The sequence below is a fragment of the Equus quagga genome, chromosome 13, assembly GCF_021613505.1.
Source record: "Equus quagga isolate Etosha38 chromosome 13, UCLA_HA_Equagga_1.0, whole genome shotgun sequence".
Taxonomy (NCBI): Eukaryota; Metazoa; Chordata; class Mammalia; order Perissodactyla; family Equidae; genus Equus; species Equus quagga.
In genome coordinates this window covers 29,250,746-29,394,924 of record NC_060279.1, presented here as the reverse complement: position 1 = coordinate 29,394,924, position 144,179 = coordinate 29,250,746, and the positions used below count along the sequence as shown (strand labels likewise).

General features: G+C 38.2%; 1 protein-coding gene and 1 long non-coding RNA gene across 2 annotated transcripts; one reads left to right on the top strand and one right to left on the bottom strand.

Moving 5' to 3' along the window:
• Nucleotides 1-49,066: 49,066 nt before the first annotated feature.
• Nucleotides 49,067-75,864, bottom strand: NUF2 (NUF2 component of NDC80 kinetochore complex). The gene is made up of 14 exons (XM_046682792.1): nucleotides 75,773-75,864; nucleotides 72,487-72,629; nucleotides 71,191-71,265; nucleotides 70,177-70,253; nucleotides 69,618-69,679; nucleotides 66,898-66,995; nucleotides 65,632-65,705; nucleotides 64,786-64,882; nucleotides 63,834-63,896; nucleotides 61,312-61,449; nucleotides 59,148-59,288; nucleotides 58,012-58,187; nucleotides 56,722-56,857; nucleotides 49,067-49,464 (listed from the first exon to the last, which is right to left on the bottom strand). The coding sequence occupies exons 2-14, from the start codon at nucleotides 72,607-72,609 to the stop codon at nucleotides 49,330-49,332; spliced, it is 1,395 nt and encodes a 464-aa protein (XP_046538748.1). The 5' UTR covers nucleotides 72,610-72,629; nucleotides 75,773-75,864; the 3' UTR covers nucleotides 49,067-49,329.
• A 121-nt stretch (nucleotides 75,865-75,985) lies between these two features.
• LOC124250425 (uncharacterized) lies at nucleotides 75,986-130,529 on the top strand. The gene is made up of 4 exons (XR_006891552.1): nucleotides 75,986-76,252; nucleotides 120,339-120,442; nucleotides 126,381-126,482; nucleotides 130,211-130,529. It is a non-coding gene; the product is annotated as an uncharacterized LOC124250425 (long non-coding RNA).
• Nucleotides 130,530-144,179: the final 13,650 nt, after the last annotated feature.

Here is a 144,179-nt window from a genome sequence, read left to right as displayed (position 1 = left end):
CCATTACTTCCCCCTGGAGCCTAGGTGACCCCAGAACAGACCAGGAAAAGACTGGAACAAAAATATAGGCAGTAAGCTGAAGAAAGGTAATATGAAAAGATTGGCATCCCTGGGCTTGAAGCCTGTTAGAACAGGGTTCAAATTCTGAGTTCACTCTTCCTATAGTTGAATGATTACCTCCTTTTACTGAGCCCTAGATTGATCATTTAAAAAATGCAATAATACCATCTGCCTTTCAGTGATGTAGTGAGGGTTAAAGAACATATATGGGAAGTTCCCAGTACTTTTCAAAGTGAACCCTTAAAAATGGTGGTATTGCCCTGTGGTTTTCCTTCATATGCTCTATCTACTCTTAATAGTTTCTTCTTGCTTTTTGTTGTGTGTTTCTCTAGTTCTACCCCTGGTGAACATCAGTTCTATCCAGTTTTTTAATTCCCTAACGAAATGCCTCTGACAGGGTTAGTTATGGACTATAAAGCAACCCTCTTGCAGGGTTTTCTTGCTAGGATATGGCAAGGGTCATTGGCCCATCAAAAACTGTTTTTGGCTTTGACATATTACTGTCCAATCAGTTGTGGCCCTCATGACAGGGTGGCGTGGCCCAAAATTCAGCATCCCATGTTTAAGGGACTACCTACACTACCTTTTTTTTATAAAGTGATTATATCACTAGCAGGTACTGAGTTGTTGGTACTCAATAAATATTTATTGAAAAAACAAATGTGGGGATCTTTCATTGAGCCTACCATCATTGCAGAAATGCTGAGGAACAAACAACTAGCAGAGCGGTGCTTCTCGAACTCTAATGGGCATACAAATCACCCGTGGATCTTATTAAACCTGCAGATTCTAATCCCTCAGGTCTGGGATGAGCCCTGCTTTTCTAACAAGCTCCCAGGAGATGCCGTCACTGCTGGTTCATGGTTTACTCTTTGGGTAGCAAAGTAGTAAAGACCCCAATCATTGAGTCTTCCCTACATCCTTCACTAATGATCTACTTCTGTGATAGCCACCCACATAGGTGGAATATTAATGCCATTGCCAACTTCTCTCTTAGGAAGATGGAGAGGATAGAGTACCAAATGAAATTTTGTTCATGGTTCAAGTAGAAAAAATGAAAGAGGGTAAGTCAAGGCATTGGGCCGCCAGCCTCATGTTGATACTCACTGTGCAACTAGACTGTTCATCTGTCTACAACTATGAGTTCTTTAAAGGTAAGTACCTCACCTTACTGGTTTCATATGCCCATTACCTGTATAGTGCTTGGTATGTACATGGTACATATTCAACAAATATTTGTTGAACAGAAATGTATTTCTCTGGTATACCCTAAAATGTCTAGTGCACACAGCAGGCACTCAATAAAAGCTTGTTGAATGAATGAATAGAGATGGAAAGAAGTAATGACTATGGTCCTGGGTAGAGGAAATTATTATTTCTCATCAGAATCATCTGCACAAGATCATCTCTTAAGGCTAGATGGGTACTAAGGGAAATAACCCTGATGTTAGACCAAGTCCTTGGAAACGAACAGGCCTCAGCGGACAATCCAAATTGGTTTGGGTACCATCTGGTGCTATGATTGAAGCATTTTTCATGCTCACTAATAAAGAACTCAGGCTGGCTTTGGGGAGGATTGGGTCAAACCAGTGACTTCTGTGGGCTGAGCATGAAATCAACCTGCAGTGGTTGCAGAGGGAGCTGCTGACTTGGGTCACTGTTTCCTTCTTCCATCGCCAGGCTCATGCCCTATAAGGAAGCAAATGCACACTCCCGGGGAAGAGCTCCAGGGCCTGTGCTTTGTAAGGAGCCCACCAGGGAGTACCTGACTGCGAGGCTGGAGCAATGAAAGACTCCTTTCTCTGCACTTGGCTCATAAAAGAGTCCCCATGGCTGGAGTCCACCAGCTCTGTGCAATCTCCCACAGCAGAGCAGCTCTGAGACCTGCAGACAGGCAGGGGGACAAACGAAGGAGAAACGCTGCCAATACTGGGAACAAAAGCTTGTTCGCATTGCTGGAGTTACACGGGATGTAGCCTGGGAGTTTTGCTTTCATGGAAAAAAAAAAAAAGAGCATTTGGAGTCTGGTATGGAGAGGACAGAACAGAATTTTTATTCTTCTTGGGGAAAACTGGCGGGTGGCACCAAAACACAAGTGTGTTTTCAGAGCAGACAAATTTCATACAAGATTGTCAAGACGCATGTTCTCCTTTCTTCAGACTATCTTCATGTGCCCTTCTTTGAAGTTAGACCCCCAAAGAAATTCTCAGAGAAGGACTATGGGACTTTGCTTTCGTGCCTCTTGTTTTTGTTTTTGTGTTTTGCTTAATTTCCTCTTTTTTCTTCTCTCCAGCTGTCTGGCTGGAATGAGCTAAGGCATGGCGGTGCCTAGTGGCAAAGAGTTGATAAGGATCAAACTTGAAAAGCATTCCCCAAATTTAACTGGTAGCCCCAACCGTGTTTAAAGAGGTGGCCTTAGCTAGTAGTAACTAACAACAGTTAGTTACTGTTTTGATCACTTACCATGTAGCAGGAACCAGTCATAGCACTTCACCTACGTTAACTCAATTAATTGTACAAGTGGACTCCTCAGGTAGGTACCATAATAATCACTGACACTTTAAAGATGAGGCGATTGTAAAACAGGGAGGTCAAGTAACTGTTGCAAGGTCGCTCAGAGAATAAACCACGAAGCCGGTCAGTCTGGCCCCAGAGTCAGCCTTAAACACTGCACTCTGGGGCCTCTGAGAAGGAACATCACGGCTGGCCAGTCACCATGGTGACTCGTCCCGTGCAGCCCTCTCTAACAACTAGGTAGGCTGCCTGCCTTCTTCTGGCTTTGGTTTTGTCACTGGACACCACCTCCCAATCTTTCACTTCTATTTCATGCACTGAAGTCGGTTCTCAGGCAAATTTCACTAAGGCCCCAGGGACACCCCAACCAAGAGCCCTGGTCTGGTGTTTGTTTCTGTGCTCTGCGAGGGAAAATTAAACCTTCAAACCCCTCTCTGTGTTCTTTCAACTACCCTACTTTGCCTTTCTTTCAGTCCACTCCAGCCTCTTCCCTTCCTGATAATCCTTAGCACCTTAGAGCAGAGATTTTCAGCTTTGTATTTAGACATTTTGTCACATTTATTTCACTGCCTTAAGTCTATCTTACTATTCTCTAATTTTAGGTCAGTGTCTCCAATGAACTCAAAAGCGGAAACCATGCATATGCTTCATCTATATTTCCCACACAGCATAGCAGAGCTGTTGAGTGAATAATTCAGTGAACAAACAAAACTACCTTTTTCTTTCCCTGACTCTTATTCTCCTGACATCAGCAAGTCAAAGGACATAGGTTAAAGTTTAGGTGGCCAAGAAATGCTGGGATGGGTTATGGCATGTGCGTTATGAAAACATCAGAAACTCATAGTTATCATCCCTGTAATCAGGACCCAGGGTTGACTCCACTCCTTATTTTCTGCTGAGACATCTCCCCATTACCTCTTAGTCTAGGAACACTGACTTCAAGGGCCAGCTTAGGGTGGATGCGCCACTCTAGGTTTTCAGAACTGAAAATGTCATATTTGGTAGGGAGTGAAGGAGGGAGGGAAGAGGAGAGCATTTGAACCAATGCTTCTGGATCAATACACCTACGCAGATACTCATGACAACCAAAGAAAATGGAAACAGAGAAGCATATCATCTTAAATTAATTAAGTTCCTTAAAGCCCCACCGGCTGTCTTTCTCTAGGTTTCCAGCATAGTAGTTGGGAATTCGAGGATGCCTTGATGTGACTTACAGCTCAGGTATTCTGTTTTGACTACAAGAATAGGAAGATATACTTGTCACTCTCTATCTTCCAACTAATCCCTTACTTGATTCATATTCAGCCTTTCTCTGTGCTAGCCAGCATTCCCCCAGCAAAGTGTGGTACAAAGAACACAGGCTCTAAAGTCAAACAGCCTTTGATCCAAAGCCCGTTTCCATAATTTATTAACTATGGGAGCTTGGGCCCATTATTTAATTTTTCTGGGTTGTCATGACGATGAAATGAGGCATCGTGGATAAGTACTTAGTACAGCTTCTGGCTTAGCTAATTTTGAGTAGTATTGACCAAGTTCTCCACCTTTCTTCTAACTCCTCCTATTTTCTTCTTTCCTCAGGTTGTTCCTTTTGGTAAATCTTCTGTTTGTAAGTCTTTGCAATTTCTCCTTAACTCCTTAGAACTATTTCTTACAACTATTTTTTTCTAAATTCCAGCTCCAAGTTGAAAAAGAAAGAAAACAGAAAAGCTATAACTCTATTCAACTTGGAAATTCTAAGTGGCAAAGCACTGCAAATCAGCCATGGCCTGAGAGGGAATAAAATGTTATTGAGATTCCGGAAATCTGGAGGCACCATCTGGGAGTAAAACTTGTGAAGAAACAAATCAGTGTTTCCTTTATTCAGAGATACTTGTGCCTCGGGGATCACAGCAGCCCTGAGCAATTTTCAGGGATGGGACCCGAAACAGTGTCATGTATTGGAGACGAGGGGAAAAAACCAACTGAACTGTGAGTCAGGAGAGAGGAGTTGGAGTCTCTAATTGGATGTGTCTCTCACCAAATCAATCGTCTCTCTCAGCCTTTGTTACTTTGGCCAACATTTGGGCTCATGTGAGACCCCTGTACAGGTGTATGGCTAACTTCATAGCATAAGCTCTCCAGAATCTTATAACCATAAATATTCTTCAGGAAGCCCTCCTGAGAACTCATTTATGCTATCAGGAATCTACATTTTTTACTTTTGCTGCATTCTTGTGTAGGGGAACAACATTTGCCACATCAAAATGTATCTCTTTGGCTTGAGGATTATTTTAGGCTGGTTATTTTTAAGAAACAAAAGACTCAGGAAGAAACTTTGGCCTCCCCTCCATTACTGTCTAAAAAGGATTTATATAGAGGATCCATTCCAGGAACGAGCTATCACCATGGATAACTATAGTATAATATGAACTGAGTGTGATTGACAGGGAGAAATCTATCAAGGCCCTTTGATCAAAGTCCTGTCTGTGCCCCATGGTCTCTAGATGGCCCAACCAACATTTATTTACCAAACATTAACTCTTTACATCTCCCTGTAAACTGCCTCCTTTTCCTTTGAGGTCCCAGACCACTGCCTGCTTCTCCTTAGTCTAGAATGACATTATACCTCATTTTGCTTGATTGTATTTGGAATTTTTCATGCTGACATGAATTCCCCATGTGCACGTATTAAATCTGATTTTCTCCTGTTAATATCCTGTCTCATATCAATTTAATTCTTAGACCAACCGGAAGAACTTAGAAAAGGATAGAGGAGATGGGGCTGGCCCCGTGGCCGAGTGGTTAAGTTCGCGCGCTCCGCTGCAGGCGGCCCAGTGTTTCGTCGGTTCGAATCCTGGGCGCGGACATGGCACTGCTCGTCAGACCACGCTGAGGCAGCGTCCCACATGCCACAACTAGAGGAACCCACAACGAAGAATACACAACTATGTACCGGGGGGCTTTGGGGAGAAAAAGGAAAAAATAAAAATCTTTAAAAAAAAAAAAAGAAAAGGATAGAGGAGAAATTGCTTCTTCCCAGACACTAGTAACAGGAAAAGGAACTACAGGAAGACAAGATGATATGAGGCAAACGAGTATCTTTCAGGTTGTGGTCTGGATTCAGGAACCACCCAGTTCAATTTCCTACAACATCTCTATGTTTTCATTATGAGGAATAAGAAATGCATGCATGACATATAAGGTAGAAGAAGATTTGTGCTTAGAGAAGGGTAGATCATAAGCGAGTTCAGAAAGAGGAAAAGTTCAGTCATATCTGAGTGGAGAGAAGAACAGTGGGAAAGCTTTATGGAGAAGGTAGTTTTTGAGTTAGATTCTAAGGGATGACCGGATTTGTTAGATGAAAATGCAAAGTAAAGTAATCCAGTTATGAGTACCACAAAAGCCAAGCAGAGGTAGGAAAGAATAGGATATATTTTTTTTAAAGTGAAGAGTTCAACTTGGAAGGAGCATAGAGAATATTTAAGGAAATAATGAATGTGAGACTAGAAAAGGCCATAGGAAGGGGGCAGAGGGATATTGCACTTTAGATTAAAGAATTTCAACAGTGGGATGCCAGAAAGCTGCCAATGTGCTGAAGATAAGCTAGTGTCTGCCTTCACCTGGGAACTGGTCTTCAGAGTGGATATTCATTCGTTACTATCCTTATACAGACATTGAGCATTCTACCTTTTCCACTAAGATCTTGCACTTCTCCCCTCCATTTTATCATTGGATAGTGAATCATTGATATCAAATTTGGAACGGAATTCAGAAATTATCTAGTTTATCTTCCCATTTTATTGATAAGAAAACTGAGACTTAGAGAGCTCTACAAGGCCAACCAGCCAGTGGAGGTCACATATTTCAACTCACACTCCAGGGTTTTTCTCCACCTCCTGAGTCTGCTTCCCATGATGAGATGACTTCTTCATTTTCTCTTTTTTCACTCCAGGGCTAGTTTTCTCATTAGCATTGTTAACGTACTTTGGAAACATGCCTGTTTTGCAATAGAGTAATGGCTTTGCTAAGCAGCAGCTTCCTTTAAACCACTTTCCTCTTAAAGAGCAAAAGACTACTTGGCTCTCCTCCAAAGATTCTTGGAATATTTAACTCAGTGGGCTACCCAGAAAATAATGTTAAGTCAGCACAATATGCATGCTAGAGTAGGGAACAGTGAAGAAGGAGTCACTTCCCAATAAAACACTGATAACTGGATGGAACTGTCTTCTGGAAAAGTCTTTGAAAATAGGCTAGGTAATGTCAACCTATGCTTCCTTGAGGTAGGTTAAATGTTAACTGACTCAGGGCAGGAAAATGGAAATAAATGGCATTGGTATTTTTAAATCCAAAAATATTTTTGTTTGATATGAGATTTTATATCGTAATTAATCCAAATCTTACAATTTATAGAATTCAAAATAATCTCATACATAAAACTATTTTTCATAGTAGTTAAATAATACACTGTAAGAAATGTGTGTATTAATTTTCAATTGCTGTGTAACAATTTACCTCAAACTTGGTGACTTAAAACAACACACATTTATTATCTTACAGCTTCCGTGGGTCAGAGCTGGGCACAGCATAACTGGGTTCCCTGCTCAGTGTTTCACAAGGCCAAAAGCAAAGTATCAGCAGGGCTCCATTCTCATCTGGAGCTCAAGATCTTATTCCGAGGTCATTCAGGTTGTTCGCAGAATTCAGCTACTTACAGTTGTAGACCTGAGATCCCACTTTCTTGTTGACTCTCAGCCAGGGACGTTTCTCAGCTCTTAGTGACTGCCCTCAGGTTCAAGGCATGTAGCCCGCTTCATAGTCAGTTCACAACATGGCTTTTGCTTTTTTCCCAGGTCCACAGGAAGGTTACTTCCTGTCTCTATAAAGGGCTCACCTGAGTAGGTCAGATCCACCAAAGATAATCTTCCATCTGATCAACTCGAAGTCAACTGATTAGGGACTTTTAATTACATCCTTATAATTCCTTTTGCCATATAACGCAACATAATTATGGGAGTGATATCCAATCATATTTACAGATCCCACACACACTCACAGGGAAGGGATTATACAGAGCATGTACACCAGGGGACAGGGGACACATGTACACCAGGGGACACTTGGGGTCATCTTAGAATTCTGGGGTCATCTTAGAATTCTGCCTACCACGTATGCAGTGTGTACGTATCCTTGCTTCCCTTCCAGTCTACGAGCGTCCTCAGGACAGGGATCAGAATTGAAATTGTTGGTTGAGTTAATGAAAGAAAGAACTAATTGAAATTAGTTTCCCTAAGCTTTTAAATGTCTGTAGTTTATATCTGGTTATATTGAGAGATTTTGGCACCAATTATAATTAAGCATAAATTTCCATAAATAAATGGCAGTTTATAACAAAGATTTGCTGATACAACTGGTACTTTTCAGGAGTAAAATTTCATAAAATCAGTGTAATGACTAATTCCTTCTCAGAGCCAGCCTATTCATCAATACGTATTTATTGGAAACCAACTTTGTATGTATAGTCATATGCCGCATAACACTGTTTCTGCCAGCAATGAACCTCATAATCCCATAAGATTAGTCCCATATAGCCTCAATGTGTGGTAGGCTATATGATCTAGCTTTGTGTAAGTACACTCTGTGATGTTCGCACAAGGACAAAATCGCCTGACAACTCATTTCTCAGAGCATATTCCTGTCGTTAAGCAATGCATGACTGTACTGAGAAAATGTTAGACTATACAGGAGACAAAACAAAACAAAAGAATATGAGACATCACCTTTTTTCTCAAGGAGTTTACAGCATAGTAGGGAAGACAGCTCTAAAGCACATGAAATAATATTAAACAACACAAGACAGAAGAGTTTATATTACATCTCAGTGAGTGGCACAGAAATACACTGCAAAAAACTTACAGAATTAGGTGATCAAGATTGGCTGGTGAAGGAAGAGAAGTTTCTAAATTATATCCATTCTTAAAAGCTAAGTAGGAGAGATTAGACTTAGTCTGTCAGACAAGAGAGCTGTTGAAAGTTTTGAACTATGACATAAAGCAATGAAAGCTGTACATAAGGAAAATGAGTGTGAAAAGAGTTTTGTAGGATGGATTAAAGGAGAAGAGGCTATAGGTGTGGAAATCACCTAGAAAGCTAATGTAGTAATCCAGATGTGAAGTGATGAGTGCCTGGACCAGTGGTAGTATTAGGAGTAGACAGATGATACAATAAGAGACATTTTAAATGAGAATATAGAAGGATTTGGTCTTTAATTTGATAAAGGGGATAAAATAAAGTTGAAATCTACAATTTTAAATTTAGGTGGCCATGGCATGATTGATGATTGCACAACAAAATCCATTTCCTTTTTTCTTCCTGGGCAAATAGCTGAACTACATTTCCCATCTTCTCTGGCAGATTGGTGAGGCCATGACACTGAGCTCTAGCCCATTGGAGAGGGCAGAGATTATGTAGTACTCTAATGTCTGGCCTATAAAGTCCTCTATGCAAACCCTATTCTCTCTCTCCCTTCTAACTGTCTAGATTGCAGACAACCCTAAGGGGCCCAAAATGACAGTATGGAGAAGGGTCACCCTATGGACCTGTCCTCCCACTGTGTGCTGTTATGTAGAGAGAAAACTAAATTCAATTGAGCTTGAACCATAGTACATTTTTGTCTATTTATTTTCGAAATGAGACTACCTAAACAGTGTCTTAGGAAATGGTGGCACCACTAACAGAAGTGGTGATTTGGGAAGGGGATGTTCATTTGGGGATTTTAGAAAAGACCATCACAGAGTGGAAAGCATATTAGGCAGCTGGTGGTATAGCAAGATCAAAGCTTAAGAGAAAAGACTTAGTAGGAAATAGGGATTTGTTATTTGCAAAGGAAAAGTTTGTTGACACCACAGAATAGAAGAATTCTCAGATGAAGAGTGTAAGAAAAGAGGGGTAAGAGTTGAGGACCGAGTCTCAAACATATGTTCCTAGTTAGGGAGTAGAAGAAGGAAGAAGAGCCAGTGAAGAATTGAGAGAGGAGGTTTAGAGACATAGGAAAGTAACAAAGAGAGCTCACGTTTCAATTTCTTCCTGATGCATCTTCCACTGACCAATAGCAGAGTAAGCCCCGATAACAGCACTATCCTCAACTAAGGGACATGTCCCATGTAAGTCAGCCACCCCTCATTCATTGCCTAACTCTTTTAGATCCACTGAATGCCCGTTAACACTCAAATGAAGTTGTTGAAAACAACGAATTGGCTAGAAAACAGGTAGCATTAGGGAAGAAGAAAAAGCACAAGGTCTGGTTTATGAAAACATTATTATATCTGCCTTTACTTGACTAAAAATTGGTTATGCACATTTGGATATTTCATTTGTTTTACTTTGTAATCAGTATATCTGAGCTTTTAATGGCAAAATATAATTAATTAGTTGTCTATATGAACTCAATGTTTCAGCTGATTTTTTTCCATGAAACTGTTCAAATTATTCGGCTTTTATTGGCATTATGTGGGCACAACCTCGGAGGCAGCCCCACAAACCAAAAGAAATATCGAAAGTCTAATTTTGACCTTGAGGTTTGTTCTATAGCAATCATTCTACGAAAGGAGCAGTAAATTTTGATTTGTTCACAGTTTAAAAGTAAAGCCCTAAAAATGGGTGTGATTCTGTTCTGAGTTCAGGAAATAAATACAAGTTATTTTTTTGTTGTTAATAATAATAATTACACTTGGGGATAGTCCTTATTTAAAGGAAAAAGAAGAAGTTCAAAGCAAAAAAATTGTCCTTAAATTAAATGTCAATTGCACAGAAATTTCAAAACAGGGATAATTTTGGGTAGAGGGTAAAGAATACAACCATTTCTATGTTTAACTAGCAGTAAGATATCTTGTTGTTAATTCTCACAAGTGGCTAAAGGAGAAACCCTCAGGCGGAGAGGGAAAATATGCCCATCAGTCAGCCAGCCCACAAGGAGTTTAAACATAGCCTTGCAGACACTCAACAAATATGCATTGCCTGCCTGATCCTCCTGCCTTTTCCCCATTGAGACGATGTGTTCCAGGCATGGTGATCAGCACCACATTTAACTTAGCTGGGTGGGGAATAGAATTACAAAAAGATGTGATTTATTTAAGGCCACATCTGCAAGATACCAAAGTAATGGATCATTGCAGTCAATCTAGTCAAAAGAATCAGTCAAGTTAGAGAAAACAAGTAAGTCAGATTTATTATTTAACAATGCTGACAAATCTAGTGAATTATCTGAGATATTCACTCTCCTTTGGTGCTTTTTGCACCATACAAAGACAGAGATCCTTGATATAAAACACAACTTTACTTATTCTCTTTGTCATTCAAGGCTCTACTTTTCCCTCCCCCCCCCCCGCCTTTTTTTTTGGTGAGGAAGATTGGCCCTGAGCTAACATCTGTTGCCAATCTTCCTCTTTTTTTTTTATTCCTCCCCAAAGCCCCATTACATAGTTGTACATCCTAGTTGTAAGTCATTCTAGTTCTTCTATGTGGGATGCTGCCACAGCATGGCTTGATGAGTGGTGTGTAGGTCCACGCCCAGGATCCAAACTGTCAAAACCCAGGCCACCAAAGCAGAGCATGTGAACTTAACCACTACACCACCAGGCCAGCCATACTCCTCTCTTTTTTTATACAGTATAACTTTTCCAAACTTTCAGGCAGACAAAATAACAATGATGGAAATGACTCAATGATCTTTTTAATTTCTTAGGCTCTTTCAACCTCTGTAGACCCCACTTTAATGCAAATCAAACTTGGGTGGATTGTACATTACCTACTGAGAAATTGTTTCAATTAGAAATTTAATTACACTGTCTTGAGGAAATGGAAACGACAGTTTCTTTGAATTTTATACATTATGGAAACCTCCAAAGTGCTATAAATCTGCTAATTGATTTCTGTACCTGTAATGTTTGATTAGGTGTATTTTATTGTCTTCTTGGTTTTAATTAACCCTGGGCTTGTCAAAATGCTTCCAACGACAAAGGATATATGATGAAGTGTGATAAACTCTATTAACAGAGGCTGACTTTTGTCAGTAATTGCTCTCATGCACAAGAGTTATTAGAAATTAGCACACAGAAAAAAAGAAACTGTACTTTTGGTAACAACTTTTATTGGCAGCCATAAATCTGTGGATTGCCCCCTATGCGCTGGTGATAAGCAAATGTGAGTGACCATCGGGTCCTAGAGAAGATCAATCACTCACTAGATGGCATATAAATAATAAGAGTGACAAAACAGAAAGAATTATGAAGTCTGAGTGATAAGAGCCAAAATTAGACCAATATCCCTAACTGTTCAAATTAAGGAACTGGATCCAGAGGGAGGACATAAATGCAAAATCCAAGCCACCACAGCTGCAGCTGACCCAAAGCAGATACTGGATAGGTGTTTGTGCAATTAATATCAGAATAAATTAATCCACCAATCAATGAGCTTTCCCAGACGATTAGGATTGTTTTTCATTCTACAATCATTTTAACCATAACTTCCTATCGAAGTGGTCAATATAGATCTTTCTATTGAAAACAGAAAGAGAAACATTTATATTCCACTAGCTACTGCTTTAGAAACAGAAAAGAGGTGGGAACAGTTGATTTGTTTGTCTAACTATTATAGTTCTGTTTTCTTTACAGTCTGACATGGTAGTCCAATACCAGCAAAGTCTCTTTGGTTTTAATCTCTGAGATACAGACAGAAGCACTCCTCCAGAAAAATATCTTTGGAAAACTCTATCCTACACTGATATCATGTTACAACCCCGAACACATGATGTGTGACATAATTTAATGTAATCGGACAACTTTGCCCAATCAGATTAGACAATTATCCATGATGCCTGGATCTTAGAGGCAACTTCTGAGTTAAAAATCATTGTAGTGGGGATTGTGGTATTGGTGATAATGTGGAGGTAAATGATCATAATTAGGAGGATAACTGCTAGATTACTCTATTTACCAACTCAAAATTTGCTGGCTACTCTCTGGTGGAAAATGTAATGGGACCTTAAGATTCTCAACCAATGATGTGTTATTACAAATCCAATCTGCTATTATTATTCATTCTTTCAAAAATATGTTTATTAAGTGTGCTCACCATAGGCAAGGCACTATGCTAAGCAATCTAGGAGACACAAAGATGGATTAAAACACGAGTTATGCTCAAGAACCTTATGGTTTCCCAGAAGAAATAAAACAGATTAGGCAGGAAATAAGTGAATTAATACATGTAAAGTATTTGAATAGTGTCTGATAGATTAAAATTCAGTACAAGAATTTTAAAATTCAGTATAAGTAATGGAAAAGTGCCATGTATTAAGAAGTGATAAGCATATGTGAGTTAAATAAGAGATTATGTTTATATGAAGATATAGGAAAACTTTTGTGGGAAAAATGGCATTGAAGTTGGGCTTTAAAGTATGTATTCAGTTTTAACAAATAGAAATAGTCAGAAAGTATAATCCAGGGAAAAATGCAAAATCTTCTTTATGGCATGGACAAAGAAGAGTAAATTTTCTAGGTACCTGAGAAGAAAAGGAGTAGAGGAGCTAAGATCAGAAAGGCAAGAGGAGAAAGCCATCTAATGCCAGGCTGAAGAGTTTGGACTTTCTCAGTAGAAGTGAGACATCTGGTACGATACTGACTTGTTATGCACTATAGTGTACTCTGCATCCCAAGTTCAGAGTGGTTCTACCCCAAGAACCCTCCTAGACAGAGCTTAGTCTTCCTGTAGAGTGAATCCATGAGAGAAAAGGAAGAGCAGACATGAGTAAGTGGTGTTGGGAAGACCATCTGATCTGCCCAGCAACTGAGAAGCTGCAGAAGTGTCTGGCATCTAAGTTTAAAGAGCACTAGCTTTTGAGCTGAGAGATGGCAAGAAGCCCTGCTGGCCATTGTACCTCTGGCCCATAGGGATAGACATTACTATTTCAGCTTCATCACCAACACCGACCCCACGGAGAGTGCACAGCAGCTGAATCTGAGCCCCAAGAGCTAATGCAGCAATGACATAAAGGAAAAAGAAATAAACCAAATATCCAAAAAGAGGAATAGCAAGCCAAGCACCCAGCACAAACTCCTTCCTAATGAAGAGGAACTCTGGGAGGAGAGAGATGGCAATTTGACCATAATTTGAAAATAATGATGATAATAATACTATGAGCACTTAAGGAAAGTAAATTAAAGCATAGACACCTCCTAGAACTTGAAACGTAAGTTTTGAATGTTGGAATTTGGTAAATGCAACCCAAGAATTCTATATCCAGCCAAGATAGCAATCATCTATCTAACAAGATAAGAGAAAGATATACAGGAATTTAGAAAATACGTCACTCACATACCCTACCTGAGAAAAATAGTAATAAAAAGGACTTTAAACAACAAATGAATCCCAAGGAAGAGCTTAAGTTAGAGGAAGAGAAAAAAAAAGGAAAAAAAGATGAGAGATGAACCTTGCAATATGTGTAATTGAATCTAAAAGAATAATGACAGAGTGATGGATAATGAACAGCATCACTGTGAAGCCGGAATTCTTAGAATAGAAGGCACATGATTCAACAGAAAAGTTAAATATAGTTTAAAATTAAAGGTATAAAACTACTTCAGCATTATCTAGGGGTTGTAGATCTAGGGGACGGGTGAATTAATTATAAAAATATCTTGTTGGGAAAGAGAGGAAAAGAAAAAATATTCTAAAAATCTCATTTTATTGGGGTGGGGAATCAGTGGATGAATAGAATGTCTTGGAAAGAGGAAACAGTTGGTATTTTATTTTCAAAGAATAGTAAAGAAATACACTCAACAAATAGCTGTAGGCCCTCATCAAATATTTGTTGAAGTAATAAATTACAGGTGCTGAGAAAGAGAAAATGCCATAAGTTGCATAGAGAATGATTTTAGAACCTCCAAACATGAGATAAAGTGACTAAATGGTAACTTGGTCAACTAGCATGAAAAATGAAATACTACGTTAAACGTAAAGTAGAATGGAAAGATTGTCATCAAGTACACGCATTGTTTTCATTAAATGTGAATATGCTGAATTCTCTTATTAAAATATAGAGACTGAGACTTTCTAGATCAAAGGAACAAAGCTCAGCTCTCTATTGTTTATGACCTTGTTACTCAAAGTGCGCAGAACCAGCCACATCAGCATTACCAGGAACCTATTAGAAATGCAAAATCCCAGGTCCCACCACAGACCCACTGACAAGAACTTCAGTTTAACAAGATCCCCAGGCGATTCACATGCACATTAGAGTTTGAGAAGCATCATTTTACAAGAAACACATTTAAAACAAATTTAGAATATTGTAAATAGAGAGGTAGGCAAAGAGATACCAGACGAATGCAAACAAACAAAAAATGGTAGTGTCAATGTTTATATCAGACAAGGTGATGCTTAAGGTTAGTTAAGAAATAGAGCAAAGAGAGAAATTGTCTGTTGATTTTTTAAAAGCCCAATTTATTATTTTTATTTGACCTTAGACTCACAAAAGTAGATTATTTGTAATTCCTGGTTCAGGATATGGTCTCAGCATTGGTCCATTTATAGCCTACTCTTATTTAGTTATTTGGCTATTTCATTCATTATTTTTAATTATGTTACAAACACCTGAGAAACCCTACCCAAAATAACTGGTAAGAAAGAAACAATAATCTACACCTAATCATATCATCCCTCCCCATCTCACCCTCCTGTCTTCCTCCACTTGTTAGAAATATCACCCTGAGTCCTGAATTTACCATACACTTGCTTTCCTTTTTATATAATTTCCTTCCATCTGTATGTTCTTAAATCACACGCACACACACTTTGGAAATCTTTGGAGAGCTACTTTTTCACTGACATCTTCTTGCTAAGATTCATCCATTTTGCTGTGTGTCCTCATAGTTTGGATTGTTGTAGAATATTCCACTGAACTATAGTTCATCCTTCCATTCTCCCATTGATGACTTTTGGGTTTTTATATGTTTCGATTTCATTAACCAGTGCTGCTATGAACATTCTTGTACATGTCCCTTGCTGTAGATATGGCAAGAGTGTCTCTTGGGTATATACATTGGCATATAGGGTATGCGACTATTTGGAAGATGATGCCTAATTGTCTTTCAAAGTAAAGAGCACAATATAAGGGTTCCTTCCTGTCTGTGTCCTCTCTGACACTTGATATGGTAGCCTTTTAAAAAATGTTTGTCTATCAAAAGGGTGTAAATGTTAAGTCATTGTGATTTTGATTTGCATTTGCCCGATCCTAATCAAGGCAAGCATTTCTCCATATTTGTATTGGTTCTATTAGTTCCTTTTCTGTGAAAGGTCTGTTTGTAATTTTCACCTATTTTTCTATTGTTTGCACAAAAAGGACAAAATCAAACGGATCTGGTGGACAAAAGTATATAAGGGCATGGGAACAGCATGGTGCAATCAACAAATTAAGTTTCACCCACACACAACTCCTGTGTGTGTGTGTGCGCGTGTACGCGTGCCTGTGTGTGGAGAGAGAGAGAAAGAGATAGAAAAATTTACATCTTTAAAAACGAGAATGTAAATTTGTTTCATGTGTCCATGGAATATTTACAAAAATCTACCACGTAACTGCGATAAAACAAATTTTAACAATTCTCAGCAGAGAGATTTTATAATTTGTTTCAATTCAGCTAGAAATAAATAAAGAAAAGATGGCATAAGAATTTTAACTCATTAGAAATTAAGAAAATTAGTCCTACAAAGCCGTTGATCCAAAAGGAGGTCAAAATTGAAATTACAATCTCTAGAAAGAAATTGAGTATCCTTCATATTATAATCCGTAAGAAATATCTAAGTCTCTACTCAAAAGAAAATTTTAGTAAGTGTTATTTTAAAATTTATTAAAAATGAAAATGTTTATTTTTAAATAATAAATAATAGTAACAAAAGAGCTTAGTACTCAATTTAAGAACTTAAAAAAGGAACAAAAGGATTCAAAAGAAAATAGAATAATAAAGATAAGTGCCACAATTAAAACCAAAAATGTTAGAGAAAATTAATAACTCTTAAAACTATTTGAAAGAACTATTTCCACATAACACTGTTTAAGGGGGAAAAAAGAGAGAGTAAAAATGTAAAAATTAGAAAAGGAAATAAGGAAGGGATTTTGAAAATTAGAAAAGTATATAACATGTAAATCTGCGGAGCCATATTTTAAAACCTAGAGAAAATAGATAAAGTACTAATAAAATTTAAGTGAGTAAAATAACCTGCGAAGAAATAGAAAATTTGAATAAGCCCACATACCATAAAAGGATTTGGAAAATAATTAAATTTCTATCATTTAATTCAATATTGTTTAAACTATTTTATGCAATAGAAAAATACGGGAAGTTCCATAATTTATCTTATGGACAAAGTATAACTTTAATACTAAAATTTGAAAAAATATTACAGAAACTGAGACCTGAATATATTGTGGTAATTTTTCGAATTTTATATAGAAATAACCCCAGGCGCATCTAGTCGGGAAACACAAAAAAAGGCAAACAACTATAACAACAACCAAAAAAATAAATAAAAGCCAATAAACACAAATTGTTGACTACAGAGGGTAAAAAAAGAAGTATGGACTCATATTTCTCCTTTTAACATTAAATGCCAGAAGCCTAGAAAAGAATAGATCAATAACTACTGAGTACAAAGGAAATAGCTCTGATTCAAGGATTCCATGTTCAGTGAAGTTCTAATTCACGTGTTAAGAAAAAGATACTCTCAAATATATAAGGACTAAGAAAAGATGCCATTTATGTACCAACCTTGAAAATGTTTACTTCAATTCATGTGCTATTAACTGAGAAATACATCAACATAAAATGAAAAAGATGAAAAAACTGTGAGCATATACTGATCTAAAGGATTATTGAAAACATATTTTAAAAAAGGAATGAGAAGAGAAAATGTGTTCATACAAAAATAATCTAGGAGATAGAAAAGCTTTTTGTGTCAATTTCATTTTCTTACATAGAGAGGTTGTCAATTTTAACTACTGAGGGTGATATAACCTTAAAGTACCAAGGGTTTAGTCTTTGGATTCCTTTTCTTTTTGATCTCTACTCACTTCTTTGATGATCTCATCCAGCCCAGTAGTTTTAAATCATATCAACACACTGTTGACTTCTAAATTTATATCTCTAGCCCTGATGTCTCCCCTGACTATAGACTCATATATCCCATTACCTAATCTATATCTCCACTTGGATCTCTAATGGGCGTGCAAACTTAGCAAGATCAAACCAAACTCAGGTTTTCTCATCCACAATCTACTTTCTGTCTTCCTCCATCTCAAAAACTGACACCACCATTGGTACCATTGCTCAAGCAAAAGAACCCTCAAGTGATGGTTGACTCCTGTTTTTCTCTGATAAGCCACACCTAATCTATTAGCAAATCCTGGTGTCTCTATATGGAATATGTCTGGAACTCAACCATTTCTCACTATCTTTGCCATTACCACCTTGTCCATGTCTTTCATCTGTATTTTTGCAAGAGACTCCTAACAAATTTCCTTCCTCCTCCGGAAATTCTCCACACAAGAGCCAGTGACCTTTCTAAACTGTGTCACATCATACTGCTGCTCTGCTCAGTGCCTTAACATCTCCGTCAGCATTAAATCCAAAGCTCTCAGCAGAGCCTTCAAGGTCCTCCATTCCTCATGCCCCTCCTCCCACCGTTTCTCACCTCATCTCCCACCATTCTCCCCAGCAGCCCTTTTACTAGAGCTGTACTCAACTCTGCCAAAGAAGTTCCCACCTCAGACACTTAGCCAATGCTGTTTGCAGTATCAGGAATGCTCTTCCCCAAATAGCAGCATGGCTTACTTGTCTGTGGGTCTTCATTCAAATGTCACCTTATGGAAGACGTCTTCTCTGACCACCTTTATAAATTAAAGCACAATCCCCATTTCCTATCCTTTTCTCCTGCTCTGTTCTTTTTCTTCACAGCACTCAATGCCATCTGACATATTTACTTTTAGACATTTGTTGGCTGCTGTCTTCATTAAAAAGTAAACTACATGGGCACAGAATCTTCAGTGCTTCTAAGACTGAGGTGCCCAGCACAGAATAGCCCCCAATAAATATTTATTAAGTGAATAAGGTAATTACAAGTAACACATACACACACACATCACACAGAGCTGCATTCCTAAAAGCGTTATTGACAATACTAATTCCACATGATATTAGCAAGAGATATGTCAAATAAGCTTAAGAAATGCAGGGTTAAATAAAGTTTCTTGGATTCTTGATTTATTCAATACATATTTATGGAGTTCCTACTATTCATATAGAACAGGCAGACACTGAGGCTCTATCAATGAACAAGTTAGGCAAGTTCCTGTTTTTATGGAGTTTACAGTCTAGCCAGGAAAACAGCCATTAATCAAGATGCTTTGAGAATGCATAATGTCGATCTGATCTATAGTGTAGAAGTTTTCCCCGATGAAACCGTATTTAATTTGTAAACTAGACGAACGAGTTATCCAGGTTCAGAAGTACGACAAAGAAGTCTGGGCAGTAGAAACAGTTGGTGTGGACTCCTGAGTCAGGAAGGATCTTGGCACATTCATGAAACTAATTGAGTCAGAGTGTCACGAGATTGCTAGGAACCGCATTGCAGGAGTTCACAGACTGTGTTAAGGATTTGGCATTTGGTCTAAAGGCAATGGGAAACCATTGATGAGTTTTAAGTAGGACTCCTCAGAGCCCTTAAAATCTGAATATGAATTGTAAATGTCTAGGAATAAGTGTTTCCTCAATTTATTTGATTATGAAAACTACTTTTTATAGAACTTCTCAATGGAACTATTATTCTACAGAATATATTTTGAGAAATGTTACACCAGAGGGGAAAAAATAATTATCAAAGAAAACATACTTTGAGTAGAAAACTGAAAAGAAAAAAACTAACATAAATGAGGCTTTTTGTATCAGTGAGGTCCATAAATATATAGAAACTAAATCTTATTGTGACAGGGGAAAACTCACATATTGGTTCCAAAGCCAAAATCCAAATTTGCGCTGTTTATAAAGATTAGTCTAATGTTGGTAAAGAGTGACTCAGCCTTTCCACTTCTAATTTTTTACCCAAGAGGAACGAAAACATAGGTCCACACAAACATTTGTATACAAAAATTCAAGGCAACTTTATTTGTAATAGCAAAAACTAGAAATAATCCAAATGTCCATTAAGAGGTGAATCAATAAATAAACTGTGGATACAGTAGATTATCACATAACAATAAATAGGAATGAACCATTGACATATGCAGAAATATGGATGAATCTCAAAAATCATTATGCTGAATGAAAGAAGGGAGACACAAAATAGTATATACTAAATGATCCCATTTATAGAAAATTCTAGAAGATGGGAAATAATCTATAGTGACAGAAAATAGAGATCAGTGGTGGCCTGGGACCAGAGCACAGGAAGTGATGGACTGAAAAGAGGGACAAGGAAACTTTAGGGAAGAGGAAAATGTCCTGTGCCATGACTCTGGTTGTGGTTCCTTGAGTATACACATCTGTCAAAATGCATCTAATTGTGTGTATTAAGTGAGAATCAGTTTATTTTATGTAAAATTTACTACATTAAAGTTATTAAAAATTGAAGGAAAAAAGATAAAACTAAAACAGGGAGCATGCCTGGCGCTTCATACAGCACATGGTAGATGCTCAATAAATAAGGAAAAAATTGATTAACACAAATAATGTATTTGTTTTAATGGATATATAGAAATCTGTATCTAACTTAGGGAGAATATATATTTGTGCAGTTGGCTACAAAGAAAGTAGACTCCAAAACTCTCTTGCAATGCAATAAAACTAGAAAATAACAAAATGACAAAGCTACAACAACTTGAAAGAATGTAAACACTTATTTCAAAGAGGAAATAAAAGACAAAAAAAGGAGAGAAACAAAAATATACAAATTCAGAAGTGAGAAAGGTGTTATAATTACAAATACAGTTAAAACTAAAATAATTTTTTAAAATATAAAATATATAGTATAACAATTAACTTGAAAAATCTAGATGAAGTAGACATATTTCTAGGAAAACCTAAATTAACCAAAACTTATTCTAGATGAGATAGGAAATTTGAATGGACCAGTAATAAGATAGGATATTGTGTATGTGTCAAAGATTAGAAAACGTGCACGCAAGCACAAAATAGAAATAATATACAAATATCATTTATGAATTTAAATACAAAAAATTCCACATAAAACATTAGCAATGAGTCATACAATTCATTAAAAAGTTTTTCATGACCATGTTGAACTTATTCCAAGAAGGTTAAGTTGGAGCAAAAGAAGCAACAAGTGACATTACTTGTGTTGTTTTTCTTAAATGCTTAAAAAAACACTTCTTGTTCAGTGGTTTTTCACCTTTAGTATGATTATATTATTTAAAAAAGAAAAGTCATTGAATAATGATTGTAACAAAAGGATTCAATAAAAGCAAACTGCAATTCATAATAAAAATTCTGAGTAAAAGAGTCATAGAATGAAAATTTCTAAAAGCAATAAAGAGCATGAACTAGAAATCAATAACAAATGTAAAATTACACAGTGAAACAGTGGATGTATTTCCTTAAAGTGGAAAATGAGAGAAATGCCTGCTCTAATTACCAGTTAAACATGATTCTGGAACTAAAAGCAAATGAAATAAAAGAAACAAAAAGACATATATATATTCCTTGAGATTCAACCAAAATAAAAACAACTATTAGAACTACTAAAGAATTTAAGAAGTGGCTGGAGGATGACGTCAACATGGCAGGGTAGGCAGACTCTGAACTCACCTTCTCCCACAGACACAACAAATTTATAACTACTCTTGGAACAATTACTCCTGAGAGAGAACTGAAAACTGGATAAAAAGAATCCCCACAACAAGGGACAGTGCTGACTGAGGTGGAAGAGGCAGAAATTGCTTTCTGGAGAGGAAAAAGCCACCTTCTAGCTGTGGCACTTTGTGGCCAGCCAGGAGCAATCTTAAGGTAGGAAGCCTTCCCTGGAGGAGTGTGGGACCTGAGCAGGAGAGTGTTACCACTATGAGCAGCTTCTGGACTCAGCACAACCAAGGCAATATCTGGCTTTGCTGGCTATTAACTACAACGGGGAATACCCCCAGAAAAGCTATCAGACATAAGGGGGGAAAAAGCCTGCAAATAAGGGCCCATACACAAATTCACTCATTTCAGAAATCAACCTAAAATCACCAGAAAGTTGCACTGTCATTTGGTGAATAGAGACTCACTTGGTAGGCTCTGAGCACATCTTGGTGAGAGGTGAGAACCACCCCTCCCCAGGCTGGGACCACCTCTCCAGGGACCAAGACATTGGTGGCAGCCAATATTGGGACCTAGTATAGGTGTGCTGACACAGACACTGGCAGACGCCATTGGAGTTGTTCCTCCGGCCTGTTAGCACAGGGGCCTGCCCCACCCACTAAAGCACCAATTTAATCCAGATAAGCTAAGGCAGGCAGCCAGTCCTAGGGACCGGCCCTACCTAGCAGCAAGCCCTCAGGTAACTTGTGGCCCTGCATAGGCAGGGTGCCTGGAACTTCTACAGCAGGGTCAGTGGGTCTGCCTCTGCAGGGCAGGGCATGTATGAGGGGTAGGTCTGCATTGGTGGAGTGTGTGGGCCCTCTGCAGTGGGATGACTGGGTCTGCTTCAGTGAGTTGGGGCATACACATGGGGCAGGACTGTGTTGGCAGGGTCTGTGGCCCTGCTTGCAGTGGGGCTTCTCAGCTGCAGCAGATTTGTGCTTCTCAAACAGCTACATGGGGGATTGGCCCCACCTTCCAAAGCCTGAAACAATTGGGTGCTCCCATGCCTGGGGCCAGCCCCACCCAGCTGCAATCCTGAGAGAGCTGACAACAGTTTTGCAGGTGGGAGGCCTACTGCAATTGTAAGCCCCTGAGCCTAGTAGCCAGCCATATTGGGGCCTACTCACTTAACAGAAAAACTGCAAAAGGAATATGCTATTAGACCTCTCAGCCAACTGTACTGGGGAACCTCATGACCAATAAAGTGACTGAAGGGTCTCAGCCACATGCAGCTGAGAATTACAACCAGCCAGCCAGGTGGACAGCCTAGCCTCCGCAGGCACCTGCAACAAGAGCCACCATGCCACCACAACAGAAGGACACATGTAGCCCACAAGGGACACTCTTGGAACATTTGGAACTGGTGACAAGAGGGAAGCACACTGTTGAGTCTCATAAGGCCTCTCTTACATAAGGCCATCTCTCTAAGATCAGGAGACATAGCTGACCTACCCAATACATAGATATAAGCATGGAGAAAGAGGCAAAATGAGGAGATAAAAGAATACATCTTAAGTAAGGGAACAGGACAAAACCCCAGAAAAAGTACTAAACCAAAACAGAGATAAACAATCTACCTGACAAAGAGTACAAACTAATAGCCAAAGGATGCTCACTGATCTTGGAAGAAGAATGGATGAACTCAGTGAGAATTTCAACAAAGAACTGGAAAATATAAAAAAGAACCAATCAGAAATGAAGAACACAATACTGGAAATTAAAATTCACTAGAGGGACTTGATAGCAGAGTAGACGGTACAGAAGAATGGCTCAGTGAGCAGGACAAAAGACTAGAGGAAATCACCCAAGCTGAACAGATAAAAGAAAAAAGAATTTAAAAAAATGAATGCAGTCCAAGAGACTACTGGTACAACATCAAGCACACTAACATCCGTCTTATAGATGTCCCAGAAGGAGAAGACAGAGACAAAGGTGAAGAGAACCTATGTGAAGAAGTAACAGCTGAAAACTTTCCTAACATAAGGAAGGAAATAGACATCCAGGTACAGGAAGCACAGAGAGCACCAAACAAGATAAACCCAAAGAGGCCCACACCAAGACACATTGCAATTAAAATGTCAAGAATTAAAGATAAAGAGAGAATCCTAAAACCTGCAAGAGAAAGGCAACAAGTTACATATAAAAGAAAACCCATAAGGCTATCAGCTGACTTCTCAGCAGAAATCTTACAGGCTAGAACAGAGTGGCATGATATATTTAAAGTGCTTAAAGGAAAAAAACCTACAGCCAAGAACACTGTACCTGGCAAGATTATCATTCAAAATGGAAGGAGAGATAAAGAGTTTTCCAGACAACCAAAAATTAAAGGAGTTTATCACCAAGAAACTAGGCTTAAAAGAAATGCGAAGGGAATTATTTAAGTGGAAAAGAGACCACAAATAAGAATAAGAAAATTATCAAAAAAACCCAAACAAACAATAAAATCACTGGTAAAGGCAAATATACAGTAAAGGTAGCAGATCAACTACTTAAGAAGCTAATATGAAGGTCGAAAGACAAAAGTACTAAAATTATCTATTTCCATGATAAGACAGTAATGGATACACACATACACACACACAAAAAGAGATTTGATATGGTATCAAAAACATAAAATGTGGGGGGCTGGCCCTGTGGCCAAGTGGTTGGGTTTGTGCACTCCACTGCAGGCTGCCCAGTGTTTCGTTGGTTCCAATCCCAGGTGTGGACATGGCACTGCTCATCAAGCCACGCTGAGGCAGTGTCCCACGTACCACAACTAGAAGGACCCACAATGAAGAATATACAACTATGTACCCGGGGGCTTTGGGGAGAAAAAGGAAAAAAATAAAATCTTAAAAAACATAAAATGTGGGAGGAGGGGAGTAAAAGAGTAGAGTTTTTAGCAATAGGACAAACTAAAGAGACCATCAACTTAACATAGGTTGCTATATACATAGGTTATTATATATGAACCTCATGGTAGTCACAAATCAGAAACCTATAATAAATACAAAAATAATTAAGAGAAAGGAACCCAAACATAATACTAAAGAAAGCCATCAAGCCACAACGGACAAGAGCAAGAGAAGAAGGAACAGAGAAGAACTACTAAAACACCCAGAAAAAAAATAACAAAATGGCAATAAGTATTCTTGTCAGTAGCTACTTTAAATGTCGATGGACTAAATGCTCCAATCAAAAGGCATAGGGTGGCCGATTGGATAAAAAACAAGACCCTTATATATGCTGCATACAAGAAACACACTTCAGACCTAATGACACTCACAAACTGAAAGTGAAGGGATGGAAAAAGATACTCCATGAAAATGGCAATGAAAAGAAAGCTGGGGTAGCAATACTTATCTCAGACAAAATAGACTTTAAAACAAAAACTGTAACAAGGGACAAAGAATGGCACTGCATAATGATAAAGACAACAATCAACAAGAGGATAGAACACTTATAAATATCTATGCACCCAATATAGGAGCACCTAAATATACAAAGCAATTATTAACAGATATAAAAGGAGAAATAGTAACACAATAATAGTAGAGGACTTTAACACTCCACTTACACCAATGGATAGATCATCCAAACAGAAGATCAATAAGGAAACATTGGTCTTAAATGACACATTAGACCAGATGGACTTAGTAGGTGTATACAACAACATTCTTTCCAAAACCACAGAATACACATTCTTTTCAAATGCACATGGAACACTCTTCAGGATAAATCACATATTAGGCCACAAAATGAGTCTCAATAAATTGAAGAAGATTGAAACAATACAAAGCATCTCTTCTGACCACAACAGTATGAAACTAGAAATCAACTACAAGAAGAAAATTGGAAAAGCCACAAATATGTGGAGATTAAACAAAATGCTACTGAACAATGACTGGGTCAATGAAGAAATCAAAGGAGAAATCAAAAAATATCTGAAGACAAATGAAAATCAAATTATGACATGCTGAAATTTATAGGATACAGCAAAAGCTAAAAGGGAAGTTTATAGTAATACAGGCCTACCTCAAGAAACAAGAAAAATCTCAAATAAGCAATCTAACAGTGCACCTAAAGTAACTGGAAAAAGAATAAACAAAGCCCAAAATCAGTAGAAGGAAGGAAATAATAAAAGTCAGAGCAAAAATAAATGAAACAGAGATGAAAAAATCAATGAAACTAAAAGCTGGTTCTTTGAAAACGTAAGTAAAATTGACAAACGTTTAATTTAACTCACCAAGAAAAAAAGAGAGAAGCCTCCAATAAAAATCAAAAATTAAAGAGGAGAAATTAAAACAGATACCTCAGAAAATGAGAGATTATAAGAAAATACCACAAAAAGCTATATGCCAACAAACTGGGTAATCTAGAAGAAATGGATAAATTCTTAGAATCATACAACCTCCCAAAAGTGAATCAAGAAGAAATAGAGAATTTGAATAGACAGATCACCAGTAAGAAGATTGAAAGAGTAATCAAAAGCTTCCCAAAAAATAAACGTCCAGGACCAGATGGCTTCCTTGGTGAATCCTACCAAACATTCAAAGAAGACTTAATATCTATCAAATTCTTCCAAAAAGTTGAAGAGGAGGGGAAGCTTTCTAACTCATTATACAAAGCTAACATTACCCTGGTACCAAAACCAGACAAGGACAACACAAAATAAGAAAATTACAGACCAATATCACTGGTGAACATTGATGCAAAAATCCTCAACAAAATAGTAGCAAATCAAATACAACAATACATTGAAAAGATCATACATCATGATCAAGTGGGATTAATTCCAGGGATGTACAGATGGTTCAACATCCACAAATCAATCAACGTGATATACTACATTAACAAAATGAAGAATAAAAACCATATGATCATCTCAATAGATGAAGAGAAATCATTTGACAAGATACAGCATCCATTTATGATAAAAATTTTGAATGAAATGGGTATAGAAGGAAAGTACCTCAACATTATAAAGTCTGTATGTGACAAACACACAGATAATATCTTCCTCAATGGAGAAAATCTGAAAGCTATCCCTCTAAGAACAGGAACCAGACAAGGATGCCCACTGTCACCATTCTTATTTAACATAGTTTTGGAAGTCCTAGCCAGAGCAATCAGGCAAGAAAAATAAATAAAGCTGATCCAAATTGGAAAGGAAGAAGTGAAACTGTCACTATTTGCAGCTGATGTGATTTTAAATAAAGAAAACCCTAAATAATCCACCAAAAAACTTTTAGAAATAATAAATGAATGTGGTAAAGTTTCAGGATACAAAAACAACATACAAAAATCATTTGTGTTTCTATATACTAACAGTGAAGCAGTAGAAAGAGAAATTAAGAATACAATCCCATATACAAGTGCAACAAAAAGAATAAAATACCTAGGAATAAATTTAACCAAAGAGATGAAAGATTTGTAAACTGAAACTATAAGACATTGTTGAAAGAAATTGAGGAAGACACAAAGAAATGAAGAGATATTCCATGCTCTTGGACTGGAAGAATTAACATAGTTAAAACACCATACTTCCTAAAGCAATCTAGAGATTCAATGCAACCCCTATCAAAGTTCTAATGACGATTTTCACAGAAATAGAACAAAGAATCCTAAAATTTATATGGAACAACAAAAGACCCAAATAGCCAAAGGAATCCTGAGAAAAAAGAGAAAAGCTGGAGGCATCACACTCCCTGATTTCAAAATAGACTACAAAGCTATAGTAACCAAAACAGCATGGTACTGGCATAAAAACAGACATGCAAATCAATGGAACAGAATCAAAAGCCCAGAAATAAACCCACACATATATGGACAACTAATTTTCGACAAGGGAGACAAGAACATACAATGGAGAAAGGAAAGTCTCTTCAACAAATGGTGTTGGGAAAACTGGACAGCCACATGCAAAAGAACGAAAGCACACCATGCACAAAAATCAACTCAAAATGGACTAAAGACTTGCATGTAAGACCTAAAATCATGAAACTTCTAGAAGAAAACATAGGCAGGACACTCTTCAACATCAGCTTTAGCAGCATATTTTCAAGTATCATGTCTGACCAGGCAAGGGAAACAATAGGAGAAACAAACAATCTACGTCAAACTAAAAAGCTTCTGCACAGCAAAGGAAACCATCAACAAAACTAGAAGATAATCTAACAATTGGGAGAAGATATTTGCAACCCATGTATGAGATAAGGGGTGAATATCCAAAATATATACAGAACTCATACATCTCAACAACAAAATAAAATCTAATAATCCAATTAAAAAATGGGCAAAAGATCTGAACAGACATTTTTCCAAAGAAGATATACAGATGGCCAATGGGCACATGAAAAGATGTTCAACATCACTAATTATCAGGGAAATGCAAATCAAAACTACAATAAGATAGCACTTCATGCCTGTCAGAATGGCTATAATTAACAAGACAGGAAATAACAAGAGTTGGAGAGGATGTGGAGAGAAGGGAACGCTTGTACACTGATGGTTGGAGTGCAAACTGGTGCAGCCACTATGGAAACCACTATGGAGAGTCCTCAAAAAATTAAGAAGAGAACCACCATATGATCCAGCTATTCTATTGCTGAATATTTATCCAAAAAACCTGAAAACATGAATGCATAAAGATATATGTGTCCGTATGTTCATTGCAGCATTATTCACAATACTCAAGACTGGGAAGCAGCCTAGATGCCCATCAAGGGACAAATGGATAAAGGAGATGTGGTATATATACACAATGGAATACTACTCAGCCACAAAAAAGATGAAATCTTGTCATTTGTGACAACATGAATGGACCTTGAGGGTATTAGGCTAAGTGAAATAAGTCAGAGGGAGAAAGTCAAATACCATATAATCTCACTCATAAGTAGAAGATAAAAACAACAACAAATAGAGACAGAGATTGGATTGGTGGTTACAGAGTGGAAGCAGGGTGGGAAGAAGGTGAAAAAGGTGATTAGGTGCATGTCTGTGGAGATGGATGGTAACTAGTCTTTGGGTGGTGAACATGATGTAATCTACACAGAAATTGAAATATAATGATGTACACCCGAAATTTATATAGTGTTATAATCCAATGTGACCACAATAAAAAGAAAAAGTGGCTGGATACAAGATTCATATTAAACAGCTTTCTTTGATATTAACAAATCAGATGAAAACTATAATTGAAAACAGTATCCCATTTGTACACATCAGCAGAAAAACTATCAAGTATCCAGAAACAAATATGTAGGGCAATATGCAGTATTAATGAAGAACAGACAGAGCTCTTGTAATATTTCTATAAATTTGACATTTATGCTTGGTTCTTTTGACATTTACTTTTATGCAAGGTACAAAATGGAATTTAGCTTTTGTCTCCTCAAAATAGGTAAGTAGCCTCTGGTATTTACACATTCTATTGCCCATCATTTTGAAACATCACATTGATTATCTAATAAATTCATATATAGTTGAATTTTTTTTCTAGACTATTTATGCTATGCCACTCAGCTGATCTATTTGCATATTTCTGACCTGATGTTATACTCATTTTTAAGAGAAAAACATATTTGCTAGAGGATTCCAATCTACTGGTTGATAAGCCCTACTGTAAAGCATAAAAGAAAAATTATTGGACTATCATTAAACAGACTTTAGAATTTTGGAGCCAGGTGGTCTTTTCCATTTGAGAAATCCTATGTGCATGCTGCTAAGAAGGTCAGTTCCTTCACTGTCAGCATGCTCCCCCCACCTTGTTTTTGAAACTGTTATTAAATAGTATAATGAGAAGTTGATCTTAACAGAAAGTTCCCACCTTCTATGTTCACTGACCTAGTTTGGAGGCCAGCAAGTTGTTGCTCAGCTTTTAAAAAACTGGTGACTCTCTCCAGGGAGTTTTAAAACACTAGTGCCAGGTGCTGCACATTCCTACAAAGGCATGGCTCAGCGTTTCCAGGCTATTCCAACACTTTCCTAAGCTGAAGCCAGCAGTTCTGTCAGTCTGTCCCCGAGGTAGCTAGAGGTCCCCCCAGGAAAGGAAAGAGTCTTGCTTATTTAATTTTGATTTGCTTTCGAAAGCACATCCACACAAATTTTAGTAAGCGCCTATGAGAACTCATTTGTTAACCTAGTAACTCCTTCATCTTGTAAATACATATGGGCATCATCCTTCCTGTTTCCAAGATTTAACTGTGCCCACAAACAAAATACATGCAGATTGGAAAAGCTCCCTTTTATGAATCTGAGCAGAACTTTTTCTATTTTGACCGAGGATTTTGAAAACTTTACCTAGAAATAACAGGTATAATCTGGCACTTAGAAGATACCAAGTTCAAAATTGGACCAAGTTAGAGTGAATTTAAAAGCAGGGGGATCATGCACAGATTTTAAGTTGGTACGAAAAAATGAATCACTAGTTCAATGTATCATTATGTTATTCTCTCCTAAACACAGCTTTGGATCTTATTTTCAAAGTGACCAATATATAAGAAAGATCATAAAAGTTGTACGCAGGTCTTGTCTTCAGTTACTAAATTTAGTTTTTTCCAGAACTGTTTTTCAAGAAATGGTTGGACTGACTACCAGCAGTTTCTGAGGGGAGGGAGGAAGGGGCCACCAAAGTACTTTCAGCCAAATTCCAGTCCTATGGAAAAGGATTGCACAGTATTGTGAATGATTTTCTACCTCAGGTCATCCAGGATCATAGCTTTTTGGGGGATGGGGGAACGCAACGATGTTTGTTTTCAATCATAATTACAGACCATGGATCTGGCATCAATCACTACCTGATTCTGGGAAAAATAAATCGACAAAGTAAAATGATCTAATGTATTTAGCCTGCTTATTTTATAACATCTGGTTGGGGAAGGGGGACTCATAATATATGTAACAGTCCATCAGACAAAGACTTTGGCCGTCAAGATATCAGTGCCAATGTGAGAGTAAAGAATTCAGTTTAACACATATTTATGAAATGTATATTATGTCCAGGGACCACATTAGGTGCAGGAGGCATAAGGATATGATTCCAAACCGTAAGAAGTTCACAGTCCAGTGGGAAAGACATATCAACTTGTAAAGAGATCATCTCTCTGTAATGTAGTAACTTAGAAGGTAGGACAAAAAAAATCATTGCGAAAAATTGTGATGAGCAATATAAAATAGCAGTATATAAAGGTTAAAACCAGACTGTAGAACCTGGGCCTTCCATCTATAACCTTGGGCAAGATGCTGAATTTCTCCAGGCCTCAGTTGTCCCATCTGTAAAGGGAGAATACTACGATTTACCTTGAAAACATTTTGTGAGGATTTAGACCAGATACTTTATGTAAGGTGCTAGATTCTTAGTAGTCATTAAATAAGTAGTAGCCATTAGTAATATATGCTATTAATATATGAAACATACAACTCAATGCACAACTAGTTTAAAAAAAGAGAAAGAAAACTGAACAACGGGCATGAAGAGATCACTCACAAAAAACTAAATACAAATAGCTAATAAAAAAAGAACACCAATCCAAGTTCACTTATAAAAAATAAAAATAGAATGAGATGAGATATGTTCGCTTTCAGCTGAGATCAAAACTAGGGAGCAAAAGTAAAAGGCTGACGATCTATTTTCTCAGCAGCGCCAGGCGCCCCCCCCCCCCCCCCCCCCCTCCCCTTTGAAGCACAGAGAATCTGGGCGACTGCCTTGCTATGGGAGATTTTTAGAGCAGGATTAATCAGCACCTGCTGATTAAATTCGGGACTATAAAATTGCAATATAGCTGTCACAGTTCTGGTGACAGTAGTCTATGTTATGTGTTTTCCAATGAAGTGCTTAATTAAAATGAATGCCTAGATATTTAAATTTCTGGAACTAATCAATCAGCTGGTTGTTTATGATTTATCAAAGAGTCCCTCTTGTTCCTAATGTAATGTCGACTGTGGTCCCTGAACTAAGAGAGTTAATGTATACTCTGAAAATTGAGTTCACAGCCTCATCGGTCCCTGACTTTTATCAAAGGAGATCAATGCAGCAAACACAGCAAATTGCTATGCTAACCGAGATGTGAACAACACAAGATCATGCGTGGAAATCCAATCGCCACTTTCACAAGTGCCACCTCCCTCAGCAGACTCTTAACTCCTTTCCCTTCTTAAGAAGTCCAAGTAATGTAACATACATATTGCATGTGAAAGCAACTAGCCCTTAGCAAGAACTCAAGGAATATTCATTTCCTTCCTTCTCTAAATTTCCATGATTTTATGTGATGATGAGTAGAGAGAATTGAGAGAAACAGTATTTTTCTTTTAATGATGAATGAATGAATTTTAATTAGGATTGCTAGATTTAGCAAATAAAAAATACAGGATGCCCAGTTGAATTTGAATTTCAGATAAACAACAAATATAAATATGGGACATACTGATGCTAAAAAATTACTCATTGTTTATCTGAAAGTCAAATCCGCCAACCCTAATTTTAAGGCTTTACTGGGATGGCAAAGGCCATTCTTTAGAGAAACTACAAGACTAGTAATGGGCACGGGAGAACGCAGAGGTGAGGTGATGTGTCTGAATCATGCACAATTATGAATAACTCCTTCTCCTGAGCCCCGGCTAGCTTCTCTTTCATCAGAACACCCTACTACGCTTTGGTTGGGCAAGTCATTTGATGGATTTCATTATCTCCAAATGATCTCATTGAATTTTAGGTAGTTAACCCAGAGAAAAATAAGCTTGTTTAAGGAAAATTACAAATTACTTTATTTGCTAATTTGAGAGCCAACTGCTAGTGTCACAGTCGCACCGGTCCAAAGGTAGAATGATATTGGAGTTTAAAAAAATACTAAGACTTTATGAAAACACAAAAGTATGAACCGCAAATGAAAATATTCACTTGAAGGAATATGACTAACTTAGCAAGAACATCCTGTACATCAACTAGAGCAACCATAAAATCGGATTTGGACTTTCCTCTTCAATTCCATCCTCATTAAGAAATTAGAAAAAAAATTCCTTAGCTTGGTGTGGCCAAGAGAAAAAATATCTCTGTTCTAGAGATAACCAGATTCCTCTTCTGTCCACTCCTAATTTTGGAGATTCTACCATATATTATACTCTGTTCATTGGCCTCTAGGATGACGCCTCCAAATAGCAAGGTCTCTGTTACCATGTGAAGATTTTTCTTAGGAGCTGTCTGCAATTGATCGTTGTTTGTTTGCAGCTATAAGTCCTGAGTGTTTTCCAACAGTACCGCTAAGGATGTTTGCTCCTTCCAATACACGCTGCCAAATGTGCACTAATTGCTTACTACCCTAGGAATAGCTTCTCTGTCTGCTTGGTGCTGCAGCTCAGTTTTCTAATCTGAGGTCCATATGCCATCAGCATTCTGTCCCACTGGATTGTCTGCATGCTGGGGTGAAAAGAGGATGTTTATCCACCCTCTTGGGAGGAAGTGCTGTTTTCTGTTTGGGGTCTGATCTGAAAATAAATTCCCCACTGAGCAGAAACATTGATTTCATTCATACATTCTTCCACAAATTATTACTGAGCACCAATTATGTGCCAGGCACTATACTAGGTCCTGGGAATATAATGGTGAGCAAAAGAAATATGCTCCCTATGGTCTGGTGTGGAAGGCAGCTATTGATTGAATAATTTCAAGAGTGTTGAACGTCTTTGATAGGAAAAGTGTATAACGTGAGGATGCCACAGTAGAGGATTAACCTAGCTTAGGAGAGACTTCCTGGAGGAAATGATGTTTGAGCTGAGTAGTAGTTAGCAAACTTAAAAGTGTGTGTATGTGAAGAGGCTGGCCTGGTGGTGGTGGTGCAGTTGTTGAATTCGCATGCTCTGCTTCAGTGGCCTGGTGTTCAGGAGTTCAGATCCCGGGCACGGACCTATGCATCACGCCATGCTGTGGCAGCATCCCACACGCAAAATTAGAGGAAGATTGGCACAGATGTTAGCTCAGTGACAATCTTCCTCAGGTAAAAAGAGGAAGATTGGCAACAGATGTTAGCTCAGGGCCAATCTTCCTCACCAAAAAAAATAAATAAATAAAGTGTGTGTGCAACACCATGTGTAAAGTCTGCTAAAGAGAGGAAGAGAGAACGATGTATTGTATAAATGACCAAAATATAAAGGCAGCTTCAGTAGATACACAGATATTTATGGAGTGTCTACTATGTGCCAGGCGCTGTTCCAGAATCTGAAACTACAGCTTTGAACATGACAGATATTGAGAGGAGCTTAAATCCTAGTAAAGGAAGACAGACAACAAATAGGGAAACATTAATAAGATAACCTCATATATTGATAAGTTAATCAAAGGAAAAAAATACAGTAATGAGATAGAGTTTGAGTGGGTTAGCGGTAGGAATGCTTTAGCTCAGGTGGTCAGGGAGCATGTATTTGAGGAGGTGACATTTGCATTGAGGTCCTCATCTTGAGAGGAAGCAGTCGTGTTAAGGTTTGGAGAGGCAAGAATGTCATGGGACAAAGAAGATCATCAAGGGCCCTGAAAGCCACGTTCAGGAGTTTAGGCTTTATCCCAAGGGCAATGGGAAAATACTTGAGCCTTTGAAGCAGATGAGTAATATTTTAAAAAAATAATACTTTGGCTTTACTTTATTGAAGAGGAGCAAGGTAGAATGTAGCAGGTGGGTCCAAGCAACAGGAAAAAATGACTGGGTCCAGAAACGTTTAGAAAAATAGAGTTGGTTAGCTTGTTGATTGGGTTGTTGTGGGGGATGAGGGAGAGAGAGAAAAAGGGAAGACTTTTTTCTTTTTTGTCTTATCCAGCTTGGTGGCTGGTGGTACCATTTGCTAAGAAGGGAAGATGAAAATGCTAAGTTATATTTTGGATGTATTGAATTGAGGTCACTATGGTACATCCAAGTGGGGGTGTCCAGAAGGAAGTTGCATACATGGGTCTAGGCTCAGAGGAAAGTCTGGGTTGCACGTGTGGAACTGGGAGTTATCAGAAGAGCAGATAAAGCCTAGGGAAAGTGTGGAGCATGAAAAGGGGGCCTCAGACCAGCCCTGAGGCATGTCAGGCTGCAGCTGCTCAGGAGCGTGATGGCTTTCCATGTCCAACATTATGCATGCTCAATGTCCTCTGAATACATTTCCCGGCAGTTGTTAAAAGGCCTGTCACAGCAAAGGATGACTTTCATTCTACAAAATGTATTAAATACCTAGCATGAGAAAGGGCTGGTGTTAGGTGTGGAATAACGCATTAAACATACCTTCGATAAGAATCGTGTCTAGGACGCAAAGGACGTGAATAGGATGCCACGGAGGCCAAGAATGTGGAGTTCCTCCCCCTCCTCCATATTGGTTAATAACAACAATAAATAGTGACTGGTGTCTCTATGCCATGCACTGTGCTGGATGTTGAAGATCAAATATCGAATAAGCCCAAAACCTCACAGATGGTGGAGGAGTTATTCAAATAGAGAAATAATAATAAACTCCTGTGATACATGAAGAGATAGGTAGAAGATACTGTGGGGACATAGAAGAGAGAGGAGGTAGTAACGGTCTGGACCCCTACAGAAAGGAGATGATGTGCTTGATCCGAGGTTGCAGGCCAAACACCTCAATCTAGGACAGAGACAGGTCCTATCAAGTAACTGTACTAACTCTTATCAGTACTCACTAAGATAAAGACCTTATAACTGGTTATGGTTCATAAAATTGTGGGTATTTTGAATCTATTTTCAAACACTTTAATAAAGAAGGCTCTATATGATACTGATGCAAAATAATTTGTTTAAATATCAACTCACTATTACCTGGTCCAGACCAGGTAACTGAACAGAGTCTAAGCTTTAAGGCAGGAAAGCCAGGAACTGCTGATAACTTGCTCCTTTTATCTGGGCTAAACATGTAACATTAAACTTCTCTGAGCCTCAGTTCCCTGGGCTATAATCTAGGTTAATGGCATATGACCCTCTCCATGTTATGAGGATGAATGTCATGATGTCCCAGAAGCAGACCAGGCTTTCAGGAGACAGCCCAGGATATCCTAAGTATTCTTGTTACACCTGATGACACTAATACGTGGTTTTAGATGTATCAGCAGGACAGGCATTACATTCGAAGTAAATGGGACTGGGCTTTGCGTTTGGGGATGTCCCATGATATACCCAGTCAATTAGCAATATTATCTGTACCACCCATAATAAACTTACTGAACAGAAAGTTTATTATGAACAAAACCACATTATTGGTGGAGCAAGTCAGAATCCCCATCTGATTGATGTGGATTAAGGATTGTGGATTAAAACAATATATAAAAGCAAGATCTAAATAGGCTAAAGTTGGGATTAATTAGCAGAGATTATCCAGAATGAGGTGATAAGGTTGAAACTGAGACAGGAACCAGCCTAACCAGACAGGGCCATCAGCAAGGACCCTGGCCTAACAAAATAAGGTCCCTAACCCATTGGCAAGCTAGGAGAATCAGACAGAGACCACCAACATCAACATTCTGCAGTTTCTGGACTTTCCTGGACTTACACATGCACCCTAGCACCCAGGAGTCCACTGAAGGGGACCCTAATCCCATTAGCATAGTAAAAATCACACCCAGGAGCGGACAGCCAGCATGCTACTGATACATGTGTTGCATGCGTTGCATGTATCAGTAGCATGCTACGTGACAGCGCAGGTGCAAGCACAACCCCACTTCTACACGCCATGACAAGGCCCTCCTCCCCAGCCTTTGCCTAGTAAAAGCCCCACAATCCCGCTCCATAACGACCAAGTCACTTGCTCCTTTCCTTCCAGCACCCGCTCCCTTGTGCCTCTCATGTGCACAAGCCAATCAACTTTTACTTTTCTACTCTCGTTTGTTGTCTCTCTTGATTTCCATCTTGGGGGATAACAAGAACCCATGTGCCGGTAACACTACTTGAGGGTAAATAGCTGTTTCCAATCCTAACAATATAATATTATTTAGAGTCCATGATGATTCTGGGTGAAGCCATCATTTTAACTCTAAATATGCCCTCCACATTAATATTCCAGTCCAGATTTTCCAAATGAATTGTAACATTTGTTAATTAACCTCAATATTAATTTTAAGTTATTTTAGTTGTGTTAATAGCCTGTTCAAGTCAATGGTCTTAGTCACAAAGGATTAGGCATAGGGAAGAAGATAATGCCAGCTTTGACAAAGGACCAGTCAGTCAGTCTTGGTGTCAGGCAGTGAGCCAAGAGAAGGAAGGTAAGACTCAAAGTCGTGGCATTAGGTGAAAAGTCTACAAAGCATTTGGGATCTAAGGGCTGGACCCTGCTCTAGCAGTACCTACCTAGAAGACGCCCACGGCAGAAATCTCCCCAGCAGAGACAGGCATCTGCTGCCACTTTTTAAGCAGAGGGAGCTCAGATCCATCTGTTCTGTCCCATAGAGTGAATGTGGAGTTAGGAAGGGTCTGAACAGCCTTCCTCACTGTCCAGCTCCTTTGGCGGGAGATCTTCACTAAGCAGCGGAAATCGTGCGGGAAGATCTCAGTTCTCCTAAGTACTGGGCTAATTTTCTCCTCTGGAAGCCTTCTCATGAGCTATAAGGATTTGGGTGAATGGTAGCACGTACTTCTTGTTCTAACAGGTCAGTAATGTAAACCTTCAACAGCAAAACAAACATGAATCTGTTTTCCTTTAAGAAAGGTATTATGTTTCAGAAATATACAAGGCTACTACTTTGTGAATAATAATGAACATTCATGTTCCATCACCTAACTTAAAAAAGAGAACATTAGGGATACAATCAACCCCTTTCCATAGGCCTCCATGATGACAAGCCCCCTCACTGCTCTCAGGTAACCATTATTCTGAAATTGAAGTTTAAAATGAAAGGAGAGTCACGGGCCCCTGGGAGGCTCTGACATGGTGTGAAAACTTTGGTGGCAGCCATGGTGCAGGGGCATGGTTTTCCCTGATCCCAAGGCCTTCTGAAGGCTGGTGGGATTCCCTCCCACCACGGAGCAAATCCCTGTTGCCAAGTAATGCCAATGAACTTCAAAACTCTGGAGCAAGCAAGGGTAGTTGAGTACATTTTAAAAAATTCAAATTCATTACCATAAAAATGAGCCTCCTCTCTGCCACAGCATGCAATTCTCCCTGACATTCAACTGACTGATCAGCAGACCTGTGCTTTATAGTAAGAGCCTTTTTGCATTCCTCTTTGATCTGATTTCCCCCTATTTAATAGACAATTATAGGCTCTTTAAATCCCAAAGTTTCAGAGACAGCAAATAATTACCAGTAGCAATTTTAGAATAAAGCCAATCTAAATGAGTTCAGTTAAATTATGCAATACTGAGTGGTGGCGTTTTTTATTTTAAACGAGGACAGCAAACCAAAACCCCAAACAATCGTTACGCTGCCTCCAATTCCTCCTGACAGCTGCCTGTTAAACTTCTGACCTGTTTGTAAAACTCTGCACATCATCTACCAAAGGGATACACATGTGATTGCAAACTTCTGTTCTAAGGACATTAAATAAACTATTTCTTTAAGATCATATGGCAGATCTATAATTAATTAAACCCACCATGATATTACGGCAAAATAATTTAGCTTTTCTAAAAAGGTAAATGTAATTTGCCGATCTGGTATTTGGAAGAACGCTTTGCCCAAAATCAATTCCTTTAGTTTCTAGAGAATAGAAACTAGAGGCAATCTCATTTTAATTATATCTCTTTATTGCTAACAAAGGAATGATTTATGCAATTAAATTAACTGGCTAGAAAATTATTCTCAGCTGGGCTGTCCTAATTCTTAGTTTTCTGAATTGCAGGCTCTTACACTTTCCTATGTAGATTAATTTTTCTGATATGCAAACAATGCCTCTTGTGTCCGTCTTTTCCACTTTTTTTTTTATATTCAAAAGTTCCCTTTTCTTCTTGCCAACGACATGAGTAATATTTGTTGAACTGCTGGGCTTTGACTAGTTTCTCTTTTTTTTTTAATGTTAAAAAGATGAAAAAGATCTTTTCTTTCCAATCTCATTATTCCAGAACAGAGCAAGGTCTGAGGGTTTCTTATCTGTGGTACTGGAGCAGCAGCAAAGACATGGAAAAATTACAAAAATGTCAAAGGCTGCAAAATTTGAAAGCGGTTTCAGCAGCCCCAGAAGTTGTAAATTAGCAAATGCTTTTAAGACCATCTTTCTCCATTGTTTCCCTCTGTCCCTTTGCCTTCCCCCCACCCATCCCAGGCCCCAATTATTTCCTACAAAGTGCAACCAGGTAAATAATGCACTAAAATATCACCAGCCATAAGTCAACATTTATGGAGTGACCTCAGTGAGCAGAACACTGAATGAGGTGCCGGAGGAGAGGGCCATGGGAGGGTAGATTACAAAGGAATTCAAACACACTCCCTCTGTCCTTAAGTAGTTGATGATCCAGGAGGCAACTTTTGATGGAAACTCTTATGAAATAAGATCCATTTCTGTATTGGTGGATTAAAGATAGAATGATGCCATTATTTGGAGCCTACATTAATAAAGATTATTTTAAAATAGTCTATATATTTTATTATTCATTCTATTAAGATGAGGTGATGAGTTGCAAAATACATAGGCTGGCAATGTTGAGAAAATGACAGAAAAGAGATTAGGTGCACTCTTTCTTTTAAAGCCATAAATACGTGATAGTAGTGTGTTTCCTGGTCATTCACCTTTATCTACTAGGTCAGGGGTCTCAACCTTCCTCTGTAAAAGGCCAGATAGTAAATATTTTTGGACCTGTGGGTCATAAGGTCTTTGTCACAACTACTGAACTCTGCTATTGTTGCATGATACATGGACAGATGTAAGCAAATGAACATGACTGTATTCCAATAAAACTTTATTTACAAAAGCAGGGAATGAGGCTGGTTTGGCTGGGGAGCTATGCTTTACCAACTCCTGCACCACTTCCCACTAGCACTTTTCACCTTGTCTGAGGAAAAAGAGCCCATCCATTTCAAAAATCAAAAATCAAAATCAAGGGGCTGGCCCAGTGGCATAGTGGTTAAGTTGGCGTGCTCTGCTTCGGTAGATGGGGTTTGCAGGTTCAGATCCTAGGTACAGATCTACGCACTGCTCATCAAGCCATGCTGTGGCAGTGTCCCACGTACAAAGTAAAGGAAGACTGGTGCACATGTCAGTTCAGTGACAATCTTCCTCAAGCAAAAAGAGGAAGATTGGCAACAGATGTTAGCTCAGGGCCAATCTTCTTCACCCCCTCCCCCAAAAAATCAAAATCAAAACCCATTTATTGAGCCCCAATAAGTACAAGGCATGGTGCTAGGCCCTCAACATAAATGATAAGTAGTTTGCCTTCAAAGACCTCATAATCTAGTGGATTAAACTTTTTAATGGATTTAGTGGATGCTTTAGATTTAAAAATTACAATTCAGGGGAATGAGTATGACAATGAAAGTTTTTAAAAAGTGCTCTGGGGAGAAAAAAGTAAAAAGACAAACCACAGATGGAAGAGGACATTTGCAAAGTCTACAACTGAATAAAGGATAGTATCCAGAATTTTAAAAAATGTATCCTTGAAAGCAATAAGGGAAAAAATAGGTAACCAAATAGAAAAATGACCAAAATATAGGAACAGGTAATTCACCAAAGAGGAAACATGAACAGTCAATAAACATATGAAAAGATGTTTATCCCACTGGGAAACAGGAAAATAAAAGGTGAAAACCACAGTGAAATGTCATTTCACACTTATCACACTGGCAAACATGAAGCAGTCTGATGATACCCAAGGATGAGAAGATAGGAAATCTCTGGAACCCACAAATGCCACTGGTGCTGATGTAAAATGGCAAGCCACTTTGGAGATTCCATAATTCTACCCTTTGGTCTATATTCCAGAAAAATTTCTCTGAGTGTGCATAAAGATATATATAAACAAATTTTCAGAGTGCAGAGCACAGTTACAATAGCAAACAATAAAAAAAAAGGGAGAAATCTAAATGTCTTTCAACGGTACAGCAATGAAATACTATACAGAAGCGAAAATGAACTAAAAAGAGCTACACATATAAATATGGAAATAGTTCAGAAATATAATGGTTATTCTTAAGGAATATTTGAGCACCTCCTATGTGTCAGGCACTGTTCTAGATGTAACTGACACAACAGTGAACAAAATAGTCATAGTAAACTGTTTCCATTAAGTGAAAAGTCAAGCGGCAGAAAAATATCTAAAGTATCCCATACGACGTTGTTCCTACATATCGTTAGGGATGCTTCACATCAGCAGTAAAAATATAAAGAAATTCATGGAAATAGTAAACTTCCATTTCAGGATAATGGTTACCTGAGAGCACCAAGGGGGCTTGTCGTCACTGACGGCTACAGAAAGGGCTTCGATTGTATTGCTAATATTTTCTTTTCTAAGTTAGATGATAGTACATGGAGGTTCATTATTATTCATAATGGAGTAGCCTTGTATCTTTCTGAAATATAATACCTTTCTTAAAGGAGAACAGAAACGTCTTCATGTTCAATCATTATGTAAAGATTTTTACTATTAAATGTTACAACCAAATTAAAAAAAGAAAACTGAAGAGTCTGCTTGACATTCTGAATACCCAGAATAGATTCAAGTAGCTCATGACAAATTAAGCACGTTATAGAGTTTTCATTACATTGAAAACAGTGCTGGTTACTGTGATTTGGTAGAATATCAAAACACAGCCTGTTGGTTCAGGGTTTCTGGTCTAGTACCCCATGTCAGATCTTTATAATTCCTTAGCAGAAATTCACTTTAACCAGCAAAGAAAAAAAAAAGATGGTGGCCCTAGGGAAAATAGAAAACGAGGAGTCATTTTATCTGGGAGAATTAGAGAGAACTTCTCAGTGGGTATTTACAAGTCTGACCCGGATTCCTAGACTTCGACGACTACAGCAGTGCCGCCTAAACTCGCGTGCCAATGAATGATCTATTTAAAAGACTTTGAAGGGACACGTCTCCTGGAGTTGATGGAAGCAAAACTACCTTGAAAGGCCTGCTTTACTCTGCACCCACCTTTGGAAAGAAAGCCAACTGTTTTAGGCACGCTGTGTAGCTGTCAAATCACTGGGATTAGCGTAGAAGAGGCTGATCTTGAGTCCTCAAAAAAAATCTCAGTGAACCAAGACATATATGGGGCAAGGGGTGGGTGGTCATCCCAGACTGCCACAACAGAAAAGATTCCTCTCTGTGTTTCTTATGTAGGAGCCCCAGCTGAGGGGCCAAACTGGGCTTCCAAAGTTTTCAGCTCTAAATCTCTGGAATTGCACCGGGCATGTAGAGTTCAGGCTATGGGTTCCTAAATCCTGGAAATATGGCTAATAAAGATCTGATTGCTTTTCTTAAAAGTTAAAAGAAAGTCAGATCCTATTTGGAAGCAAAAATTTTTTTTAAATATCTGAATAAATCTTTCGTATTTCTAATTGCAAATGCAGAGATATTATAGTCACACAAGTCTTAGAACACCAACAACTTTCTTGGTACATTATTACATAGTTGAAAGTCACAGCTGGAGGGAAGAGCTCCAGACAAATCCCCAAGGTTCGTATTTTTTTCCATTTTGTACACAGCTGGCCTTCTCTGCAGCCGCGGGTTCCGCAGCCGCGGGTTCCGCGGATTCAAGCAGCCCGGATCTTGACTCAATCTGTGCATGCGGAACGCGCGAAAACAGAGGGCTGACTAAGGGACTTGAACTTCCGCAGATTTTGGTATCCGCGGAGGATCCTGGAACCAATCCCCCGTGGATACTGAGGGACGACTGTACTTACAAAAGGGGGAGCTGGGATGCAGTGCGGGATTGGGGGTAACTTTGTGGCTGAGCGTGTAGAGAGTAGCTTTTCCCCTGGGATGTCTGGTTTCTGCAGATGGACGGGGTGTGAGGGAGAGAGGGGTGCCTCCGGGTAGATGCTCCCGGGGCTGGGGAGGGCATGTGGAGTTCTGACCTTTGTTCCCCACCAGCCTGTCTGAGCAGTTGGAAAATAGTTTTTACTTATAAGAAGTTAGGCAGTTCCCTTCATCCTGAGCATGAAAGCTAAGCAAAAGAAAGGCAGGCTTCTCTGTGCTGGCAGAGGAGGGTGAGCGCTTTCTCCTGCAGAGTTTGGGGTTTGATGATCCAACATGTTACACAGCAATAGACAACTAATACAAGGATTTGGTCAAAAAGGAAAACTAATAACGTTGGGTGGAAAGAAAGTCTTTAAGAGTTGACAATGTCCACGGATACTTGTTGAGAGCAGAAATTATCTTTTTCACCTTGACTTCCTCCAATGTACTCAGATTAGACCTGGTATATAGTGGACTCTGAGTAAATGTCTGTTGAGTTATTGAGTGAAGAAAAGGGGACCCTGGAGCTAGCCTGGTGGCATAGTGGTTAAGTTCCTGCTCTGCTTTGGAGGCCAGGGTTCACGGGCAGATCTGGGCACCGACCTACACCCTACTCATCAAGCCATGCTATTGGGGCTCCCACATACAAAATAGAGCAAGATTGGCACAGATGTTAGCTCAGGGACAATCTTCCTCAAACAAAAAGAGAAAGACTGGCAGTGGATGTTAGCTCAGGGCCAATCTTCCTCAACAACAACAAAAAGAGGTGGGGACCTAAATTCTGTGAAAATAAAGGAAGATCAGTGATGGGTATTAGAAGACGGGGGCAAACAGGGCTTCATGGAGAATATATATTCAGGGAGACTAACTACCCTGGTTTGCCCAGAACTGAAAGATTTCCTGGAATGTGGAACATTCAGTGCAAAAACTGGGACAATGAGAGAACTAAAGGAATGCTTCTAAGAAAAACAGAAAATTAATAGGAGAAGCTAGTAAGAGACAGCTTATTCTATTACACCTTTGAATACAGTACGGCTTCTTCACTCATTTGTTCACCAAATATTATTTTGCTTCTATTATGTGCTAAGATCTATAGAAAAAAATCAATCACTCAATGTCTGGCTTGAAAGAGCACTGATATAAAGTTGCCCTCATTACGTAAGGACAAATTTGCCCTCCCAGATAAAATGCAATTGATTTCTGAGAACTTTTTAAAAGCTATTAATGTTTCTATAATTTTTTTTTCTTCAAATCCAGTTTAAAAGATGGCTTTCAGGATCTCAGTATTCTCTGAATCCTTTCTCCTTTGCCTGGTAATATATCTGATAACAAGAAATAAACATTAGTAGCAGGTAGGTCATAACTGTGAGTACAGTTTTTTTTTTCTGATTAGATTCTATTTCTTTTCAACTGTAAAAGCTCACCAAGCACCACCTGTAGCCTTTATTTCTTGGGTTTTACTAGTAATAATCACCATATACCAAGAGTACTAAGTAGTTCACATTTATTATCGGATTTAATCCTTACAGCAACTTTGTAAAGTAAAGATCATTATAATCCCTAATTTACAAATGAGGAACCCAAGGCTCGATGCCATTTGGTAGCACGCCCCAGTTCACACAGCTGGTAAATTGCAAACATGGAATTCAAAGCTCTCTCCAAAACCCACATTCTTAACCAGTGCACTAAATACTTCATCATCATAATTGCCAACACATATAAAATCCTTGGCTATGTGCTGGGTGCTGCACCAAGCATTTTACATATATCATCCCAGCCTTGAAGGGCAAAGAACTTGGAGATATGAAGGTAGAATCAATGACGGGAGGCAGGTAGGGCTATCGACTTTGGTATTCAAAGTGTGGTCTGTGGTCCAGCAGCATCAGTATCACCTAGGAGGTTTTTAGAAATGCGGGACCACAGGTCCCACTCAAACCAACTGAACGAGAATCTTTATCTTAGCACAATCTCTAGGTGACTTGCAAGCACATCAGTGTTTGAGAAGCACTGCTATAGAAGACCCGTGAAAAAAACCTACCCCCAGCTCTGTGTGGATTTCTCTAATGCAGTGGTTCTCTAAGTGGGATCCCCAAACAAACAGCATCAGCTTCACCTGGGAACTTGATTGAAATGTACATTCTAGAGCAGCCCCCTGATATATTGAATCAGAAACTCTGGGGCAGTAACCTGTTTTAGCTCTGCAGGTGATTCTGATGAACCCTGAGGTTTGAGAACCCTCCTAAGGCCATGCACTGCTTATGCCTATGCTCAACCTGGAAAGTGGAGTCAGCAGTGACACCCTGTGGAGCCAAGGGAAGTTTGCACCTTTTCTATGAGAATACCTGCTTTTCTTCCCCTGGTAGGATACAACTGTCATGATCTTTGCGCTACAAATACAAAGTTGGCTTCTTTCCGTATAAACTATTTGCTTTAGAATCCTGTGTCCATTTTGGTCAAGCAAGCAGACTAGATTCTTTAATTTAGCAAACATTTATGCACTCATCACTAAGTAGGTGTAAAGGCTTGCAGTAGAGGTAGCGCAGAAGATACAAAGCATAGCAGATTGGTCCCCGGAGTAATCTACTCACAGTTATATTTCTAACACCACTAGCCACTATTTGAATATTTGCCATGTGGCAGGCACTGTGCTAATTGTTTTCAAAAACTCAATCCTTATGAGATAAAGATGTTATTTATTATTCTCATTTTATAAAAAGAAGAGTAATGTAAGTACTGATTCTAAAGTTCATGCTCTTAATCACACAGCAGCACTTCTTAAAGTGATCCCCAAGGATCATTGCTATTAGAGTCACTTACTGTGCTTGTTTCAAGTGTAGATTCCCAGAGACCCACCAAATCAAGGCATGTTTAACAAGTACCCCAGGCAAATTACACACACACTACAGTTTGAGAACTACTGTAGTACTCTATACTGCCTCCAACAAAACATGGAGCTTTGGCATAATTCATCCTTTTAGCAAAATTTTAAAATAATTTTAAGATACTATTTAAAACCTATTTTGACTCTAAATAGATTGCCTCTAAGTTCTCTCTGACACTTTTTTTGAGTTGTTAGTATCACTTTAAATTTTTCAGCTTTGATGTTTGAAATCTTAAAATCGAGTTATTCCAGCATTGGTTATGCAAGCTGTGTTATGCCCCCTGGTGGCAATATGGATAGGAAGATGAAAAGTGCATTTCAATCAAAGGGAGAGAGCCAGCTTAATTGAAATAGGTGGTAGGACCTGAATTTGAAATGGAATTTCATATAAAACTTTTCTGGTCTTACTAAAAATAGGAAACGTCCCGTTAAACTAAAATCACATGTATTAATTTCAGCCTGCAAGGTGCATATTTCAATTTCCCTTGCTTTGTCATAAAATGGATTAGCTTCTTGAAATACGTCAGTTGAACTTGAAATTAAATATTTGCTCTACATATAGCTAAGTAGCTGGACTCATAAAAGATAACTAAAGTCTATATATGCACAGAATTTCCTTCCAGATCAGGCCTCAGCATATGTCACATATACATGAGGCCATTTCCTTCTTTCAGAGCATTAATTTCCTTATATTAATTCACTTTAAAAGCTTACATAGCCCAAATAGTCATTTTCAAGAAGGCTTAGGAAAAAAATTCTAAATTTTGTAATTTATTCTTCAATCAAAACAGTATACTAAGGGCTTCTTGAATAAGGCTTTTTATCTGTTTGGGGGCAAAAAAAGATGACAGTGAAGATATCGAACTACTGGAATGTATGTTGATGTTTGGCGTGAAAAAAATACATGAAAGATAAGTGTTTCCTGATGGATTAAGATAACCCTGGCCTCAATGGCTATATTATTTGGTCACAGGAGAGAAAAATAGTCCTTAAGTTAACACAACAAGTGACTACTAGGTGCCTGGGTCTGTGCTATACTGGAAGTAGTAAAAAAGGGAGACCAGGGCCCTGGTCTTATGAAACATTGAGTCTAGCCAAGCGGAAGACATATAAAAAATTATGATATAATGATACAAATTATAGTGAAAATAATAACATAACAAAAGGAATACCTAACAAAGTTTTAAAAGGTATCACAGCTCTAGTTTAGAGGCTGGCCCTGTGGGTGAGTAGTTGAAGTTCCATGAGCTCCACTTTGGCGGCCCAGGGTTTGCAGGTTGGCATCCCAGGCACTCATCAGCTATGCTGTGGAGGCATCCCACATACAAAGTAGAGGAAGATTGGCGCAAATGCTAGCTCAGGGTTAATCTTCCTCAAGCCAAAAAAGAGGAAGATTGGCAACGGATGTTATAACTCAGGGCGAATCTTCCTCACACATACAAAAAAGGGTATCACAGCTCAAGTTGGGATTAAGACTTGAAAAATGACTATTTTCCAGTTGAACACACAAAGGAAAACCATAAAAGAAGAAACGTGCAAACACATGGAAGTGTGAGGCACACAGGCAACTGAAATAGTTCAGTATTGCTTGGGGATAAAATTTGAAGGAGAAGTGGCAAGAGAAAAGGCAAGAGAATGTAGATTATGAAGGGTCTTGAAACCCATGCAAATTTACTTTATCCTAAGTCCCAAGACTTTCTCAGTTCACGAAGCCCTTGGTGTATGAGAAATTCAGTGAAAACTGCGCCCCTTGGCCAAAAAAATAAATACTTGACAGTTCCATTATTAAATAGTAAGGCTCAAACAACTTAATAGGCATTTATGTCCAAACTGTGTATTTAAAAAGAATAACATGTAAACTGAAATTTTTATTCTGCTCTTAAATAACCAGTTGTTCACTGGATATGTGTGCCTATTGGGCACCATACAAATTCTCAAACCTTGGAATCAAATTGGACATTGCCACTCTCATTTCTTATTCCATGATTTTCATGTGATCCTTGCTTATTATCACAGCAAACACCAAGAACCTAGCTTCCTAGAGATACCGTTGAGAGGAATGTAGTGTGATCCAACATTGAAACTGTGAAGTGCCTTGCGCTAGTGGTTGGCAGTGATGTCCAATAGATAGCAACTATCACTATGCTTCCTTTGCAAATTTAAAATAGTCTTTGGTTCTCCTGTGAGTTCACTGTGGCACCCTGGCAGCACAGTTTGAAAATCCAAAACCCTTTGTTCAAATCACTGACATAATCTACTTTGCACGTTTAGAATATTCTAATGCCTCCGTAGAGGTGGGTTAGAGACTGGGAGCTGGTAGAGAGATATTGCAAGTACACCAGGTGAGAAATGATGACGATTCAAATTGCAACATGGGCAAAGATGTGGGAGGAGGAAGATTTGGCTAAATCAATCCATAGTTCTTACTAACTGAACGGATATAAAGAGGTGATCTGCAGTGGCAGAAGAGGGAAAATGGATGAGTTCCTTTTCCAACATGAGCAAAAGTATAGTTAGTGATACTATATATTTAGCATAATATGTTTTTAAGTATTTTAATAATCATACTTGAATCTCATTGGTTTCCCTTGCAAGACTATTTTATTTCATGCATGAAAAACCTTATTCTGGAAGGGTCCATTTGGCTTCACCAGAATGCCAAGAGGTTAAAAACATCTACTGGCTATTGGATATGCAAGTCTGAAATTCAGGAGAAATATGAAAAATGTAGCCAAATATACATAATGTAGTAAAAGTTGTGTGGCTGTTTAATTCGTGATTGAAGCATGGATATAGACATTTTCGAGGAGGACAGAGGTTGAGAAGAGAAGGAAGGTCAAGAGCAGATGCCTAAAGAACACAACACTTCAGAGATGAGGCCCTTGTGGGAAAACATTTCAAAGGAGCAGACAGAGAATTAAGAGAACTAAGGGAGTGGTGTTACTGAGACAAAGGGAAAAAAGTATCCGATGGGTAGAATGTAAGGAAAATAAAGATTAAAAAGTGTCCAGGGACTTTTGCTAACTGGTAATGAATTGGTGATCTTAGAAAGTTCAGTGAATTAGTATAGATAGAAGTAACATTGTCACGATGGACAGAGAATGAAATAGATTCACAGGTATAGACTAGGTTTCCTGGAAATCTGGTTGTGAAAAACGGAGTAGTAGCTAAAAGTGGAGATAGGTCCAGGGAGATTACAATTTTTAAATATAACAGAGATATGGTCAAGTTTATACCTGTCACCTAGCCTCATAAACAGAAGCTTTCTATGGATTAAAATTCTGGCTGTTTACAGAGAAGCAAGGAAGGGACAGGGCAATAGCTCCATTTTGTTCCCTGACTATCCCTCCCTGGACACCTCGATTTTTCTGCTCCTCCTATTCCAGGACTTTTCCTCTCACTGAAAGCCTGGTCTCTACCTACAACAACATTTTATCATCTCGGACAAAGAGAAAAGTACCTGGAATGCCCATGACTTTCAATACTAAGATTTAATCTGCACCGAGTGTCTACCATGGCACTGTTCGAAGCACTTTGCACATTTTCCTCATAAAAATGTCACGGCGCCAGTGAGCAACTGGATTAGCACACTCAGACTTTCTCTTCGAACAATTACATTAGAAAGTGTGGCACGGGAGAAACTTTCCAGACTTCAGCATCAAAAGAGCTCAGTTTAGACTCGGATCCAGGTATTTCATCATGCGGGACCTTCATAGTTACTTCACCTATGAAGTACTAATAAACATCTGTCTCTAGAGTTGCTTGAGTGAGGATCAAATGAGATCCCAACCACAGTGTTTAGTGCACAGTCGAGGCTCACTAATGCTACACCTCTATATGTCAACAAACAAAGCAACAACAGCCTGATAATAACAGAAAAATTATTTATTTCAAATGCAACTATTTTTGTTTTATTCCAACTACTTATAACAAGGGGCAGAGATGTGAATAGCTGCACAAGTTATGTTAATTGTAAGTTAATAAAAGTCTACAGTGAATGCATTGTCTTACAGAATAATATGCTCTAAGAGTATATAAAAAATGATTGAGCCAATATTATTTGGTACTTCTGATACTTTCATTAACTTCAACTTAACTATTCCCTTTCCAAACATAAAATTAAACGAGGGAAAGCTATTTACAAAAAGCCATGTGACTGTATTAATCAGGTTGACATTCTGAACATCTTCTTCTTCAGTTCAGCTGTTTTCCCATCTATTTTAGCATAACAGTCCTCTGCGGCCTTTTCAATGCCTTCATGGTATTTCTCCAAAGCAGCTTTCAAGTTTAGAAATATTTCCTATGTGGAAAATGAAATAGAATAAGAATTATTCCACACAACAACCTAAATTAAAATGTTACAAGAATTCCAACAATCTTCTTCATATTTATTAATAATATTTTAAAGCCTAAACTACCCTAGGCACATACACATACACACGTGTGCCTACTCTTTTTAAAAGTTCATTCTGCAAGCAGTACAGACACATCAAAAAAGACTGCTACTTGGAAAGAACAAAGCAGAGACATGTAACAATGGCTTGGACTCCAAGACATTAAGGACATATTTTTAATTATCAAGGAAAAATTTATTACTTTGGAGCTTTCCATGTAGACAAATACCTAGATTACTGTAAACAGTTATAACTTCTGCATTTGACCCTGATCATCATTTAAAAGACATGTGAATGGATTTAATAAGTCATCTATAGGACTGAAAAATATATTGATACCTTTCAGAGTCATTTTAATAAACTGATCAGACAGTTCTACTATAAGCCATGATGAGTTTTCACATAAACCTATGTGGATGTGCTAAGAATTAAGAAAAAATGAGTACAGAATAATTTTTATAGATTGAATAAAATAATAAAAGCAGATAAGCCTACATACATTTTCTTCTATCTCATACTGATGAAATGCAATGTTGATTCTCTTTTAGTATTCATTTTTCTTAAACAATTCTCAAACCATGATACAAGAAAAAGCAGTACTCTGAATAGTTATGAGAGGTGTTTCACCACTGAGATAAAACAGCAGACCTTTTCCAGTGGGAAGAAAACGCAGTAAATGAGTATAATGGATATAATGTTCTCAATTTTAAGTGTTGCTCCCATTTAATTTTTCTTAAACCTATAGTTTGGCTACCACTTAGTTTAAATTCTAGTGCAGATACTATTTAATTGTGAACAGATTATCTAGATTATAATTTAATATAGTATGAATTCATAGTGTTCAGAAAGAGAAGAACACTGTTTCCAGAGACGGCTACCTCTGCAGGTCTGAAAGCGACTGTTCTAGATTAAGTGAATATAAACAGATGCTTAAGGCTAAACACTTTCCAAAAATTCAAACACAGACAGTTACTAAATCCTAACACAAAAATAGAAAAGTGTATTGAGATTTCCAAGATCTAATCAGGCATCAAATTTGTACTACAATTATCATGGAATATGAATCATTGGGAAAATAAAAAATTTTGAAAGCTCTATTTCTTAAATCTTGTAGGAGAAGTACGGTGAATTAGTTGCTAACGCATGTAAACAACATTTAAAAAAAAAATCAGCACATTTCGGACACCATAACCCCTCACATGAGGGAAACAATAGAAAGGATAAACAAATGGGACTTCATCAGGCTAAAGAGCTTCTTCAAGGCAAGGGAAAACAGGATTGAAACAAAAAAACAGCCCACTAAGTGGGAAAAAATATTCACAAGTTATTTATCTGACAAAGGGTTAATCTCCATAATATACAAAGAACTCACACAACTCAACAATAAAAAATCAAACAACCCAATTACGAAATGGGCAGGGGACATGAACAGACATTTATCCAAAGAAGATATACGGATGGCCAATAGACGCATGAAAAGGTGCTCATCATCACTAATCATCAGGGAAATGCAAATCAAAACTACACTAAGATATCACCTTACACCTGTTAGAATGGCAAAAATATCCAAAACCAAGAGTGACAAATGTTGGAGAGGCTGTGGAGAAAAGGGAACCCTCATACACTGTTGGTGGGAATGCAAACTGGTGCAGCCACTATGGAAAACAGTATGGAGATTCCTCAAAAAGTTAAGAATAGAAATACCTTATGACCCAGCCATCCCACTACTGGGTATATATCCTAAGAACCTGAAATCAGCAATTCAGAAGCTCTATGCACCCCTATCTTCATTGCAGCATTATTCACAATAGCCAAGTCATGGAACAAACCTAAGTGCCCAGCAACTGATGATTGGATAAAGAAGTTGTGGTATATTTATACAATGGAATACTACTCAGCCATAAAAAAGGACAAAGTTGTCCCATTCACAACAACATGGACAGACCTTGAGAGTATTATATTGAGTGAAATAAGCCAGACAGAGAAAGATGAACTCGGCATGACTCCACTCATAGGTGGTAGTTAATGTATGGACAAAGAGAACTGATTGGTGGTTGCCAGGGGAAAGGGGGGTGGGGGGAGGGCACTAGGGGTGAAGTGGTGTACCTACAACATGACTAATAATAATGTACAACTGTAATTTCACAAGGATGTTAACTTTCATAACCTTAATAAAAAAAAAATCAGCACATTCAGCAGCTACAGATCAATTTAACTTCCTAGTTCTATAGGGGTATGTACTTATTCATACTAAAAAGAAAGCTGAATAAATTTGGTGGAAAGATACTACTCATGAGAAACTAGTAAAACTAAGTGTGGCTAAAGATATATAATCTGTAAATATCTGAACCAACCATTTCAATACGCCCAGAGGAGGAATTTTCTCCTGAGAACAACTATACTCTGAAGGAGGAACAAATCCTGCAGGTAGAGCCACAAGAAACGGACGGAGCATTACAGCCCAATTCCAGTGGCACGTCCACAGAGGGAAACAAACATGGGAAGTTCAAAGCTAACCCTCACAGGATGTTAACAGCAATGGATCACAGTCCTCACAAAAGCTATATATTTTAGTTTCCAATTAAATCCTGTATCCAAGAGGAATTTTATAATATTGATTCAGATGTAATTCACATAATAAGTAAATCGTACTGTGATGGCTTCACTGAAGTTAAATATTTTTAAACTCAAACTCTAGTTCTACAGTGTCTAATATGACAACCACCAGCCACATGTGATTATTTAAATTTACTTTTAAATAGCTACAAGTTCCTCAGTTGCACTAGCCACACTTCAAGTGCTCAATAGCCACATGTATCTAATGGCTACTGTACCTAACAGTACAGGAGAACATCCCCATTATTGCAGAAAGTTCTATTGGATAGCATTGGTCTAGGTAATTATTTCACTTTTCAAATCAGAGAAATTTAAGATTATATAGTATCCATAAAGTTTTATAGCCAGTGTAGCCAGGTATCCACGAAGTATGTTTTAATTCATCGACCAAATATATTACTGGGTACCTTCCACAAGTATCACTGTAAATAGTACAACAGTATGATGAAAGGTGCAGTTATGCTTTCCACCCTAAAGGAACATACAACCCAGACCAGACTGGATACTGAGCACTTGAAATATGGCTAGTACAAATGAGGAACGAAACTTTTAACTTTACTTCATTTTAATTAATTTAAACTTAAATGTAAATAGCCACGTGTTGCTAGTAACTACCTCATTGGACAGCACAGATCAGAACAGGGTAAAAATCCTATGGTATTTGAGAGAGGAGAGAAATAAAAGCTATCTGAAAGGAGCCAGAGAAAGTTATATGGAGGATACACTTTCTATTAACCCTTAAATAAGAGAAATGAATAGTTCAGATATGAAACTTTAAAAATTCCAGCAGGCAGGGATCATGCCTTCCTTGTTCACAACGTATTCCCTGAACCAAGTTTAATGCCCAGCACCCAGTCGGTGCAGAGGTCATTTGTTGAAGGACTAACTCAATGAATGAACAAGTTGCAGGAAAACAGGGAGCTCCTGTCTTAAACAAGGAAGTGTAGTAATAAGAGTGATGATTCAGCAGGATAAATCTGGCAGTGCTTAGTACTCAGGACAGGTTTGATGGACAATCTTAAGTCAAGAAAGAAATTTAGTAAGTTTTTGCTGCAATCCATGAGTATTATTACAAAATTACATGATAGTATGAATAGAAAGGGTTGTTATGAACAGTACCGATGAGTTTTAAAAAAATCATGGCATTAACTTGGTGATTGTCTGGATGTCAGGATTATCTAAAGAAAATCCAAAATTTTCACTCCTTGAGATATTTTGAAAATGATAAGGCCATTGAGGCATATGAAGAAACTGAGTGAAAGAGAGGGAAAGGAAAAGAGAGAAAGAGCTAGAGTGGGGAAGGAGAAAGTGAGAGAGAGGAAAGATGCTGGAAGATGTTGAGTGTAATTTTATAAATGTTATTTTTGTTGTGATAAGCTAGTCCGTTGGAAATATCCATCAGGCAGTTAGAATAAGTAAAGTTGAGGTGAATGGACAGAACAGGAAACACAGATTTTTGAAAGCTATCTACTAAATAAAGGTGATAATTGAAACTAGAAGAGATGTAATATCTATGGGAAAGGATATTTAATGAGAAAAGGGATATGATGATCACTAGGAGCCAAGAAAATCGCATAAAGAACAATTTGGCAATCTTAACACATCCTTCTTTCCTTTTCACGGAAGATGATCATAAAGTATGCTAAAGGGAGTTCTCTGACAAAACCTGTCCTGGTTTCACCTTAGGTTTAGAGACTCCCCGGGCTGCTTTGGAGAAAACAGATATTACAATGTAGACTGATGAAAGAATGGTCAGAACAACTTAGCAAGTTGAACAACTGTATCTGAGGTTTTGATGAACAGTTCTATGCCACTCTGAAGGAAGAAATACAATGCAGCAAAGGGCCTGGGTCTACTCAACATTTTTATTTTGGAGAAAAAGGCATGCTGAGCAAATTTCCAAGTGACACTAAGCCATGAGAAATAGTTAATGTGAATGATACATGGATTTAAACTGATCTTGATATTTTGGAAATCTAGGTTGAAATAAATGAAACCTAAAAGAAATAATAGTAAAACCCTAAATTAAAAGTTGAAAACAACAGTTGCTTTAAAGTACTGTGAAAAAATTTTAACTTGGCAGAACTGCATGTGAAAAAGATAGGGGTCCTTTAACTGATCACAAGCTCAATATGAGACAAGGGCAAGATGCTGCTGCTAAAAATCCAACCCATATGACGCTTCATTAGCAGAAGCATTGTGCTCTGGGGCCGGTCACATCAGGATTTGGAAGACTATGTTTAGACCCGGGTTCTATATTCAAATAGAATAATGACAAGCAGGAGCCAGTAGAGAGGACAGTAAACAAGATAGTAATGAATCTGAAAATTACGCTATATAAACAATGGCTGGAAAACTGGGGCTAATTAACCCACATGAGAAGGTTAAAAGAACCCACGATCATTATCCTCAAATATCTGAAGTTAAGTAGAAGAGGGTATAGATTTGTTCCAGAGAGATCCTGGTTCATCAGAGTACAGAAATATTTTAGACCCCAAATAAGAAGTAACAATTTAACAAGTAAAGCTGTCCTAGCAGACAGCCTAGGTAGTTATGAGCTCCATAATACTGAAAACAATGAGGCAGGACATGTCAGTGGTTCCCAAAAGCCATCCTAAAAAATTCAGGCTCATGGGCCCCGTTGCTGGTGATTCTAAATCTATGTATTTGGGTGAGGGTTTGTTCATTTTTTAATTCCTCATTGAATTCTAATACACAGCCAGTTTTAAGAAACCCCAGGCTAGATGACCTTCCTATTTTACAAATATCTATGGAAAGCATGCTATATACAAGGTACTATTCTAGGCATGATTTGACATGACATACTAAGACAAAAAATACATGAATGGTATTGTTGAGAAAATTAAAATGTTATTAGTGGGATGCACAAAACTAACAGTTAACTGAAGGCAGGCATGGGCACCTTTCACAACTGACAGGCAAAGGGTGATTACACTACTAACTGGTCCATTAACTGCACCTGACCACGTGATAACAAATAAATACTTATTCATTTGACTTGGTTAAGAAGTAGGATTAATTATCTCCCAAGGTCTTTCTAACCCCCATTCTGGAGATAAACAGAGGGCCAAAGGCTGAAATCTTGGTGACTATCCAGTGAAGGGGCAGAAAAAAAAAGTAGTTGGAATGTAGAAAGAAAAGGAAGAACAGAAAAAAATCAGGACAGCGTACTGGGTAGTCCACAGAAAGGGACAAACAATCATTGTCTTTTCTTTTTCTTTCTTCTGTTCCTTTCTTCTTTTCTTCCTTTTGAAGTAGCCGTGCGATAATCCTCACTATGTATATATACACTGACATAGGCATACGCTCGCTATCTCGTCTTTCAGAGGAGAAAAAGCTCCTGAGAACTGGTGAGGGGACTGTCTTGCGTGGCTCTTTTAGTATTACGAATCTTTACAAATTGGATGTGGGCGGTGGAAGATAGTAACAGCAAGTGTTTAAATATTTTTCAGGTATCAGGGTTTAGGAAACCTCGACCTAATATGTCAGTGTAGGCAAGGTGAAGAAGAAGGAGAAAATAAAAAAGAGGCCAAGGGATTTTACATAATAAAGGGCTGCTTTCAGGGACTTCTGGTAGAGCAGCTGGGAAGAACGTCGAGGACACAGGTCACACTTCACAAGTCAAGGAGAGAAGGAGACATAATCAGTGCATCAGGAACAGGGTGCCTGTCTGAGACACCGGCACTTAAGAGAAGGATAGAAACAGGTAAACATTTTAAATCTGGCAATGTACTGACATTCGGGAAGATAAAAGCGGAGAAGACAAGATGCCTGTTCTCATTAGACTTAGCACTGTTTATGAAAGGATAAAATAAATACACTCAAAACAAGCAAAGCATAAAAGTACTAAGTAATTTTAGGTAATCATGATAAAGATATTAAAAGTCTCATAACACACAGGGACCAATCTGAGCCACTTTGTTGCAGGTAACAACTCAAACATTTAATGCTAAGAAATACTCCTGAGTTCCATTTTTTTTTCCCCCTGAGGAAGATTCGCTCTGAGCTAACATCTGTTGCCAATCCTCCTCTACTTTGTATGATGGTTGTCACCACAGCATAGCCCCAATAGATGAGTGGTGTAGGTCTGCACCCAGGAACGAGCCCGAGCAGCTGAAGCAGAGCACACTGAACTTAACCAGTAGGTCACAGGGCTGGCCCCACCTGAGATCCTTTTTTCAGGAAAAAAACTGCAGAAACTTTTTGGAGGGAATTACTTAAAATTGATATCCAAGTTCATTTATCAAAAAAATTCAGAAGCTTTATGGAGCACCTACTCTTACTGCAAAGCACAATATCCTGCCAGGTGTTGTCAGGGGAAAAAGGCAAGTAAGAAAAAAGGTATGAAGGAGACAGATATGCAAACTTAATGGAAAAGATGCTATAAATGGAAATAAATGCAAAGGACCTGGGAGGTCAATTTCTACTACAGAGAACCAACAAAATCTTCAAAATGAAGGCGACATAATTTACATTTTAAACTTGTGAGATTGTCTGAAATTAATTCCTTATGAACACATACTCACCTGGGACTTCAGTTTCTCCCTTTCAGTGGCATCTTTTAGTTGCTGAATTCCAAATTTAATTTTTTGGATTTCTTGATTAATCGTGGTTACTCGCTCATAGACCGCACCTCTTTTTTCTTGAACTTTATTGCAATCTCTAAAGGAAAATAGAGATGCCTAAATTATAATTCCTCTTAAGTATCTAAAAAGGCAAACATTTAACTCTAATTATGATTCAAAAGTGTCCATTTATATGTCTGATGAACTTAAAACTCTTCTCAAGATGTGAGAGCAAACAGATGAAAACCCCCATGTGGCGCTGTGCTCACGGCACGGCACAGCAAGCTCTTTCCCACGAAAGCTATTCTTTAAAATGGAGATTTTAAGTTACATTTCCCTTGTTGTGCTCACTCATGTACTGCTGGTGGGAATGTAAATCAGTACACGTTTTCTGCAAGGCAGTACGGCAACAAATAGAAAATCCACAGGTTCTGCCCTTTTCCTTCACCTGCATGAGAAGAGCAGAGGAAATCTTCAACCGATCTCTAATGCACCTTTTAGAGGCTGAAACAGTGATATCTCATAGACATATCTGGGGCATTTATTCTAAAAACACATTCTTAGAACTGATGGGAAGAAGAGTCTACCAAGAAAATACCTGAATATACTGGCTAACAACAAAATAAGAACAAAAATGCTTAGCGAGGCATTCTTACCTGAATAAAAAAATAAGAATTTTTCTCAAAACATGGATGCTATAATGCTCCAGACCAGTTAGACTATAAGGTGAACAGCTGATTCATCCTAATGCAACTCTAGACCACTGTGTCTAAAGTGCACTGAAATAGGCAGTGGCACCAGACCCCTTTTGAAGAATTATGCAAAGGAACTGGAAGTGTAATATCCAGAAAGAAAAAAAACTACCACCTAAAACATCTCTAAATCTAGACAAAGCATTATAAGATTCATAATTAACTCATCTGTTTTAGTCATCTACAGGTAGGATACCTTTTTGAAATTATAGGAGTTTTGGAAACAGAGAAAAAATGTACAGTCATGCACTGCATAACATTTTGGTGAATGACCGACTACATTTATGGCAGTGGTCCCATAAGATTAGGACCATGTAGCCTCTGTGTGCAGTAGGCTATACCATCCAGGTGTGTCTAAGTACACTCTAGGGTGTTCGCACAATGATGAAATCACCTAACGACCCATTTCTCAGAAGCCATCCCATCATTAAGCGACGCATGACTGTATCAGCTTTTCCTAATTACTTTCTAATACATTAAAAGGAAAATAACTTCATACTCAATCACTGTGCGTTTGTACTGTTTGATGTCCTCATGCTTCTTATTTATTCTGAATTGTGCTGTGGCAAGTTTTTCCTTCTTCACAATTATCAGTCTTTTGAAAGAATTTTCTTCAGTCTTCGATTTCTTCAATTCTGACTCATCACTCTCAATTTGGTCCTCCAAGTTCAGGCTCTGTATTTTACAAGAAGCATTTAAAGTCAATACAACCAATTAGGATTTTTATAAACAAAACAAACGACTATTTTCCAGCATGAGCTATAATAAAATACAACTTTAAAATGAGATAAAATTGTTTAAACCCTGAAAGCCCAGCAAAAGAATGCAGACTAAACAAAGAGAACAGGAAGGTCCTAGAAATACTGAGAAAGACATGATGCTGAGAGAGGTGTTTTTATCATTTCATTTTATCAGCAAGGATCAGAAAAGAGGCATCAATTAATAAGATCAGCCAAGAGGCTAAGTTGAGGCTGAAGAAAAGGGTAGACTCTAGAAACAATTAAAAGTCGTGAATCTCAATCTTTTTTGCTGACTCGATGGCAGATAAGGAGAGCACGTAGTTGGGAAAGAAGACCTCAGGCAATCTCACCTTCTAGCCCCTTCTTCCCACAAAAAAGAAATCTTTTATCAAATGCAGTGTTAATAATCCTGGGGACAGTCTGGATTGGATGATAAAGTTAAGTGACAAAAATCTTCAAGTTTCTAGCCTGAGAATCTTAAATAACATCGGCATTAGGTCTCCATCTTCAGGGCAGGGACTATGTCACAAGCTTTAAATCTCTTCACAGATCCCACGTACACTGTCAGACAGTAAGTTGGAACTTTATGCTTACTGATGAGATCACTTCCACTGTCTGAGCAAATTTAAAATTCCATTACTTTTTTCCCAAAATATACATGGCAATATGCTATGTTAGTGAATTTATTATTCATTTCATCTGAAGGTTAAAATGGGTCTTACTACTGCTATGCTTAAAAAGAAAAGTTTTATTTCTCAGCATACCTTGCCATATTTATTATACTGTAGAATGATCCTGCTTTTCCTTAGGGAATTAGTAACAAAAAGTAAAAGCAAATCCAAGGAAATATAAACAACGACATAACAAAGACATACAATTTCCCCACAATACAAACCTCCTTTAAGATATTGGTTAATTTTTCCCTATTATCTGCAAGTTCCTGTATTTTCTTTTGATATAACTGCACCTCCAGCTGACATGAAGGCAGGGAGTCAACCGAGTCTCGATAGATTTCATACTTTTCCATCACTTCTTGCTTTGAAAGAAAAAAATCACAGAAATCAGTTTGATATTGTCCTTCATGACAGTGCAGCAACGTCAATTTGTTTGCTCTTAAATAATTTCTGCACTTAATACTGAAAGCTTAGGAGCAGAGAACAATTAAGTTTCTAGGTGAGTAACGCAGCACTATTACTGACATGTGTCTAAGCACATATAATTATGCCTCTCAATTGCCAAATATCCGCGAACAAAGGAAAACTGCCATAATTTTACTAAATCACTCATTGAAGTACCTTCTAAAGGTTATTCATGATGATTTTAAAAGAGTTGATTTCCGCTAATACTCAAACTATTCCTGATCACTCCTGGGCAATTGTATTACCAATTATAATCTTCTATTCATTTGTATAATTACCACAGCTATGTATTACTACAGCTAATTCTTTTAAAAAGATTAATTCCTTTTGCAGAATTGGAAAATGAACATATGTTTACCACAACCACTGTCACAATGCAAACACTTCTCTCCTTCTCCCCGCTAGCCTACCCCTCCTCCCACCTTATTAACCAGCTGGATTCTATCTTCAGGGAAATGCTTAATCACATACTGTTTATTTTTCTGTTGTCTTTTTACTACTAATTTGTAAACACCCTTTGCATCTTTGCATATCATGGACATAATCCCTTTACCTGTTATAGGCAATATAAATATGTTCCATAGGTCTACTTTCCTCTGTAGATTTTAGGTTTCCAATCTTAATTTAAAAAATCCATCTCAGTCCAAGATGATACAAACGTTCTCCTAAAATTCCTAAAATTGTTAAATTGTTAAATTTAAATTCTTTCAATCACATAGAATTTGTTTTTGTAAATGGTGCAAGGTGTAGACCCAACACCCTTTTCTTCTAGATGAATAGCCAATTGAACCAGAATTATTTACTAAATAAACCACTCTTTTATCATAAATACTCAAATCTATTTCTGGGCTCCCATTTCTGTTCAGGTAATCTTTGTCCATTCCTGTGTGCTAAGTCTTAATTATCAGGAATGACGTGAATAAGAAACTCAGAGATAAACCAGAAAAATTTTTTTAATTGACAGTTTAAAAACCTTGCATCATAAAGGATGCTAAATCGTCTACCCACTTCTACTTTTGTCCCGCTCTACCTCAATCCATCTCCCACAATAACCCGTAATCTTTGTAAACATAAATCATGCCATATTCCAATACACACCTTTTAAATTAGTCAGTGGTATGCCCTTGATCTCAAGGTAAAATCGAGCACCCTGAAAAATCTGCTTGTTGCCAATTTTCCCATCATCACCTCATGCCACTCTCCTTCTTATCCTTATCATGCTTTGTTCCTTCAACATACCTTGCTCCCTACTACCTCTAAGATTTTGCATATGCTGTTCCCTCTGCCTTGAATACTCATCTAGGCACAAATTTACTAGAATAACCTCTGTTCAGCCTTCCGATGTCAGCATAAATTTTCACCTCCTTCCTGCCTCCAACCCTGATTTCCACGATACTAAATTGGGCTGCTCTCATGGTATTATTTCAAAGCACCCTATGGTATTTTTTGTTTCTCTTTTTGGTGCTTTCTTTTTTTCTTTGTTGAGGAACATTAGCCCTGAGCTAACATCTGCCACCAATCCTCTTTTTGCTGAGGAAGACTGGCCCTGAGCTAACATTCGTGCCCATCTTCCTCTACTTTATATGTGGGACACCTGCCACAGCATGGCTTGACAAGCGGTGTGCAGGTCTACAGCCGGGATCCGAACTGGCGAACCCCAGGCCACCAAAGCGGAATGTGCAAACCTAACCACTGTGCAACCAGGCCAGCCCCTGTTGCATAATTGAACAAATGTCCTGAAATTATACTTCTTTTCCCTATATCCACTTTAGGGAAGGACTATAAATGAGAGACAAGGGCAAAAAGCTTAAGAGGAAGAGAATATAGATAACCTGGAAATCAAAAAATTAACACACAATTAAATAAGAGTTGGTAAAAAGAAAAAAGAAAGAAAAGCATTGAAATAAATAGGAAACTTACCCTGGAATTTTTAAGCTTCTGGACTGTATCTTTCATTTTTTCTTTATAATTCTTAACCTTCTCTGGAGAATCCACAATTTTTGTTTTCAAACTCTCTTGTACTTCTTTCAAAGAAACCACTGACAATTTTAGTTCATTCTGTTGACAAAACATTTTTATATATTAGATATAATAATGAAATTGGTGATTTCCCATTACAGTAATGGAAAAGAACAAAGAAACTGGGTCCCTGTTCGTTGTAGTGGGGTTAAAACTAAATTATGACCATATCACTCCCCTTCTTAATTGCTCACAGGTGTCTACAGGCCAAAGCTAAGGCTCCTTGGCATGACATTCAAAGTCTTTCATTCTGTAGCTCTTACCCTCCTTTCCAGCCTCATCTTCCACCAGCTTCCTACTATCCTGTACAACCTGGTAATACCAGTCTTATGTTTGGACAATTATAAGTGATCTCTCTTTGATCAGTATGGTCCTCCTGAATATTATCATCTCACTCCTGTACTGCCTGGGAGTTTCTATTAATCACTGAAAATCCTGCTCCCACTTCCTCTATGTTCCTTCTATAAACAGTACAATTATTGTACATGCAACACTATACGTATGCATTTAATACGTGTTTCTAAAAGGCCTGAACAACCTAGGGCTGTGAACAGTTATCTTTGTTCTCCCAGAACCCAAACATAGTAACAGCAGTGAGAAGGTGCTCTATACATGCTTGTGGAGTTAAAACAAATTTCCTTCTCTCCTGAATCCCAAACCATTTGGGGAATTGCAGTGAAAGTATCTGAGAATTCTCTTAAAACTTTTCTGCAAGTCTAAAATTACATTAAAACAAAAAATTTATATGAACTTCTTTCCCAATTAAAAATTGATAAATTATGTTTACATTGTTTTGGGATACTCTATGACTCTAGGTACTAACATAGAAAGATTTCCAAGAAATATTAAGTGAAAGAATCAATTCACAGATCAACACATAACATAAACCAATTTCTATGAAAACCAACAACATAGTGACAAATGACTATCTGCATCTATAAATGTGCACGCAATAGTACATAGAAAGGACTAGAAGGGTGTAACCTCTAGGTAAAGTGGGCTGAGAGGAGGGCCTTTCACATTTGACACTCTCTCTCTTATATGTGTGTATATACACACACACACACACATATTTAATAATTATATATACATACAGTAACACATATAATAATGTATATACACACATATATATCATTTGAATATTTTACAACAGAAAGGTATTACCATGTGACTTACGTAATTTGCCTAAATTTTTTTTAACTAAAAAACAGAAGTTCTTACCTTTTGATCAACTAACTCAGAGGCCAAAAGTGAATGTCTGAAACAATATATTTCTGTTATATTATTCTTAGAATTTAGCAAGCCACCACATTATCTACTCTTTTAATGTCCTATAAAATTAGAGATCATTTCCCTAACATTAGCACTTTGGTCACTTTTCTTCCCTTTATAAAAAGATATAAAATATCTTTATATGACAAAGATTAAAAACAAACTAACTAAAAACATCCAACTTTGCTAAGAATGTAGGGAAAGGAATACTTTCACATTCTATTGGTAGGAATGTAAATTTATATCTTTTTAGAGGTCAGTTTGGCAATGTGGGCCAAATTTAAATGTATATTCCTTTAACCCAGAAATCCTATATTTAGGAATTTATTCTAAGATAAAAAGCAGGCTGGTGCACAAACATATACATACATGTAGGTGTGTAGCACACATATGCTATTGTTCAATAAAATAAAAAAATTAGAAGTAATGTGAATGTCTATCAATAGGACACTAAAAGGATCTATATTATGGTACATACACAGAATGCATAACAATATGCAGCTGTTAAAATAATGAGCATCTTTATTGATGTGATAACTACTTATCTGTTAAGTCAAAAAAAAGCAAATTTGAGACATCAGTGTAATATCATTTATGTACAATTATACATATATATTTGCAGAGAGAAATGTAATGTATGATATATATCAGATTTTGTGGTGAGTTTTCAGGTGATTTTCACTTTTGTCATACACTTCCATGCTTCCATATTTTTTAAAACAATAGTCATCTATTATATTTAAATTTTAAAAAGTTACTTTCATTTTAAGGGAACCAAGATAAGGGAGAAACATATGACTTTAATAATACACCCAGAGGCTGGCCCCATGGCCGAGCGGTTAAGTTCACCCACTCCACTTTGGTGGCCCAGGGTTTCACCGGTTCGGATCCTGGGCACAGACCTAGCAATACACATCAAGCTATGCTGGCGCAGCATCCCACATAGCAGAACCAGAGGGACCTACAACTAGACTATAAAACTATGTACTGGGGGGCTTTGGGGAAAAGAAGAAAAAGAAAAAAAAAGGAAGATTGGCAACAGATGTTAGCTCAGGGCCAATCTTTAAAAAAAAATAAATAACATACACAGTTAAAATACTCCTCCACACATATTTAAACCTGAAATGCTGGTTAAATGAAAGGATGCTTACCAAACGCTTGGTTTTCTCTGAAATATCTGACTTCTTTTGGGAATTTCCCTCTTGCAGGACTATCTAAAGAAAAAAGCAAACAACTGTTTTATAATGATTCAAAACAGATTTAAATTTAGCCACTCAAAGCTTTATTTTTAAAAAAAGGCAAGAAAGGAGAAAAGTTAAATAGATTAGACCTGATATTTTCAAACTTTCTCTGTTCACAATGACCCTAAGCCAAAAGAAATTTCTGACAGTTCCTTTCTGAAGCAGTTAACTCCATAACTGCCTGAGTATTTACGCCCTAACAACTAAGCAGCCCCTTGAAAAGGTAAGCATACAAATTGAAAGAAAAATAGTATTTTTATTTTAGTCTTAAATAACCACAACTGCTTCCAAGTTGGACATGTGTACCTGTTGGACATTGCACAAATTCACACACCTTCGAATCAGATTGGACACAGCTATTCTCATTTCCTGTTCCATGACGATTTTCATGTGGTATTTGTTTATCACAGCAAATGCTAAAAGCCCAGGTTCTCAAAGATGTGAAAGGAAGGTAATGTGAGTTAATGTTGAAACTGTGAACTACCTTAAGCTAGTAGTGCAAGCAGTGTATGACAGATGCTGAATACCGTTTTCCCTTGAAAACTTAAAATACGCTGAAGCAACTTTGAGAATCTGCTGCAGTTTCCAGGGTGCCTCAGTGCACAAGTTTGAGAACAGCAGAATTAGACATAGGAAAATCCTAAAAAATTCTATCAGCAAGACAGCATATAACTTTGACAACACAAATAAATAAGCATGGTTTGGCATGGTTAACAGAAGTATACATCCACTACAAGGGCCACAAATGGGCACAGCAGGACAGCCTATTTCTTTAGTTAATGGGATGTAACATGCTCTTACTCCCTCTACATCTACAAAACAAATTTTTTTTTTTAATTTTAAGGTGTCTAACAACAGATACCGTTTTTTGACGAAACTCCTGATTCAGCGATTGCTGCAGCTCCTGAATATCATCTGAAAGTTGCTTGAACTCTGCTTGCTCTTCAACTGGAACAGAACTAAACACAGCAAAATAGATTAAAATAGTACATATTGAGTTCTTACCTTTGAAAAGCCAAAATGAAATCTCTGCCTTCGAATAACTTAAGTGAAAAAACGATCTGCTTTCATGTTTCTGAATTATCCTCCTTCCATATGACAACAATTTAAAATAGAGGACCTGGCCTCTGCTACAGAGAGAAAACAAAAATCAAATGGCCTCCAACTTTCTACCTCCAAATCTATGTATGGACTCATAGGCAACCACAACTACCCTAAACTCAATATATTAACAAATTAAAAGAGATAAAAAATCTTTCTGTTCAAAATCAATATATATAAGGCCAAGAAATCATAACTCTTGAATGATTCTCCTGACCTATGAGTCAAAACAACACAAACCTCTATTGAAGGAGTAAAAATTTTAACAGAGCGAACTGTTGTGAAGGAAGAAAGGAGTCCAGTTAGTTATTGCTCATCTGCATGAGACAAAGACTCCCAGAAAGAATTCAGGACAGTAAGTTAATGGCTTTACACAAGGCAGGCTAATGCACTAACAAGAAAAAAGAAGGAAAAGAATATATTAGGTACTAAGAGTTAGAAAGAAGAAAAACTAGTTTTTCTTTTTTAGAAAAGGTAAACTTAAAAACTCTGCTATTTAGTAAAGAAGAGACGAGACTTCATGTGGACAGTAGGGTTGTAAAATACTACTTACAGTTCATTTTGCATTTTGAAATTGCCTTTATTTTACTTGAAATCTACGACTTACTCAAGTCGCTCTAATTTCATTAATGCCTCCTTGTGTGCGATATTTAACTGCTGCATTTTGTCCAGAGAAGATTTCTATTAAAGCAATTTTAATAATTTCATATTAGTGCTTTCCAAATAGTCAGTGATGTGGTTAAAACAATATCTACCAGTACAGACTGCAAATGCTTAGTCGCTCTACAGCTTTCACCATCAGAAATAAGAAATTTAAGATAGAATTAGGCATTCTTTACAAAGGAGTTAGAAATTTCTTTATTCAACACATAAATGTTGAGTTCTTACCATAGTTAAGCACTGTGCTAGGTGCTGGGAATACCCAAGAAGACTAACTTATAGCTCCCGGACTGATGGAGCTCAGTCTCCTCGAAGAGTCAGACACATGAATATACAACTACAAAACAACTTGTTACAGTACTGAATATAATGAGAACCAAGAAGAGTGACATCCAACCCAACGTGGGTAAATGGCTGAGGAGGAAGGTCACAGAGGGATTTGTGGCAATGACAGAAGATGTTTGAGCTGTGTCCTAAAAGTGAGAAATTAGTCAAGCAAAATTGGTGTCTGTGAGTGTTGGCACATACATGTGTAAGCTATGGAGAGTGTGTGATGATTAGGAGGTATAAGCTTAGCATGATTTGTGCATCTATATAGCTCAGCGTAGCTGGAGCTTAAGTTCCAATTGTCTAGTGTTACTCTGGTGCTTTTCTAAGTGTCCGGTACCCCAAAATAAATCACACAGATGACCCATAATCTTTCCAAATTCTCTAAATTGTTGATGAAATGAGTTTCTATCTGTCAAAGTGTTTAGCTTGGAATGCATCTTATGATGCAGTGCTGGGCAACCATGATAAACACAACACCCAATTAGGCCATTATTTAGAAAGAAAATATAAATCTCAAATATCTCAATTATTTTTAAAAACCACTACGCTATCTACTAAATTTTAAAGGAAAAAATGTAAATTTATCACTATTCTCTTCCTTTACATTTCCTAATATAGGAAAAGGGGCCTCAGTTACAAGATTAAAACAAACAAAAAACACCCAGCCTCTCCCTACTGTTAACAAACATCAAAGAAAAATCTCACTCTGAGATATGCTTTCCAATAACTAAAGTCTGCAACTTCACGTAAATATAAAAATAAATTTGATTCTAACAGCCGTACAACAATTAGATATCTGTGACAACCATTTCAAAACAGATCATTAGTTCATAAATGATGTTACTGATTTGGTATGTGACCCCAAAATACATTTAAATCTTACATATTGCCAAAGAAACTCCATATAGGTCTCACGGCATGCTTCTCTGAAGTGGATAAAGTTGATAATGCCACTTAAAAACCGACTTGTCCGTTTTGCTTCTAAAATAGAAAGCAAGAATCCTTAAGTAAATCTTGGAAACAAGATAATGTAAAAATGAAAATTCATCCTTCCCCACCATCTACGCTGCTCATAGCATATAGAATAAAGCTGTGTGTATGCTATAATTAACCAAAATGCAGAAAATCTGCTCTAACTTCAAGACCAGAATGATCTTTGCATTGATAACTAAAAAAAAAAGGCACACCATTTTTGGCCAGGAGAGAATAACAGAGACCAGATTTACTCTCCAATCTTAAACAACTAGCAAACTAGACAAAATATGCAAAGCAACAAATTTTAGATACCAGACAACAGGCAATAGAGGACAGCAAGCCCAAAAAGAAACAAATGAGGTGAACCCTGTTAATGCACCAGCCCACTCCTAAGAGAGTTTTCAGGTTGTACCCCAGGGAGAGAGAACAAACAGAACTCTTGGGCTGTGCTGAGTCATGAAGATAGAGTTCAGAGTTTGGAGAATTTTTAGAGTTCAGAGAAGCAAAGACAACTAGAATTTATGAATTCATGAATTCTAGTTGCCTTGGCCTCTCCAAACTAAACTCATCTTCATGACTCAGCCTTTATAAATATGTCCTATAAATATATTCCATTTGTTCAAGAAGGTAGGGAAAAGCGTAAGTACCATAAGGGAAAAAAGGGAACATTTTTTAAAGACTTAAATCAAACTTTTATACTTGAAAAATATAAATATCTGAAGTGAAAAATACACTAGATAGGACTGACAGCAGATCAAACCTACAGATGAAAGGATTAATGAAACTGAAGACACAACAATAACAATTATCTAAAATGAAGGCCAGAGAGAAAAAAGGGAAAAGGGGACCTATGAGCTGAGGGACAATCTTAAACAGCATAACAAATGTGTAATTGGAGTCACACAAAAAGGAGTGGCAGAAAAAACATAAAATAAGCTGAATATTTTACAAATTTAATAGAAACTATAAACATCCAAGGAAGTCAGCAAATCTAAGTAGGGAAAACAAGAAACGGAAAGAAAACCCCAAAAAGGCACATTATAATGAAATTGTTGAAAACTCGTAATATAAAGAAAATCTTAAAAGCAGCCAGAGACAGGAGGAGAACCAAGAGAGAATAACTCCAGGATGAGTACGCAAGAGGCCTGGATCACTAACTTTCAGGTAGGAACAGATGATGATGCTCTGGACCCACATGACACAGGCAATTGGAGCTGAGATTCCTACAAGATGTAGGATATTAGAAAGGCTACTTCTTTAGTGAAAAGGCTGATTAAGAAACCAAAAATCTCTCATACCAGTGCAGAGAAATGACAGTTACTTAGTTTGTCTTAGCCTTGTCTCTGGTGAGAAAATAATCTCCTCTGAGAATTCTAAACCTTGGGCCTTCCCCCACGTAGGTTTTTAGTTTGACTTAAATTATACATGTGGTCCAAGAACTGTCAAAATTAGGAATCAAGATAAAAAGTGGTCTTTAGCCAATGACAACCCTGAAATAACTGCCAAAGCAAAAAATATCTCAGGAGGGATGTGGTCACATGTCCAGAAGCATAAGATGACCACAGGACTACCCTGCTGGACACAGGCTCAAATTTATAATCCAAAATTCATGTGTGCACACACACATATAGAAGAAACAATCCATCATTGGTTTGTGGGATGCAGCTAAAGCAGGGCTAAAGGGAAATTTATAACACTAAACACCTATATTAGGAAAAAAGAAAGGTCTCAAATTAACGGCCCAAGCTTCTATCTTAAAGAAACTAGGGGGAAAAAAAGAGCAAACCCAAAATAAGCATGAGGAAAGAAGGAATAACAATAAGCACAGAAACCAAGAAAACAGAAAACAGAAATAAAATACAGAGAAATCAATGAAACCAAAAGCTAGTGCCTTGAAAAGATCAACAAAATTGATACACCTCTAGTCAGACTGGTCAGGGAAATATAAAAGAGTGAAGAAACAAATGAGTAATGTCAGAACGAGGGAGGGGAGATCACTGTTGACCCCAAAGACCGTAAAAACGATACAGAAAAACTATGAACAACTTTTGTTAATAAATTTGCCAGCTTAAGTGAAATGGATAAATTCCCTGAAAATGGAAAACTACCAAAGCTCACTCAAGAAAGAGGATAGAAAACAAATTTTTAAATAGCATACTGAATCTCTTGCAACATAAAATAATGATGTATAAATATCAAAGAGTCAAATGAATTAAGGGACATGAATAGGAGAATTTTACATTCTAATATAATATCATGACTATTCTCATCAATGCTAAAAAGGATTTTATTCATGGTAAAAAGTAATTGTTACATTGGATAAAATTGGTATGATGGACCCACTATGCAACATCATAGCTTGCATATTATTGTATTCACATTCTCAAATTTACAGAACATTTTTCAAATGTAAAGAGTTAGGAAAAACTAATCAGAAAAAGAGCTTTTCTGTGGCCCTACAAAGGAAAAAATTCCCATAAAGGATATAAAAAAATTCATCCTTAAGAAGGGGATATACTTTTTAAAGCCAATTTCCTTTTCTTTTTTCTTTTTTTTAACATTTATTGATGGAAAGGACAATGTTAGATTGAAGCTATACATTAAAAATTGTTTTCAATTCTCACTTACTTGGATACAGAATATCAGCAATTTCAAAGTCATTCACCCGACAGATGGGCATAAATGAGTCCCTTGAAGATGAAGTGGAGAAAGAATATTAAAAAGTATAATGTAAATTATATACTAAGCAAGAGGATATAGACATCTTATTTTCAAAAAAGAATTTCTGGATATATTTCTCAATGTCAAAGAACCAAGTCAGAAGTCTACTACAATACATAATCCCATAGCACTGAAATCTACTTTTTCTGTACACAGCATAAGTATGCATGCAATACCAAGATATAGTTATAGATTCTAATAAACAACACACACTCTTGGGGGTACTAGAACTCTAAGAATGCAAAATCCTCCAACAACTTTAGAGTCACAACATCTTAAAACTTCAGTAGAAAGTGTCACAGGTGGAGGCAGTTTGTTTGCTTTGAAAGTCCACAATTTCGAATATATATGGGATGGAGCAGAGAGGAGGATGGTAGAAAGGCCTTCCCAAAGAAAATCATGTCATTAAGAAAGCTAAATGTAATGCAAATATGAATGGAAATGAAAATAAAATGACTCTACTCACAGATGAATAAATAAATTGCTGACTGGTAAGAAGCCTTCCATTATATGTGGATACATGACTTCAGAGTTCACTGGCATCTAAATGTAAGAAATCACAAAATCTAAGTAACACATTGATTAGACAAAAGGAGAAAAATCTTCAGCCTCGAGAAAGCTTAATCATAGATGAAAATATATTAACTTATTTTCATTAAATTTAAAAAGAACTTAGATAATACAGATCCTAGCACAAAATTATAGCTGCATTAATGCTAATAATACTAGATTCACAGTGGGTGCTCAATAAAGATTTTTTAAATGAATGAAGAAGTGAAGGGGTAATGATTAACATTTACTAAATATCAGGTACTATGCTAAGCATTGTACATATATTCTCTCTTAATTTTTATAACAACCCTAGGACAGAGTGCTATCCGTATTTTACAGACAAAGAAACTAAGCCTTAGCAAGGTTTCAAAGCAAATAAGTGGCAAAGCCTTTGATTTTTAAACAAAATGCAATAATACTGGTGAGATTCTACAGATATTACAGTTTTTAGTGCACCTTCAGATGATGCCCTGATGGTTTAACAAGGACAATAAAAGATTAAGGAAAATGATCTTCCTACTAGAAATACTCAATTTGATAAAAGCTCAGTTGTCTTATTTCAATGTTTTCAGTCTTAGGGCATATCTTCTACTCTAATTTGGGAGTCCTTCCTGAGGAGAGAACACTATCTGTGAAGACTTTGCTGTTGTTTATCATAGTCTCTGAACACAAATCCATAAATCTGTGAAAAACTGCGTAGCTTCAATAATTTGTGTCATTAAGTCTTTTACTATAGTTTTCATCTTACTAAAGCTACCGATATAAACCATTATTATGCCTAAGATTTCTTTGTAAGTGACAATAATTTTATATAAGCCTTTTTTAATTTATTAAAAATAAAGTCAAGAACTCTCCATCCTGAAAACCTATATGTACTGTGAGGAGAAATGCAGCAACAGAACATAATTTTGACTCATCCTAAACCCACCATGTAAAAATGCTCCAGTCGAATTCCATATACTATTTGTAAGGCTCTCATGTAGATCATGTGCAAGACTTCAGGCTACGATAGAAAAACAACTTTTAATACTCTGATGCCAGACTCTAAAGCTGTATCACTATCATTACTGCCCAAAATTGTAGGTAATGCATACAAAGAAGAAAAGAATGACAAAATTATTCTATTTCCCTTGAAATATTTCTTAATTTTTCCAAGTTTTAAAACATCTTATATACTCATCAGTTTCCTCATGTAATAAGTGATCAGTAAGATCAGTTGTTTAAGCTTATTTACAGAATGAGAACAAGTATATCCAAATCCAATTAGAGCAATCCACCACATTAGGGAATGGAAGAAGGGTTAGTCTTTCAAAACAGGTTATTAGGCATGTGGCAAAAATGACACATTGAGGCTGTATTTCTTTTTAAAAAGGTCATGAGAAACTTTGTTTAATGCCTTAGGTGTTAAGGATCCCTTAGATGTTGACATTTAAGCGAACACTTTGGTCCAGGGGGTATAAATCTAATAGGATAGTATGGGATTTTTAAAAGTTTTATCCTCTAAATCAGCAGCTCCCCAGTGCTGGCCTGCAGAACCTGTTCCAATCTATACACATGTTCATTTATTCTGACATTACTTCATCCATTTTAAAAAATTAAAGGGGCACTGCGATCAAAAAGTTTGAGTTCCACATCATTAACTAGGTTTTATTGTATTATCCCTTCAAGACCAACACAGGAAACTGGAAGAAGACTGTGGGATTTTCTGTGAAACATACACAAATAGTTCATTTTTGCATTCAATAACTAAAGATATAAAAAACAATGTCTGTCAAAACAAGTCAATTCCCCTTTAGGGCATAATGCAAGAAAATTAATTTGTAAGCTCCCAAAGAGGATTGTTTCTAAGTACTTTTGTGGTTGGAAACCACTTGGAGCAAGTTCCTTCAAGCCTACCAATAAATGATACCCTCAGACTACCACTCCAACACAATAATAATAAAAAATTTAATATACTTTAATATATCTATGGCTTAGAAGCTTTTTTTTTTGAAGAAAACAACTATATTAAAGAACTGAGTTCCTGATGGGAATGTAGAAGTTGTCCCCCATATAAACTAAACGTTATTTTAAAATTACACTAGGTGAGAAATTTTTTTCTGGATTAAAATGACTAACCTACATCAAATAGTTGGGTACATGCCCTTCTCCACCCACTATAGATCTGGTAGTTTAATTTGTTTTCAAATACCATTAGCCAAACACAAACACAACCACATTTTACCTTCGGATTTGGATAAAGATCATTCTTGGAGAGGTTTTTACCATCAGTTCCTGTTAAGATTTTGTTTCGAATATGAATCACAATCTCAGCCACATTGTATCTGGGGAAAGACAAAGTTTCCATCTTGGGAGTCTCCTGCTAGCCTGAAGGAAATAAAAGCAAAGATCAGAAACATGACACAACCAGCAGTTCTCAGTATCCAGAAGCTGATAAATATAAGGACAAAATTAACAAGTCAAGGTTGAACATTTCATAATGGTATTAACTATCATCAATCATCTAGTAAGGTAACACAAACTATATACCTATCTCCCAAAATAATTTTTATTCTAAAGTGATGTAGTCATTTTCTAATGTTCCTAATGTTGTTCTTTTTTATATGGGAAAGAGGAATTTAGTTGAAGAGACAGGTGAGAAACTATGTTTTCCTTTTTCAAATTTTGGGGGGTACAGGGTTTAACAAGACCAAACCTGAGAATTAATCCGCAAAGCAAGATATATAGGCAACATTATTGGCAGAATCTATATATAAACAATAGCAACATAGGGTAGATAATAAAACTGTGCTCTGATTTGACATCCTATGCAATGGACACATAGTGAGATGGATAATAAAGTTTAAGATCCAAGTAGGAAAAGAGAAAAAAGAATAAGAATACAATGGTGTAATTGGCAGGAATTCAAATCACCAGGGTGAAAACTTTAACAACACAAAAAGCCCTCTTCCCCTACTGTCCTCTGATAATGAGACATTCCCACCTAGAGCAGTAGTTCTCACAATTTTGCACCCCAAGGGACATCTCGCAATGTTTGGAAACATTTTTGGTTGTCAAGACTGGAGTGGTCGTGCTACTGGAATCTAGAGGGAAGAGGCCTAGCATGCTGCTAAACATCCTACTATGCATAAGACAGTCCCACAGCATGGAAGTATTCAATCCAAAATGGCAGTAATGCTGAAGTTAAGAAATCCTGCCCTGGAGCCTCGCATTGAACCCTGTTACAATACTTGCCAAGGTGTATTGTGATTATATTTATAGAACTCTGGCACTATATCATAATATTTATAGAACTCTGGCACTGCATCGTGACCTCCCGGTAAGCTAAGACTCTTTCATTTTCTTCAAATCTCTAGCTGTGCCTAGCAGAATAGCAATAGCAGGAGGAGCAGCAGCAACAGAAGCCACTGTCCCAGGCACCCAAGTTAACAATATAGCTTCCCCCCGCTATCCGACAGCTTGCTTTACACCACTTCACTTTGACGAAAGACCTACAGGTATGGATAACCACAAGAAATCCGAAGAGAAGCTTTTGCTTTTAGGAAAGAAGGCGAAAATATGGGTCAGCGTTTGTTTTGTTTAGAGGCAGCAGGCACCCTGAGCAGCTATAGTAGCGCCGCCAAGCTGCTTCCCTGGGAACTACACTCAGCATCTCAGCATCAAGCTGCCACCGCTTTGAACTGTGTCTGTGAACATCTGTGCTTCATCTCGATTTATTTTGGTACGCTATTTTTTGGGTCTGAGGATGCTCAAAAAATTTTCCCATATAAATCAATGGTAATTGCTTCTTTGCTTCCCATCATTTTGGCTCACAAAAGGTTTCATAGGAATGCTCTACTTTCCGAATGGGGGAGTAAGGGGCGAGCTACAGATCCCCTACTCTCAAAGGAAGCAGCATGATCCCAGAGATCCAATGTGAAAATGTTCAACTTTGCAAACAAACTGAAATGACCCACAATTCTGGAAATCTATTTCCTTAGACTCCTAATGTTTCTTAGGTTTAAAAAGAAGCTTTGGCAACTTGCCTAACCTCTGATAAATGTAGGAAGCCATTCTAAAAGATGACTGACAAATTCCCAGTTCCACTTCAACACCTGTGAACATCACAGAATTCACTGTGAATTCTCAACTTTTTTCCACCTTAGTATGGCTCTAACAATTAGATAACTCTTCCTCCAACTGTGTAGAAATCTGTTAGTTAACTTTTACCTACTGGTCCTATTTCTAGTCACTGCAACTACACAGAATATACTAATCCGTTTATATGACTTCACTTTCAAAAATGTAAAGAATGCTATCATGTCTCTGCTTAGCCCTCTCTTGTCTAAAGTAAGTATATTTTAAGTATAGCCACCCCTTATATGATATTGTTTTAGAAACTTTACCATTCTACTCACTTTCCTCTAAAACAAACTATTTTGTCAATGTCTTCTTAAAATGCAACGCTCAAACTTAACACAGTACTCCAGACATGGTCTGCCTAGCGCAGAGTATTAATACAACTGGCAATAGTGACTCTCATCTAGTCTAGTCTGGCAACTGTAACACTTGCTGACAAATACATATATATATATATATGAGGTCCACTGAAACTCCCAGAACTTCTTCATGTAACACACTTATATTAAGCCAGGACTTCGCCATGTTCTTCTTACATAATCGATTATTTGAACCTTCAGCAAGCATTTGCATTTCCTATTATTGAATTTCATAATTTCAAGCTTTCATTCTATAGCCAGCATCTTTTTGAATCCAGATTCTGACACCTCACATATTAGATGTCCTTTTCAGCATAAATATACATTCTACATTTTCATCTAAGTCCTATTTAAAAATGGATGATAAAAAAGACTTGGTCAAAGAAAGACCACATAAAAAGTCACTTTTCTGAAACAAGCTATATCTGGTTTGGAGATTATCACAAGAGAGAAAGAGTAGGTGTAAAATATCTTCATAATTATTATGGCACATCGCTCTCTTCTCTTTAATATGTTTTGCACACTCTGCTTTCAGACTAATCCTTACAAAACACTTAATGCATCATGTAACATCTTTACAAAAATACTTCAATTACTTATCCTACACACCACATCAAATTCAAATTTTTCTGCTTGGTTTCTAAAACCTTCCACAATTTAATAACCTAAGGATTTTCTGTTCCAAGGTTGTCTCCTCCAGGATTCCTAAACTTTCCCAAACTTCCAACGCTTCCTTTTGGAATCACCTCCCATATCCAATTTTCTCTTTCCTTGATAGTACAACTTTGGTTCCAATTCATTCACTCGTGTATGAACTGAGTTCAGGTTGTTTCTGGGACTAAAACCAAATAAAAAGGACCTGTGCGCTCGTCCCACCTCCCAGGGGCTGGCTTCTCCAGCCTCCTCCCCAGCGCTGCGCGCAACAACAAGGCCGGGCCCCGCGTCCTGGCTCCTGCCCGCGCCTCCCAGAGGTGAGAGGGCGCCCTCAGTCTCCCTTCCTCCGTCCTCCCGTGTCCGTTCGCGGTCACCTACCGCACCAGCAGCCCACAGGAAGGCGGCGAGTTCGTGGAGCAGCCACAAGCAAAGGCAAAAATCAGCAATCAGCCGTTGTGCCTTTTCAAACCTGCCGCCTCCTACTGGAAGTCCCGCCCCGTTCCGCCCCGCCCACTTCCTGCGCTCCGGCTGCGCCGGGTGCCGGTAGGGCTCAAAAGACTCAAGGCGGGTGAGCGCTGAAAAGATTCGAGCTGCAAGGGAGCGCGTCGGGCTCCACGTGGAACCACTTCTCGCGGAGTTGGGGTCGAGACGGACCGGCATTCCGCAGGAAGTCGGAGCGCCGGGTTTGGAGGAGGAGTTTGGGGCTGCACCGTCAGCCACGTGGCCGCCTCGCTCTTCCAGACAGTCGAGCATGTTCAGGGTCCCAGGTGAAGAGCGAAAGCGAATGGTGGGTTTCTGGAAACTTGAACTAAGCTCAAGGTGACGAGGGAGAGGACATGGGGCTCTCAATGGGGCCGGGTAAGTTATGGAGGCCCAGAGTAATAATAATACTGATATTTTCTGAGCACTGATTATGAGCTACTGGGCTCTGTATTAGAGGCATTATCTTACTTAGGCATCGTTAAAAGAGGGGAGGGGGGAGGCGGCAAATAGATACTGTGATCAAATAAGGGATCTAAACCAGGGAGGTTATGCACCTGGCCTGAAGCGATGCGCAGGTAGCTCTCACAAGTAGCGTAACCAGTATTTGGACACAGATCCTCTGATTCTGCGTTGGTAAGCACTTTTACAGACAGAAAAACTGGAGCTCAGAAGTGCTTTGTTCCAAACTCTACAGTAAGTGGCACTGTCTAGAGTAGAACCCAGGTCTCCTGATCTTAGCTTCACCCTCCATCCATTCATCCCTCCCCGGGAGCCGGGCACTCCGATGCTTCCCAGCACTGAGCTAGTCCCCAGACTCGCCCGTCCCTGCGTGAGTTGGATTCTTCAGATAAGGAGCGTGAAGGAAGGGCACTTCATACATGATGTCCAGTCAGGTTCTTGCAGCGGAGACGTGACTGGGCTAGTTGTCAGGGGGGAAAGCCATTTAGTTTTATTGCGGTTTGGGGCCCTAGAGGACATAATAGGACTTGCTTCTGATTGCAGGGTACAGTATTATCCGGTGAGGTGAGGGTCGTATTTTGGATGGGGAGTCTGGACTGAATGAAGTGAAAATAATGCTAGAAAGATCGTGTTGAAAGTAAAGGCAAATTCTGGTGCTTTGTTGTGGGAGACGAAAGACTGCCTATTGATATAGAATTTTATACCTATTCTAAATAAAAGTACGTTTCATATTTAGTAGTTTAGGGCTTTTTCCCTTTTTATGTCCATTTACTGATGTAATTCTCAAGGTTAAAATCTAATAAAATTCAAAAGTAGGCTAGGAAATAGACTTTAAAAAATATCAGAGTCAGGAAAGGAGAGAAAAAAGACCCTTCTCATTGGCTCTTAAAATCAAGTTGATTACTTGTGCCTGCCCATCCTCTTCTAGGCCCTGTGTCCTTAGAGGTGGAGCAAAGGAGTATGGCATAGTGGCTGAGAGCACAGCTCTGAAGTCGGCAAGAGCTGGGTTTAAATCCCTCATCACACTATTTACTATCTGTGTGGACTTAGGCAAGTCGTTTAATCTAACTAAACTGGTTTCCCCATCTTTAAAATAACAATGATAATCTTATCGGACTTATAGGGTGTCATAAACATTAAATGGATTGGTTCATGTACCATGCTTGGCAGAATTGTGAGCACTCGCTGAGTACAAGCCATTATTTTGGCTATTATTTATACATTGTCCCTAGTAAAATATCTTGCAAATGCTAAGTGCTCAACAAATGTCTGAACTGTTGTTGCGAGTCCAGACAAGAAAAGAGAGCTTTATGTAAGCCAAGAATAGGATGAACCATGTGGAGAGAGAAAAAGGAAGTGAAAGAAGAGCAGGACAACTGTATCTACAAAATAATGCTTGTTTATAGGAGGGATAATTTTGCTATAGAAATGGCAAGCTGATAGTTATATCAGAATTAAAATTATTTATGAAAAAATGAATGGATATTTATTCAAATTATCTCAGTTACAAGGGTAAATCTGACTTTTTCAGAATTCATTTGCGTGTTACTGGTCAGTGTGAAGTGGAGGGCAGAGCATCAGAAATCTCTAGACTTTCTAGAGCTTTGTCCTTATCCATAAAGACACTAACTACAGCAGAAAATGAGACTCCAGTATTCTTTATGACTGTAGTGTTTTTTTTTCTGCACCTATATACCCTCACCTGCTCCATATATATACTCTTCTATTTCATCTTCCTTGTCAGCCCTCCTGCCATTACCTCCGTTTCCAACCTAGACTGTGCAGTTTATCGGCATCTGAAGTCCCTGTGTCTGACGCCTCTGACCTAGGGGCCTGTCAAAACCTTAACCCTGAACCCATCCCATAAGTCCCCAGCTGGTTACCCTGGAGAAAATAACACAAAGTGACATACAACAGATTCTTGGTCTTCAGCTTCAGCTCACCCCCTGATTCTTGACAATCCTTTATCATTCATCAATTCCCAGTCAAATAATTTTCAGTGATTTCTCACCAACTACCACTTTGCTCAACCCCCTTTCTAGCCTCAACTCCTCTCTTTATTAGAAGGTGGCCAGAGTAGTCTAAAAATTATTTTTCAAGCACTTAAGACATTCACACACACCTGCAATTTTTATGCCTGTTCCTTTTCTAATTTTCATTCCATGTTCCCTTTCTAGATTGCACTTTAGAGGCTGGATGACAGAGCTGTAAGGACTGAGCAGACCTTTGAGTGACAAGATGGGGCTGCTCGGTGAGACCATGCCAGCATGCAACTGGGACTTTATCTTTAATGCAAGTGGTTTTCCTGCCGTAGCTAGTACTTTTGGTTAAAAAAAAAAAAATGTCTTTTTTTAAGTGATAGGGGTTCCAAATTGTTGTTTCTGCTTTGTTTCTAGCAGATAAATAAGGGCGAAAAGTTGATTCACTTGGTCTGGTGTGGTGTGAAATACCAAGACAGAGTCCTACTCCTGACTTGCCATCAAACACCCACTCATTTGAGTACAGATTCTCTAGGGGCCACAGACATTTCCAGTAACCTTGTTCCCAGTTAACTGAGAAAATTCAAGCCGTCATGCAACATATACCTTAACTTCCCGCCTCCCCATTTCCCTCGCTGCCACATTTATCTACCTCTCTCTTAGCTGTCTCAGAAGATGAAATATGACTCTTCCATGTATGCAATTGATGAGTGCTTCTCTTTCTAGACCTCTCAGCTGCATTTGATACCATTGATTAGACCCTCCTGGCAGCCTAACTCCCTTCGCTTCTCTCCTTTTTCTTCTACCTGCCTCACACTTCTTAGGGGGCTTTTTCTCTGCCCGCCCTTTAAATAGTGTAACTTCCAACCTTGTTTTTTTGTCTGTATCTTCCCCTTGGGAATATCCTCCACTTGTTTTACGTGGATCCTAAAACTACTGCTGTATCTGACTTCTCCCTCGAGATTCAGACTTATTTTCTTGCCTTCAGGATAGATCCGTGCGGGAGGACTCATGAGCCCTTCCAGCTCTGATTTGTCTCCCTTTCATTTCAGCTACCAGTCTATCTCACTGCTGCTGTCCAGCATTACCACTCCCACCTACACCCCTAAATTCATCTTGTAAGAAGTAGCAGCCAGAATGATCAATCTCAAATGTAAATCTGACCATTTCACTTGTCTGCTTAAATTTCTACAACCCTTCCCCCCAGCATCTCTTAAGATGAAGTCCACCTCCATAGCCTGGCGTGCTGGGACCTCCATGATCTTGCCATAGTTTATGCTAACAATCTCGTTTCCCATCACACCCACTTCCCATTTATGAGGCTGTTTTATACTTTGAGACCTTTTCTCATGACCTTTTCTCTAGACTGTTTTGATTTTCCTTATTCTTCAGAGGTCTTCCAAGAAGTCTTTCCCTGTGCCATAATCTAAATTAGCTGACTTTCCTCCTGGCTTTCTTGGCATTCATTCAAAAAATATTTATTGAGCCCCTCATTTTCTGCCAGACACTGAGCTAGATACTGGAAATACAATTGTGAACAAGCAGATGTGGTAATAACCAATCTGATAATTGACCTGACAGAGCTTATATTCTCATAGGGAAGGGAAACAAGTAATGTTTTAAAAAACTGGGTCAGGGACCGGCCTGGTGGTGCAGCAGCTTCACCGGCCTGGGGTTCACTGGTTCGGATCCCAGGTGCAGACCTACACACCACTTGTCAAGCCATGCTGTGGCAGGTGTCTCACATATAAAGTAGAGGAAGATGGGCACTGATGTGAGCTCAGGGACAGTCTTCCTCAGCAAAAGAGGAGTATTGGCAGCAGATGTTAGCTCAGGGCTAATCTTCCTCAAAAAAAAAATTAGTTCAGTCTTATTGTCTTGATGTGTGAGAACAGCTAGGAATTGGCTAGGTTAAAGGGTGAAGGGCATGTGTTCCAGAGAGAGGTAATGACTCTTGAGAAGGCTCAGACATGAGAGGAGAGCACAGTCTAGGAAGAGATTCTGGACAGAGGGCGAGAGAGGTAAATAGGGACCAGATCATGAAGAGCATTACTAGTCGTGTTAAGGAGTTGGGACTTCCTCCTAAAGGTAATTGTAAGTTTGAAGGGTTTCAACATATTTAGGTTTGTATTTTATTTTATGTTATTTTTATTTTTGTGAGGAAGATTGTCGCTGAGCTAACGTCTGTGCCAGTCTTCCTCTATTTTATGTGGGATGCCTCCACAGCATGGCTTGATGAGCGGTGCTAAGCCGGCAGCCAGGATCTGAACCTGCGAACCCCAGGCCACCAAAGCAGAGTGCAAGAACTTAGCCACTACACCACTGGGCTAGCCCGTGGGTTTATATTTTAGATGATGAATGTGGCTACGTGAGAAAATGGAATTGAAGAGCCGCAAGACTAGAGGGAGGGGACCACTTAGGACATCACTGTAGTAATCCCGGGAGAAGATGGCAGGCTATGCTAGGGTATTGCCAGTGTGGCTAGAAATACATCCCCAAGGATTTTAGGAGGTAGAAGTGGCAGGACTTGATGGCTGATGGAACTGGGAGGGCAGAAGTGAGAGAAATCAAGGAAATGGAGTTCCATAAACAAGTTTTGGTGAAGACAGGGACTACTCAATTTGCTATCGTATATCTACAGCCCAACACAAATCCTTAGACATTGTAGATGCTTGGTAAACATCTGTTGAATGAATGAGAGTTTTCTGGCTTGAGCATCTAGATAAATGGGGTGTCATTCTCTGATTTAGGTAACATAGAGGCAAACTCCTTTTGGGAGGTGACTGGTCATTGAGTTTTGGACATCTCTAGCTCAAGATGCCTGTGAGACATACATGTGAAAATGTCCAGATACATGGCAGTGGGAAGAGAGGTCTGAAGTGGATTCTTTGTGTACTTAAAAAAAATAAAAGTTTAGGGGCTGGCCCAGTGGTGTAGTAGTGAAGTTCGTACCCTCTGCTTTGGCAGCCCAGAGTAAGCAAAAAGAGGAAGATTGGCAATAGATGTTAGCTCAGGGCCCTGGCAATAGATGTTCACTCAGGGCCAATCTTCCTCACCAAAAAAAATGAAATAAAAGTTTATCTTATATTGAAATGATCTGTTCTGTGACTGTCTCCATTGCTACACAGGGCTGATTCTTAGTGACTTGATCCCCTAGCACCTAACACTGATGTGGCACAAACTGGGCACCCAGTCAGTGTTTGTTGTTGAACTGAAACACTCCTTTTTAAACATGGTGCATCTAACAGGAGAAATTAGTAATAATAGTAGGCTCTGAGGAGGGAAATTGAGTGTCAGAGAGAAAAGAAAATTTACTTTTTATTGTATGTACTTTGATTCTTTATGCTTTCCCCCCCATGTGCTTATTGTTCCTATGAAAAATAAAAAGATGGCAAAAAGTGTTTGATTCAATTTGTATGAACTTAAAACTGAAAACAACACTCCAACTTTTGTCTGTTTGGTATACACTAGGCTATTAATGCTATCTGAGCTCATACTAGCATTTTTGACCACGTCATATTTTTGATTGACTTACAGATTCTATAGTTGTATGATTGATGCCATTATTCATTTCACTTATGCAAATCGTGAATAATTTATTCATGTCTTAGAAATGACAGCCACGAATAGCAGGCTGAAGTGAAGTTATGAACACATACTTATACTGATGACATCAGACAGAAAATCTTTGAAACTGTGTATTGTGAGCTATGGGTAAAACCTCTCAAAGCAAAGGAGTGTCATAGTTTTATACTTGCCTGACTTTTCATATGAGGGAAACTGTCTCTTTCACGTATCAGCTAACGTTTATTGCTTGCTGACCTTACAGGTAACATCTAATATGCAAACCCCTTTCTTCACAAATTTTGGAATACCCTTCGCACATCTTAACTGTGGTTAATTTTGAATGAATAGTTAAAAATGTATAATGCTTTTGTATATTTTTGAATTAGTATTTTAGTGTATAATTTCATATAAAAGGTTGGGCCTATAAATACTGAAAATGCACTCATTTAAAGAAAATGGTAAATTCTAGTAAAATTTTTATATTCACAGCATGTTCACTGGGTGGCGCTGTTGTATTAATGTTAATCTTACACACTTTGAAAGTTGATTTCATTTTCTTTTACATAAGTAAACAGAATTACAGTGATAGACATCAAACACAATGTTCTAGATGGAAAAAATTAGATTCTAAATTTATTGGCTTTCAAATACATGTTTAGAGTTCAGGCTTAAGAGAACAGCATTGAATTCAAAGTAGGTATCTGCTTTTTATTACCTTTTAATCATTCCAGACCTGTTATTCTACTTCATTCTTCAGCTGTGTGCCTCTTTATTAGTGAATTTGGAAACTGAGCTATACATTTGCAATATTTTAAACAGTATCTTTCTTATGGACTCAAATGGAATTTTTAGTTTGAAACTGTAAGATACATGTCCTTGGCTAATTTGTGATGAACTCTGAACCAGATCCACAGAAGCAAAATTTGATATGTTATACTCTACTCCCTTATTATCCTCTCCCCAACTTTCATACCAGCCTATATTGTTTTAACATAGTTAGTATAGAAAACCTTAGGAATTGATAGCCCAAACAAATTGGATATTGATAAAAATTATTTGTCCCGTATGACATTTTAAATACATTTTTATACACTAAATATTTCCTATGTTGGTATTATCCTGTGGTGTTTCCAGTTATTTCAAGGAAGTTAACGAGATTCTCAGGAAAAAATATTAATATTAATGAACACTAATGTTAAAATTAATTATTTGTAATGAAAATTTTGGAAAAGGAAGTTTAAAAAAAGGAAACCAGTAATGACAGAGTATCACAAATCAGAAAACGCAGGATAACTAGCTTTTTTTGTCACAGTTCTAGTGTCATCATTCCTATGGATTCTTTTATGCTAATGATTTCTGTTATCTGGAGTATATCTAGTATGGACTCTATTTAGTGATCCCTTAGAAGGAAATCACTTCTAGGTTCTCAGTGTCTTCTTTTTGTAGTCCCTAATCCTGTTCTCTCTCAAAAAGGAGACTGTATCTGAGTGTTTTATCAAAATATTTCTGTAGAAGTATCAAGTAATAGTATCTAATTTCATCCTTAGTATTTGAAAAACAATCACCTGTCAATTTTCACCCAGTATCTATTAAATAGATTCAACCTGGTAAACAGGTTGATTATATAAATTCAAAATTGATACATGATTATTGTTCCTAGGATAACCCGTATGGTAATTTCCATTCCTGTACTTTTTGCATGTGATACTGAATAACTACTCACATTCATGGAAGATATACTAGGTTCTAGGTCCTCTCCATGTATTGCCTCGTTAAGTCTCACCACAACTGCATGAATAGTTTCTATTTCCATTTTTCAGATGAAAAATCAAAACATAAATCACATGAGAAAACTTTAATGATTTGCTCATAGTCATGCATCTAGGAAACCAGGGAGCCAAAATCTGAACCCAAGTAATCTACGAGGAGAAACCCTATCCTTAGCTACTCTACTGTGCTACCTAATCTTGAACCCTTATGGCATACTTGTGGGGGCAGTGTTGATTTTTGTAACCTGTGCAGTAGACGCCTTCTCTTTAAGTTCCGCAGGTTGTATCCCTTCTAAGGAATGGATCTCTCCATACCTTCTACCGCCTCCCTATAACACACACACACAGAATACCCATGAAAAGAGACCTCTGGAGCATTAAGCAGTTCTTTTGGGAAGGATTTAGTTGATTGGATTCTTTGTCGTAACTGCTTTGCTCTCTGTGTTGTTCAAGGAAGTGTGTCCCTCTGCAGGCTTTGGGTGGGCTGACAGTCTCACAAGCATGTTCTAGGCCTTCTGGGATGTCTTATGTAGGTATTCTCTCAATCCTAACCCTCTTTTCCCACAATTTGGCAGCTTCCAGGGTTCCTCCCAGCTCCTATTTCGCTAAGGCCTACCATCACTCCAAAGAGAAAGAATAAAGTCCTAGGCTCTGTCCATTTCTTCCTTTGTCTTAAAGAGAAATTTCACAGCTTTGGCCATCTGTTGATTGTCAGTTGCTTCTGGTTCTGCTCAGTGACTCAGGCTCCTCTAAAGGGTTTTTCCTGGAGTTAATATTAACTAAAACAAAACACATTTACTCCACCCCGAGGATTAATTTCTTTAAGAAAACCACTATTTGCTCTAAATGAGAAATTCATAATCATAGTATTAACATAATTTTGACCTTATTTCTTAGGAATGAACCAGACTATATTATGCTAAGAGATCATTCCTACCCTGCACGACAGTGAATTATTTATCTCAAAATCACTTTATTTCTCCTTTAACCACAGCAGAGCTGTAGTTTTGGGGGGGGGGGGTGAGGACATTTTATTTCACTCTTGTTATGTTTTCCTTTTAGGCTTGAAGATAGAAAGCAGAGTGGCAAACCATGCAGGGGGGTGACGAAGTGGGGGATAGAAATTTGAGCTAAGATTCTAACCCCAAGATAAATCAGACTTGACAAAATTGCAAAGATTTTGTATAGGTTACAAACATAATGGCCATCGTGCTGTCAACAGCAACTCATTGAATACTTGTATGTGTCAGACACTATATTTTCAATACCTAAAATTAGGACAGATTACCTATCAGTGCAAAATAATGTTTTAACTTTGTATTCTTCTCTAGAGGAGTGAAAAGGAAAAACTCTGTTTCTCTTCTCAAAACTTTATTTCACCTCTGGTCACCAAATGTGTGGGGTTTTTCCCACAGTGAACAATTCTGCAACACCAGCTGGGTGTCCTACAATTCAATTCATTTCTGACACTGCCCGAAGTTAGTGTCAGATCCCACAAGTTAAGGTCTCAGTTCCACAAGACTGCACCCACTTCAGAGGCCAATTATAAGTCTTAAGTTGTCACCTGTACTTCTGACTGACCGCCTGTAAATTGGAGTTCCCACCCCTCCCCCTTGGGTTCAGTAATTTGCCAGAATGGCGGACAGAACTCAGGGAATCCCTTGTATGTACCAGTTTATTATATAGTAGAAGATACCAGTGAACAGCTAGATGTGAGATACATAGGGCAAGATCTGGAAGGGTCCCTAGCATAGGAGCTTCTGTCCCCATGGAGTTGGTATGCCTCACTCTCCTGGCACATGGATGTGTTGACCACCCCAGAAACCTTCAAAACGGGTACTTCAGAGATTTTTATGGAAGTTTTGTCAGGTAGGCGTTGTAGGGGAGGAAGACATTTCCTCTACCTTCTCTGGGTTCATCTGGCCGGAGAACAAATTAAATTCACATAAGACAGAATAGCAGGAGAAAATTAAACAAAGCTTTATGAGGACCATGGCCTGGGGCCTTTCTTCCTGAAGGAAGAAAGGGCACCAAAGAAGTGGGGTGCTCAGAGTGGTTATATACCCCCAAACAGGATGTTTCACATATGATTGAAATGTCCCTCCCACAATAGTCACAAGATTGCCCTGTCTGGCACAGTGCTTGATGGACCCAGCAGGTGGTAGTCAGCTATCTCAGAGGGCGAAGCAGGAGGCAAGTCTATTGTCTCAAGCTGGGCGGTCACAGGTGAGCACAGCAATCAGTTCCTAGCCTAAGGAAAGGTGCTTAATCCTTAAGAAATGCCAACGTTGGGAGCGGGAGGGAAGTTGCACCTTTATCTCAAGGGCCTTTGTTCTTGCCATAGGGAATATCTAAAGCAGATATACAACGCATGCTCAACGGCCTCGGTCAGGCCCTTTTGGAAAGACAAGGTCAGGCCGAATTAGGTTTACACCAAATGGCTTCTTCATGTACTCCAACACATCCCATTGATTGCCATTTCTATCTGTCAATGTATATCTATACATTGGCTCAGGCAAGCCGAGCAACTCGCCAAAATGGCCGAAACCACCGCAGCTGAAATACCATATCCAGCTGAAGACAAAGGAGGATGTTGGAGGTGGGGGGAGTCGGTTACAGGAGGTTACCAGACAACCACAATAAACAAATGCAGATTTAAGTCCTTGCCTTCCCCATTGATTAAGGGTTTCTAGAGATAAGGTCATCCCCCTTTCTTCCTGGTTGAGGGAGATATCTTTACAGATGGAGAGTTCCTTTACAATGTAAATGTCTCTTACAAAGGGTAAGTAAATTCTCCTTTTCAATTGCTTTCCTGTCTGCAAAGGAACCAGCCTCAAATAATCATCATGCCAAAGAGACATATCTTGGGGTGGCCAATTCCAGGCCCCCACAGCATGATTGCTTATTAAGACAATTTCCAACACCTCTCCTCTCTCCAGAGGAAGGGGGTCGGGACTGAAAGTTCCAAGCTTCTAGTCATGCCTTGGTCTCTCTGCCATCCAGCCTCCATCCTGAAGCTTTCCAGGAGCCCAGTCGGAGTCACCTCATTGGAACAAAAGACACTCCTATCTCTCAGAAAGTTCCAAGGGATTTAGGAGCTCTGTGTCAGGAACCAGGGTCAAAGACTGACTGTTAGAACAAAAGATGCTTGTAGTGCTCCTGTCACTTGGGAAACCCTTAAATTACAAGGGTTTTACGAGTTCTGTTCCAGGAACCAAAGGCAGAGACCAATATATTGTTTCTATTATTTCAGTGTCCTGCTTAGTAAAATAGAGGCTTTTTCTAGATGATTTGATAGGTCCTTCCTGTTTAAAAAAAAAAGAAAAAGGACAAAAAGGTTCTCATTTTTATTTCACAAATAAAAATTGAGAAGACTTTATTAAGTTCTCCAACTATTTACCACTTTGCTAATGTAGAATCTTACATTGGAGAAAACTATTTCATTTTAGAGAAAAGTGCAAGTAAAGGATATAGTAGAATTGATTTTTCCTGGATGGTGACATCTCTGGCTCAGGAAGGGGATGAAGTAAAGAGAGCTCGCAGGGGCTGGAGAGGTAAGAGAGAGAAAACCACACGTTGAGTAGCCTGGTCATATCAGAATCCCAGTTGCTCTTCCCTCTGTTTTAGTCTCATCCCGTAGAGGAGTTGCTCCCAAGTGTGAGATGAGGCTTTTGTATAGGAATTCAGAAATTATGAGATTAGAAAAAAGGCATTATTGTATTAGTTTGCCGAGGCTGCCATAACAAGTTCCACAAACTGGCTGGTTTCAACAATAGAAATTCATTGTCTCATGGTTCTGGAGGCTAGAAGTACAAGAGCAAGGTGTCAGCAGGGCTGGTTCCTTCTAAGGACTGTGAAGAAGAATCTGTTCCGTGCCCTTCCCCTAGCTTCTGGTGGTTTGCTGGCAATCTTTGGTGTTCTTTGGCTTGTCCATGTACCGCCCCGATCTGTGCCTTCATCTTCACTTGACATTCTCCCTGTTGTGTGTGTCTGGGTCCAAATTTCTCATTCTTATAAGGACACAAGTCATACTGGATTCAAGTCCCCCGTAATGACCTCATTTTAACTTAATGACCTCTATAAAGACCCTGTTTCCAAATAAAGTCACATTCTCAGGTTTTAGACATTAGGACTTCAACATATCTCTTTCGGAGGACACAATTCAACCCATAAAACATGGTGTACAATATCCTGGACTAAAAACCTCACTGAACAGGATCTATAAATAGCCTGAAGGCTCAAGCCAGGATAAATTTGCCAGCTCCACTCAGAGTAGAATACAATCCCTGAATTTGTACCTCCTTTTTAGATTGAGTACTAATTACTTATTATTTTTATATTACTAATGCACTTTGAGGGCAACATGCTCAGTATATTTTCTTTTTCTTAGAAACAGAACTCTTAAAAAGCCCTGCCTGGATATTTTCTGAGGGAACAAATGGAAAGTTAATTGAATTGGTGACACTTTGAGTCTATGTCATAGAGAAAAGTAACATTTTATTCAACAGAGCGTAGAGGATTATCCTGATTTACCCAGGACTGAGAGTGTCTGAATTCTAAAGCTGTCCACTTAGTGAATACACCAAGATAAAATTGAAAGGAGCATGACAGAATATCACTTTAGAAACAACTTTAAAAATGTGCCCAAGCCCGTAACTGCTAATAACATACTAGTTTGCTAACAGTAAAAAAGTTTGTCTTAAGATGACTAGTCAGCTTTCAGTGACCCATGTTACAGAGTCCCTATCGGTTCCGAAGGTAGTTATATACCAGCATCAAGAGGGGCACCCCGGTGCAACAGTGTTGTAGTGTTACTTACAGCTGTCCAGCTAAGGAGCAGTGACCCTACTTAAGAAAAGCCAGCTGACAGGAGAGTTAAGTCAGGGGGACATGCTGCAAGAGAGTTACGGGTAGAGACAGAGATGCCAACAAAGGGGAGAACTCCTCTTCCTTGCTGATCTGTAGAACCTGTGAGCCTGCTTTAGAGCTCCCGTTGGAACGTGGTGTGGAGTGTGGTAAGGAAAAGGTAGTAAGGTAGGGAAAGCTTGACAAAGAATTCAAAGGAAGAGCATGTTTGTAAACATAGAGGAAAGTGCCTATCTCTTACTTAGATTTCCTGAAAGCAGAAAGAATACTAGTGTAGCCTGTAGGGCTTAGGGTACCAAAGGCAAGAGTGCTTGGGAAGGCAACCCATGTTTCCGAGGCTCCATGTGAAAGGATACAATGGTTGGTAGGGGGAGGCCAGGCTCTAGAGGAGCTTTGGCAGCTGCAGAGCCAAGGAAGGGAGCCTCCACCTGCAAGAAATACTGCAGCAGGGCTGGAGGGAGACTCACCTTAGGACAACTGAACACCTCCAAGAAAATACACACTCCATCCTACAGAGACCACCACATCAGCTGAAGCCACCAGCAAAGGACAGAGCCCTTCCAAGTCAGAGAGATTCCAGAAATGCCTTACACCTTGGTCTGGTATATTAATGCTTTTGTAAGATGAGCTCTGATTCTCCTGACCCTTTCCTCTGCCCCCAACTTTTGGGAACACAGACATAGAAAGAGGAGAGGGAGCAGTGGAAGAGCAGGCTAGGCTTCACCCTCTCTCCTCCTGTTTTCAACTGGCAAGTCTATGTTTTAATAATTAAAAGTGACCAGAGAGTTAGGGAATCTATCAAAGATACTATTAAAGAAACGAAAGAAAGATTCAAGATAGCATAGTTATAATTAGAGGTAATAATTAGAGGAGACAAAATGGTTTAAAGTTTATGATGCTCTGCATTGTAAACACTTCTGAATCAGTAATAATCCTATTCTTAAGAAGGGATCTTCAGGGCTGACATGTTTGAAGACTACTTGTTAGACCACAAGACTTAAAAAAAAATCTTTCTTTTTTGGCTATTCTCAGTGTTTGACCCTCTAATCATTAAGAAGTCACTGTATTGGCTGTTATATATCTAGGAATCCCCTGTGTAAATACTTTTAACAAAATCATTTATTTAACAAATATATATTGATTGCCTAGTATTAGGCAGAAACTATATTAGGTGTTGGCAGTATAAATATGAAGAAGGTATCGTCCCTGTCCTTGAAGAGGTTGTTGTGTGTGTGTGTGTGTGTGTATGTTTATAAACAGCTAATTACACCTCAGCCAGAGAAGTGCTGTACTAGAGAGTTGATAGAAGTGTGGTGGTAGCTCCCAGGAGGAAGCAGTTAACCTCCTGGGGAAATCAATAGAGTCTTTACAAAAAGTAGGACATTGCAGCTGGCTCTTGGAGGAGGTGCACATTGAGCCTATTAAACATGTCAGCCTTTATCGCCTTGCTCAGATAGTTATCAGGTTGTTTTCCCACCTGGCAGTTAGATGCAAGCAGGGCAGGAAAGCTCTCATGCAAGGAAAGAGAAGGGCCAGAGAGAGAAGGCTCTGCAAGGCAAGAAGCCTGGTGGGCAGGGTTCACTCTGTCTTCTAGGGCAGTAGCAGGGCCATAGGGAAGAGAAGCGCTCCTAGACCTGGGGGGAAAAAACATTGTGGCCTAGGTCGTTTTACTTAGGTCTGTCCTGACTCTATTGATAGATGTATTTCGGGTGTTCTTTCTATAATTATATTTAATTTAGCATGCAGGAATGATCAGTGACCAAATAGGACAGTTGCTGACTCTAAGACTTTATAGTTTGAAACAGTGTGGGCAATGTGGAGAGAGAGAGAGAGAGAGCAATAAAACAAAGGCTGAAATAGCTGCAAATGCCAGCCTCAAATGAGTGAATGAGCACGTACAGAAGTGCAGTTCACATTCCCTTCAGCCTTAAAGCCCTGTAAAGCTCTAATGATCTACTTTATATTTTTGCCAGTTCCAGTTTCAGTGAAGTGTATTCTAGAACACCAGCTAAATGTGTGATTTGGAGCAAGTCTTGGAGAGATCCCACTTTTTAAAATAATCCTAAAACTAGAAGGTTGGACTAAATTACCACTATGATCCTTTCTGAAGCTGTCGATAGTATATGACTATTTGAGGATATTTCAATCAGCACTAGTGATACCATAGTCAAATTTGCAGCACTTAGATGAAACTCATTTAAAAACTATTTGGTGAGTATCTATTAGTAAGTTTGACACTTAAAATGCAGGACACCTAGTTAAATTTGAATTTTAGATAAGGAAGGAAGACTTTTAAAATATAAGTATGTTCCATGTAATATTTGAATATGCAAAATACTCAAATATACTTAAAAATTATTCTTTATTTGAAATTCAAATTTAATTAAATGGCCTTTAAAAGTCTTTTTTCTAACTCTGGCATCCTTACTATTGGAAGCTAGGCTCTGTGGAAGGTAAACAGTGAGTCAAGTATAGATCCTGCCCTCGAGTCGAAGGAGACTCTATAAATAACCGTGTTACAAGGTGGAAAGTGGTGTTTATAAGAAATATACCGAGAGAATACCATAAAAGTTCACAAGAGGAAGAAATTACTTCCAGTCACGAGAAGCAAGGGAAGGATCTGAGCTAGACTGAGCGAGATAGTAGGACTAAGGCACGTGACTGTGGTAGGGGAGGGGGAGAAGGGCATTCCTGGGCGTTAAGGGCATTAATGGCCTGAGTAAAGTTTTGGAGGTGGGAGAGCACAGAATAAGAGAGGATAACCAGTCATGCAGTTGGACTATGCCCTGGGTGTGTGAAGGGAAATAATGGCAGAAAAGGTTGGAGAGGTAAGCTCAGGCTATCCTATGGGAACCTGGCTGGAGATGTGAGGGATGGAGGCTAGAAGTCTGAATAGGTTAAGAAGTTTGAGTTGATGGTTGAAGGTTTTTGATCCAGGGGACTCTGCACACCAAAGAGACAAAGGACAGTGTGAAGGATCATCCCAAACCAATCACCTTCAAGAAAATGTGCCCATTAATGTTGTCTTTATTCACAAAGGAAAACTCATATCTTAACAAATGTATTAAGTGGAGAAGAAACATGGTAAAGTGGGAAAATCACAAGCTTTGGTGTGAAAACATTCTGAATTCAAATCCACATTCTCCCTCTGTATGATCTTAAGTTGTTTCCTATCTCTGAAGCATGGTTTCCTTATCTATAAAAGGGACAAACAATGCTCTTGTTATGCTTGGAGGTTATGAGTAAGTACCAACATATACCTGGAACATAGTAGGAGCTCACTAGATGCTAATTACTCAGTAAGTTATTATTTTACTTATTATTTATTCCCCTCTAGCCTCTAGAGTATTTTATTTCATTGTAACAGATGAAGGTGCTATCAACAGATAGAAAACTTTCAAAATATTCATTTTTTTTCCCTTTATAAAGAAATAAATCTTTTTAAATAAACAGCCTTATCTATCTGAACTGAAAGAAACAGGAAGAACCAAGAAGCCAATATTTGGAATATTTGGGTGAGATACTTGTTTTAAATTGATTCCCTCAATATCAAAGTAAAGCTAGATTTCCTTCTAAACTGAAATATCACATGGTTAGAACAGTATCCTGGGAAGATCTTGAGTGTCTTTGGGTAATTATTAAGTGAATGCAGGCATTTCTACTTAATTATCTATGGCCTGACCAAACAATGTGGGAGTTACAGCTCAGCTGGTGAACCAGGGAGTTTCACGGATGCTCTGTGCTTGATGGAATAACAGAGCACTTGCGCTCGTGGCCCATGAAAGCCAGAGTGAAGGGGAGACTTGAGCAGTAACAGGATAGTTTGTTCCTTGTAAAGACTCAGCCTGGATAATTCCTCTGGTGTCTGTTTTTTTCCCCTGAAGTCTATCTTAGTTGTTTATGTAAAATGGGCCCCAAAGATTGATGATTTGTTCTCTGAGAATAGCACCTAGAGGAACAGTTATCCCAAGTGCCCTGTCAAAGTCTGAAATAGCCACCACTGCGGAAATTGTGTGTTTACGGATAATGCCTTCCCATTTTGGCATTTTTCTTTCAAAAATGAGTTATCACCAGTAGCTACCTTTATTTATATCTTTTCTCCTCAACCTCATTCCTGTCCCCATCGCTGAGTATCTAAAATAGATTTGCAGCTGAAGAACAACTGCCCATTCCCTTGTCTTTGTCCGCCAGGCCTACAGTTTGCTTTCAAGTTTATTCCTATGCACAGCACAATGTGAGCTGTGTCTTAGGTTTATTCTCATACTTTGTATTCGGGGTTGATAAACTTGGTAAGTATGCAGCTGTGACACAGTAGGATTCCTACAGACTTCAAGCAAATGTACGTGATTTTATCAGTCCCAGAAGACTAGCCCTTGAGTGGTTTGCTTGGGTAATGTTTTTGGCAGTGCATGTTCCTTTGTTTTTAATAATGTTCTGGGGTCGTGTTTGTGAGACATTCAAATTTATTTCCAATTAGATAAAGGTGACCTTCCCCTAGTCCAAGCTGAATCTCCCGTGAGACTCGTGAATCCACTTGAGGCCTTTCACAGCTGTCATTCATTAACTATTAGAGCACCTTTAGTCTTAAAATAGCTGACATAAAAATAAGACTGCAACAGGAAGGAAGAACAGAATGCTCAAGCACACACAACATTTATATTAAGTTATTTGGTTTAGGACTTGAAAACCTGGTTACTGCTGGAGCATTGAGAGACGTTTTGAATTTAACGTCAGTTGGAGAACCTGAAGGAAGCGAAATCACTGAGCATGGAATTCGGATCAATCATATTCGGGATTGACGCATCTTGGGCTCAGTGTCTGGGAACACTGAGCAGATTAGACTGCTTTAGAACTTGGGTCTCATTTGTCTGGGTGCTCTCCACATACAAGAGAACACTCTCCCATCCAGCTAAGGCTGAGGTGAGATTACAAAACCACTGCCCTCCATCTCGTCTATTCACCAAGCCTTAATCCCTGTAGGATTCTCTAATGTCAGTCACACTTTGGAAATGAGATATCCTTGTGATCCCCTCCTTTCTACTTGTCTTCCTGCCTCTCTAGAAAAGGGACAGTTTTATTGCTTGCCTTGGGAAACATGAAAATTAAACATAATAGATATAAATGGTAGGTGAAGCCAGCATTGGATGTTATGTAGTTGAAAGTGGGACCTAATACTCTAGAGTAATATGTGCTCTTTTTTAAAAGAAAACACATGAGTCATCTTAGAAAGGTAAATTTCTGCCACCTCTCCAAAATATTCCAAGAACAATGACATAGTAAAATTGTAACTTAAAGCGCTAAAGACACGATTGATGGAAGAAAACTCTTTTCTTGTCTTTCAGTTAGGAAAGAATAACACCAGTAGATCAAAATGATAGTGTAATGATGTTTACTCAGAAGTCATGGTACTGTCCACTAGAAAACACAGTCCAAACTGTTATTTCTCAATATTTTCATCCCCATGATCCATGTAGTTTCCGTCCATGAGAAGATACCCCAGTGTGTGTTTTAGAGTCTCCATCAAGAAGGAACAGTACCTTGTGCATATAATGTGCTTCTAGCTTTTCTCAGCATTTTCACACGTGCTCCTTAATTGTGTATTACAGTAATAACCCTGTGCCAGTATTACTGTCCTCATGCTACAAATGAGGCAACTGAGACACAGAGAGGTTAAGGGACCTCCATAACATGCTTACCTTGTACTGGCAGAATGAGGCAAAACCAAAAATCCCTGCCACAGACCTCCTCCATGTACATTCAGTGGCCTCTCCGAGTTCTTCAGTGTCACTCTGTCAGGGTATTGCAGAGCCCTCCAAGTTTGGAAAGGACAGGTAATTTGGAATTTGACTAATTGTTATATGTATATGTACACATATATGCATATATATATATATATATAAAACATATGCAGATAAATGTTCTGTCACTGCAAATGAAGTGATATACAGATATATATAATATGTATTTCATGTTTCTATGTCCTGTTTCTCCTTCGTCCCTTGCATTGGGCCGTGTATATTGTTAGTGCTTAATAAAATATTTGTCAAGTAAATCAGAAATGAAATGAAATGAAAGAAATAAAAGGCCTATCTACAAACCTATCAGTAGTAAACAGTAGTGGCAGTATTTTTCTCTCAGAGAAACAAATCAAGTTCCCAAGCAAAAGCAATCTTGGAGATGTTCCATAATGACTTGCCGATCAACAGTTCCCAGCTCGAAAAGTAAAATAAGATAAAACAAACATTACTTTTGTTGTTACATTTGTCTTCAGAGTAATTTGTTCATCATAAATTCAGTTATGATTGAATTGTGTTTTTATGAAACTATTCGAAATATATTTCATATTGCTCCTTGTTCTCAATTACACTTGTAGCAGGATAGAATTCTCTTTCTCTCTTATTCCTTGTTCTCTACTCTGCCCATTTTTGTGAAAAGGGAGATCTGCTTAAAAAAAAAAAAAATCATTAAGACTTGGCTAGCATAATAACAAGTGGCAGTCAACATTATCAAGAGAAAGAATTTTTTTGTCTTATAAATGTCATGCTTTGAAGAATTTAAGGACCAAAAACCTCCTCTGAAGATTTATAGTATCAATCTGATGTCATCCATCAAGGATAGAGCCCGGATATTTGCTTAAGACCTTGATGCCTAGAAGGTGCTCCTCCAGAATGGATTTGAGTACCTGGGATGGAGATGGGGATGGACAGAAAAGAAAGAGAAAAATGGGGAGGAAGACCAGAGGGAGAGAGGGAACAACTTGCATATCCCGATCTGGGAAGCAGTCTAGTATGGCGGTTAATGTCAGATTCTCTGGAACCGGATGGCCAAGGTTCAGTCTGTAACCTTGGTAGTGAGGAGGGTAACAATTCTGACTTTAAAGAATTATTTTAAGAATAAAATGAGTCGATCCATGTAAATTGCTTAAAACAGTGTCTGAGAAGTAGTAATTATAAATGTTAGCCATTATTTTCTGAGTCAGTCTGTAGAATTGGTGGGTGTTTTGATGGGCAAAGTGTGCAAATATTTTGACCCCTCTCCTGGACTACATGTGTATATTGGGTCAACTAACAAAAATTTCAGTTATAATGGTCCTAAGTGACAAGCGTTTTCATTTGGTTTCCAAATTCCCTACGTAGCACAGTAATGCCTTTGGTTTTTCCACTACCAGGAGATTATCACCGTCTCTGTTGATTCTATGGTTCTTTTTAAGGAAATGGCTCAAGCTCTCCCCTTTTTTTCAAACCTATGTAATTTGTTTATTTCTTGAAATAGATTCACTAATGGAACAGGTTATTTTCCTGTTTTTAGTATTTAGTCATTTTTTACATGAATTTATGTTTCATTTTTTATTCAAAGTGCCATTAAAGCAAATGCTAACAATATACTATTAAATTTTTTAAAAGGCAGAACATAGCACTATATGCACAGGTTAACCCCAGTTGTTTATTGTGGATGCCTCCAGACATAATATTATGGGCAACGTTTGTATACTTCTTTACACTCTTGTATATTTTGTAAATTACCTTAATATGCTTAGATTACTTTGAGAAATAGTTAAAACATTATTTAAAATGCTTGTGTTCCCTTCAAAATGTTATTTGAAACAGAGGAAAATTATCCAGAGTAAATTATAAACGGAGAAATGAAACTAAAAAGAAGTGCCTAATTTCCCTCAGACTATATTCTCCAGATTACTAATGCCAATGATTTTACTGCCAACCTGGGATTAAATAGTAAAAATAGATGATACCAATATATTTCGAATGTTGCTTTGTCAGAATAACCTGGCCAATGGAACCTGAATACATGGTATTTTCTCTTTCCGTAATACCATTTAGTCCGCATCACAAAGAATCTATATATCAGTCCTACAAATAAGATGGTTATTCCACACTGGGCCTACTGAAAATTCCAGATTTTTCAGAATAATGAGGGAGGAGGAAGTAGAAATGAGTCCAATCTGAAATGTCATATAACATGAAAATAATTTCTGTTTGGGTTTGAAAAATAATTTTATTGGTACATCTATACCTTTTATCCTTGGAATTCATAGCACATAAAATAATGAAGATACACTAGAAATTCGACATGAGGTAGCAGACAGTTTTTTGATTCAACAGAGGACCCTATTTTTTTAAATGGCCTGGTTTCTTTCTCAGAATGGATGCCCTGAAACTCTCTGCAGCACTGGGGATCAATATGGTATTGAAAGAATCTTGTGATTCAGTTGGCTAAGCCAGGAAAATCTGTGGGGTGGGTGAACAATTTGACTGAATTCTTCTTTTATTTTAAATTGTTAAATTCCTGTGATTGCCACTTACCAGCATAACTGTGACTTGTTTCTTCCCTAATCCTAAACCTAAAGAATTCTATTCAGGTGATACTTCTTATTATAACAGCCGTTTTTAGGAGTGTATTTAATTGTAAATTGAAGGTTTTAGATTGGGTTGATCTCACAGAATGTCAAATGTCCCCTTTATTTAGTGAAGATATGAAAGAAGAATCAAGAGAAGCACCTTTTCTGATATTTGAAAGCCTATCTTTCTCTTCCAACTATGGAAGCCCTGAATTCTGAGATCTTTGAAAGCTTCATTTATTTTTCACTATATGAGCTGCAGGTGTCTTCTGGACAAGATATGTGAATATGGATTTATTGCCATGAGAAAGAAGAATATAAAATTAATATGGTATTTATTACAAGAGAATAAAAAAACCTCTGCTGGTGAAAAATAAAGGCATAATTAGATTATTCTAAAGAGACATCTCTGTAAATACATTGGGATGGCTTAGTAAACAATGAAGAAATTTTATGCAGTTGTTCTCACAAGTGTTATACAGAATGAGATAATGGTTAGACGTTGTTTGTGAGATTAAATGTGAGACGGGCTATAGTACTAAGCCAGAAGGTAATGGAATTATATCATCATAATTTTGGATCAGGAAGGGACCTAAAAGATCAATGAACCCAGCCCTAGCATTTTAAAGTATGAAAAATATGGTTCAGAAAGGTGGACTTTTCCAAGGTCAGAGTCAATATCACAATTAAGTTTAATACAGCAGAATTATATTAAGCACTTACTATGTGTCAAGTACTTAGAAGCTCAGGGAACAAAGATTTTAAAAAACCCAAAGCCTACCTTTGATCTAATTACTTAATATCTGCTTGAAGAGCCACGCGTTCCCTAGATTTAAAGATTGAGTATAGTATCGTAAGTACTATCACAGAGGTGTACAAAGTGCCTGACTTAGAGTTTCTGAAAGCCTTTCTGGAGAACTTGACACATGAGTTAGCCAAGCTAAGAAAGGTAGGAAGGACATTTCAGGGAAAGGTGACTGCAGGAGGACAAGCATAAGAGGATTGTACGTGTAGGAACTGATGAGCAGAAAAGTGTGCAGGCAGCAGGTGGCGAGAGCTTTGCTGCATAGGGGCAACGTCTTGTAGGGCGACAATGGCAGACACGTGGAGTTCATCCTTTAGAACAATAATTATGGGGTATTCAAAGAGCTTTAAGCCTAAGAATATTCTGAACATGAATTTACTTGCAGTTCTTGTTGTGATGTGGAGGAAAAGTGACCAGTTCAGAAGTGGTTAGAGCAACCCAAGCAAGAAGTAAGGAGGCTGTGATCTAGAACAGGGATCAAACTGGAATATGCCAACATAGGAATGCCAAGGAGCTACAGGTTCAAGAAATATGAGGAGGTGGGATTGTCGTGGGTGAGGAGTAGCTTTCAGGTTGTTTATTTGAGTGGCTGTAGAGATGATGGTGCCTCAGTACTGGTGCCTAAGTACTAAGAAATTTGAGTTTGGAATAATAAGTGAATTCAGTTTTGAACACAGTGAGTTTGAGATGACTGTGGGACATCCAAGTGGATATGTCCAAAAGGATATGTGAATCTCCAGTTCAGGATGGAGTCAGATTAGGGTGATATATGGGAAAGTCATCAACATATAGGTCTTAGTTTAAATGATGAGAAGGAATGAGACAACTAAAGAGACTGCATAAATAATGAAGACTTTTGGATGCTGATTAAAAACCTGTTAAGACACACACAACACAACTATCAAGAAATAATCAGAGAAGAAACAAGGAGAATCAATTGTTAGAGATGCTAAGGAGAGTTCAATCTCAGGAAGTGAGTTCAACAATCTCAAATGCTACATTGAGGTCTAGAAAGACAAGCTTTGAAAAGCTTCACTGGATTTGGTCATAGGGTCATGTTTGGTAATCTTTGGCAAAACCACGTGCTGGAAATCATACTGCACAGTGGAAGGACAAATGGCTGAGGTGACTCCCAGTCTGGAGCTCTTCTCACTGTACCACACTGTCATAAAACTTTAAACACTCTCTCATCTCTACTCTCTCCCCAGTATTCAACGTCCATTTGCAGATTATTATTTTTTTGTTTGTCTAAGTAGTAGAGAACTGTTGAATGTAACTTCAGAGCTGTGGGTTCAGTTAGTCCTTTCTTGGATCTAAACGCATAGGTTCTAATGTGTCTATTACTTGAAAAGAAACTGAAAAGTATTAGGGCCAGAGAAGGGCTTATAGAAACTATCTGTGCCTTTAAATGTGTCTAATTTTTAAAGAAAAATTTTAATCTATTTTCTGGCTTTATGATTTACAATATTCTCAATTATCAGAATGATCAGGAAGAATTAAAAATCAGTTTTGGGACTTTCAGTTACAGTGACACACTGAAGGTTTCCCTTCAGGAAATGCAGTGAATGTAGCAAACAACCAAAAATTTAGAATAAAACTCCACTTTCAATAAACTGAAGAAAAGCATATAAGGAAGCGTTAAAATATGAAGGCAATCTGCTTTTGGGCTAACATTTGGACAAATTAATGAGAAAGCTATGGTGGAATGTAAAGAGGTTCACGAACTTGAGAATATATTGGAGAGGCCTATTAAAGAGACACATGATGTCTTGCCTTCCAGAAGGCAATATGGAAGGAATTTCGTGGGTGGATCTTTGGTCCATAAGGACCTCTCAAAAACCTCATGCTTGTAGCCACCAGATATAACACGTAATTCAATGGCATGGACCAAACAGGTCCATTTCAGAGGCCAGGAGTGGATAACCTTATTGTAGATATCTGCTGGAGTATAAATCTACTTAAAAAGTAAATGGCATGGTCCTGAAAGCTCATCCTGATTCTTTAATTGAACTAATGAGATCCAGAAGTATGGGTGCTATGAAAGTGGGGATGGAGAGATAGGTGGAGGTTGGGAATGTCTCTATAAAGATCAGGGTCCAGATAAAGACTATAGGGAGAATAAGGCTGAAAGGGCTACCATCCTTATATTTTCTTTGACATAGCCTTCTACACAGAGAAACTGCCTGGAGGTGAGGCAGAGAAAAGGTGAGAAGAGAAACAGCAAACAACTTTGTGGTGGTTGACCAAAATCAGTAAATCTCTCCCCAGGGAACCTGTGGCATACATGGTTTCACTATGAACCACGTCAATTTTTTACTTATCTCAGACAAAAAAAAAATGAAAACTGAGAGATCTATCCCAAGAGTAGAGGAATAACACAGATTTTGTGGAAAAGTGTTCTGAGATAATACCTAAATTTAAATTTTTACCTTCCCCAGATTAACCTCACACCCCACACTCTGCTTCCACGCATATTGGATTTCCTCTTCAAAGATAAGTTATAAACAGTGCAGGGGATACTTATATTTACTACCAAGAGGAATGAAAGTAAAAGGTAGAGTAAGAAACTCCCTGCTCAAAGAAACAGAAACTTCACAAGAAATCTTTTCCAATTGTTCAAAGAAATTTTCATATAACTCTGAATATGAGCTAAAAATAAAAACAGGAGATTAAAGACAATAAAAGTTGAGCTTGCAGAGATTAGAGAAAAAATGAAGGATAAAAATAAAACACTACTGAAAAGAAAGTCAAATAAGAAGCATCAAAATGTATTGGAGTCATTTTTGAAAATACGATAAGTGATAGAGAGGGCATCCTTGATAAAATACCATAAAATAGGAAAGAATAAAAGGGAAGTGTGATCAGGGAGATGATAATTTTGGAGAACAGATAAATGATATCCAATACAAATAATAAGAGGAAAAGAGAAAACAAGGAAAAATATAGTGGGAGAATTTATAGAGAGAGAAATAAATAGTTTAAAAGGGTGTACAATGTCCAAAGAGAAGCTAATACAGAATATTCAACAATGGGACATAGCCTAGTGAAATAACTGAACTTGAAGGAAAGAACGAAAGAGAGGAAAGAGAAACAAAGAGGGGAAGAGAGGGGAACGGAGATAGAGGGATGGGAAGAGGAAGAGAGAGGGAAGGAACGTTGTTATGTGCCATCAAGTCGACTCTGACTCTGGCAGCCCTATGAATGGGTGCTGTGCACAACGTCCTGTCCACAACAGCCCTACTCAGCTTCTGTAGACTCACGTCTGTGGCTTCCTTTGTGGATTCTATCCATCTCGTGTTTGGTCTTCCTCTTTTCCTGCAGCCTTCTACTTTTCCCAGCATTATTGTCTTTTCCAAAGAATCCTGCCTTCTCATGATGTGCCCAAAGTAGGACAGCCTCAGTTTTAACATTTTTGCCTCCCTTGATAGTTCAGGTTTAATTTGCTCTAGGACCCATTTGTCCACCTTTCTGACAGTCCAGGACATCTGTAGAGCTCTCCTCCAGCACCATATTTCAAATAAATCAATTATTTTTCCTGTCAGCCGCCTTTACTGTCCAGCTTTCACACCTGTGCATAATAATTGGAAAAATGAGTTTGTGGAGAATCTTGGCCTTAGTCTCTAAGGACACTTTCTTACACTTGATGATCTTTCCTAATTCTTTCCTTGCTGCCGTTCCAAGTCTCATCTTCTCTTGATTTCTTGGCTTCAGGCTTCATTTAATGTGATGACTGAACCAAGGTAAACACAATCTTTAAGAATTTCGGTGTCTTCATTGTCTGTGTTGACGTTGTGTAGTTCTTCTTCAGGACGTAGGGATGATGAATCCTATTTGCATCTAAGCAGGAAAGCAAAAGTTACCTGCAAAGCAGAAAAATGGTGTTGGCCCCAGGCTTCTCTAAACTACAGTCATTACCAGAACTTAATATAGCAGTCTGTAAAGGTCTGAGAGCAAGAAACTATGACTAGAATTTTGTGTCCAGGTACTCTCAATGGCAAACATATACGTAGAATGAAAATCAAAACACTTTTTTTTTTTTTTTTTTTTGCTAAGGAAGACTCACCCTGAGCTAACATCTGTTTCCAATCTTCCTCTGTTTTCTATATGAGCTGCCGTCACAGCATGGCCACTGACAGACGAGTGGTATAGGTCCACACCCAGGAACTGAACCCAGGCTGCCAAAGCGGAGCATGCTGAACTTAACTACTAGGCCACTGGGGCTGGCCCGCAAAAGATATTTGTGTAGTGTCAGCACCATGAAACAGAAACAACAAACATTGAAAATGTACATCTCCGTAAACAGTAGTGATTGAACAGTGGTTTAAGAGATAGGATAGGAGATATTGCAGTCATGAGGCATTAATAGATGGTTATGAAAGAATCAAACAGATCTTGTGAATGAGTATACAATTGTTGAATAATAAACTTAATAGTGGACTAAATAATCTAATGGACTCAGTTGAAGAGCAAACTAGTAAGTGAAAGATTGGACCAAGGATTTTATCCAATATGTAGCAGCAACAAAACAAGAGAATTGTAATTCAGACTCTCTTAAAGCAGAAATTCAAACATACTATTCAATCATACAAAAAAAATAGTAAATGAAATTCAAGAGCTTACTAAAAATTGGTATTCTAGGAATGCATAGATACTTCAACGTCAGAAAATCTTTTTATATAGTCGATCATATTAAAAAGGTTAAAAGAGAAAACTCAATTATTATCCCATTAGATCCAGAGAATGCTTTTCATAAAATTTGTATCCTCTTTATGATAATATCTCTAGCTACTAGGAATATAAAGAAACTTTCTTGTACCACAAATATATGACTCACTTTATAGTAAAACTTCGAAGGATTCCCAACAAAGTAAGGAGCAAGACAAGGATGTACTCTGTTATCACAATCAATCATAATTTTGCTGGAGATGCTTTTCAATAAAATAGCATTTCTTTATAGCAGTAATATATAATATATAATAATCTAAAATTGATACATGAGATTGTTAAACAAAAATTGAACTCACCTTCTTAATATTGATCATGATCTTTTTTCTTAAACTGATAGGGATTTTTAAGAATTAATAACTTGTTTGTTAAAGAAATATTTATCATAGGTTTAACAATTTCTTGGTTTACTTGTCTCTTTTCTATTTTTTTATTCAAATGAAATGCACTTTAATTTTTTTTTATTTTAAAATAACATGAATACTAGGGTCCCTTGGTCTATCAATTTATTTGCTATATAGCAGTTGATCAGCTGAATGATCTATCTTTCTGTGTAACTATTGGTCTGTTTTCACTGAAGCTATTTATGGAATGATGTTCGACTAATGTTAACTTTGATTATTTCTAGGTTGTGGGATACGGGATGATTTTTTGCTATCTTATCTGTACTGTTCTGTGTTAGTTTGAACTTAGTGCTTTCCCCCAAGATAGAGAACAAGATAAGGTGTCAAGCATCACCACTTCTTTTCACAGGTGTACTGCAGGTTCTAGCCAGTGCCATAAGGTGCCAAAAAGAGAGGCAAGGAGGGGCGTCCAGAACTTCAGAATGGAAAGGAAGAGGTAGAAACTGCTGTCCTCAATGATGACAGGATACTGCATGTACAAAGTCCTAAGGAATACACACACACACACACACACACACACACAAACTACTAGAACTAATTAACAAGTTTAGCAAGGTTGCGGGATACAAGGTTTATTTGAAAAATCAGTTGCATTTCTATGTACTAGCAAAATAAATCTGCAAATTAATTTTAAAAAAACAAATCTATTTACAATTGCATCAGAAACAATAAAATACTTAGGAACAAATTTAACAAAAAAAGTGCAATATTTGTGCACTAAAAGCTACAAAACATTAGTGAGAGAAATTAAAGGAGATCTATATAAGTGGAGAGACATTCTGCCTTAAGGATTGAAAACTCAATATTGTTAAAATGGCCATTCTCCCTAGACTGATCTACAGATTTAACACAATCCCTTAGAAAATACCAGAAGACATTTTGTAGTAAATTTCTGGCTGATTCTAAAATTTATATGGAAATACAAAACACCTAGAAAAGCCACAACAATTTTAAAAACTAAAAAAGCTGGGAACTAAACTACCAAATTCCAAAATTTATCCAAAAGCTACAGTAATCCAGATAATGTGGTGCTGGCATGAGGATAGGTATGTACATTGATGGAAAAGAATTGAGATGAGTGAACAGAATTGAGAACCCAGAAATAAACCTACATATCTATGGTCAGTTGATTTTCAACAATAGTGCCAAGACAACTCAAAGGAAAAAGACAGTCTTTTCAACAAATGGTAATGGAATAATTGTATATCCATATGCAAAAAAAAAGCATAGACTCAGACTTCAGAGCCTACGCAAAAATTACCTCAAAATCGATCATAGACCTAAATATGGAAGCTAAATCTATAACATTCTAGACGAAAACATAGGAGAACATCTTTGTGACTTTGAGTTAGCCAAAAAGTTCTTAGATAAGGTAATAAAGGCCTAGTCATAAAATTAAAAAAATGATGTTTGATTTCATTAAAATTAAAAGGTTTTGTGCTTCAAAAGACACCATTAAGACAACATGAAGACAAGCCTTAGACTGATAATAATACATGCTACCACATGGATTAAATTTAAAAGAAGCCACAGACAAAAAACTACATATTTTATGGTTCTTTTTATATGAAGTGGCCAGAAAAGGCAAATTTACAGAGAGAGAAAGCAGTGGTTATCTGGGGCTAGTGAGAATGGTAATGAGAGAGTAGATTGACTGCAAATGGGCTTGAGGGAAAATTTGGGGGGTGATTAAAAAAGTCCAAAAGCTGATTAGTGGTGATGGTTGCAAAACTTTATAAATTTACTAAAGATCATTGAATTGTATACATACAGTCAGTGAATTTTATAGTATTTAAATTAAACCTCAATAAATCCTTTTTTAACGAGGCTTAAAAAGCCACAAGGAATGGAAAAGACCAAGGTTTCTGGTCAAGTATGGCTTGTGTATTTAGACAAAGACTGAGTTGAGCAGTGATTGTTTCTCTTTCGCATTGTTTGACTTGATTAACTGTGCTTTCAGTGGTAAAAGTTTATGGGAACGTTAAATGCTTGATTCCCTAGAGGACTTTTGACTTTTCTCTTGTCCTCAGAGGAGAAACATCCAAATAACAGATGCTTGAATTTCATTAATGATAAAGACTCTGAGATTTTTTTTTAATGTTTTTTCAAGACAGATTGCCAGTAGTCCTGTTTATTTGCCCAATAATCTCTCTTCTCAACAGGTAAATTCACTTTGTGAAGCCCCCACAGACTAAATCAACTATAGGGCTCTGTCTTAGCTGATCTGGGCTGCTATAGGAAACACCACAGACTGGGGGACTTCAACAACAAACATTTATTTCTCACTGTTCTGGAGGCTGAGTCCAAGGTCAGGGTGCTAGCCGATTTGGTTCCTGGTGAGAGTCTCCTTCCTGGTTTGCAGATGGCCATCTTCTTGCTGTATCATCACAGGGAAGAGAGAGATCAGCTTTCTGGTATCTCTTCTGATAAGGACACCAATCCCATTCATGAGGGCTCCTTCATGACCTAATTAACTCCCAAAGGCCACATCTCCAAATACCATCACATCAGGGCTTAAGAAGTCAGCATATGAATTTGAGGTGGACACAAACATTCAGTCCATAGCAGGGTATAATATCCTTGTGAACTCTTGAGATGAAGAAAAAGAACTGTGTCAAGAATTCAGAGATCTCTGAATAATTAAAGGGAGTGACCCCCAGGATATATGTGCGGACTTTATGCATTCACAGAATTGTAAGTAGTTAAATACTGGTAAATATTTGCTCTTTAGAGTTTAATAATATAGATCTCCTATTTAATTGCTATATTCGAGTTTGTGTCCCCTTTTCCAAGTGGATTTGACAGAGTCCATATAATGTCAAAATAAATGACTCAATTAAGGGAAAAAGATCATTCTAGGGAAGTAAGACAGTCAAGTCAGTTTTGTACGCATGCAGATTAGTGATTAAATAGCATTTTCATCTTCCAAACAGTGGTGCAGAAACAACACAAAACAGGGGCAGTGGTAGAGCAGAAGTCAGAAAACTGTGAGGTTACTTTCTGTTTTGTTACTAATAACTACAATTATAGACATTTACAATCCTCAATTCTCTTTTTTCTCCATATATTAAATGGAGTTGTTAATAACAATAGGTGCATGGTGCTGCTGTGATGATAAAATGAGAAAACTAATTTTTTGGTTATTTTGGTTATAATTTTAAGATTAATTGGTAATCTTAACCAACATGTTTCCAGGTCCTATATAACCCTAGGATATGTACAAATGAAGTGATATTAATATTAATGACCCAAATTTCCCTGCCTTAAAGTCCTAAAATAATTCAGGACCATAATCTTCCAAACCCTGTCAAGGAATCTTGGTCTCATGAATGCTCAGGAATAAATTTATTCACCTTTTTCTGTTCTCACCTCCTTCTTGTCTGTCACTTGAGAGGGACCCTCATTATTTCCTTGACTACTGGTTTCAACAATGCAAATCCTTCAAGTGCTTGAAAGCTCTGTTCTCTTTAGTTTTCTTGGTCTTCCTAGAAACATGCTGACTTTTTCAGAGCGATGAGAACTTCTTTTCCCATCTCTGCATCACATGACTATCTGGGCCCTAGAGCAGCACTTTATGGGCCTCAAATTCCACAGTGTTTCTCATGAAGATGGCTTGTTGGTGCTTTTCGTAGTCCTTTATCTCTAAAGGGTGTCAGATCTTCCTGGACCTGGTTATGAAATAGACACCATCTCTTAATTTCCTCAGATGTGGTGAGCAGAAACTTCGCTTCAAGGTTCTCTTACCCCGTGCATATCTCCACATGCAGTTGGATACCTGGGTATCTTCATTCCCATATGTATATAAAACAACCAAATTGATTTCTAGTTCAGATGTGATCCTGTCACATGATAAACAAAATGTTTATATGAAATAGGTGAATTTATTGTTTAGACCTTCTTTGATTATCCCAACCAGAATTGATTTCTCCTTCCTGTGCAATCCTGGCATGCCTTTTCTCTTGCATCCCTCCGGCCCTGATGAGTTGAAGGGATGTATATGTATTATCCAGACTAAAAGCAACTGGAGGCAAGGATTTGGCCCATTGATCTTTTAAGCTGCCACCATGCTTAGCACTGTGCCTTGCACAGATACCCATTAGCTAAGGAATAAACACAGATCTGCAAACTTAGGTACACTTCTCTAGCACCAGCCCAATTTCATAGTAACCCTTTCCACATGTAATCAAAGATATGCGTGGACATAAGTAGTTCCTAGATTTCTTTGGTTATTCCCAGAGACTAGTAATACAGTACATTTGTGTAAAACTTTTTAAAATTTTTTTATTTTCCAGAAGGACATTATCTTTGTGATCTCTTTTGGTCCTCTCCAGGGATACATCTCTGGTCTTCATCCCTTTCAGAACTCCAAGAGAAGATGCTCTAGCAGGTTAGAGCAAAACCCAGAGGTCTGACAGTCTGGAGACTCAGGTCTTAGTCACAAATCTTTTACTACTAATCTATGTGACCTTTTCCTAGAAATGTACTGGGATTTGTTTTACTCAGGTATGATAAAACAGGAGATATGGAAAGGATTGTTATGAAGGAAGAAGTTTATACTCACAGATTCCTAGAAACAGGAGGCACAGCATGCTATGCAGGGCCATGTGGGGAAACAGCCAGGTTGGTCAGGAGGCAGAAGAGAGAGAGGGGAGAGCACGGCTCAGAGCCTTTATTGGGGTTCTTGTGGGAAAGAGTTAGTGTAGCAGCATAGGTACATTAGGTAAATTTAGGATTGGGTAGTTTGAATAATTTCAGAGAGCTTTGGGCTATAGGGGTGGTTCCTAGTTGTCCAGTGCCATGGGATGATTTAGGGCAAGGGGTATTTTGTCTTGGTGTGTGAGAGTTTCATAGAAGAGACAATTGGGGTTTGGGGGCTCTAGATTGGTAGGTTTCCATATCAAAGGTGGATGCACAGGAGAGTCATTTGCTGTCTCTAAGAATTAGCTAACCCTAGGAGGGGCAGTCTCTCCAGGATCAAGGCCTCATTTTCCAGAGCATCAAAAATAGAGAAAATAAGTGTCTGTTGATAGATGAGTGGATAAAGAAAATGTGGAATACTATTTAGCCTTAAAAAAGAAGGAAATCCTGCCATTTGGGACAAAATGACAAAATGGATGGACCTTGAGGGTGTTAATGCTAAGTGAAATGTCAGACAGAGAAAGACAAATGTTGTATGATCTCACTTATACGTGGAATCTAAAAAAAAACTGAACTCATAGAAAAAGAGATCATGCTCTTAAATCTTCATTCTCCCTCTCTAACCCTTATGTAACTCAAATGACCTCCCAATGATGCTAACCTGGCTGCATATATTATAACTTTTAAACAGATTTAGAATAGGAGTGCCATGTGTGCTCATGCAGATAGACTGTACAACACTAGGGGGGGTGACTCATAATCAGACTCAATCCCGGTCCTCCAGATGCTTTCAATTTAGATAAGACATACACCCTGCAATATGTAAATGTAAGAATAGTGTCAAGGGAGAGGCATTCTGGGTTGCATAGAATAGATAAATACCTTCTGGTTGGGATAACCAAAGAAGCTCTAGGTTCTAACAATAAGCACTGTGTGTCTTAGTCTGCTCAAGCTGCCATAACAAAATATCCTAGACTGGATGGCCTAAACAACAGAAATTTATTTTCTCATGGTTCTGGAGGCTGAGAAGTCTAACATCAAGGTGCTGGCTGATTCAGTTCCTATTGAGAGTTTCCTCCCTGGCTTTCAGATGGCTGACTTCTGTCTATGTTCTCACATAGGAGAGAGAAAGGGAGAGTGAGAAGAAGCTCTCTCTGGTGTCTCTTCCTATAAGGACACTATTCCCATCATGAGAGCTCCACCCTATGACCTCATTTAACCGTAAGTGTCTCCCAAAGCCCTCACTTTCCAATACCACGACACTGGAGGATAGGACTTCAACATAAGCATTTTGTGGGAACACAAAACTTCATTCCATAATACCATGTGAATGGCACTTCCTAGAAATATAAAGCACACAATTTTCACAGCTATTGTCTCTTTCTTTCTGGAGCATCCTTCAACTTTGTTTTTTACTATATCATTTTATTCCACTCTCTTCTAAGGCCCACTTAGGGTTCCAACTCATCTACTTATTTCTTTAAAAATATTTATTAAGAACTAGGTATTTTCCAGGCATTGATGTAGGTATTGGGAAAATGAGTAAGATATGCCCCTGCTTTCTCTTTCCCTGCAATCCAGAGGAGGAGATAAACGCTAAATGTAATAAAGTATAAAAGATGCAGTGGTATAAGTACAAATGAGGAAATTAGTAGTACAAAAAAGAAAATGAATCATTCTACCAGAAGGAGCTGAGAGAGGTTTTGAGGTGGAGGGAGTAGAGTAAGAATTCACAGAGAAAAGTAAGTTTTGAATTGAATCTTGAAGAATGAATAAGCATTTGGTACGCAGATTTGAGGGGTATGGACATTAAAACATTGAGGCAGGCATGGAAATAGGCCATTGGAAGCTCTCTATGACCTTCTAAAGGATTTGAACTTTAGCCTATAAAAAGTAGAGAGCCATTAAAGAAAAATACTATGCTTCAGAAACATCATTCTGGTGGTGATTTGAGAGATATGAGTCCAGCGTAATAGAGGCAAGTTAGGTGAAAACTACAGCAATGAAAAAAAGAGATGATGAAAGCCCAAACTAAGTAGATAGCAGCGAGATGGATGTGGAGATGAATACGAGAAATATTAACTAGGGAATATGTAGATGATTCAATGGATGAATAAATGTGAGGGGATAAGTGAAAGGGAGAAGACTAGAATGACTCCCAGTTTTCTGATTTTGATGACTGAGCCTTGCCATAAGTTTAATTGTAAAAGGAAGGAGAAATATAGGGTGCAAGTTTGAAGGAGAAGATGTTTTAAAATTATTATTAAAGGGTCTTAACCATATTTTTAGCCTACTTGAAAGGAGTTAGAAAAGGAAAAGACAGTAAATACAGGTTAGAAGAGGATAGTGAAGACATAAGCTCCCTTGTAGGAATAGGAGATCTGATGGAGAAAGCACGTGAAGAAATTAGCATTAAACTTGAGAAAAGAAACCTCTTCCTTTGATATAGAAGCAGAAATAGTGAGGATGAATATACATTTAAAGAAGTCGTAAGTTGTAACGTCAGAGATAAGATGGTAAGGGAGTTCATGTCTGATAGCCTAAATTTTTTTTCCTATAAACTTAAGGGATATGATCATCTGCTGAAATTGCTGGAGAGATGGAATAAGGATCTGTGAAGTACGGAGAAAGTATGAACTAGCCCCTGTGAGGGACAGAAAAGAGAGCTGAGCAGCGACAGGTAGAAGGTTTGTCAGCCAGTACAGGGGGTACCACTGAGTTAGAGTCCACAAATTTCTAGTGGCAACAATACACACAGGTATGTAATATCCTTTCGTGATGCTCAGCATTCCATATGTATGAGCAGAAAAGGCACATGTCCTTGTTTATCAATGGTTGTAATTGACAGGGTGCATACAGAGGGGTAAGGATCTGTAGACATTGAATTGCTGGTGAGAGTAATTTGAGAGATTCACTATAGATTTAGATTGAGTAGGAAAAGAAGGCAAACCATCAGGAAAGTGATAAATTGAGATAAAAGGGAAAAAAGGAACAAAGTCTCAAGGAGGTTGAAGAATAGGTGGACATAGGGGAATATAATGGCTATAGGATAGGAGATGGTAGTCAGAGTTTGAAATGTTGGAATTTAACATTCCAGATATGAGGATATTCCAAGGTCTGGGTTCAGCCGTGTGATTGGGTTATTGAAATAGAAGTACTCTGGGGTCAAGGAACTTAAGATCAGGTTGTTGAATGGGCATCCATATGCATGATGCAATCATAGGTGATCTTGGCAGGAGTTGGGGCAAATATGAAAACTGAGTCATACCAGAATGCTTAATAATAATAAGTGTGGGATGCATTATCGGGTAAATAATGAACAGATGAGCTTTTATTCAACTCAGAGCTTACAAAGTGTTATTCACAGATATTAATTTACTTAATCTTCACAACCTATGACGTAGACATGACTATTAGTCTCATTTTACAGATAAAGAAACAGTTAAGTTGGGATTTGCCAAACAAAAATCACTCAGCCAGTAAGTGACAAAGCTGGAATTCAAGCCCACATTTTCTGACTGTAGTTCTCTTGTTCTTTCCAGGATAACACGCTGTCTTTGTGAAGATAAAATTTTACCCCTTAGGTCACACTTTTCACAGAGGTTCTCTAAACATGTAATGTCTTATTCCAAACAAAAGAAAATAAAAATATAAAATTAAGACCCGTTAGTAGGTAAGCGGTGCTTTCCCAGAAGCCGCTGGTTGAAGAAAAAGTGTTTCTCCGAGTTTGTGCCAAAGAAAATGAAAGGCTTATGTACAATGCCTCAGTAATAACCCCTCCTCAGCTGCCTCAAAATAAAGAGCAGAACTGACCCTCCACCACACCATCGATGCTTCTTGACTTTCAGTTTAACTCTGTTACACCTGGATAAAATGTCAGGTGAAGGGGTCAGGAACTAAGGGATGGAAGATTTAGTATGCTACTTCAAGTATTTCTACTTAAAAGCAACAACCTATAAAGAACTGGATGCTTCAGCTCTTATTGTTCACCTCTTTCTAAGGACTCTCATTTCCTTTTAAAGATAAGAGGACTGATAATTATTTAAACAAAATGTTTCTGAAACGCTAACCTGAGTAGCACAATCCCTACTATTAGACGTTATGGTCATTTATTTCTTCTATTTGACTCACTGTAACTATTAAGGCAGGAAACTAAAAAAGAAAAGGAGAATTAATTCTTCTTTCCCACTTTCCTCTAATTTTTGCATAGTTTTCCCAGGAATGAGGTCTTTGTGAGTCTTGGGCTCCTTCCCTACCCAACAGTAGTGCCTGGAATATGGCAGGCCCTCAAGAAACGGTAACAGCCTGACAGTGGGAGATGCAGGTACCCAAAACCATTTTTAGAGAGGTTAAAAAGGGAAAAGAAGTGACTTCAAGAATCTGAGGAAGCAATCTCCTTCCTGAATACAGATACAGGTCAATATTGGAGAAAGGGCCCTCTTTTAGGGAAATGCTGAATGGGCAGATTGCCATGAATTTGAATGGAGTGAGCCTACAGATGGCAAGACAGAAGCAAATTAGAATTACTGAAAATAGTAAGATGCAAAAATGCTAAGCAAGCTCTTTCCTGTTGAGACTTTATGACAAGGGCTTAGGATGTAAAATTCAGGTAGTGAAGTTCCTGAGGTTGTTTATTACATCAAGTGTCAGTTTGGGTTGGGGTGGGGACGAGTTGAGAGAGGCGAGCTGCAGTTAGATGCCACCTAGATCAGTTTGTGGGATCAAGTTCTCCCTGCCCAGTAGGGAATTTACCACTACTCAGAGACACGGGAGTCAGCCCGTGGAGATACTTACAGTGAGAAAGAATGTGATGTCAGTGGCAGTGATAGAAAAAGTCTCAATCTGTGTGACTCAGAGAGAGGGCTTCTAGCTGCAGGGGGAGCAATCGCTGGAGGACTGAATGACGAGGCGGGGGACACTCTAAACGATGAGGCGTGGAGTGGGGATACCTCCCACACAGCAGAGGATGTAGAAAATGATGGTGATGGCAGCATAGAGTAGTGTGGTAACCATCAGAGGTCCATTTCTTACCAAGCCATCTCCATGGTGTCTGCAGCAGAGAAAACTGCTTGATAACAAAGAAAGAATCCGAGAATACTGATGCTGTGTGGAGCCATTTCAACAGATATCATCTTAGACTTTCTGGCAATGTGCCATGTAAGATCAAGAATGGACACTGACAGGCAGGCTGACCTTCAAGAACTCGTGTCCTATTACTAAAATAACTATGGAAATATTGACATTACACGCATATGCTGAGTAAATGCCTTGTGAGAAGGAGCCAGTGGACTTGAGTAAAATCTAATTAATCACAGAGCGCTCAGCTCTTTCCCCAGAACATGAACTGGCGTCTCTATTCCAGTATTAATCATGTAAGCCAGTTTGGCTACTGATTCATGACCTGTAGATTGTTAGCTCCATTATACAGACTAGGTCATTTACTTTTTGTGTGGATTGCTTTGATCAATGATATTATTGCCCTGGAGAGCCCAATTTAGGATAGATGTAGGTCCGACCCTTTTAGGGAGGGAGTAGAGGTAAAACTGGATGAGAAATACATTGTCTTCATAGTAATGCAATGATTTACTAGGAAAAGAATGTAGTAGAATAACATTTTTGAAATATTAACCTTTTTCCCTGATATTTCCCCATTTCCTTTCTTTCTATACAAGATATTAGCTGTGTTCCTCATTCCAGGGAAAGGCACAAAGCTCGTGAGTCTCTTAATCCTGGCTTTGTTTTCCGAGAGCCTTGCAGGAAAGGATTAGAGGAGAGCCAAAATATTGATTGAGAAGAGTGAGATGTCTCGAATCCCACACTAGAAAAATACTCCTCCAGGTTTGGGAAGGGAGAGAGCAATAGAGGGAAGTTGATGAGAGCAGAGTTCTGTGAACCTGACAGAGAGAAAGGCCTTGTACCTTTCTTCTCTAACATAGTCCTGGGAGGGCGGTATAAGGTCTGTGGTGCTCTCAAGGGCAGAAAATAGACCCAGATTTGTAGACAGAGTTTAGGAAAGGTGACAAGACCTCAGAGAGGGTGTGATGCTTACAGTATCTAGGCAGAGAGATCCAAAAGCAGTCTTTAAGTGATGGCTGAAAAGCAGCATGAGAATTCCCATGCCTTTATGCATAAGAAAGAAGGGGCAGAAAGAACTGCCAGTCCTGGAGGAACCACAGAGAGGGGACCAAAGGTCATCACAATGATGACCAGTGTGGATAGACGAATGAAGTCCAGACAGCATCTCCCCCAGAGCTTGTCCTACGTTCCTTCAGTATTTAATGGTCACTCGGTCATTTAACAGATACTTGGAGAGCATCTCTGAGTCTCCAGGACTACTTAGTTTCTGAGGATACGTCTTGGAACAAAACTGAGGATCTTCCTGGTTTCATGGAGCTCACAGTCTAGTGCAGGAGATGGACAATATTCAATGAACAGATACATGACACGTTAGATGGTGACAAGCCCAGTGAAAATTATGACTCAGGGCCTAAGGGTTATCAAGAGTGTGCACTAATTTTTTTTTATTAAGATTATGATAGTTAACAACCTTGTGAAATTACAGTTGTACATTAGTCATGTTGTAGGCACACCACTTCACCCTTTGTGCCCTCCCCCCAGCCCCCCATTCCCCTGGTAACCACCGATCAGTTCTCTTTGTCTATATGTTAACTACCACCTATGAGTGGAGTCATACAGAGTTCGTCTTTCTCTGTCTGGCTTATTTTGAGAGTGTGCACTAATTTTGAATACGTGATATTTGCTCGGTGAAACCATTGAACTGAATTGACTGGAACTCATGCTCTTTGAAGCACTGGCAATAATTTCACTAACATTTTCTCAAGAAAGCGAAAATAGCAAATGAGAGAAGCAAGTATTTATATAGGATTCATAAATAAAACAAACGAGCCAAAGACCTCATATAGACTGTAAAGAAAGAGAGATAAAAACAGAAATCACACAGGACAAGAAAAAAATTTATTTTTATTAATTTAAATCCAAATATGTCTGATTCCAAAACTTGCAAAGTGTTATGGCATCACACACACAAAAAAACCGTAGGCTTTGGATCTGAATTCCTCTTTCAGATCTTTCTAGTTATATTACCTTGGGCAAGTTGCTTAACTTTTCTTAACTTTTTTGAGCTTCAGTCTTCTCATACATAAAAGGAGATTAGTAATTCCAATCTCACTGGTTTGCTGTTGAGAAGATATATTTAACAAGTGATAATTTTAAAATATGATAATGTTATGATAAAAATATTATGATAATGTAAGTGCTCAATAAATGGCAATTATTAAAAAATGTTAGCTCCCTTCCACGTAACCCCTCACAGGTATGCATGGATTACATGCAGGAGTGGAAATGGAAATAATGTGTAGTGATAATATATCACTGCTTTATGAGCAGAATGGAACATGGGACATTTTAAAGCAATTAGAGGGTGCCTTCAGTGTTCTCTTTTGGAATTTGCACTTGACCTCCATTCCCCAGCATCTGTCTAGGTGTCTTCCCTTCCTGCAGAGGATATAGTCAGTTTGTTACCTGAGTACCAGTGCTCAGAGCTCCTGCGGCACCTGCACTCCTCCCAAGCAATCCTCTGTGCCCCCTGCTAGCCACTCTGGATTTGCTGATGCCATGTTCTCTCCTCCTTTCCAGCTCCTGGAACTTTCCTTTCCAAAATATTCCTCTTTCTAATCAGGTATGTGTGGCTTCTCCATAGATTCCTAGAAAATTATATAACTCTAAGTGATGAAGAACTTCTGCAGCTCCCAGGAATTGTATGATAATAACTCCCACTGGCATTTAGGAGTCAGATATCACAGGCTCCTTCCTGTCCCAGCTGTGCCGGTGTTTTCCCATCATACTTGTGGTTCCCTCCATTATAATCGCTCGCTGCACTGTATTGAAACCATCTGTTTTTAAAGCTCTCCCTCCGCTGGGGCTGTGAGCTCTTTAAGGCTGAGACCGTGTCTTACTTTATCTTTTAACTGCAGTGCTGGATGTAAACTGGGAGTTCAGATATTTAATTCAGCAAATGAATGAATAAACCATCATCATCAAATACACAAAACACCTTGGCTCTGTGCCTAGCATTGTGCTAGTGATTTTACCTGTATTCAAATGTACATTTTAGTATTCTCCTCCTGTGAGTTCTGGTTACATAATTCAGGGTATGTACATCTAAAAGATGACACTTACCAGGCCAAACCAGATGGAAGTTCAACGGAGAGAGAAACTTTTAGCAGATGAGGACTTTTGGCTTTCCCAGATCACATGTAAACGTAGCCACACTTTCCTGCCTCTGTGTAATACCAGCTGTGGCTTTAGAATTCTGAATAAGTCACTGGAGAAAGACAAGGATACAGAAGGGGAAGGGGCTTTTCCATTATTATTATTTTTTTTTCGAGGAAGATTAGCCCTGAGCTAACTACTGCCAGTCCTCCTCTTTTTGCTGAGGAAGCCTGGCCCTGAGCTAAAATCCGTGCCCATCTTCCTCTACTTTATATGTGAGACGCCTACCACAGCATGGCGTGCCAAGCGGTGCCATGTCCACACCTGGGATCCGAACCGGTGAACCCCAGGCCGCTGAGATGTGGAACGTGTGAACCTAACCACTGCGCCACCGGGCCAGCCCCGCTTTTCCATTATTAAGCCATCTCTGTTTACTTGGAATTTATATCCATCTCCCGCCCACCCACAGCTGAATTCTTTCAAGGGCATGAATTTATATTTTTTTGACACCGCCTGAAGTACAATCTTCCGGAAGCTGAAAATTTCCCAGAAGGATATCCTGAGAAACTAGTTGGGTTTCTTCTCCAATAACATTCAAAACCATCAATTAATTCTTCAATGAAAGGATTCAAACCGCAAAGTTTGTAAATGGCATTGAAGGAAGCCAAACTAGCTGCATGCGTTAAACATTTTCCTCAACATGGGTTGCAAGTCATTTGCATTTTCACTCTGCTGAGAGGGCCAGGGCTGGTGGGAATGCAGTAACTGGGACAAGCAATCCTGAGCCATGTGTCTCCCTGGGGAGGACTGACTTTTAAGGTGCCATAGGGATGAGTTAAAGAGGCCAGCCCGGGGTCCTCGGGTCATGTCTGAAAGAGGAAACAACAAAATCTTCATGGGAAAATTATGCGAGAATGAAAATAGCCTGAATGTACAAGTATTATGTAGCACCCTTGGGAGGTTATAAGCAGAGCCTGAAAAAGAAAAAAAGGGAGTGAGGTGGGGAGAGAGGGGTAATGGAAAGAAAACTCAATTAGAAGTTTAGTCCCAACCGTATTAGAATATTCCAGTGTGTGTGTTGCCATCTTTTTCTGGGCCTCAGTTTCCTCACTGGAAATGTCACTTCCAGTTACATTCTGTGAGATACTTGCTAGCGCTGAAATTCTATGGTGCTGCTTTCAAGTAAATCCCCTGGCTAAAAAGCAAAATAGACATGAAACAGAACATAAAACAACAGTAATTTTGAATGTGTGGAAAGTAAGAACACAAAAAGAAAGAGGGGGACGTTTTGCCATTTGATGACAGTCTAAGAGCTTGAGGATCCACACACCCTAACCCCCACCCCAGCTCTGTGCCTCAGACAACAAAACTGGTGCTGTTAGACTCCCAAGGGGAATGCTGGATTTAAATAATCCTCTAACTAAGAAGCCTTTTCTAGTCTTACCCACCCAGACCACAAATCCCCTTCCTGTGGGTTTCCCACTCACCCAGGCAAAAATAAGCGTTCTTCCTTTTTGTTTTCAATAGCCCCCAGTACGTATCTCAAAAAAAACACATCTCGTTATTTTGTAAATATTTCTTTGGATGTCCATCCTAGACTAGACCGGACCAGAGTGACAACTCCTTGATGAAAAGCACTGTGTCTTAATCACTTTGGTGTTAGGATCTATGGCAGTACTTGGTCCATAGTAAGACCTCAAAAAAGTATGTGCTGAGTAAATGGGAGAATAAATAAACAATTGCCTTGAAAAAGAAATTTGAGCAAAGGAAAAAGAGGAAGGTGGCTGGCAATATGACCTTTCAAATCCTTTCAAATCCAAGATTGTAAAACTTTCATTGATCCAATTAACCAAGTAGTTTTCTGAATGTCAACATGATTTTCTGACAATGCTCTTCCTTATCACTCCTCACTATTTGTTTTCTTAGACTTCTACTTACCTATTTCTTAGACCTACATTTCTGCCTGTCTCTCCTCCAGCACCAGAATGTCAGCATTCTTAGGCTGAATATTACTTTCATCCTTCTCTTTCCTCCATGTATACACAGTATTCTTTGCTCCTTTGTCTTGGGATGACAGGTTGGGAGAAAAGCATCTTTTGAAACAGATTTCCAAATTGCTTAGGTGATGTACTTTTTTGTGTGAAGTTCCTTTTAAACAAGGATGCTTTTGCAATTAGTTATAAACCAATCTTAATGATACTGTTCTTATTGGATGGATGTGTATCTGCCTACTGGCTAATTAATCATCTCAGGCCTATTCACCAGCTTCCTCCTCCTCCTCTCTCATTCCTGCTCCCTCCCTACCCCCAAGCTCCATTTAACCTTAGAAAAGGTGGTCTCATTCTGTCCTGATTTATTCCTGATCACTGATTTTCAATGTTGATTTAGATTAGAAATAAAACAATCAGAGAATCAGAGTGTAGATTTTAGAGTATCCTGATACAGGAAACCTGTAGAAGTGGAGGATTTCTTCAACACTGTGCTCTCGGAAGAAACAGTGAAAACACCTTATGTCTTTATTAGAAAGGTGCTCAGAAAATTGGCTCACCCCAGAGGGCTCTTAGGCGTCATTTAAATACGCTCAATGCTCAAATTATCCCGATCTTTGAGCGCTTCCAATCAGAGTCATGCAAGAATTTCATCATAGATGAGATTCACATTTTTCAATCAGATGGTGCATTGGTGTGGTTTAGAATTATAGAACATTAAATTTGCTCTGCCTCTTTCATTTTTACGGGTGAGGAAACGCAGGCCCAGAATGGAGTGGCTTATCCAAACTCAGACAATTAGTGGCAAACCTAGAATTAGAGTCCATGTCTAGTGCTTCTCTTTTAGCAAGAGAAAGTCTTTTTCCAATTAGCTTCCTTGGAGACTAAAATTCCCACCTTTCAAATCTCTTCTTATTTAAGTTTGTCTCCAGAAATCCCCGGACAAAATATCAGTATGTTACTGGGGAGCATGGTGCATTCTCATAGCACTTCCTGCTATAAATTTGGTTTTCAGATTAGCTCCTGACCCCTGGTAGAAAGTAGGACCCTGAGGGATTTGGGTGCATCAGACAGGCACACTTGGCTGTTGGGAGTGGAAGAAAGGAAATGGCTGGAATGACATTTCTAAGTCTGTGTTTTGTGGAAAACTCAATGTTTTGTAGAAAACTCATCTTACAGATGTAAGATGCTAAATATGGGCCAAAAAAGTAACCTTGGTTAAATCAATTGAAAAATACTGGAAGAAACTAGGTCTCTCACATATTGCTGATGGGAATGTCAAATGGTATAGCTACTCTGGAAAATAATTAGGCAGTTTCCTAGGAAACTTAACATACAGCCCAACAATCACATTTCTGGTCATTTATCCCAGAGAAGTGGAAATATATGTCCACACAAAAACGCATATGTAAATGTTCATAGAAACTTTATTTGTAACAGCCAAAAATGGAAAACAATTCAAATACCTTTCTATGGGTGAATGTTTAAATAAATAGTGCTATATACATAGCATGGAAACAACAATTGATACATGCGGCAACTTGGACGGATCTCAAGGGAATTATGCTGAATGAAAAAAAACTAATCTCAAAAGATTATATTGTGTATGGTTCCGTTTACAAAAAATTCTCAAAATGACCAATTATGGAGTTGGAGAACATATTAGTGGTTGCTGGAGGCTGAGGAGGGCGATGAGTCACACTGTGGGGTAGCTAGTTATCCAGGCTGGAGTTATAAATTTGGGAGCCATCACCATACAGATGGCACTTAAAGCCAGGAGATTAGATGCACTTTGGAGAAAGTGAAGACAGAAAAGACGAAAAGTCCAAGTGCAAGCCCTGGGTCGGATATATTTAAGAATCCACAAGAGAAGGAGGGATAAGCAAAAGAAACTAAGATTTGGCCAGAGAGTGTAAGAGTGGTGGGATTTGGGATGATGGTTTTTCTTTTCATATTTTCCCCATTGAAATTGTATTACTTTAAAAAGGAAAAAAAAAAAAACCCAGCTCAGACCTTTTTTGATATGATTGCAAACTCCTTGAAGACAAAGCAAATTTTCTATTGCTTGCTCTGGGATCTCTTTACGTACTCCAGCTCCACTGAGAAACCCACATACCTCACAGAGAAAGATTTTGTTAATTCAAGGAACACATTAGCTAAGGTGTTTGATAGGCATGATAGAAGATTAAGTTCATCTGGTATACATTTTATTGTCTTACGTAAAGGTAGCTCAGGGAAGAAAAATCTAAATTGTATTACTAGACAACTTCCAGACTTACATTTCCCTTCCTCTAGATTCTAAGCTTCATAAGGTGAGGGATAGTAACAATCTAGTTTTTTTACATGGTCACTTCCACTTAGTAAGGTTCCATAACATCTAAAACATTTAGGTCTGTTAAAAACCCAGAAATACCCTTAACTTTACATTTATGAGAAACTCCTTTGCTAATGACTAAGTCCTGGGCAGAACTTGTCTGTAATTTTTACATGGCCAAATTTTTTTCCCTTTTATGGATGGAGTTTTATAGATCATAAATTCAAATGCTCAGAGAACCTTAGAAGCTATTTATTCTTACCCTTTCTACCGATCCTCTGACATTGAATTACTGGCTCAACAGAGCTTAGCTGGAATTGGCACTTTTCTAACACTAATAATATTTTCTATTTTTTCAGGGTCTCTCTGCCAAGAGCTTAAAAGTCGTGAGGTGAGATGAGCAGAAAAAGGCATTGCCTTCCCAAAGACCAAAGCTTGAAATTTCACCCTTGCATCAGCCACAGTAAGGCTTTCTCTAGTCCCATCACAGCTCACTTCAACAGGTTTTCTTTAGCAAAGCTGTAGGGAACCTGGGTTCTATTTGTAGCTATGCAGCTAACTAGCTATGTGACCTTGGACAAGTCTTTTAATCTCGAAGCTGCAATGACTCAATTGTAATGCTATACCACTACCTCACTTTCACTGCCTCTTCAGTTTACTGTGGGAACACGTAAGACAATATTCACGATTGGTTCAAGACATATAGGTGGTTAAAGGCCACTGCCCGTAATATATTCTTTACATATTTGTCTTTGGCTTTCTTTTTTTCTTTGCACTCATTTATCATAATTTCATGGCTGCTGTGATTGTTTCTAAAAGGTTAAAGCTGCAACTTGTGTCTCTAGTCACGCTCTCTCTCTAGCGCCTCAGTTTTAGATGATCAGGAGTTCGCTCTGCAGCACTGTAGCCTAAGCCACATTTGCAGAAAGACAGGGCTCAACTGGAAAACCCAATGGTCATCTCTGGGCCCTTGTGTCCTGGGTCAACAAGATCTATTAGGTGGTGTTAAATTAAATGAATGGGCTAAGTACTTCCAGCCTCAAACCCATATTACTCTAGGAACTGTGGCAGTATAGTACCAACTGACAGGAATGCCATGTACTGAACCAGGAGTAGCTGAGCCAAGGCAGAAGAAGATAAATCTAATGAGGAGAATAATAGCTAGCACCTATTAGTGCTTTATGATATAAATTCATTTAACCTCCTTAAAAACCTTACACAGCAATTACCATCATTCCCCATTTTATAAAAGAGGAAACTGAGGCACAGAAAGAACTAGTGACTTTTTCAAGGAAATATTGAAGGTTTGGTAGAATGTTGGTAGCGTGATTTAATCTTCTAAAAGGAAAATCTTCCTCGACGTTGTGAAAAACACAAATGAGAAGAATGATGACGAACATACTAATTAAGAGGCCTGTTGCCATAGTGCAGGTGAGAAATGAAAACCTAAACTAAAAGCTTGTAGAAGGAGGAGCTGATTCTTCCTTCTTTACAATATCATGGGAGAGACATTTTTACTCTACTCCCCTTAAAGCAGAGTATTGGAGTGGACACTTCCTGTCTCTTTCCACCCATGTTTGTTCCAACTCAGGGAACAGGAGTGGAGGATTTGAAAGTTGAGAGCTTCATGCCCTGTGGGGTAACTTCACTTGGCAATGTGTTTATTAAATTGAATGGCATTATGAGTGCTTTTCTTATTCTCCTTCCCTTTTGTACTTTCTGCTCCTTGTCTTATAAGAGGGCACAGAGCTTTCTCACATCTCCCACCCAGCATGAAGCAGACGAACCGAGGCAAATGTTCCTCCATTTGGTGAAGGTGGACCATTTTCCAGCTTCTTCTTTGTCATGTGAACGAATAAATTGGACCCTACTCTTCCCACTGATGCCGATGTCCACATTTAGGGCAAAGTGTTAAGATGGTCCCAGGTTGGCCCAAGATCCTGGCTGCAATCTCAAATCCAGCTTTACCAAGAAGCTCTGTATTTCGTGTTTTACTGAACAGCCATTAGTAAAGCTGATTCTTTCTACCTTTTATCCCTCTATACCTGTTAGGATTCTAAGGAAAGGAATGGTTATTAGTACCTGAGATTGCACGAGGAGCACCACTGGGGATGGAATTCAAAGGTTCATGTTCACCAAGCAGTGTTTTTCCGAGGAAACGCTCATTCCTGATATTTTGAGGAAACTCTGCTTTTCTGCTTGACCAGTCCCCAGGACAAGGAAATCAGTTTGTCTGTCTAAGTCTTAGGTTCCTTATCTGTAAAATAAGCATTAGGGAGAGTTCATTTTAAACAAGGGTAATGCTATTCTCCATCCCCCATTAGATTCATAGTGTAGGACATTATAGAGCCTGATGAGTTTTCTATCATTTCATCTTTTATGGCAATCAAAACTCCATCTGGATCTCCAAGACACCCTGATGGAGTGTCAGAAGTCATTAAAGTAAAAGAGTAAAGATAAACAACAGGATGTTGTCTTTGATCCTTGGGCCTGGTAATCAGTCCATTAAAAAAATAGAGGGTGAGGTCCAGTAACGCTCTCTAACCATATTAAAGCCAAGGCAGATCTGACTTTCTGCATGTTTCAGGGGCCTGTTGCCCTCACCCAGATCTAATAAAGAAGGTGGTTTTATCTCTGCTCTTACTAACACTGTCACTCTCTGTACTGAGGGAGATAATCTGGGCAAGAAGAAAGTGAGATCTGGAAAGCTGAGCACCAGCATTGTCCTGTACACATATCTAGGAGTGCCCCTAAGGACAAACCCATTGTATCTAATGTCTCTTTCCATGCTGTTTCATTATTTTCATAAAATTATAGAATTTCAGAGATTCAAATCCTTCCTTTTGCATGGAAGAAACAGAAGTGCAGCCCAGAGAGACTGATGATTTGCTCAAAGTCGTAGAGCAAGGAAGTGATGGAGTAGGAACAACTAAGAAAATGTATTAATTGATTGAAAGAACAGACATTGACCATCTACCATAGGCCAGCATTGTGCTGGGCTCTAAGAGTAGGATTAAAAGATGAATAAATACTAATTGTTGCCTGCCCCCCAGGAGCAATAAACTATTGATGGCGCTGTAAAAGAACTTTGTATAATATACAATGGGATCACTCAGGAAGGAGTGACCATTTTTTCAGAAAAGAAGATATATATCCTTTTTATGTATATATATATATATATAAAATAATCAACTTTTAGTCAATGCAATTGCAATATGCGATATAATTTCTGTAACTAAAGGGGTATATGGATAATTTGAAAATGTTTTGGTGGAGTTAAATGCACTTTAATTGGATTTGTTTGCCCGATGGTCAATCTTAATAGTTACTGATTACATACCAAAGTGATCTAAAATAGAAGTTCACCCAGGTCACAGATAATATGGTTAGGAAGACGTGACCTAAGAATGGTGCAATATCGCAAGGCTGGGAAGAACCCTGAAAGCTCACTAATTCACCTGACTGAAACAAAACTCACATTCCTCTTAAAGATTTTCTTTAAGTTATTCAGATGACTATTTAATGTGTCTTGGAAAGACTTTCCAGTTTTTGGAACGTTTTTCATCGCAATAAATTCCATAGGAATCAGCAGGTAATACTAGCCGCATAGCATAAATTGCTCACAGAGACAAGTGGGTTTGGTAACAATATGTCACATTAAGAGCTATTCTTCCTGTAGATTAGAGTTGTCATTAAGTGCTTAGGTGTGCTTTCTCTCAAATGGCTATTCTGCTTTTAATTGCAGGCCAAATCGAGGGCATAATCTGAGTGAGTTATCTGGAGAAGATAATTATTACACCTCAACTGTATAGAACACAGAAGTTGTTTAAGCTGCCATTTGTTGAACACACACAATGGGTCAAGTGTCATTTTAAGTATTTTACGTATATTGTCATAGTTGATCCTCATAACAACGCTTTGAAATTGATATTACATCCATTTTTACGAACGAGGAATCAGAGGTAAAATAATAAAAAATAATATACCTAAATTTACACAGGTGGTACATAGTAAAGCTAGGATTTGCTTTTGCATTCTCAACTCTGATGCAATAAGGCATTTCAGAAGATGCAGCAACATAAAAGTCATGGTTCTGATTCCTGGAGTCTTACAATATGCTTGGGGAATTAGATATTTAGGAAAGCAAAGTGATGTCAAGCTAATATGTTAGAAGCAAAGTCTTATAACAATGTTTAAAAGGCAAAAGAGGCAACTGGGAAGGCTTCTTGGAGGAGAAGGGAACTTGGTGAAACGTCAAAAGAATTATTTCTACAGGTTATCATGAGGAAAAAGAGAATTCTGGGCAAGGGTGCTTGAACAAGTATATTGGGTATGCTTGGAAGTCAGTGGATAGATGGCTGAATGGAGTTCCCGACGCGTGAGGGACTGTTGAAGAGCAGGAGGCTCGAAAAGTGGAGACGGGTGAAAGGAGCAAGGCCACAGCCTATTTCCCAAGAAAAATAATTGGAAGAGTTTTAAAGCTACAAAAGTTCTCACGTATTTCACGATTTATCAGTGGATAAAAGTCTATATTTCACTGTTGCTATTCTGAGGAAATTTATTCAGCAGAGTACATTCAATAATGTAATCTAAGGCTTTATTTCTCAGGTCCTCTCTCTCTAGTACCCCCTCACCTCTGTCTACCTAGATAATATGGGAGTCAGGGAGAAGGAAATGAATCCAAGATCTGTGTACCTTTATGGGGCATGTAAAGAGGGAGATAGTTGGGAGGCAGACCTCTAGATGTCCATTATGGAACCAGGCCTTTCCAGTGACAGTGGAGCCCGGGATAATGCTCTCTTCAATATCCATGTCATTGGATTTGTGAGAGATTGGCTGTTCTAATGAAAGCTTTCTGACTCATTAAACCCTCGGATGATGCTGTGTTGTGCTGAGTGTGTGATTCTTCAGTCTTCAGTCTTGCTCTCATGGATCCCTGTTTTCAGGGAATATGTTGGTTCGTTTACTCTCTCTTTGGAACCAAGCATGCAGTGAGTCAACAACCAGAGCTGACGACAAAGTCCCCACATCATCTTTTCTGAGTTCTTTATTTTGTTTTTCATTTGTTGTAAATATTATTGTTTCTGCTAAAGTTGTTTTTAAAATTTTGTTTTAAAAAAGTAAAAAAATCCCTTGTAATCCCTGTAGCCTGCTTTCTCTGAGTCATAGAAGCTGTTACGGTATAAACTTGGGAACAATCTGTTTGATAAACTTTGCTGTGTTCAGTGCTTTGAGGATCGTTCCTGAGCAAGAGCAGCCTAATGAATTAGTAGATACATAGAGAAGCTGCAAGAGAGACAGCAAGTGTTTACTCATCGAAGTAATTTCTGGGAATGAAACTTGGAACAGTCTTTGGAGGATTCTGTGTTCTGTGTCGGCAAAACTATTGTCATGGAGAGTCGGGCTTTATCTTCCTGACTCTGTAGACCCCACGCGGCTTCTGGTAAATGCTTTTACCAAATTACTCATTGACTTGGGATAGGTCTCAAACTGGCAACAACAGTGAAAATGGCAACAGTGGTAATGTTAGCTCTCAGCTATTCTTACAATAGACCAGAACTATATTCAATCCTTCATGTAAGTTATTACATTTATTGCTTAACAAAACTGTAAAGTCAGTATTTTTAAATTTTATATTAGAGAGTTTAAATACCTTAGGCAAATTTATACAGCTATTGAAGGAGCCAGGCTTTTCTTTCATCTGATTCTAAAGCCCATATCCTTAAGCATTGTAATATTCTACCTCTCAGATTCGCTGATTCTCTGCCAAACCAATGTATGTATGTGTGTGCGTGCGCATGCGCGTGTGTGCGTGTGTGTGTGTGTGTGTAAATGCCTCCTCCTGTGTATAAAGACACCCATATAAACGTATCTCTGCTCTTTTGAGTATAGAATATTTGCTAACACGTAATAGATCTATCACCATTCTAGGTGATCTGCAGCTAATTATAGACACTGCCTTTATTCTCTCCTACCCATAGTCCAACAACACACATTTATGGAGGTAACTTTTTATTATACAGATTTGACCATGTCATTACTGCCCTCAGAAAACTTTTGGAGTTCTCTGTGGAAAATGTGATAAAGTCTAAACTCCTCAGCCCTCCATCAACTTTCCCTCTGCTTAATTTTCCAAACTTACTTCTCGTTATATCTTCCTTCCAATTCTAAGTTTTTCTTGAAGTAGGACACCAGCATCCCACCAATATACATGCAAGTTCCTGTCTGTACACCCTTTTGCATGATGATATCCCTTCTGCCTGAAATTCCCACCTGAAAACATTTAAGACGGAATCTGCCTTTGCATTTTCTAATTGTACACTAAATTTGATTATGGTGTATTTCAAAGTTTGACTTCAAGTGTAATACTCATTTGTGTACATATCTGTCTTATGTCACAGCTCTCTTCCACCTGTGTTCCTGTCAAGCTTGGGAACAACATCTGGTTCATTTTGTATCTACAATGTCTTGCCTAATGCTTAACACATGCTCAGAAAATGTTGGTAAGTTGAATCAAATATTCACTAATGTTATCCATTACTATAACTACTTCGTTTCAGCACTGCACAGAATGTACTTATGCCATGAAATGAACAAATGTAAATATTTTTCTGATTTATTTAAACAATGTGCCATGTTTGATCCATTATCCGTCTTTATGGAGCCACTAACTTAGGTGTTTAGGTCAAAACAAAGAGATTCAATTTGATGTCCCACTTCCTTGATCCCAGAGCCAGTTATGAAATGAGAAGTAGCCTGAGGTGCTTGAGATTAATACTCTATGGACAATTCCTCTTGTTTAATCTTGAGCATAAAATACTTAATACAAGTACTGTGCTTATGCAGCCATTCATTTTCCTAATAATGACTAATCATACCCCCAGAAGGTCAACCAAAGTTCTCCATCAATTATAGCCACTGGCCAATTCTCCATCTCCAGTGAAAATATTGGGTCCTTTTCTATTTCAAATATTTTAACTTATTTTTATATGTGAATGTCTGTTTCTGTCCGTCTTTTCTATCTTAAACTGAACAGATAAGAATTGAGTGGCCATACCAAAGACTGGTCAGCCTGATAATTTCAGTCATTTTAATTTAACAAGTGAATTTGATCAACAGCTTAACGAGCTGATTCGAGCTACACAGCTGAATTGGAATTCAGATAATGAGAGTGGACATGATCTACGGGTCTTGAGTTGCATATGTGTGACCCATACCTGCCTGGAAGGACACAGTTAACCAGCAAAACTATAGTCTGAAACATGGGTTAGAGGAACAACTTTATCACAGGAAAACAATTTCCTCCTAGGTGCTGCAGGCAAGGGAGGCACTTGTAGAGAGACATAAGATGCAGTCTTATAGGTGTCGACGAAAATAATCCATAACCAATCTATAAATGAAAATTTGGGAGAGTTTATTCTGAGCTAAAATCTGAGGATCATGGCCCGGGGCCTTTCTTCCTGAAGGAAGAAAGGGCACTGAAGAAGTGGGGTGCACAAAGTGGTTATATACCCCCAAACAAGATGTTTCACGTATGATTGAAATGTCCCTTTTACAATAGTCGTGAGACTGCTCTGTCGGCACAGCAATTGATGGACACAGCAGGTAGGTCTGCTGTCTCGGTGAACACAGCAGGGTGGCAGGTCTGTTGTCTCAAGCTGGGTGGTCACAGGTGAGCTGGGTGGTCAAAGGTGAATGCAGCAATCAGTTCCTAGCCTAAGGAAAGATGCTTATCCTTAAGGAAATGCCAGTGTCGGGGGAAGTTGCACCTTTATCTTAAGGCCATTTGTTCTTGCCATAGGAAATGTTTTAAAGCAGATATGCAATGCCTGCTCAATGGCCACAGTCAGGCCCTTTTGGAAAAAAAAAAGTCAGGCCAAATTAGGTTTACACCAAATGGCTTCCTCATATACTCCAATATATCCTATTGCTTGCCATTTCAGTTTGTCAAGGAAAAGATTTTAAAGCAATGGGAGAGAGTCTGCTGGCAATGTTTAGACCAGGAGATAATGTACTTCGAAGTACATTAGAGATATTCATTCAACAAGTATTTACTGAGGGCCTATTCTATGCCAGACATTGTTTTAAGAACTGACGATACAGTGATGAACAACAACAAAAATCCCTGCCATCATTAAACATACAATCTAGTTTGAGAAGAAAATAAACAAATAACACATAATTCAGACATTATAGAAGAAAAAGAAGTTAAAGTCATATAGCATCCAAGGATAAGTGGAGGAATAGATATAATTTCTGAGAGAGTGGTCAGAGATCTCTCACCTGATGACGGGTGAGCAGAAACCTGAAAAAAGCTAGGATGCAAGCCATGAAACTATCTTGGGAAGAGTGTTTCAGGCAAAGAGCGGATGCAAAGAATGGGTGAGTATATATGGTGGGTTTGAGGAAGAAGAAGGGCATGTTGCTTGGGGCACTGTGAGCTAGGAGATGAGATCAGAGAGGCAGTCAGGAGAAAGATCATGTTGGACCCAGGCAGATTCTTTTTTAATTGAGGCAAAATTTATATACGGTGAAATACACAGATTTTATGTAGAGAATTAGATAAATTTTGATAAATACATTCACCCATGTAACCCAGTCTTTTTTCATTTTAGCCATTCTAGTGGGTTCGTAGATCTCATTGTAGTTTTAATGTGCATTTTTCTGACATATGATGATGTTGAATACTTTTTCACATGCTTCTTGTCCATTTTTATATCCTTCTTTTTAGAGGGTCTATTCAAGTGTTTTGCCCATTATATTATTAGTTTGTAGGAACTATTTATATATTCTGCATACAGGAAGGTAAGGACTTCTAATATTATTGTTGTCTAACTGTGAAGGGAAGCCATCAGAAGATTTTGAGCATGGAATAACGCAAAGCCAGTAGTATAGTTATGCAAATTTTGCAGTGCACAACTTTAGGAACTGCCGTTCACATTTGTAGCCATCATAGATAGGAATATTTGTTATAATTCTCCATTAGATGTCAGCAAATGTCTTAAGGAAGAGACAGCTTTTTTTAACTCTCTCAAAACACCGTTTGAGTTAGTGATGGACCACCGCCATGAACTTTTACGAGGATCGTTCTGTCTTTTGTGTGAAGAATTGACTGTAACAAAGCAAGGATAAGAAGTTTTCTAAGTAGAAGCTTGAAAGTATCAATTGATTTTTTTGTTTGTTTGTTTGTTTTAAGCTGCATAAGATGTGAGAAGAGAGAGACAATCTAAAGCAGTAACAGTTTCCAAACAGAATTTAAAGGAAATATGAAGGACCCAGGATGTATTAGATTGGAAAATGAAACTTTTTCACATGTCTAGTCTCAAACTAGCATAAGATTCTCAAAGTAAGAAATGGCCTCATGTTATAGATAAAATTAAGGTCAAGACTGTAAAACTCTTTGTTTGAATCCTTTGAAGTATTTAAGGTGATACTAGCTAGACTCTCTTAACTAGGCAAAAGACCTTCTAAGAATCGTAAAGGCGTTGTCCTGATATAACCTGATACATAGAAAGCCCACACAGTTTTTAAGGAAGAGGTACTAGATTAAATTAAGAAGGGTCAAAGACAACACAAAATGCAAGAGCTCTCTGAACCCCTAACTTTCTACAGGCTGAAAGTACACTGAAAAACTTACTCAGCTGCAAACACAGTCATCATTTCTTATGAATAAAGAAAGGTATCTCAGAGGGCAAGATCAACACTCAGAGGGAAAGACCAAGAGATAAGAAGAACCATAGGTTAGGGAACTCCTCTCAGGGATTAGTACTGGGCCCTAATCAAGGAACATTCTGTACACCTGTAGAAGATGGAATTAACAACAGGCGCATGGTTGGAGGTGAGAACTGCTACACACCAGTGTTTCCATGAGTTTCTTGTCCTTTCCCTTTGAATAGGAATTCCTATAGCAAATATCCTACCCATTTTCAACATTTGTCTTGTATGTTTGGGCAGAGATAATGTTATTTTAGGTCACAGTTCTCTGTGCTAAGAGAACTACATCCAAGATACTTCACCAATATCTGGACCAGATTTGTATTAGGAGATCATGGACTTTAAGCCTGATGCTCTGATTGGATGAGAATTTGGGGGTCTGAAAGAGGAGTGAGTATATTTTGCATGTGGAAGGGATATGAATTGTTCTGTCCTGAATTGACTGCAGTAGATTATTTGCAAAGCTGGCTGCAGCAATTCATTACATTCTGCATGTCCCTTTACTCTTCCCATTTAGAAACAGAGTCTCTTTCCCTTCTCCTGAATCTGGAATGGCCCTGTGACTTGCTTTGATCAATAAAATGTGGCAGAAATGATGGTGTGCAGCTTCTGAGGCCTGACATTATGATACCTTGCAGCTTCTACCTTTAATCTTTTGCAACACTCTTCTGAGACTTCCCAGGATGAAAGAAAACATGGAAGGCAAGACTAATCCATCAACCAGCACCAACTGACAGACTTGGGAGTGAGGCCATCTTGGGACTCCCAGCTCAGCGAACCCTCTTGGTAAACGCAACCCTATCAGTGAGCCCATACCAAGCCAGCCAATTCACAGAGATGTGAGAAATAATAAATTGTTACTGTTTTAAACCTCTAAATTTTTGTGTACTTTATTACACAGCAATAGATAACTGAAGCAGAAATTGACTTTGTTATCAAAAATCTTCTCCCAAAGAAAACCTCTGACTCAGATGGCTTCATAAGTGAATTCTATAATATTTTTGGAAGAAATAAAGCCATTCTGCACAAACACTTCCTAAAATAAAGGAAGAAGTAATATTTCATATCTAGTTTTTTGAGGTCGGCAAAACTGTGATGTAAATAACCAAGTATATTTATTACAAGGAAAGAAAGTGTTAGATCAATATTCCTCATGAACATAGGTGTAAATATCCCTAAGATAATATTGGAAAATTGAATCACGCAATATATAAAATGCAAAACATATCAATGCCAAGTGAGTTTTATCCCAGTAATGCAAGGTTGGTCTACTAATAATCAACCATTAATTTGCTATCTTAATAGAATAAAGGAGAAAATATGGTCATCTCAGTAGAGGCATAAAATTTTGAAATTTTAATGCCCATTTATGATTATGAAATACTCTGAAAGTAGGAATAGAAAGAAATTTCCTCTGATAAAGAACATCTATTAAAATCCTACAGTGAACAGACAGCATGCTTTCTCCCTAAGATCCAAAATAAGGCAAGGATATTTACTTTTATTCCTTCTATTCAACATTGTACTTGAGTCCTAGCCAGCAGTAGGTCAAGAAACATAAATAAAAGATTTAGAGACTGGAAATAAATATTGATTGATTGATTTAAATATTTATTTTCAAGTAGTAGGATTATTCACATAGAGATTTCCAAAGAATCCTGCTCCCATTGGGAATTTTTAAAGCAAAGAAATAGCCTGCTCGTGAATTATCAATAGATGGTAAAGCTATTTGGCAAAACTTGAGTGAGGAATAGGATCCTTATAGAATTTCAAAACATCTCTCCACATATCACTTATTCACTACAAAGAGAAAAAATAGTTATTTACTATGGAAAAACCTCACAGACAGCATTTTAATCAAGTGATCAAAGTTAATGTCACCAATAATGGGACAAAGTTAATGTCACCAATCATGTGCCTCTTGATATGATGCACTGAAAAAGACAAAACATCACCCATGTTGTATTCCTGCCCAAGATGCAGCGCCTGAATCTAACCATGAAGAACTATTTTAAAAATCCAAAGTCAGGGACATTCTAAAAACTGACCCTTACTCCCTAAAAATGTCAAGGTCATAAAAATCTGAAGAATTAGAGTCAAGACAACTAAATGAATAAGAGATCTTGTATTGGATCCTGAAGTAGGGGAAAAAATGATATAGAGGACATAAAATTTGAATATAGGCAGTATAGTAAATATTATTATATTGATGCTAAATTCTCTGAATTTGATCAATGTATAATGGTTTTGTAGGAGGATGTCCTTGTTTTTAGGAAATATATATTGAATTATTAGGAAGTAAAGCGCCATTATATTTGCAATGTACTCTCAAATGATTTATAAAAAAAATAGATGTCTCTGTATGTGTGTCTAGATGAAGGATATGAAGGAGTACTTTATTGACCCTGCAACTCTTTTCAAATAATTTCAAAATAAAAAGTTTTTAAAAAGTGATGGTGGGGCCAGCCCCGTGGCAGAGTGGTTGAGTTTGTGTGCTCCACTTTGGCAGCCCGGGGTTTCTCTGGTTAGGATCCAGGGCGCTGACATGGCACCGCTCATCAAGCTGTGCTGAGGCGGTGCCCTACATAGCACAAGCAGGGGGACCTACAGCTAGGTTATACAGCTGTGTACTAGGGGGCTTTGGGGAGAAGAAGAAGAAAAAAAAAGAAGATTGGCAACAGTTGTTAGCTCAGGTGCCAATCTTAAAAAAGTAAAATTTAAAAAAAAGTGATGGAAACTGTGATAAACAGAATAACAGATGCCCAGCCTACTGCATTCAAATCCAGTTTTAAAAAAATCCTCTGGACCAAAAAAAAAGACCAGCAGTTCACTTCCAACTCATGGGTCACCAGGTTGCAACCTCCTGAACTGTATAATCTCAAGTTCAAATTTCTTTCCTCAACCATCCTCAGTCTCAACCTAATTTGTCTTTCCAGACATGCCTTCCACTGCTCTCCACTCAGTCTTTGATGCTGGCTAACCTGCTCTGCCCCAGTGCTCCCAGAGACATTCTGTTCTTCACATCTGGGCTCATGCCGTCCTTCACCTTGGAAGCATTCTCATTTTCTCCATCTATGCATTTTCTCCTATTCTTCAAGTTCCTTCTTAAATTCCACCTCTTCTCTGAAATCTTTTCTAATGATGCCTGTCCATAATCATGGCCTCTTCCTCAGAACTCCGATGTATTTATGGTGTGCAACACACTATTGTATTGATTGATTAGTTGATCAAATAGAGGTCACAGCGTCTCAGCAGACTGAAGAGGCAGGATGCCGTGCCTGGGCACGTCTTCTGTTTAATGACTTTCTCTTTTACCTGATGCTCCTCTTTGTTCAGATAGACTTTGCCAGCTGATCCCCAGTCTCTCAAGAAGTGTAGTATATTTCTACACTAACATACATGGCAAATTTCAAACCAGTCATTATTGTTCCCAGACTTACTAAGTATAAAACTAGGGCTCCCATAACCAGTTTGTACTCATCTTTAACAATCTGGGAAGACCATACCAGAAACATATCAGACATATATTCTTTTCCTCAGAAGGCACAGGCAGTTTTCATTGAGTATGAACAGTGAATGAAGAGATATCAAGACTGTATCTCTGCTCATCGCAAACAGGCAACTCAGAAAATTGTTCCTACTTTAAATTTTAGACAAACGGACCAGTCTCCATCCCATAGTTTTTCCACAAAACAACCTATCACAGAATTATAGTGGTACATCTTAAACCGAATCAAGCAACTGCTTGGTTCACTGTCCTCCCTCCCTCAACCCCAGGTCCTCCACCTCATTTTGTAGGAAAACAAAACAAAACAAAACACGTGGAGGAATAGTGAGAATAAATTAATCACTCAAGCGTACACAATTAGCGGGAAAGATGGGTCGAGAATCTAGGTCTCATAACTTATTTTTTAAAATTTTTGCTGCATTTCAACCTCTCAGATTTCACCCTTCAGTGTGAAAACTACATCTGTTAGGTTATAGCAGCTACTGTGGCTGTGGAAGCATTCTACTTCTGCACATGTGGCAACTGCAAGGAAAGGTGGAAGGCCTGATATTCTCCAAGAGCTTTAAGGCACCAATTTTAACCCCAAAGAGAAGACATTTCCCATTTAGCCTTTGGTTTTACCATTTGTTTCTTCCCGGTGCGCAAGGTAACAGAGCCCTAATACATACAAATGGTCCTAGGGACTCTAGGGAGAGGGAGCTGCTAAAAGGAAACAGTACCAAATAAGTTCAGTTTATTCTTCATCATACAAAACACATTCCTTCAGACTTACTGTAGCCTTGTGCATACCATTGGACTAAAAATAGACCCAGTGTTTATTCCTGGAACATTGTTTGCTTTACTATTGTTAAATTCTCCGGGCAAAGTCGTTTTTCCCAAGAGATCACATTTGGGGCTCACAAAAGCTCAGGTTTTCCTGGACTTACTCCTGCAACACACCCTTCCCTCCCAACCCCTCATAATCTGAACATAGGCCCTGTCGTTTAGCCATACACTATCTTCAGCAAGCCACCTCTCGCCCCCATGCCTCTATCTTCTCACCTGTAAAATGGGAAGAGTAACAATAACCGCTCTAGTTATTGTACAAGTCTTGTGCAGCTCTAATTACATAAATATATGTAGAGGCATTTTATAAATTTTAAATACTGAACAAATGCATAAGATCATTATGGTTATCAGAGCCCCCTAAGAGCTAGATTTCTTCAATACTACCTGTTATGATTTAATATTAAAGAGAGAGCGAGAGAAAGATATTGGAAAGATTTCTCTAAATGACATCTTTATACTTTTGGCCTATCCCTCTGGTCATTTGCAGCTCCTGACATGCATGCAGTTTCTCTCACCCCTCCACCCTGCTATATTGCCAGAAAATGTTTCCTGACTTGATCTGCCAGTGAAAAAAATGTCGATAACTTGTATAAAGTCTATATAAAGTGCAGAGTGCCATCTTATAATCAATAATGGGAAAAATGATTATAAATGGGGTTGAATTTCTTGTGATGTGTGAGTCTGTATGGATTTCTCCAGAGGACTCCTGATGAACAGATCCCCTATAGACTGCTATGTGACACAGGGAACCCCGTCTAGAAAGAATCAAATAATCAGACAAACTGCTTTAAAAGGACTTTGTTCTAACTAGTCTATGTACTGTGCGCTTCTTTTTATATAAGTCTAATATACCATGAGCTCCTGAAAGTCAATGATAAGGTCTTATAAGTCGAATAAGTCTTTTAACACTTACAGAGATAATTAATAGCAAAAGTAATTTAGTGGCAGTATAGTGTCATTGAACCAATTATCATCAAAACCTGAACCTTTAAACTCCTTTTAAAGTAGTGTAACAAAGGTCTGGGTTGAGACAGCCTTTATTGATAGCCATGTATGGCCAAGGTGTGGTTGGAGTCAGTAGTGACAAAACTGAGTTAAACTAATTAACCCATGTGGAACTAAAACTTTGGTATTTTAGAATTAAGTTAACCACTCAGAGACAAAGCAATAGTAGCTCCTATTGATGTTCTTAGCATTAACTAAAGTTACAAAAAGTTAACTATTGTAACTTTTGTTTTGGCCTGACAGGGAAATAAAGAGAAAGGAAACATGTTTGTATACCTATTATGTTTCATGTTCACTGTCAAAATTCACAGCAATCCTGTGAGGTAGGAAGGGAGGTCATTGTTCTATTAATCTGAAGTAGGGAGCGATCTTCATGATGACTCATCCATGCCTTAAACCAGGTCTTCTGACTCCCAGACCAAATCTGTTTTCAATTTTACCTATAAATATGAGCATCTCATATTTCAGTGCTTTTTATTCAGAAAGTCAAAGACCTTTTAAACATGAATTCACTGTCAATGGTGAAAAGGCAGTGAGTTAGATGGGAATATCATGACCTTTATTTTACAGAGGAATGAATTCAGGTCCAAAGACATGAAGAGGCTTGCTTCCAATCAACCAATGAGTAGCTACAATGCCCGGGTTTATTATATATCATTCATTCATCTAATTATTAATTTGATAAATGTTTGTTAATGACCTACTATGAGCCAGGTATCTGGAAGATCCTGGGAAGTCAGCAATGAACAAAAGAGATGGAAATCCCTGCCCTTCTGGAACTCAGATGTTAGTGGGAGGAATCAGACAATAAAGCAGCAAGGGGCTAAGGACAGGGTGTCTGTGTGCATATTGAAATTTTAATTAGAATCACAGAGGAAGTCTCACTGAAAAGATATTTGAGTAACACTCTGAAGGAGGTTGGGGGTGGGGGAAGCCATGCAGATATCTAGGGAGAGCATTCCAGAAGAGGGAACTGTGTGGTCAGTTATTCTAGGTGCAAACGTGCCTGGCTTGGTGGACGTACAGCAAGTTTAGTGTGGCTGTGACTGGGTGAGTGAGGGGAAAAAAGTTGAAAGTGAGGTCAGAAAGGTAGCAGTCATTGGGCCTGAGGATGGAGGGGATATACGTAAGTCTTTTGAGGCCTTGAAGGCTATCACCGCAGCTTTGCCTTTTATTCAGTAAGATGGGAAGTCATCAGGATGCTTTGAGCAGAGATGTGACCATAGCTTTTAACATGATGTGATCACTCTGGTGACCATATTAAGAACAAATTAAGTACACTCAAAGTGTGTAGAAATGGAGAACATTTAGGATGCTAAATCATTAATTCGAGTGAGAAATGCTGGTAGCTTGGACCAGGCTTCTAGCAGTGGAGGGAGTGCAAGTGGTATATTCTGGTTAAGCCTTAGGACTGTCACTCCTGCTGTCTTGTCACTCACATCACTTAGATAAATGCCCGATGTTTATAAAGATGATTTTTTTAAAAAAAACTAAAGTAGACAAGAAAGCAAAACAACTTTTGGCCTTGAAGGGCAGTTATGGAGTAAGCAAACAGCTTATTTAGTTTCTCTCTTGGGAAAATTAAGCACAGATAACAATAAAATCCTAATTGCTTGAAACCCTATTTTCAGCTAGATGTGACAGCAATCACTTAAAAGACTCACAGATCTCGTAAAACTCAGCCTCATCTGTCATCATTTTTCTATTCTTGACTAGAAGACAGTAATTCCCCAGTTTAGCTGTTCTTTGTACACATGATTGGCATTTGTTTCACGAGCAAATTCAAGTCACAGAACATTCTGTGGCCAGCATATTGAGCATATTTAGTAGGGTAGAGGTACATCTCAGAAACTGCGATAGATTCGTGAGGACAGCCTTGCTCCTCAGAGGTCTTGTTCCCAGCCCTAAGTGCCCCTCCATGGAACCCAGAGATGCTAGCACCAATTGAACAGTGTTTGCTCCTCAGAAGTGTGGGTTACAGCTCCATGGGGCAGCTTATCCAAGCTTTTAAATTTAATCATTCAACCTTCTCACTTCTCCCATCCCTAGAGGTGGTAGCTGCTTCCTGTAGTTTCTACCTCAGTAATAATTTCCTGTACCCATTTTTTGCCCTATACCTAGTGAACAATTTTTATACTTAATTAACAGTTATTCATATTATATTTTTACTTTTAAAATTACTTGTGATATTTACCTCCTAACTGGACCCTGATTGAATCAGAAATTGAAACCAAGATCGTCGCAAGAAACAAGCCCTCTAAGATGGAATTTGAGATTGGTTTGGTTGCATCCTTGGGCTTGAACTCAGTGCCAAGCTTCTGACCGTGGTCAATGGCATACTAGTAATTTATGGAGTGCAGTAGTGTCACACTGAATCAAATTATTACCTGTGATTGATTGCATTGATGTGCCTACTGAAGCAAGTGCCTCAGGGTATCAAGTGTCTCCACATCTTCAAAGACCCACGTCAAGTTACATGTTCACACATTCTGAGGATTGGGATATAGATGTCTTTGGGGTGCATTATTCAGACTACCACAAGACCACAGCATTAAATCTATGGTTTTCCATTGAATTGGCCATGTGAAAATGTGAGATAGGCTAAGTTTGAAAGCCACCGTACAGAATGAAAGAGCAGAACTCTTTAAGATTGTCAAAGACATGAAGGGAGGAAAGAGGAACTGTTGAAGATTGAAGGAGGTTGATAAACATGATAACTAAGTGCAACACACACACACAGGATTCTGGAATAGAAAGAAAAAAAGACGTTGTTTGGATAGTAGGTAAAATTTGAAGGGGTTTGTGGATTGAGTAATAGTGTTATATTAATATTGACTTCCTGATTGGGAGGATGGTACGGTGGTAAAGTAGGAAACCGTCCTCATTTTGTGTAGTCTCATCCTGAAGTATTTACATTGATGGGGCATCGTTTCAGAAATTGTGTGTGTGTGTGTGTGTGTGTAGGGAAGCAGAGAGCAAATGTGGAAAAATAACAATTAGGGAATCTGAGTAAAGAAGATATGGAAATTCTTTAATTATTATAGTAATTTTTTGTAGGCTTGAAACTTATGAAATAAAAATATATTAAGGTAAAAAATACAAATTATCAGTATCAGTAATTTAAAAAAGACATCCATATAGATCCTATGAACAGCAAAAAGATTAAAAGAGGATATTATAAGAACTTTATACAGTTGATAATTTTGATAACATAATTTCCTCAAAAAGACAATTGATTAAAACAGACAGATGAAGAAGTAGAATCATAATAGTCTCACATCTGCCAACACGTTGAATCTGTTATTTAAAATCTTCCTATAAAGAAAACCACAGAATGGGAGAAAATATTTGCAAATCATATATCTGATAAGGGGTTAATATCCAAAATATATAAAGAACTCATACAATGCAACACAAAAAAAGAACAAACAATCCAATTTAAAAAATAGGCAGAGACTCTGAATAGACATTTTTCCAAAGAAGATGTACAGAAAGCCAACTGGTACAGGAAAAGGTGCTCAGTATCACTAATCATCAGGGAAATGCAAATCGAAACCACAATGAGATGTCATCTCACACCTGTTAGAATGGTTATCATCAAAAAAACAAGTGTTGGTGAGGATGTGGAGAAAAGGAAACACTGTGCACGGCTGGTACGAACGTAAATGGGTGCAGCCACTATGAAAAACACTATGGATGTTCCTTAAAGAATTAAAAACAGATCTACCATATGATCTAGCAATTCTACTTCTGGGTATTTATCCAAAGGAAATGAAATCACTATCTCCAAGGGATATTTGCACCCCCATGTTGATAGCAGCATTATTTACAATAGCCAAGACATAGAAACAACCTGAGTATTCATTGACAGATGAATAGATAAAGAAAATGTGATATACATATACAATGGAATATTATTCAGCCATAAAAAAGAAAGAACTCTTGTCCTTTGCAACAATATGGATGGACCTTGAGGGCATTATGCTAAGTGAATTAAGTAAGAGAAAGAAAAATACTGTATGAGCTCACTGATATGTGGAATCTAAAAAACTGAACTTGTAAAACAGAGAGCACACTGATGGTTGCCACAGGTGGGAATGGGTGGGGAGGGGTGGAAAAAATGGAAGAAGATGGATAAAAGGGAAAAACTTCTGGTTCTAAGATAAATAAGTTCTGGGGATGTAATGTACAGCATGATAACTGTATATTTTAAACTTGCTAAGACAGTACATCTTAAAAGTTCTCATGGCGAGAAAAAAATTGTAACTATGTGAGGTGATGAATGTTAACTAAACTTGTCATGATCATTTCACAATACGTACATATATCAAATAATTATCTTGTACTCCTGAAACTTATACAATGTTACACATCAGTTGTATCTCAGTAAAGCTAGGGGTAAAAAGGAGAATCCCAAACCTGGATGACGTAATGGGTAAATTCTTTCTGATGTTTAAGGAAGATATAATACCAATGTTGCACAACATTTTCCTGAGAATAGGAAAAGGAGGAACATTTTACAGCTCATTTTAAGAAGCCAGCATAACCTTGTTGCAAAGGACATTTGCAAGAAAAGGAAAATTATAGACTAATTTCTCTCATGAACATAGATGCAAAAGCCTTTTGAAGAATTAGCAAATCAAATTCAGCACTCTACAAAGAATGGATACACATCATGACCAAGTAGGGTTAATCCAGATTTTCAAAGGTGATTTAATTTTGTTTTTTTTTTAAAGATTTTTTTATTTTTTCCTTTTTCTCCCCAAAGCCCCCCAGTACATAGTTGTATATTCTTCGTTGTGGGTCCTTCTAGTTGTGGCATGTGGGACGCTGCCTCAGCGTGGTCTGACGAGCAGTGCCATGTCCGTGCCCGGGATTCGAACCGACGAAACACTGGGCCACCTGCAGCGGAGCGCGCGAACTTAACCACTCGGCCACGGGGCCAGCCCCAAAGGTGATTTAATTTTTAAAAATCAATCAATGTAATACACATTGACAAAAAAAAAAAGGGAGAAAACATCATCATTTCAATAGATGCAATAAAAATATTTAAAAGGGAAAAGAACTCCTAGAAATCAAAAAGAAAGATACACAACCCAGTAGAAAACTATGTAGCATAGCTGAATAATTCACAAAAGAATATTTAAATGGTGTGTGTATGTATATATATATATATAAAGGTTCTCAACTTCATTTGTCACTAGAGAAATGCAAAATAAAACCTTGATATAATACCACCACACAACCACCAGGATAGCTAAAATGATAAAGATAAACAATACCTTATGTTAGTGAGAATGTAGACCAACTGAAACTCATAAATTGTTGGTGGGAGTGTAAATTGCTACAGACATTCTAGAAAACTATTTGGTGGTATCTACTAGAAACTAAATATATACTCTGTTCCGGCAACCCCACTCCTAGGTATATATACCCTACAGAAATGAGTCCATGTGTTTACCAAAAGACATGTTTGTAGAAGCAGTATTCATAACAGCCAAAAACTGGAAACAACCCAAATGCTCATCAACAATGGAATGGAAAAGTAAGTTGTGGTATAGTCCCGCAATTACAGTCCTGATTCTCAACCTTTTTGGTCTCGGGACCTCTTTACATTCTAAAAATTATTGCAGAATCCGAGGAGCTTTTGTTTATGTGGGTTATACCTATTAACATTTACTGGAAATTAAAACTGAGAAATTTTTTTAAACAGGAATACATCCATCATCACATATCATGTAGCCTCTGGAAAACTCCACTGGACGCTCATGACAGAATCAGGGAGAAAAGGCAAACGACCTCTTAGTGTTACTATGAAAAAGGTCCAAACCTTGTGGACACTGAAAAGATCCCAGGAACCCCAGGAGTCCCTCAGTCCTACTTTGAGAACTTCTACTTATACAATGATGCAATTGAACAAACATGCAAAAATATGGATTAATTTCCAAAACTTAATGAAGCCTGATGCAAAAGAGTACACACCATATGATATCGTTTATATAAAAAGTCCAGGAACAGGCAAAACCAAACTATGCTGTTAGGAGTCAGAATAGAAGAGTATGACTGGAAGGGAGCACAAGGGGATCCTTTAGGGAGCTCTTAATGCTCCATTTCTTAATCTGGGTGCTGGTTCTAAGGTGTGTTCTGTTTGTGGAAACTTACAGATCTGTACTTTTATAATACTTTTCTGTATACGTATTACACTTCAATAAAGAGTAAAACAAATAAAAATATTCTAAAAACTTAGTGAGCTGCTAATCTATATATTTCTACTCAGAGCCACAAATTCTGTCCAGAAAGAGTCTTTGAGTCTGAGAATTCCAGGCTTCCAGCAACAAGCTTTCTGACTTCAGCCCACCCCTCTCTGGCCCTCACATTAATGACCTCAGTTTGAGGCGATTTTAAACAATAGTTCTGAGTGTGGAGGCACCACCATAATCTACTTGTTGGTCCCCAGCTGTTTCCCAGATGCATCTTCACAAGAAAAACCTTTGTCCCTTTTGTAGGGTGGAAAACACTTATTAGGGATTGGCCTGAGGCAATGTTTCTCTTTTATCACAATCCCGTTCCTAAATCTCCTGTCTCCCCATCTCCTCTCTCACTGACTTTACTGGAGATAAACAAACGTTCTTAATCTTTTTTATGCCACAAACCCCCTTGGAACTTCGGTGAAGCTTGTAGACACAGAATAATGTTTTTAAGTGCATAAAATAAAATGCATAGGGTTGCAGGAAAAATTAGATTGAAATACAGTTGTGAAAATATTAAAAACATAATTCTGATATTATAGATGTTTATTAATTCGTGAAAATTAATATTTAAAATACTCAAAATTAATTCAATATCTAGCAGTGGGTCTACTAAAATTTCAAAGTAGGAAAGAACATACGGAAGGACACCAATAGTGCTCTCTGTTTTATGCCCCAAATTTCTCCTCTTTCAAGTGAAATAAGTGCCAAGTGATGATGTCCTCCAGGAGACATTCTATGGCAACCAGTGTTCGTTCCTTCAGCCAAAAGACCCACAGTAAAGGCATGAGTGTTTTTTCTTCTGTTCCACAGGGAAGGTGGATTGAATAGTTGAGTCTTATCATCTGACAGAGGCAGCACCTTGTCAATGTTGCAGAAAAAAAACTATGTATAGATTTTTTACAAAAAAAAGCTGTGTAGTGAAGATAATTGGCAAAACACTTTTTAAATACCATCCAAAAATAAATAAATTCCAGATGAACTGAAGATAGAAATTTAAAATAGTAAACCATATAAGGAACTAAAAGAAAATACAGCATTACACCAAGACAGAAACTATAATAAAAAGACGAAAAACTGTGACTCACGAAATTATTTGGAGAAAAAGACCCCATAAACAAGGTTAAAAATCAAATGATAAATGTAGAAATACAATTGAAATCCATGACAATGTGTTCAGTCATCATATATAAACAATATCTAAAAATCATTATAACACAACCAGAGGCATTTACAACCAGAATGTACAACTCTGTACGGGCGGCCGGGGTGGGGTGGGGGCTGGGGAGGAGAAGAAGAAGGAAAAAACAGATTGGCAACAGATCTTAGCTCAGGTGCCAATCTTTAAAAAAAAGAATCATTATCAACAAAAATAACCAGATCCTGGGTGCGGACATGGCACCAAATGGCAAGCCATGCTGTTGTAGGCGTCCCACATATAAGTAAAGGAAGAAGGGCACAGATATTAGCTCAGGGCCAGTCTTCCTCAGGAAAAAAAAGGAGGACTGGCAGATGTTAGCTCAGGGCTAATCTTCCTCGGGGGAAAAAAAACCCAAAAAACTCAGACCTGGTTTAAATTAACAGATGACAAATATAAGATGATTAACTCAATTTTCTTTAGGATTCACCTTGTACACTTGATAATTCGTGAGGGTTAATGAAAATGTCAATTGAATGGGATCCAGCTGTTCAATGTATTCTCTATATTTAAAACAAAGTATCAGGGAATTTTCTTTTTAAGAGAGTATTATTTGAGTGAACTTGATTCCCAAAGTGTAGGGATTATACTTGTTTTAATTAAAATCCTTTGCATTGTACTTAGCAGGGAGCCTTACACAGATGCATATTTAATGATGATGTTGGTCTATAATAATGTTCACACAATATGTGAAATATTTTGTAATTACATAGACTTCTTTATGACAGCAAACATGACTGACTAGATCAATGTCATTTTTTAAAAAGCTGTGTATAATGTTTTTAATTAATAGACTTTATTTTTTAGAGAATTTGAGTGGAAAGTAGAGAGAGGTCCCACATACTTCTCCCCTGTGTGGTACATTAGTTACATCAATGAACCTACACAGAAACATTAACAATTCAAGTTCATAGTTTACATTAGGGTTTATTTCTCATGTTGTACTTTCTATAGGTCTTGACCAAATGTATAAAGACAAGTATTCATCATTATAGTATCATAGCGAAGAGTTTCACTGCCCTAAAAGTCCTGTATGCTCTGCCTATTTGTCTCTTTCTCTCCCCAGCCCTCTGGCAAACGCTGATCCTTTTACTGTCTCTGTAGTTTGCCTTTTCCCAAATGTCATATAGTTGGAATCATATAGTATGTCGCCTTTTCGGATTGGCTTCTTTCACTTAGTAATATACATTTAAAGTTTCCATGTCTATTGTGTGGCTTGATAGTGACAAATAAAAATGGCAAGCAATAGGATATATTGGAATATATGAGGAAGCCGTTTGGTATAAACCTAACTCGGCCTGACTTTGTTTTTTCCAAAAGGGCCTGACTGTGGCTATTGAGCACGCATTATATATCTGCTTAGACATTTCCTACGGCCAGAACAAAGGCCCTTGAGATAAAGGTGCAGCTTCCCCCCACATTAGCATTTCCTTAGGGATAAGCATCTTTCCTTAGGCTAGGAACGGATTGCTGCACTCACCTTTGACCAGCCAGCTCACCTGTGACCAGTCAGCTGGAGACGACAGACTGCCACCCTGCTGTGTTCACTGAGACAGAAGACCTACCTGCTGTTTCCATCAATCGCTGTGCCGACAGAGCAGTCTCACGACTCTTGTAAAAGGGACATTTCAATCCTATGTGAAACATCCTCTCTGGGGGTATATAACCACTCTGTGCACCCCACTTCTTTGGTGCCCTT

Coding starts and splice junctions, on each gene's coding strand:
- NUF2 (XM_046682792.1), bottom strand. CDS start 72,609: ATGGAAACTTTGTCTTTCCCCAGATACAATGTGGCTGAGATTGTGATT. Junction 70,254..71,190: donor GACTGGAGCATTTTTACATG/GTGGGTTTAGGA, acceptor TCTTACATTTAG/ATGCCAGTGAACTCTGAAGT. Junction 56,858..58,011: donor TACAAACGCACAGTGATTGA/GTATGAAGTTAT, acceptor ATTTTCCTTTAG/AGATTGCAATAAAGTTCAAG.